The following is a 144,179-nucleotide window of genomic DNA, read 5'->3' as shown; positions in this document are numbered from 1 at the left end:
TGGTAAATAAAATAAATAATTGTCACTATGGTTTTTGTCTCACCTGCATAGCAGAGTGAGACTATAGGCGCCGCTTTTCCGACGGCGGCGGCGGCGGCGGCGGCGACGGCGGCGGCGGCGGCGGCGTCAACACCAAATCTTAACCTGAGGTTAAGTTTTTGAAATGACAGCATAACTTAGAAAGTATATGGACCTAGTTCATGAAACTTGGCCATAAGGTTAATCAAGTATTACTGAACATCCTGCCTGAGTTTCATGTCACATGACCATGGTCAATGGTCATTTAGGGTCAATGAACTTAGACCATGTTGGGGGAATAAACATCAAAATCTTAACCTAAGGTTAAGTTTTTGAAATGTCATCATAACTTAGAAAATATATGGACCTAGTTCATGAAACTTATACATAAGGTTAATCAAGTATCACTGAACATCCTGCATGAGTTTCACGTCACATGACCAAGGTCAATGGTCATTTAGGGTCAATGAACTTTGGCCGAATTGGGGGTATCTGTAGATTTACCATCATAACTTTAAAAGTTTATGGATCTGATTCATGAAACTTGGACATAATAGTAATCAAGTATTACTGAACATCCTGTGCAAGTTTCAGGTCACATGATCAAGGTCAAAGGTCATTTAGGGTCAATGAACTTTGGTCAAATTGGGGTATTTGTTGAATTACCGCCATAACTTTGAAAGTGTGTTGGTCTAGTTCATAAAACTTGGTCATAAGAGTAATGAAGTATCACTGAACATCCTTTGCGCATTTTAGGTCACATGACCAAGGTCAAAGGTCAATGAACTTTGGCCATAATGGGGGTATCTGTTGAATTACCATCATAACTTGGAAAGTTGATGGATCTTTCTCTTGAAACTTGGACATAAGAGTAATCAAGTATCACTGAACATCCTGTGCGAGTTTCAGGTCACATGATCAAGGTCAAAGGTCATGTAAGGTCAATGAACTTTGGCCACGTTGGGGGTATTTGTTGAATTACCATCATATCTCTATAAGTGTATGGGTCTAGTTCATAAAACGTGGAAATAAGAGTAACCAAGTATCACTGAACATCTTGTGCGAGTTATAGTAGTTTTCAAAATCAGCACTGCTGCTATATTGAATCGCGTGATGCAGGTGAGACGGCCAGAGGCATTCCACTTGTTTGTGATTAGTTTGGCCTTCTCTAAGTCTAACAATGTAGGTGTACTTAAAATACAGCATACCATGTTGTGTAAACTAAAAGTTTTATAGTACAGGCGTACACATGTACATGTAGGCCTACAAGTATCATTGGCCAACGGCCAGGAAATTGATGACAATTTTGAAGTAGTGGTACATCATACCTGGAGACCAATCACATTTCTTGTCTCTGTCCAGTCCTTTCATGTTTGGTACATGTACATGCGTTTGGTCAAACGGTAACTTTATGTAAGAAAATGGAAATGAAAATGCAATCATTTCTTTCTATTATATTGTGGTAATCAAAAAAATATTGAAATTCCGGGAGGGCAGTGGAACTTTGGGAGAGAGAAATACCAGTAATAAAAATGAAAGATGATTGAATTTATACCCTGGATTGGATGAGTAATCAGTGATCAATCTAGCAGATGACAAATAAAAAATAAGCTATCACCCTGAAACTGTATTACTCATTGCTTGCACGGAATGAAGAAAATAGTAAATTACTTTGTGACAGAAAATAGTGGCCTGTACTTTCTGACACTTGCAGTTGTATTGATAATGCCTGCGGCATTTGAGAATCATTGCAATGGCATGTCAGGTATTTGAAATGCAATGTAAATTGTGCTGCTTTGTGCGTTACACAGTGAGCACTTTCAGTTTTGGGACAATGGAATTTCACGCCTGGTTTGTTTTTAATGTCCAGGTACACTCTTTCCCTTGATGCCACGTTCCCTCAGCTCAGCATCAAGAACCCATGCATAAAGCTCTTTTATCCTTCAGCTACTTGACATTGTCATGTACTTACACTGTCTGAAGTACTTTGACTATTACACATCCTTGTCACATGATGTAGGCCTATTCAAGGAAATGTAACAGGGATTCCCTGATGTTGAATACCGGTAGGTTAAATATGTGTATTTTATCGTTTAATGTATTGTTACATTTTTTAATGCCTAAAAATGTCATCCAGTGTAATTTGTAGGATAGATACATGTACATGTACATTGTACTTTCCATTGCCTACAGGGACTACATGTACTACGTATGTATCTAGAAAATTATGCATGTACTCCTGGACATCTTTTAATTAATCTAACATGTTAAAAGAATTCCTTTTCTTCATGAAACACTGAAACAGTACATTGTTTTAAACCTTTACTTTGCTACATTGTACAAGTGTACATGATTATTGTGCATTAGCCATTAGAGAAACTGATTTTTAAACAGATGTGGAAGCAGTAGTTGAAATCTTGAGATGAAAATACATAAACAGTGAAACTAATTGTACATTCTGGCTACGCTTAATATTTACATGTAATAAGAGCCCCTTCCTGATATTCCATTTTCATGAACATAAACACCCTTTAAGGACAAGTCCACCCCAACAAAAAAATTATTTGAATAAAAAGAGAAAAATCCAACAAGCGTAACATTGAAAATTTCATCAAAATCGGATGTAACATGAGAAAGTTATGGCACGTTAAAGTTTCGCTTAATTTCACAAAACAATTATATGAACATCCTGGTCGTTATACAAATGAGGAGACTGATGACGTCATCCACTCACTATTTCTTTTGTATTTTATTATATGAAATATTTTAATTTTCTCATTGTCAATTGAAACAACGATCAATTCATCTCTGAACATGTGGAGTTAGCATTGTTTAATACTATATTGTTCAGTCAAGTTGGTCCTTATTGTCAAATCTGTAAAAAAAATAATTTATAATTCAAACAATAAAAAACAAAAATAGTGAGTGATGGACATCATCGACTGTCTCATTTGCATATCACTGTTTTGTGAAAAATAAGCAAAACTTTATAAATGTCATAACTTTCTTGTTTTACAACCAATTTTGATGAAATTTTCAGTGTTATGCTTGTATTATTTTTCTCTATTTATTCAAATCAACAATTTTCTGGGGTGGACTTGACGTTTAAATATGACACATCAATGATATTTGTTTGACAAGCATGTCCTTCAGAATTTCATATTGGTACTCGTTCTTGGATTACTCACACAATTGTAGTCTGTGACTCGGTGTACCATCAATGAATATGAATGATATCATATTTCTATTTCTATTCTTACATTGTACACCTTACATGATCCAGTGCAGTGCTTCTAGCAATGAAAAAAATATTAAATGTCAATGATGACAATGAAACCATTCAAGTGATGCAACATTTCAAATTACAACAGGTTTTGTAAGTGAAGGAATGGGGGGGGGGGGCTATGTTGATGCGATGTAAACGTTAGCTAACGAGCAAAATACGGTGAGTCATAGTGAATTGGCTCCGTGTGTGTACAATTACATTACCTCCATAGTGAATGCAATCAGCTTCAATGGAAAACACAATGACAGCATCACACTGCCCTATATTCCGGTAGCGGCGTCGTCATCTTTAGTTTTTTTTTACGATGATGAAGTTTTACTCTGGTATAGACCATGGATTTTGTTAGAAATTGGCCCCTGGGCTTGAGAAAGAAAATGATCTTGATGACACCAATGTATTTGCTGGATATCCAGGCATTGCCTGTGACTAAGACAATGTCATTGCTAAATATATCAGTCCCATATGTAGACATTGGTGATTCACCATAGAATGAAGGCTAAGATGTATAACTATTCACATATAAAGTCTGTATGTTCTTGGTTATTGTATGTCTAAGCCTTACCAAATTTTCTAGGGATCTCTAAATATACCACGATCAGAAAGGCTGGGATGAGTGGGATCTTTGAATAAAGTTTGTACATGTACATGTAGGCTTTAGCAGGAGTTTGTCATTTCTGTAGTATTGTACGGAGTATTACAGACACAGTAATAAAAACTTTTCTATTTAATATATTCCTATTATTAAACTAAAATAAATGGCTTTGAATTGATTAATTAATATTAAAGATAAAGTTTAGTTCTGGTTCTGAAGTTGAATAGTGAAGGAAATTCCCTCTTAGACAGTGATTGTGACAGGCTTTTAATATTAAATGCATACAAAAACTGGTGCGTTCATTGTAGAATCCCTGGAATCACCACAAATACAACAAATTCTTCTGTACATGTACACTACCAGTCAGCTATCTTTGAATCATGAGATGGTTTCAGACCGCCTTGAAGTTCGTCAGTTCCAGGTATTTTGGCATTATGAAAGCAAATTATGCTTAATCTCCCTGAAAGAAAATCCGCTAATGGCAGGTACTGGGCAATTCCATAAAATATTTACGTCCGACCCCATATACATGAAGGTGAGACCTTCATGAAATTGTCTCTGATTTCTGGTTCTTTTGACAGTCAGTAATGCTCTCAAATCATCAGTACTTGGTCAGTTTATGAAGTGAAGTAAAACTTGAGAAAATGGGGGTCGGATGTATAAAAAGGTTGAATATTTTACGGCATTACCCTACTTGTCAAAATTACAAGAACTTTCGCACATAGATAAGATTACATGTAGTCTGAAATGATTTCTCTTTTTTGCCCCCTCCCCCCAAAACAAACCTGTCAATATACGTTTGTGTTTTTTAAAATTGAAATGGAATATACCAAACAATTTCGTTATTAATTTGTTATTTTGACATTAAAAAAACTCATTGAAATAACAACATAGCAAAGTAAGAGTACAGTATGAGCTGATCTTCATTCTAAGGCCAGCTGATTGTACATTTGTACATGTATGTATGTGTGAATATCTATATTGTAGTTTGTACTGTTCATTTAATCATACAGGTATAAACTTCATTATTATGTATACAGAGAAGTGTGATAGTTCTATGTAATTATTTGATGCAGAATTCTTAAAAGCGAATAGAGTGTAATTTGTTTTTTTATGTTTTCTTTAAGAAGTTCTTGCAAAAACTGAGTGTACGGACAATACACATGCTGGCCCCTATCTTCTGTACACATATTTATAGCCGCCCTTTGCATAGTGACCTCAGTACTCTTGTTGTTGAGTTGAATCTGTGTCCATCTAATTCTTCTTCCCCTTGAACTATAGGATGCCCCCAAGCAGTGTCATCTCATATCCAGGCATGTTAGCAATAGTCTTTGTAATCCAGACTTTTATATTCTATTATATAGGCTTTATACATACACACAGTTTGCTATAAATTTACTTTTTCAATAATTGAATAGCAGCAATTAATTGACTGTTACTTTGGGAAATATTTGTCAAATACCCTGGAATTAAGTGCCAATTATTTTAATGTATTAACATACAATACCAAGTACATGTAGGCCTATATTCTGAATTCTAGTTGTCCAAGTGTTATCAAAATCATTTGCAAATTTGTGCAAAGTAATGTTAAACACATTCTACAGCACATTTTATCAGTCTTTTACTGCACATAACTTTTTATTATAGTTAATTAAAATGGTCAATTTGAATACTGGTACATGTAGCTACATGTACTTCTATATTTTGGGCATACATGTAACGTAATAGCTAATCAAATTATGTTCCTACAATATTTCAATAGATACAATACAATTAAAAATAACAAACAGAAGAAAACGACATAACAGTTTAAAAAGCGACATTAGGAGTAGATGTTTCAATTTACAAGGAGTTGGGAGTCTCATGAGCATGAACATTCTACATGAGCCTTTGTTTACATTTCTGTTTCACAAATGATAACATCATCCATTGTACACATTGATTGACCTTTACACAGAGTGAGCAAGCAAGCAAGCACCCATTAAAGCTACAATGTATGTACAATGGTGTAGGTCTGTAAAATCATACTAAGCAGTGAGCTGGATATAAACATTCCCACAATAGGACACACAGTGAAGAAGGTTGTATTCAGTATACATACAGTAGGCAATACACTATCTTGTGTGATTCGCAGGCAGAGAGTAGTGAGTGGTTTACATGTAGGGTGTGTATCACTTTCTTTTTACTCAATGCTTAGAGAACATGAAGGTGTATTAGGTAAAAGAAAGAAGTTGCAGCAAACAATTATTTCATGAGAAAGTCTTTAAAATCAAGTTTAAATGCCTCCATAACCATAGATCTACATGTAGTTCTTGTACATTGAATTAAACTTATCTTTATAATATCATGAAATCTTAGCTGAAAACCGATAAATCTGATGATCACTAACACAAAAAGGTTAAAAGGCATACATGTGGGACAATGTAATAATATTGTTTGGAAAAATACCCAACATTTAATGTAATTCTGAGTTTATTTTGCTCATTTCTCAGCAATCACACGTTTTTTTTTCCAGAGGCATTTAGCATATATTTTTTATTTATGCATTACAAACACTTAGGTGGTCATTTTTATTGGATTCTGTTCGAACTAATTTTGAGATCATTACCACAACTGGTATTTATCTTTAAGAGATATTTTAATGTCTTTACTTGGAGCTAATTTTACATTTCATTTTAAAGTGGAGAGAAAAAATGATAATAAAAAAAAGAAATTTACTGAAATGCAATACTATAGGCAAGCCCAGACTGTAGAGCTACATGTACATATACTTGTAGCTGTACACATGCATGCATGTACATTGCAGGCCCTAGGCTATAGAGAAATGTATGCATGAAGATGAGGCCTCCACCAAATGGTGTATTGTGTGAGGCATATATGAAACTTATGCACTTTATTAATTGTTATGAATTTCTAAATTAGGTCTGTAAATAGTTCCTGTAAACTGAAGCAGAAAATTCATAAAATGAGGCTTGACCTTGACAGTACACATTTCTCTTATCCATACACAGCCAATATCCCGAGTGGTCTCTTTTCCAATGTCAAATAAAAAGACACCCAAGAGGGACATACCTGACATTCCTGAGATAACAATGACATCATGGGAGTGTAAGATTACAATAGGCTTGGACCAGATTAACCCCCTATGCACCAACACTTTATGAAATAAATAGAGTTTACAATGAATATGACAATGTGCTCCAATGCAGACAAAAGACAAACATGTGAGGAATGTGAGCGTGGGAACAGACATATATATTGCATTGGAATATACACTTCGGTTGCTTAGCAACTGATGATAATGATTTTTTCTAATATAAACTGGCCCTACCTTGAAATTTATCCATTCTGTTGGGCCTAATTATTGTTTTGAAGTTTGGATCTCCACATGACACAGTTTTTGATTTTTTGTTAATTTACATTATTCTGTTGAACAGGGGGAGTGTTTGTTTGCCTGATGAAATGATTGCTACAGCGAGGCTAGGTATTTCTTATTCCCGCCCATGGTATAGGCCTTGTTGATGTACAAACAAGTAGCTAGATAGTAGTGGCACATTTACAGAGCTTACTTATTTCATTATCTTGTAAACTGACTGGATAAAAATCATTGCAGTATACACATGTAATATTTATTAAAGTCAAGTCCATAATTGTGAAGGAAAGTCATAAGAATGTTGACGTGCATGCATGCTGTCTTGACTGATATGATCTTTGGGATGAATTTTTGCTCTTGACATTAATTCCTTCCCAGGGGCTTGTGAAAGCAGAGCCCCACCCTGCCTGTGAATAACTGTGGCAGCAACCCTGGCATGGGGGATTAAAAAAGATTAGGCTAATCCTATTCAAAGTCTGTGGTCAAAGGGATTAGAAGAATAAAGAGGACCATGTTTTAATCAGTGAACTTGGATGAGTTTCACCATGTTTAGTGAAGATATATTTCTTTCGTGATAACAGTATAAAGACAACTTCAAACGAGATATGAATTTGAATTTTTCCATATTTGGCTACCGGTATTTGTTAAGTTCAAATTAAAATTAATGCTGTGTTTTATTTTTTTTGGGGGGTTGTATATTTCAATTTATGTGGACAATTTTTTTTAAACACTTTGAAGGATTATCACCCTTTGTCTCTATTTTTATTTTTTTATTTTTTATTTTATTTTTATTATTATTATTTTTTTTGGGGGGGTGGCTCCTTCAATTGTCAAAGGAGGAGAGATTACAGTGAGTAATTAGGCCTATATATCAATGTTTATAACTGGTCAATGTCTGCGACATCACTGTATGAACACAACTAGCTTGCTGGAGCCCGTTTCTCAACAACCGGACAAGTTAGTCTTTGTCCACCAACTACGGAGTTAACTCCAATCTTACTAAACTCATTTCATGAAAGGCTTCCTAACTAGAAGAGTAGAATCCCTCATATCGTTACTATCGGCAGAAAGAGCAGACGAAACATAGCCTAAGTAACAAAATACCATAATTTTCAAAAAGCAAAATTATGATAAAACTGCAAATATTGTGATGAATTGGGAAATACATGTACATCTAATGGAAATAATAGCACAAGTAAAATATGCGTCATATATGTATGAACGTACAGAAACTATGAAGACTGGAGCATTTAATCGCTGAGAAAAGGAAATTATGAATATATATAAATTTAATGACTAAAAAATTGCATGCAGGCATTGAGATGGGTACTCCGTGATATCAAATTTTATCTAAAATTATCAAACTTATGACGGTGTTGAGAAACTGGGGCCCCTGCACATTATCTTTCACCACCAGGCATCTGAGAAAAAAATTGTCATTTATGAGTTTGTTTGCTCAGTATTTATTGCTTGCTGACATTTTACGACAACAGGCTAGACATATTTCACCATGTAGATATTGCCATTCACCAGCCAAAAATCTGAGTCCCCTTCATGAAATTTGGCTTAGTAAAATAGTAACAAAATAAGGATAGATAACAAAGAACATACATGCATATTTAGAGCGCATTCATTCACATACAGTCCTGCATGTACATGTAGACCTCTATAAGATTCTATATTTGAAACATGTTAGTAATTACAAATGTATCAATTAGAAAATCAAGTTCTTGTCATTTTCCAATTATTATTTGATAGTATATAACTCTTCAGGGAAATATAGATTATATTACAAACATGCCAAGTATAGGAGTGAGATGAATTGAACATCAAACTGGTGGGTGAACTTTCCAAATGTAAGAGGTTGCATATTGGATAGATAAATTGAATTCTCAAACTGCCATGTTTCCTATGATGTATTAATTTCAAAATTTTGAAGGAAATATGCAATGCCTTCTCCACTTGTATCCAGAAATAAGGAGAGCTAGATGGAGGGCTGAAGAGAGACAGAGAGATGTGAGAGACGGGGGTGGGGGGAGCTCTTTTAGTTAGGGGTGGGGTGTTATAAAGCTCTGCAATGAGACTTTCACAATGATGTAATTATTTTTTTGTCCGGCAGCATTAAAAAAAAATATACCCATTGATGTCTTATTTTTATACACCTTAAAATACCCACTCATAATCACACCACATTAAACACCAAAAATAACCAAGTTCATCTTAGGCAGGCAGCCTACTGGAAAGTTAATGTGGTTGGGCTAATAGTAAGACCATCATCAACTTGAAGGGGATTAGTGGTTAAATTTAGCCCTCTGTGGACTATAAATAGTGGCAGGCGATACCTGGGAGTTGGATATGTTAGTCTTCTACGTCACATGCTTCGTGATGACTTGCGTATCATCGGCTAACTCTTGTGGCTGTGCTGGTACGAGGAGTGTAGCCCCCCCCCCTCATTCAGACCAGCACTGACTTGGTTCAGTGCGCTGAATATCAATGCGCCCAGGTTCTTGAGGATAGATCATTGAGTGATGTACACTATTAAAAAGTGAACATTTGAAAATAATTTTTACCTTCATAGCCAAGTCTTCTTCAGTTATTACAATTTGTACAGTGTATTACATGTAGGTCTACATCTAGGAACTCCTTGAACTTGATTCATTATCCATTATCCTGACTGTGTTGATCTGAAGTAACTGTGTGGTTTGAAATATGAATTGTTTATTATTCCATTCTACCATAGTTTGAAGTGATCTTTATTTGATTTGTGCTCATTTCGATGATTGAATCAATGAGACTTCATTAAATTATTTTAGTCACTTACATTGTCTATGTTCAGGCCGACATGTACTGCTACTTACAACTTGTTCATAAATATTCATGAACATATTGTTATGCATGTTGCCTTTTTTTTTTAGAAACACATGATTTTGCTTTCAGTATCATCTATTAATGGCCATCACATTTCTGAAATTGATCCACCCTAGTGTAGACATATCATTAATCTTCTACGTCACAAGCTATAAGCAGTGCCTCATCTATCATGTCTAGTACTGTACTACTAAAGACCTTTCAACAAGGCATCAGGGAAAATTTCTGGAATGTTTACTTGACCCAAGATGAGATTATATCAGTTGGATAAGTAACCAGTTTAAAAAGAATCAAAATATTACACATGCTTCTTGGTCAATGGTTGACATCTTGAACAGTATGGTTCCCTAGTATCAAAGTGATGTTCCAGTTGTGGGAAATCATGGTGAGCGTTCAGATTCTTTTCACGCTATAGAGGGATAAAATCTTAGAAAAAATATTTATTCAAATGTCCTCACATTCATATCATAATAAAAAAGGCTGTAAAATGGCCTTGTTGCTAATTTTGTTCCAGAGTCTTTCTGCATGTATGTATGTGTAGTTTGTGTATGCAGTATAGGCTATAGACTTTCTGTACAATTGTGTCAAGTTCATGTTTTTCAGTGATTTTATTGTCTTGCAGCAAACATCAAATTTCATGATAGTATATACATGTACTTTCCTAATTATGAAACAAATTCTTTCACAACTCAAACTATTAATTATAACACAAATTTGTATTTTGCTTGACTCTTTATAAAAGAGAAGATGTCTTCTTCAGTCTCAAGACATCCATGCGTTTTTTTATTTTGTTACATGTATTATGAATTTATTTGTGACTATTGCATTAGAATATCATTTTCCCTTGAATTACAGAGCCTGTATTCATATGAAAAGGGGCTTGTTAAATTTCCCCATTCCTTAGATTCAACCTCTAGTGTTGCACATTAGATGCATTATGTTCTGTGAAATGATGTTTGATATGCATAAGGCAAAGGTCAACAAACTTTATATATATATCCATTTGCACTGTGCATGAGTCTCCAATTCATATGTGAAGGACATAATGAGGGGATTTTGGAACAATTTACATTGTGAGCTGGCAGTCTTCCCAGGCATGTTGTATTTGTGTAATTCTATTGTCTTGGTTCCTGGACCTATTCATGTGATAAACATTAAAAATACATGCCTAGCTGCTTAATCAGTAAGCCTGCATGTTCGTGGATAGTGTATTGTAGGTTTGTCTGAATTAGACACCGTTCTCACGATACTTTCTAAAACTAGTTTACTGGAAACCGTTTCAGGAAACCAGTTGAAAGATCGCTTTGCTAGTGTTCCCATTTGTTCAGTCGAAAGTGGTCTTGTTGCTATGGGAACACTCTCGACCGTTCTCATTACACGTTAAAGTAATTTCCACTAAACTTGTTTCCAGTTAACTAGTTTTAGGGCGGTAATGAGAACAGGGTCTTCGTCAGCAGTTAGGGTATTTAGATCCGTGCACTTTCTTGTTAGCATTACTCCTGGTTTAAATGCATGTAATTAGTCTCTAGGCCTTTGGTCTTTACATGTTCATATAGAAATCATATAGTCTATATACTGACCATACATGTGTGCTGCCCCATCAACAAGTTCTCCTCGCAAGAAACCAGGCCAATTTCCTTGCAACCCATGAATCACGAGTTCACGGGGGGGGGGGGGGGGAATATACATGAATCAGTCAGACTGCAGGTCCCAAGAAAGTGGCTTCTTTCATCCAAGTGATATTCATGACTTGAGATGTTTTGCATATTTAATGAGCTTGATGCGGACCAAAACACCTCTTTTCATTCGGTCATTGCTGCTCTAATTGTGCATCAAATTTCATGAATTTGGTACCATTGTAAAGAAGAAGAATCATTCTTTCAGGTCATGTGTTTAAATTTATTCAAAGATGTTGTAATATAGGTTAAAATTTTGATCTAAAATATGCTACAAAATAAATATTTTCACCTGACAAAAGCTGCTATTTTCACACTTTTTTTTTGTTTGAGCCCAAATGATTTTTATATCATGATAAAGCTGAATATGTATGCTTTGAAATGATATAGGTTTCAAAATAAGAATTGGTTTAATCGGGTCAAGATCACACTTTTCATTTGCCAAGTACATAAAACAGTTTGAAAACAAGAATACTGCACTCTGATTGGTCAAAGAGACCACACAATGGCAAATTCCAACGGTCCCAGTGCCTGGGCTCGTGGGAAGGTCACACTTCCCATGTGGTAATCTCCTCAAATACCCCGCGCCTGTTGTTCTGTGAACCTTATCCAGCCAATCAGAACTCTGGAATTCTTGCAAGTACAAAATTTCAGAAATCTCGTCTTGTACCTTGGTGGGTAAAGTGTGATCTTGACCCGATTAAAAGGTGCCGCATATCAAGAGTGGCATTGTGAGAAAGTACAGAAGTTCAGCTTTATGGTGATATAGATATCATTGAGGCTCAAAATAAAAAGTTTTGCACAATTTACAAAAGAAAACAGAGGAAGAAAATTCAGTTTTGAGGCACATTTTCAGGCCAGAAATTTACTTATTTAACAAAATATTGTATACAAAATAAATGACCAATATGAAAGAGTAACTTTTACTCTACCTGATGGTGCAATAATATTTCATTTAACTTGAGGTTAAAACAGGTAAATTCTTAGAGAAAGAAAATCTCACGAATCACGAGATTTTGCAAGGAGGAGGATTCAGCCACGAGATGATTTGGATGAATCTGGCCTTTTTGCTCATTAGCATAGGGACCTGCGGTCTGACTGGAATGCTGTATAGAAGCCTTATAAGTTATGCCATATCCCCAAACCTTATACATCAGTAACATGTACTTGTTATGATTTTGAGTAATGGGGGGGGGGGGGGGGCACAGATTATGTATTCCCATTTTATTTACTTATATATCAGTTGCTCACTAGGCCTAGTTTATCTACACAAGAAATGCACAATGTATGCACACGAATCCAGAATGATACAGAGCTCTACAGTACACTGTCATTGCACATGCATGCCTATTACAACTAGCTTGCAATCGTGTTGAAATACAAACATCTTTTTCACACGAAGCCAGGTTTGTTTCTAGGAAGAATAATAGGATGTCCTCTTGGCTGTATTTCAGCATGTAGCCAGCTCCCTGGACAGTTCAAGGTTGCTGCTGTGTATAGTAAGCTGGAAATAGATCAACGTGATTCATATTTGAATATCCCTTTTGAGGAGAAATTTATTATTTTGCTCAAAAACATGGCACGATTATCAGAGCTGTACTTGAAGAAGGCAGGGGGAAGGGGGTTGCTTGAAGAGATACATGTATGTTCTTAGAGCCATTGGCTTGGTTTTGTGATATTTTCTTTACTGTTCATTGCTCGTAATATACCTGTGAATGTCGTAATAGTGTATTTTGAAACCATGATGCTGGCATTTTTACTTTGTACTCAGACCTTCCATTAAAGATCTTCTATTGATTTTTTTTAAGGACTCCTTGGAGTCAGACGTGCAGTTATAATTTGACCTACATATCATATACGTTGAATATCAAGGAACAATTTATTTGTATACCATACTGTAGGTGATGCCTGGATCAGGGTTTTGTTTCATTAAACTTTTATTAATATCAAATTAGAGAATTCTTAGACAGACTTGCTCTCTAATATTTCGTATAGCTCTTTTTAGCTTGGTAAAGCATCCCTTCAAAATAATGCAATGAAATAAAAACAAATTTCAATAGTACCATACATTAAGCCCTCTTGTTCATAAAATATCATTTTTTACCTGAATTGTGTAAATATTATTAATGTACATGTGCAATTATAAGACTGAAAGGACTAAGTTGTATAATGACATATTAGGTTTCCCCCGAAAAGTACATTTTTTTTTTGGTTGCATCTGCTCTTGACTCCTCAAACTGCAACTATCTCAAAGTGCTTGCATTCCACATATCAGTCTGGTAGATTCGGTTTCAGGTGCCTGGGTAGATGTTAATGTAAACTGGCAATCGATTGGAGATCTGGATGTGTATATATGATTTTTGTAGACCTACTGTACACAATCTGGCAACATTACAAATGATTTTTTTAGACATTTCCTCTTCATATACCTGCATTATTACTGAAAGTAATAAATTGATGAGTATTGAAAGAAAGAAAAAAAAAAAACAACTGTACAAATATTGAAGAGTTGTTATGGATAGCAAATATGTCCTTAGACTATGAATCAAAAGGTCCAGGGTTTGAATCCCATGAAAGTTATGAAGTCCACAGACAAGACATTGATTGAACAATATTTGTCACTCTCCACCCAGGTTGAAATAGGTACCTAGATATATTCCTTGATTGCTGTGCGCACTGTACAATAATCGGATGTCGAGCTAAGACTGTAACATTTGGGCACTCGTGTTACAAGCCAATATTTCTTTATGAGGGTATGAAAAATTTGTTCGTATTTTTATAGCATCTGAAAAAGGATGTTAACTTTATCCTTGTCCCAGGACACCAAGAGAAAAAAAGATATATTTTATTTGAAAGAAGAAATCTGCAATGTATATAAATTCAATATTGGTTGTTTATTGGCTTTTTGGCTTTCAAACTCTGAACCTTTAGTCTCAACTCTCAAACATATTTCTTTGTACTATTTTTTTAATAAGTACATTCTATAAATGTTACTATAATGGACTTCAGAGATTTAATTACCACATGGTTATTGTTTCATGTACACAAAATTTTAGTCGGTTTTGGTTTCAAACATGATATCCGGCTTCCCTAGATGATTGGCGGTTTTGGCACATTGCCATGGCAACATATACAATACAAGCTATGAACCAGGGTTACACCCAAATGAAGCATTTACTTCTGTGGTTTGTTAATATGTATATTTAATAGGAGCTGTTAATTAAATGGTTGTTTAAATATGTTGAAATTATTTTTTCAATCTGATTAATTTCCTGAGTGAATTTACAGAAAATAAAAACCAAGTGATAAACCTGGAGATTCCAATATTTAGAGGGTTTTTGAATTTGATGAATTTAGAAGTCAATCGCTCAAAGGCTTTCATTTGGGTTTAGATATGGGACTTTTTGTAAATCTGTCAAAATACATTTTTTTTAAAGAACATTTTTTTAGAGATTTTTTAATGTTTCCAAAGTTGAGCTTTTGGGGGGATTGGGACAGATATCTCACCAAGAACATGAAACTCATAAGGTATTCATCGAACCATCGTATCACATATACGATGGTGCAAACCCATTTCAGAGGAAATCAACTTCAAAGTTAACTGTAATTTTCACACTTTGTTCCCCTGCCTTACAACATATTCATTGCTAGAAAAATACATGGTTGGAAAGACTGAGACAATTGCTTGACATTGGTATCTTTATTTTTACACAAAACAAAGGAACAGAGAAAACATGCTTGTAATTTCAGTTTGAGCGGTTTAGATTTCCCCTGTACAAAAACGCCATAGGGATGCAACAATCCTGACTGCCATTTCAATGCGCGCAGTCAGTCAAAACGTGGTATCGCTTTTTCACGTGCAAAGTCAATGCAATGCCAATACAATGGTTTGGCTGACTGCTCATTAAGTGCACGCAGCTGTTGTTTGCTCTGCTACAGGACACGTTTCCAATGGGATTTGCGCATTTCAACAGCAATTTGTATAGCATCACCATGGAAATCCTCTCATATCTCAGAAACTAAAATAAATTGCTGTCTTGAAATTTAGTTATGATCAGAATAGGACTTTCATTTTCTGCGAAATTCTCAAAATCTATTTTTTGACCAAAATTGACTGATACGGCGGTTCGGATGAACGCCGACGATATAAAGCAGATCATACTATTTTGTTGAAAGGAAGAAAACAAGAGGCCAATCAAGTGGGCTGTCCAGCAATAAAACACTGGCAAGAAATGCAAATCTCTAGCCAGAAATCCTACTTCCACCCACGCATGCATGTGATTAATACAGTGAACGCCCTCTGATAAAGGAACAGCTGTACACATCCACAGTGCAGACAGAAAGCCGTCTTTTTCCCTCTTTCCAAGTATTTTGTTATTGAGATATTTTTCTGGCTTGGACGGAAAAAAAAATTATTCCAATTGTACTGAAATTGATTCTATTTATGGGCATTACAACATTGACACTGAGAGTTACATACATGTACATGTATGTGGCCATGGCTAGTGTGGTAAATCTATGCAATCCATCCCAGAAAAAATGAAGCACCTTTTCAGAGACATGATAATAGTGAAATCCCTTTGTTATGTAGCTTCAGTCATTGAGAACTAATACCTTGGTCACATTTGCTCTACGGCGGCCGTACGGCGAGTCGAAAACAGTCGTTTTAACATTTTTTGTACCAACTACATATAGGTGGTTTGAATTAAAATTAATAAAACGGCTGTTTTCGACTCGCCGTACAGCCGTCGTAGAGCAAATGTGACCAAGGTATAACTGCTGACAATATCCTGTAGATGCATGCAAAATTACGCAAGCCAGAATCTTTGGAGTTTCTTTATTTAGAGTTGTGGTTGAAATCATTCTTCCCCCATACCACACATCTATAATCTATCCATGTGGTTAACAGATGAAGTCTAAATTAGCTGTTCTTGACCAATTAAAACCTGAATTGTTCAAAAATAAATGGTGAAGGATAACATTAAATAACATTGTTTCATCTATAAGTTCACCCATAAAGGGGAAGTTCACCTTGACAAAGTTTATTTAGATATAAGCAGAACAATAACAACCTTCAATGAGAAAAAAGTCTTATTGAAGGTTTTATGAAAATCTATCAGCTTTCCTATATGTCATGTCATAAGTATTCTGTAATTTCCCATTTTTAGATGGTTTATTAGGGGAGAAAACCATGTATTTTTTATGTCATGATATATTGAAAGCAAAGGTATTTTGTAAAACAAATTTTCTGAAAAAGAGACTTTTTTATGGAATTGCTCATATATGATATCACAAAATTAAAACTTGAAACATCTATAGGCCTACACTGCAACTTTGTTACTTGATTTGTTTCTCTAAACCCTTCTGAATAATATTATGTTTCTATCATTTATCTGCTTTCATTAAAATCAACTTGAAGTCATAATTAACATCCTCTTTAAAATGCTTGTAAAAGTCATTGTAAAAGCCATGGTGAAAATTTATAGGGTCTATTATATTGACATTCATTACATTTTTTGTGTGATTTTAGTTTCATCTAGTTATTTTCTAAAGGAAAGCAGAGGTGTTCTTGAAAGCCAACCTTTATTTTGTTTGAATCATGATTTATTGTTAGGTTGGTGCCTTTCAAATGACATTCTGCTAATTCTTGGTGTTCATACCCCCTTGCTTTCCTTTCATGTAAAGTTCACATCTTGGGCAGTGAAAAAAAAGTACTGAGAAACTGTAGGATTAAAATGTGATTCATGTTTTTGTCAGTCTAACACTCCTTTAATAGAGTCCTTACTGACAGATTAAAACAAAATAACCTCATCCTTCCCAAAATATTTTTGGAAAGAAGTATTAAAGGTAAAACCGGATAGTGACTCCAAATGTATTCTTGCTGACCTTTCACAGTATCATTTTGAAGTAAAAGAAAAAAATTAAGAGTTGCAATTACTATTTTCCTTAACTGGTTTACACAGTAGTTGGTGTATGTCCTGTTAAATTCTAAACTGATCCCTAAATACATCAGGTTTGTCAATGGTTTAGAGAAATCAATGTAAATTTAATCTAAAATACTTTAAAATGATTAGATATTTACATGTTCATACATGTACATGGGATTGTTATTTCAATTATATTATGTAAGCCTGTCTATCGAACATATATTGGCTTGTTTGAATTTTTTGAAAAAAAAAAAATCAATGAGAGATATATCAGTTTTGTTATATTAATTCAATTAACCATTCAAGCTCTGAAACAGTTATGATGTGGTGGATATACATGTACATGTAATATGTGTTTTACTTGATGAGTTTTGCAATTTTACATGGTGCCCGATAGCGATCAAAATGAGATCTCTGCACATTTTATAATAAAGCATTTCTCAAGTATGAACTGCATTGACAATTTGAGGACAAATCGCTGTAGCTTTGTGATATCCAATGATCACCACCTTATTTGTAAGATATTTAATCAATTTTTTTTTTATAGAAGTTAAAGAAGCCAAGCTACAGCTGGGGTAATAATATCCAAGTCCTTTGAAGCGCATAGAGACATTATTCATAATTGTGATATGCGCTATACAAAAACTGTTTATTATTATTAAAAGAACAATCGAAACATTTCTGAAAAAGAGCTCAATATATTTTAAAAAATTAAGTTTTTACTAAGAATCAATGACTGAAGAAGAAATTGACAGCCACAACATAGGTTTGATACATTCTTGACCCTTCACCAAAGCGTAAGGCAGGCTTTAAAGAAATATAAATTGCTAAATCTTCATCTCACTTAGTGATGTTTTCCATTCTTATTTCTTTTATTGCAGGATCGTCTTTTTCACCTGTTTGGCCGTCAGTTAGCTAGCAAGCATGGGATGGACACTGGCTCAGGGTGCAGTGAGCTCAACAGGTACCCTGACTTTAGGCAGTGGCTTCATGTGGTTGATGTACAACCTCCTGCTGTAGAGGTAAGTCTTACAACAACTTTGGTCAAAAAAAGATACAAGACTGAGTAACTTTCCTGAAAACATGGTAACAAAATCATTCTAAAAAGATGTGTGACTTTTGGATGCGTCTACAACACGACAGGTGTTAGAGAATGGATAGAGTCTCGTTGTCTTATTGCATGCAACATTGCCATCAATATTTGGCTCAACAGCCAATGAGAAACAAGGTTTCAATAACAGTGACTATTAACTATTTGTTGTAAATTTTTATGCAACATATACATGTAGCCTAGGGGTACAGAACAAGAGTGAGACCTCAGCTAAGATAGATTGTAAGATCTCATGTTGCTATAAAGGGGCCTTTTGCAAGGCTACGCAGCAAGATGATAGAATTATTTGAGAGGATTGTGGAGTAGATGCCAGCTACAGCTATTTTATCAGTAGAGCATAGCATAAAGCTTATTTTATCTTTTGACAACTTCTGCTTGATTTTGATTGGCTGAGCAATACATTTATCTGACTGTTTCTATGGTACATGTAGTTATCAGACAATACACTTTGTCGAATAAGACGTCTTAGTCTTAATACGTGTCCTTTCATAAACCGCTTTCCAGCTGTAGTGCTGTTCATCACATCTTGAGAGTTATAAGGACATTAATAACACCCAGCACAGCAGTAAAGTGAAAATGTAAATACATGGTTTCCTTTCATATGAATTTTTACTTTCATATCATAAAATATTCTCCCAAGGAGTGAAAATGTGTTATCATTTATGGGGATATTGACTATAATTCCTGTTTGAATGCATGCCTCTCATGCGAGCTCTGTAAATTAGAAATTGATTTATAACAAATTCTGCAATTTAAAGCAGTTGGAATAATTGTTAGACATCTGCTCTGCTCTCTCTCTCTCTCTCGTAGCCTATGTCTTAGTGCACACACACACGCAAATGGATAATGGACATTTTTATGTGGATTTTTAATAGAATCTGTATCACAGGCATCTGTGTTGAGAGGTAAAGGGCAAGGACGTTCATGTAAAAGCTTTATGGATGCCTCCAAGAGAAACCATTGATTTTAAAGACATATCACCTTTCTATCTGCTGCATGCATGTGAACCCTGGCCAGTTCTTCGATCAATGCATAGATTTGATTAATTCCCACGGGTGACAATTATCGTAGCCTGGCATGAAAAAATAATAATTGGGAGGTCTTTTACAAAAACAAGATGACACTAAGCAGAAACATCTACTTTGGAAATGGTGGCTGTTTCTCCCGCACTCATAATTTTTCTTGGTCTCAAATCCCCGCCCACATCAGAGTGAGAGTAGGTAACCATGGGTTACCCAGCATGAATTGCAAGATTTATGAATTTGAGATCGTGGGATGGGGTGAGTGACTTTGTGGCATATGGGTGAAAAGCTCAATTAAAATATGTGGGAAATGATAAAGGTAAAAGGGCTCTATGCATTGCATTTGTTGTCTATCTCATCCATCACAACTAAGGCTTTCATTGCATGATGCAATGAAAATAGAATATTACAGCAAGAGTATTAAAAGCAAAAACATTAATAGAATTAATTATCTCGATAAAAATGATGATATAAAAAAGTAGTATTGTTAATATAAACTGGATTTATACTGTTGATTATAAAACATGTAGTTCAATTCAATTTATTCAACCATTTATCTACATGTATACAAATCATACAGTGTACATGTACATAATTATGCAATAAATAATACAAAATATGGCTAGGACCATAAAAAACAAACTGTTTAAGATGAAGAGGAAGAAAATGATTGAGATCTGGTGAGGTACATTATAATTGGAATACATGTATATAATTGCAAATACTAATTTGCTCTGACATGGTCTTAATTCAATAAATATATTTAATTTTTATATAAATGTACAAATGTTTGTCTTCTATGATAAAAGAGAGAATATGGATGTCTTAAAAATCAAGCTAAAGGGGGGAGGCTGAGAATCATAAGACATGAGTGGTGAGTTGGTTTGTCATTTGGGTTGGATGACTGGTTGACTGGGTATTCTGTAACAGTAATACCTCAGTCACATTTGCTCTACGGCGGCCATATGGCGAGCCGAAATAAACCGTTTTAACATTTTTTGCAATAGCTAATATCTATAGGTGGTTTGAATAAAAATAAATAAAATGGCTGTATTCGAATTGCCGTACGGCTGCCGTAGAACAAATGTGACTAAGGTATTAAACAACAAATTAAAATGTTTACATGAATTTTTTTTTAGCTTAGTTCAAGACATTGAAAACAGAAACAAGTGATATAAATTCATTTGGTATTCGCCCTTCGATTGGTTATTTAAAAGTGTAATAGCAACCCCAATACTGCATTTAGAAATCCAGGCCATCCTCCAAGAACATGTCAACCTGTTTGCAACCCTCAACAGCTGTTACACCAGATAAATTGTTTTGAACCTGACGCCCAAAATCAATGTAAGCATGGCTTACTAATTATCGAGTTGTAGCGCTCGGCTCAAACCTGCCTCGTTAATATAAGGCTTGCTGTTGCCACATGACCTCTTGTTGGACCTCGATGGCGATCTAATGATAGCGGCAGGTATTGTAAAGTGGGATATTAGAACCAGGGCAGGGTGAACGGCTATCTGGGCCAGATATGGAGGCTATTCATCTGGCAGGAGAACTAGAACGAATGTTGGTACGTAAAAAAAAATGTATGTACATAAAGGAGTATTGGATCTCTTATTGTGTGACCTGCACTGTACTTCATGTTATGTGCTGGTCTATTGCCTTCCCCCATCGTCAGTCTTATTGCTTGGGCTAAGCTGGTAAAAATAACTTTGACTTTAGACAAATATGGCACCATAAAAGCTTTTAAGGTCAAGTCCTCCACCCGAGAAAATGGTGATTTGAATAGAAAGAGAAATATTAAAACTAACATAATGCTGAAAGTTTCATCAAAATTGAATGTTAAATAAAAAAAGTTATGACATTTCAAAGTTTTGCTTATCTTTCACAAAACAGTTATATGCACAACTCAGTGTCATACAAATGAGACAGTCGATGATGTGCCTCACTCACGATTTCTTTTGTTTTTATTTGAAATATACAATATTTCATTTTTACAGATTTAACAACACGGGCCAACTTGGCTGATTCATATAGTATTAGAGTAATGCTAATTCCACATGTTCTTTGAGATATTTATCCTCATTTCACCTGACGATGAGGACAAAATTAGAATATTTCATATTTCATATAACAAAATACAAAAGGACTATTGAGTGGATGATGTCATCAGTCTCCTCATTTTCATACCAACCAGGATGTGCATAAACTGTTTTGTGAAATCAAGCAAAACTTTAAAATGTCATAACTTTTTTATTTTACAACCGATTTCGATGAAATTTTCAGTGCTATGCTCGTTGGATTTTTCTCTTTTTATTCAAACAACTTTTCCTTGGGATGGACTTGTCCTTTAAGACGTAGCCTTCGACACCTATAACTACAGTGGTTATCTTGGCAAAAGGTTTAGCTTGTCTAAGATTTTCTGGAGACTTGCCAAACTTATTGATTATGATTTCTATTTTCTGCTTTAGTAGCGAGAGATGATGTTTCATAATTCACTTCTAGTTTGTAGTCCAAAAGTAGTATATTTGTTACTTAGGACACCATATGCATGTTAATGCTGGGAGTCAGGCCGGGCTGGAACTCGGAACCCGGCGAGTTTGGGAGATTTCCCCTAGGTCAAGCCAGTCCAGGTTGAGAGCTAAAACAGCAAAGAGTGGATAAATACCAAATTAAAAGCGAGATATTGTAACCATTTACCTCGATGTGTGAACTGAGCTCATACTTCTTTCTAAATAATCTTACTTTTTAAAATAATCAATCCTTAACATTAATTTTAAGCCCCATGAGCATCGGAAATGACCTTATTTTTACTTCGATCGCGACGTCTTCGTTCAAATTCTTAGAAAAATTTTGCTAAATGAACACAGAGGGTGCAACACTGTTTGTTGACATCGTGTTTGCTGTTTGCAATCGCTAATTTAAACACATATCAAAAAAAAATATACGGCGGACTGAGACCATAAATCTGAGAGTTCAAACGAACTCAAGATCGAAACCGAAATAAAGCTGTTTCTGATGCTCAATGAGGTTGAAACTCAGGTTAAGATCGATACTCGGGAAATGATTCGGACAAAAATTAAGGTTAAATTAGCTCGCTGACATCGTAGGATGCTTAAGTGCACTAGGGCCTACATGTAGATCTAGGGTTAAGATATTTAGGCCTACTGGCAAAACCAGATATTTAGAAAGAGGATCAATGACTTTACAGTGATGAAATGTTCTAAAATATACCTAGCTAAAGTGATATTTCAATTGTAAATGCATAATTCCTATAATTTTCATTCGATTCATTTTATGATATATTTTGAGAATTCTCTTTTAAATGGAGAAGTGGATTAAGTGATTGAACGACAGTCAGCCATTTCAGTGATATTTCATTTATAGGAAATGGAGCGGGGAAAGGTTGTTTGAATCTAGTCAGTGTTCCAAATGCCATGGTATTTCTCCTCATAGATTTGAGAAAATGTCAGAGTTCCAAACTCAGATTCAGAAGAAACTGAAATTTATTGTGATTATATCGATGGCATTTGGAGACAGAAAATTGCCATTTTTGTATGTAGCCTGCCCAAAGTAATCAACAATGTATTGAGCTATGTACTTCAGACATCACAATTTTAGAGAAAGCCACTTTTTAGGGCTTACTGGTTGGGGCACATTGGGAATTTTTAGGCTTGTATTATTGCAAATTTTGAGCTTTTTAATAGAAGATAAACATAATTATGATTCATACTTTTGTTTCATAATGCTCTTCTATGAAATAGCTTTTGTGCAATTTTTCATCATTGATGATCCTCACCAAATACGGGCTGGTTGTGCTAGAGTTTTTGCACAGTAAACTGCAGTGTAATCTGATGAAATTCATGTATGAATATTATTATTATTCTTCTTTATTGCATCTCAACCCTGAAATGTAAATAATAATGTTCCATCATTATAATTTATAAAAAATTTCGAATGGGTTGGGTCGAACGAATATCTTTAGCCCTCCTGATGTAACTATGGTCTTTTTTTTTGTTTTAGAAAGAATGCTATGAAGCAAATGCTCTTCATAAAATTAATATGCTAGAGCTGAATGCTTGGCGCATTGTGACTTGAACTTAGCCCTGTCCTTCTCATACTCATTTAGATGATAAGAGTAATAAAAATTTATCAACTCAGAATCATCCAGAAAACTGCATTGTCTGTAATGCATGATGACGTCCGGAGATGTTTACATGGTGTTCTGCACGTAGGATGGGATATTATGGATGCAGGCCTGTCTAAAAGTGTATCAGTCTTAGCAAAACACCTTCTGAGGGACTATAATAGCCTTGAAGAACACTTGACATTATACAATCTCCATCTCCCCGTTCCTCTCTCTCTCTTTCTCACTCGGCTTTTCTTTCCCCATCTGTACTTCTCAATAAGCCATTAATCTTGTTTTTCTCTTTTTAAAATATGAATATGAATGAATATTTGTCATCATGAATTGACTCATCTTTGTATTAATCAAACAACTGCTGCTGACATGCTTTTGGTTTGCATTGTCTTTCTTTTGTTTTTTGTAAACTTTATTTTTAAGTCTCTTTATTTCATTTTACACCCTTTTCATAATCTTTCACTATAGTAGTTGCCATGATTAGAGATTGACTTTCATTTTCTTTTTGACTCTGTCTTCTTTCAGTATATCTGCAATTAATGTGTTTTATTTTTTATAACATTTATGATTTATTTCCTTGATTTGATTAAACTGATTATTTAACATATTTTCATTGCTTGTTATACTATTTTGCTGTATTAGTTATTTAGTTTGCCACCACAAATCATCCTGACATTTGTCTGCTCATTTCTTTACTTAAAACCCTTCTTCAGTGGCTTTCAGCTGTCATGGCAATTATGAAAATAAAATTGAAGTATTGTAATGATTGGATTTGCCCTTTTACATGTATAGTAGATAAACTGCAAAACAAATTGCTTAATATTGTATTTGAGGAAACCATAGTTAATTTTAAAGGACATTGGAAAAGATCAGTTGTCAATATTATCTATTTAAGTTTAATATGACAAGCAATGAATAATTTAATATTCTCTCTCTTTTACTTTAATTTCTATTCCTCCTACTGTCTCCTGCCTCTCCATTTTCTCATCTTGTCAGTGCCTATTTCTAGATGAGAACTGAAAAATTACCATGATAAAATAGTCTTGATATTTGCCTTCTCATCTATTCTTAGAATAGAAAATTTTCCTATTTCTACTCACCGTCCACTGTATTCCTCCTAAGTAGTTTTTGTTATTTATTTACGCATCTTCTCTGACATCATCATCTACTCTCCGCCGTGTGACGTAATTCTCCGGCCGACGCTCGTCCCAAACAATACAGCGACTCTGCTAAGGTCAGGAGCGTGCAAGTGACACCCTAACGACACGCTCCTGGGAGAATCTGAAGACACAATATCGTCATCGCCGGCATTTGTGAAGAAATTAAGAGTGGTCTATTTCGGGCTGTCTCGGAACATGAAGAGGCATTTTTCCTGGGATTGTGTATTTGCATGTTGAAATCTTAAGTTTACTTGATCAGTCTATTCTGCCTTTGGCTCTCTCACAGTAGCCAAGCCTTCTTTTTTTTTATCCCATTTACTAGTATTTCTTGTTTATCTGACCAATTTCAGGCCTTTGAGTAACTCACCATTGGAAATTGTAATGGCTGTATGGGATAATGCATTCTTTGCTGTGTATTTTATCATAATCAACATTGGCAAACTCAAGCTGATGCTGATTAGAATATGAATTATTTTCAAGAATAGAATTCCTCTTAATACGACAGAAGCACCCTTCTCAACATCGAATTACACATATTCACCTTCAGAAGCTTCCCTTTTGTTTCCAATGTTCTTTCTGTTGGTCTCCATCCCACTCATCTTTTACTTTCTAATTATTTTCTTTTTTCTTCTTGAATGGTCCTATTTTTTTTGGTATTGTTAGTGTCTTGGATCTATCATTTAGCTACTTCACATCTGTTCCCCCTCTCCATCTTCACATCCTGGCTCCTACATGGTCTCAATTTACCCCAATCTCCAGTATTTCATCTTCATCCTTCGCAGTCAGATGAGTGAATATTCATCCCTTCTATGTCTCCCTTGATGTGCATATGTGTGAGACAGAAATTCATTATACCACGAAGCTTCCCATCTAAACCCGGTGCAATATTTACACATCCAGGGACCTAGGCTTCGAAATAGCTTCATATAGTGTTTCACGTAGCCAATATTGATTTTAAAGGGAGTGTTATTCTAATTTTGAAGTTTGAATTTATGCATTTGATAATTCTGACATTCTGTCTCCATTATCCACATCTGTATACATGTTTTAAGTTTACTAAGCCCTTATGAGGCATACAAATCCAGTGTGATTAATACATCCAGGGACCTATATCTTTATAAATAGCTCCATATGCTTGGATAAAACTTGAACCAGTTGATAATTTTAATTTTCATAAATGATAATGATATTGAAAGTAGAAGTCTCTATTGCATAAAACTAGATATAATGGTTATCAAGTATTGTCGAAGAGGTGAATGAAATCTCAGGTTAATAGACAAAGGGCAAATGAAATTTGGGGTCAATAACTCGATGTACAGTATGTAGACTTATAAAAACTTAACCAAAAGCTCAGATTTTAATTCTTAAATTATCTGTAAATTTTAAGTCTGTATTGTGTTGAACTTGGCTTTAATGATTAACAGTTATCATAAATTAAATGAGTATACCTTCAGGTTAATTGGTTACAAGGTCAAAAATAATTTCAGATTAATTAACTTGGATAATATTTTGTTCATTATTAAAAACATTACTTCAAGTCAAACAAAACAAATGTTTATTCGGGGTCCCCTTTTATGAAAGGTCACTCGATAAATGAATGGTCAGACCGTGAACCAAGACTTATTATTAAGATTACACAAATTTGAAAAATGATTCATCTTTAATTTGCGAGCATTCAGCACTGCTGCTATTGAATTGCATAATGCAGGCAAGACCACCAGAGGCTTTCCACTTGCCGTCTCTATAAAGCTTTCTGGAAAACTTCATGTCATTTCAAGTGGGAATGCTTTTCCAACAGTCCATGTATGTATAAAGTATACCTTCTTCAAGGGAAAATATGACATTCTGTACAGAGTTTTTTTTCCTGCTTTTTTTCATAAAAACATCCATATGGTACTAAACCAAGAGGAATTCACAGGGACTTTAGTGCAAATTGTGAGGGCATTTTTTATTTCTTTATTTTGAAAAAAATATTTGTTTTTTCTTTTCATTTTTTCTTTTCAATTTATTTAATCTATTTGTTTATTATTAGTATTGCTATTATTATTATTAATATCATTTATTATTATTTTTATTATCATCATTATTATTATTTGTCTCACCTGCGTAGCAGAGCAAGACTATAGGCCAGGTTGCTGCTTTTCTGATGGTGGCGGTGACATGGTTAACATTGAAATCTTAACCAAGGTTTAGTATTTGAAATGTCATAACTTAGGAAGTGTATGGACCTAGTTTTAATGGAAACGGGTGCTAAGATTGCACTATGAATGGTCAAATTGTGAATCAAGACAATAAGGACTTACTTGTACATATTACACATTTTCCATTCTGCACCTTGTCCTGAAGCTGTCCTGGCGCTAAATGCCGGGTTCATGAATATGAATTACTAAAAATGGCATAAATCCCCCCTGCAATTGAATTAAAACAAAAACATTTTTCTTTTCTCCTATAATTTAGTCTAATATCTCATTCCTATGTAATTAAACTGGCATTGGTTTTCTATTGATTCCTCTCTTCATCTCTTCCCAATCTCCACTTGTTTCCTCATTTCTCTTTGACACTCTCTTTATTCTCTTTCTCACTCTGCGTCTGAGCACATTATCATACAGAGTAGCCTGTATACATGTATTCCTGTGCATTACGTAGGCAACGAGAATGGCCTGGCTAGTGTACGCTCCCTATATCCAATACTGTTCTCTGACCTTTCCATGAACCTGGGAGATTTCACCAGGCACCCATTTGATTCTCTTCAGCATATTTTTCTTCCCATCTCTTACTTTCTCTCTCACTCTCTCTTCCCCCTCCTCCCTTTTCATCTCCTTCACCTCTCCCCCTCTCTTCCCTTGTTCCCTCTTCCCCATCCTTGTTCCCTCATTCTCATTCCCCTCTCGTTGTCTCCCTTTCTCTCTCCTCGTCTCTCCTCTCCCTCCGAAAGCATACACATGACATCATAAAAGCCTTCTATTTGTAGTATCCCAGTGCTCATACCCAAGCGTACATTCGTGTGTATGGTTAAAATATGAGCCCCAGATGCAAACGGTCGCATCATCGTATCTGATGTGCATACATTTAAACTCCCAGTCACCTTCAGAGTATTTCAATGGGAGCTAAGATGTAATTGTGATTGATCTAGGTCTGTTAGTGTGTGAAGATTGCCCTGATTTCTACGTTGATTAATGCTATCTATTTGATTCTTTGTTCCAGATGAGGTCACAGAATGATTGATGCTCTAGTGGTTGTAACATGTAGCTGATATCAAAAGTCCAAGAAATCAACAATAATATGTTATGTTCTTAGTTCATATCAGAATTTTACCCCTAATTAATTTCAAATTTCATTCAAATACATGTATTACTTTGAAGATCTCCTTTATTTTTCATTATACCTATTCATTCTTCTCTCTTGTGGACTGAATATGTTTTATTAGCTTTAGTTTCATTCATTAAATTCATGAAAATTGAAATGCTACATCATTACAAACCATATGGTATGTAGCAATAACAGAAGGTGAAAGAATGGGACTATGCTACTTGATCTTTTCATGTAATATCTGGTACTTATTGTAGTGGCAACTGTTAATTTCAATTTCTTTTCCCTAGGTAATTCGTCAGGCTATAGACTGAAAGTTAAAAGGCAAAAATACAAATTAAATGTGCTTGATTGACTTTGCGTATTCTGCTTTTAAAAAGGCCCATTATAATGTAGCAAAAGGGGAGTGTTTCATGAACCAACTAGTTAGTGATTTTCACTGACAACTGTTACAAGCTACTGAAATATTTGCATCTGATTGGCTCAGAACAAATTAGGAGTGAAAATCACTGACAAGATGCTTTATGAAACACCCCACCCTAAATTTGTGTTCCATGAGAATGACCCCTTGAGAGCTGCCCAAAGTTTCACAGGATCATCGGTTCAGGAAGAACGGATCGGAACAGGGCTTCTCTCAATAGGGACTGAACCGCTATGATAAGGAAGTCCAGACAGGCCTCAGGAGGTTAGAATGCACTATTACAGTGTTCATAGACCTCCAACGGTGCAATTTTAGGAAAGGGGTGAGAATGAAGAGGGCCATTTTGTGAAAAATGCATAATTTTCAGTTTAATTTAGCAGGGTGCTCAGATTCAGTAGTAGGTCTGAAATGCCTTTTAGTCTCTGAATAGATAAGAAATAGCCTGTTTTTAGAAAAGCAAAAGGACAGTAAGGATAACCTTTAGCCATTACCCAAGTTATCCAAATCCTCATGTCCAAAGACTTTTTATTGTTGTTTTAACAATAGCAAAAGACATTGCTTTTTTTTTTTAATCAAGGACCCAAGTTGTACGAACAAGGTTTTGTAAAGACACTTCAAAATGTTACATTGTACAGAGTTCATTTTGCAAACATTGACCATTGCTATGTCTTGCAAGTCTCTGGCAAGTTTGCTTGTTATCCACAACAAAGCGCATGGGGGCAATAGAATTATATGTTGATGATTTCACAACAACTTAGATATTGTTTGCTGAAATTTTGATTGCATTAGGAAACTGGTTTGTTAACGATATAACAAAATGTGGGCCTATCTGTATCAATACACTGTAGATGATACAATGAATTGCCTGCAGTATGAATGTGACCTGTGGACTGAAAAACTTTTCAAGATCGTCACGGTCAAGGCCTCAGAGCTTGTGACCTTTTTCTCTCTCGTCATTGTTTTCTTGATTAGTGATCTGGGGCAGAATAGCAAATGAAAAACAATGTCAATATCCTGAGAAGAACTGATTGGATCATATATTCACACAATTGATGTGCAGTAGCATTAAACAAACTACCAGTGTTGTAAGATGCTTGGTGAAGGAACTTTTGGCAATTCCATAAAATATCCAACTGTTTTGTACATCTGACCCTAAATTTTCATCCGTTTCTACTTCATGATCTCATTACCTGCTCAATCCATGGTGATTTTAGAGCATATTACATCATCTCGTATTTTTATGAACAAATTATTTTTGGTGATGTTGGAAATGTGCAAAATTAGCAAGAATAACACTTTCATGATTATGCGAACAGTAGAGCATAATTTTCTGCTTGACTTGAATTAGATGTAAAATGTTGATTTGGTGAAGTGGAATGCATTTTCAGTTTATTCCCTTGTCAGTTTTAGATATTTGTTAAATTGCTGCATGTCATGTTGAGAATCATAGTGAGAAAAAAGCAACAAACAAAAGCAATAATTCTCTGAATGAAATTTAAGTCCAGTTGAGTAAAACAGGCTGCCTGCAAATGACAGCACATATTCTGAACCATGAAATTATTATGATTCTGAATTTTGGAATAGACTGGCCTGAAAATGGATGATATCAAATGGTAACTAGTTTTCCCAGGTCAGTCCGCCCTGACAAGTTGACCTGGAGACCATACATTATACTTCAGCATATGTTTTATGCACTTGACATGGGACACTCTCATTTAGCAGTGCCACTGTCCATAAAATGAAAAGAAGACAATATATCAAAGTCATTGATTAGTCTTCAGGTTCAGACCTTGTTTTTAGTTTCTATTGAGAAAGTGATGCTGCATTTTGATAAAGCTCTTTGGAAAGATAATACTATGTGATGATGTAATATTATAAGTCCAAGTATGAATATAAAAACTATCATCTTATTTTTTGCTTGAAAATGATTGAGTTTTTGTCAGTCTCCATCTGAAAGGATGTGACGAGTGGATAATTCATGACCACATGAACTGGGTCTGTAATCACACACTAGATATGAAGAAGAGGGTGAGGAAGGGTATGCAAGTACCTTATGACTCATCCTGAATGGTGAAAGGGGAATGTCCTCCAACCCCCTTTGACCTGGATACCATGCCCCTTATGAGCTTTGTTTCTAGAGCACCCATCACTTGGCACCCCTAATACTATTGGACTTTAGGTTAGATCTCATCTGTCAATTGACACCTCCATTCTAAAGCCGACTTGTATATCTTCTTCTTCAATCGATTGTTGTCCTAATACCATAGCCTAGTTTTCATATCACCTTCTCAAAGCTGGAATTGTTACTTGAAAACCTAAGGGTATATATGATTCTGAGATTTTCTTTTCTTTCTTCCCTTTTTTACAGGGGGAGGGGGCATGGATGAGAGGGCATGTAGGGTCATCTTGGAAAGAATTTGGCAAATTATATGGTTTCAGAGAAAGGGGATGTCATTCTGGGGTCACAGAGTTGGAGAAAAGTGGAATGCTTATTTGACTAGGTCCTATTTGATTTAGGTGTGTATGATGAGTGGGGACGTGAGGAATGAGGGAAGATGATGAAAGAATAATTAAAGGTCAAGTCCACCCCAACAAGAAGTTGATTTGAATAAAAAGAGAAAAATCCAACAAGCATAACACTGAAAATTTCATCAAAATCGGATGTAAAATAAGAAAGTTATGACATTTTAAAGTTTTGCTTAATTTCACAAAACAGTTATACGCACATCCTGGTGGGTATGCAAATGAGGAGACTGATGACGTCATCCACTCACTATTTCTTTTGCATTTTATTATATAAAATAGGGAATATCCTATTTTTCTTCTCATTGTCAAGTGAACAACGATTAAATCCTCCCTGAACATGTGGAATGAGCATTGTTTAATACTATATGATTTAGTCAAGTTGGTCCTTATTGTCAAATCTATAAAAAATGAAATATTGTATAATTCAAACAATAAAAAACAAAAGAAATAGTGAGTGAGGGACATCATCGACTGTCTCATTTGAGTTGTGCATATCACTGTAATGTGAAAAATAAGCAAAAACTTTAAAATGTCCTAACTTTCTTATTTTACATCCGATTTTGATGAAATTTTCAGCGTTTTGCTAGTTTAATTTTTCTCTATTTATTCAAATCAACAATTTTGTGGGGTGGACTTGACCTTTAAAATTAAGAACTTGGGTTTGAGATAAATAAAGGCTTGAACAAGACAAAATATGAAAAACGCCAACAGGGATAGAAAGTAGGGGAAGACAGAACAAACAAAAAAAAAGGAAATAGTGATAGAAAAGAAGTATAGAACTAAGGCAAAATTCACCCCAGGTATTACAAAACACAGTGACAGTCAGACAGTAAGGAGTAGGACAAAGGCACCATAGTCTCTTACTATATAATGCACTGTTTTGGTTCTTGCTTAATTTAGTTGCAGTTTTTGTAAATGTAATAATTTTTTTTCATGCATTTGAAAGTATGACTGACTGCAATATGTGATAGAAAATAGAAAGGGAAAGTTAGGCCAAAAAAAAATATGTTGACCTCATCCAACCAACCTTTAAGTGCAAAAAACAGGGTCACTGTTTTTTTTTTAATATTTTTGTAGTAGACCCAAAATATACAAATTCAATGTTTTTGTGAGGAATTTCAGATTTGGGCAAAGAATTTGCACAAATTTAAGTGACGTAAAAAAAAGCACATAGATATGCATTTTAACACATTTGACTGCATAAATAAATCATCCCATGCATGATTCTATTCAGTAGCGCAGCAGAAGAGATATTGAAAATAAAAAAGAAAATACAACTTTCTGATATTTGGGCTTATAAGGGCAACAAAACTGTTTTTTTTTTTTGCCTTATAGTAACAAACTTGACCTAATTAAAGGACAAGTCCACCCCAACAAAGTTGATTCGAATAAAAAGAGAAAAATCCAACAAGCATAACACTGAAAATTTCATCAAAATCAGATGTAAAATAAGAAAGTTATGACATTTTAAAGTTTTGCTTAATTTCACAAAACAGTTATATTCACATCCTTGTCGGTATGCAAATGAGGAGACTGATGACATCACTCACTCACTATTTCTATTGTATTTTATTATATGAAATATTACAATTTTCTCCCTGTTGTCGTGTGAAACGACGATTAATTCTTCCCTGAACATGTGCAATTAGCATTGTTTAATACTATATGTTTCAATCAAGCTGGTCCTTATTGTAAAATCTGTAAAAAATGAAATAGTGTATAATTAAAACATTAAAAAACAAGAAATAGTGAGTGAGGGACATCATCGACTGTCTCATTTGCATGTCACTGAGTTGTGCATATCACTGTTTTGTGAAAAATAAGTGAAACTTTAAAATGTCATAACTTTCTTATTTTACATCAGATTTTGATGAAATTTTCAGCATAATGCTTGTTTGATTTTTCTCTATTTATTCAAATCAACATTTTTCTGGGGTGGACTTGACCTTTAAAATATAAGGAGAGAGAGAGAGAGAGTGTAGAGGAGTAGAGGGAGGGGATGAAAGAAGGATGGGGGTTGGGGATGTATAAGGATAGGAAGAAAATAAAGGATTTCTGCTGATGTCCAGTATCTGAAACCGCAAAGTATCGGTGCCACTCCTACATAAACCAAAAAATCAATCGTAAAGGGAAATTGTGCAAGTTTACAAGCCAAAAAAAAGTCAGTAACTGTGGTAATCAGTGTTTTAGCATTTGAATATGGTTTTTGTGGGGAAAATGACCAGATGGTTAGGGTTTTCATATCGATTGTACTTTGTGCATGCTGTTGGGGGGAAACCCCATTTACGTTCAATCTAATCAAGCAACTTCTCACATACACAAAGTAAGTGGAGTGTCAGATAGCTGATATTTGGTTTTCATGGCAGTATTACAAAAAAAAGCCAGACATCTCAATCTAATCACCTAGTGAGTTGCTAAGCATTATATAAAAAGCATTGACTTTTACAGGCTTCATTTACACCCGGTGTAAAAAAAAAGTTGAAGGTTATAAAAGAATTATGCTCAGCCAAGTCTTGACATAATCAAACCACCAAATGAACATTGCCTTAAAAATATATTGAGCTTCAACAGCTAAAGATTTATTTACACTTGGTGCCATAATTCTACCAGTGAAAAAAGGCTTTACAAGGCAATATTGAATAACCGCTTCAAATTTTGTTTCAGGCAGTGAAATCTATCCTTCTGCTTTGCAGATCATTGCCTGAAAGGCAGTAGAGTTTCCCACTTCTTTCGAGATAATAATCTAATCTGCTTTATACCTCTATACTTTGAATGACAGATGCATTCAAATGTTCCAAATCAATTCTTCTTTTGCATTACATGTAAAATGTACTTTGCTGCATTCAAGAACATTTCACGCACATAAAGCATGTTTTACGTAAAAAGTACCCTGAAGTGGGCTGTATTTACTTTGTATTTGCTACCATCATCCCTCCCTGATATTCATTCCCATGAGAAATGTTTCTATCTTGTTGCAACCTTTAGGTAATAATCTAGTGTAACCATGCATTTCGTCTGTGAACAGTGCTAGATAATCTTTTGAGTTGCCATGGTGTCTTGCATTATGTAAATGAGAAGCGAATGGGTGACCGATGCGACATACTTTCAGCGCTGTTCCCTCACTCAGTGTACATCAAGTTGACTAGACAGATCGGGGCCCATAAAACAAATATCAATAACAAATGCTGATGTTACTATTAGGCCTAGATTCTATGATGAATTGTTTTTAATGTACATAAAATACAACAATCTCAGTAGGTGATGCTGCCACTGTGTTTTGTCATACATTTTTTTCTCAAAATTTTGTTATCATTGAATTAAGGAAGAGGCAATTTCGGCTTGCGTTTCATCATGACAGTTCAAAAGAAAATCAAAACAAACAAGGCCTGCCCTTTATAGTTGCTTATTTCACTGTGGTTTTACTTTACTTGGGTATGCATGCATTTGGTCAGCTTGTACCAGTTAAATTCTGTACATGTGTATGAAATATTGACTCCAATCCCCTTTCCCCTTATTCATTGCAGATGCTGATAGAGCGAGTCCATAACCTTAGCCAGCTGATCAAGCTAAGTGAGTCTGAGATCAGAACCATCATGAAGATTTGTGCCTGTGAGGAGAAAGAGATCACCAGGTTCCTCGATGCAGTCAAGAGCTTGAAGAAGGCTTACATAGGTAAGTAGACCTAGCCTACAATCTAGGCGGAGGCTACAACTATATCTTTGCTGTTATGCGATAGGCAAGTGATGTGTCTGATGTGGCATGACTACAGTGTATGCAAAGCAACTACCGCCTGTACCCTCTCGTCTTTCTTCAGTCGTTCTTTTCTTTTTTTGGACTTCACTTCTGTGCGGATTGTTTGTTAAAAAAAAAAAACGACCTCTGGTCATTAGTCGATAATAAGAAAACAACAACTAAATTATGATAAGAGGTTATAGCTGTTTGTAGTCTCACTGTATCAGATGTATTGCTTATGTTTTGTTCAGACATGTAAAAGTATACAAATAGCGAATAGGCATGAGTGCGATGGTGCGAGATTTTGCATGAGGTGGAAGAAAGATGCTCTATTCAACGAGGCGTTAGCCGAGTTGAATAGAGCGTCTCTTTCTTTCACCGAATGCAAAATCTCGCACCATTGCACGAATAAGAATATTCGCTATTTGTGTTGTACAACGCCTCGGAAGTTAGCGAAAATATAAAAAAACAAGAGTTTTTCCCTGCAGTAATCTATGAAAAGGGAGCAAAAAAATTGAAAGCGAAAAGCAAAATCCCACAAGCGCACATGACCTTGGGCAGCAATGCGCATTGAGCCAGCAGGCTTATACGCGTATCGCACCTTCATTTTACTGAGCGCAATGAATTAAATCGTATTGTGACGTCACCTCCTAAAGCCGTGCAACGGTACATTTTGGACGGTACATTTTGGATGGTACGTCTTGTGTGCAACGGTACGAATGTTTGACATTCAGCCTCTCATTTGCTCGCGTACAACAAGCTAAGCAGGCGTTGTACAACAAATACTATAGATGTAGCCTCTGCCTAGATTTAATAGGCTAATTTAATTTAACCAGAAGAGGGAAAATTCATGAGGGGGGGGGGGGCTAAATGGCAATTGTACCAAAAATGTCAACAACAGCCCCAAAATTAGCAAACTGATCAAGCCAGATGTGTGTGAGATCGTGACTCATCAGGGGGACAACAAAAAATCCTGTGAGTTGCCAAAGCGCCACAGTAGCTTGGTAATGATGTGAATCCCTTCAACTTCTTTTTGGAGACTGTCCAGTAAATCCTTGTTGACATCACATCTGAACATGTTTTGCAATTTTGTTGTAAATAGAAGAATAAAATATGTAAGAACTGTGAAGAGCAACCATACACCCTATCTGACAATAACATTTCTAGGTATAGGATAGTAAGATGAATCTGTTTTCACACATTGTGTTAAAACAAGCGATCACTAACAACCCTTAAAATTTGGATTTTTAAGGGTGACTCAAACATTTCATGAAAGCCAAGCAATGATACACCGTATAGATTCTTTGTATTGGAGGATCATGCACAATGAATCCTTGATTTCTGCAACTCTATTGAATCTGGTGATCAGACTTTGTTCTGATTTTCTTTTATATGTAGGGCATAAGATGATACAGTTTTATAGTAATGTTATTTATCAATGGTCTCTCCAGACTTGGTTGTTGATCATGCACTCTTCTTTCATATGGTCTTGTTAAAGATTCAGTGAAAAAAAAATCATAATTTGATCCATTTTCCCTGCTGCTTTGTCTAGGTGTTCTGTGTAATATTTATCTGAAGACGTGCCTGATGAAAGATATTGACAGTAATTGGCTGAGTTGTGAAAATGAGAGCCTTTCACACCACTAAAAATAATTGTTAATGTTTATCAGATTTTTGTCTAGGAGTTGGCAATTACCAGTGGACAAAAAATAATCATGGAACTACTCCCTCAAAGTCATGTTTTATAAAAACTTCCCCCTACAAAAGTAATAATAAGTAAATAAATGATTAAATAATTAAATAAATTTTAGTTAAATAAATAGAGAAATGAATGAATAAAATAAGTAGATAGAAATAGAAGATTTAAAAAGATAGAAAGTTTTTTTTTAAAGAATGATTAGAATTATAGCAGGCCTCTACAAAAAAAAAATTCATCACTTGCCCAACAGGGCAAGTGATTAAAAAATTTGCTTGCCGATAGAAAAAACTGCTTGCCCGATTTTTTTTCAAAAATTCTTTTGCTCTTAATTATTCTTTTCTGTCCTGGCTGAACTTGATTTACTGGCGCTGCCCTTGGCATTTCTTTTTCTTGTTCAAGTTGTTCTGGCCTTCATTCTTGGAAAGAAACAAGAAAACAGAAAGGAAGGAAGAAAGGGAAAGAAAGTATAAGGGAAAAGAATAAGGACAAAATGAAATAAATAATGAAAGAAAGAAAGGAGGAAAGAGAGGAAGGAAAGAATGAAGGGAGGCCAGAATGAAAAAAAAAGAAAATAATGGAAGGAGAGATAGAACGAAAATAAAAACGAGTGGAAGGGAGAAGGAATGAAGGAAATAAAAAAAAAGGAAATGTAATAAAGAAGGCAAGTAAGAGAAAGAAGGAAAGAAAGAAAATGAACAGAGAGAGAGAGAGAGAAAGGATCAGGAAATAAAAATAGATATGTAACAAAAAAGGGCAAGAAGGAAAGATAGAAGGATAGAAAAGAAAGAAAGAAGAAAAAGTTCAAACTTTAAGCAAATAAAAACAATCCAATCATATAACAAAAATCCTAATGATATTTGGTGTTTCTTTTATATATATAAAAAAAAAAAAAAAACTAAAATGTTTTAGAAATGAATAAAATACGGGACGTCTGGTCCTGGCCGAGTCAGTCCGAAGCTTGCATGCATTCAGCGCGATCTAGCTAGAGACTCGGCTGGCTCGATCGTGATCGCTCGTGTACGTCCGTACATGCGCTCAGAGGGAGAGAGAGGGGTTTCCCCAGCTAGCTCCTTCGTCGATTAGTAGCGCATGCGCACATTGTAGTTTAGAAAGTAAGATGGCATCGAACGGGACCGCTGGCGATAAATTGTCGCCTTTTGTCGGTAAATTGGCGCTGATTTGACATGTTTCCACTGTTTTTTACTGGTATGACATTGTATGAGAGATAATTGGCCGATAATTGCAATTTATCAAAAAATTATTAAACCTTACTGTCAATTTATCTTGTTCATTTTCAAAACAACCACTTGCCCGATCGGGCAATTGACTTTGAGAAATGCTTGCCCGCACGTCATTTTCACTTGCCCCGGGCAAGCGGGTTTGTCGCGCCCTGTTATAGTAATAATAGATAAATGAATAAGAAATTAATGATAATTGTTATCATTTCCAGTAGTGTGAATGGTCTGCTAAAATATAATGTTTTTTTTTGTAGATTTAAAAATAATGAATCTGTGGGCTATTTTCTATACACTTATGGAAATGGCTTTCCTTCATCAATTATGAAAGAGAGAAAACGACAGTAAAGCAGAAAATGAGTTGATTTTGTAATACCTTTTCCAGCAAAACAAGGATATAATTTGCAGAATGCATGTGACTTATATAAGGTTAGTTTGTTAGTCTGTCAAATTCTAAAATTTTTTGTTGAACTCAACCTTGTTTCTATGAAGGTGTTGCATTTTTACGTGGTTAAAAAAATGCATCACCTTGTAAAGTGCATAGAAAGACTTTTGCATATTATGTGCTACCTGTAAATCAGTCCTTTTGTTATCATTAGTGCAAAATGACGTGGCCAATCAAAATCTTTGTTCTTGTATTTTCTTACAAAAGTATGAATTCCTCATTTTGAGATATTTTCTGTTATAATAGAAAATACCAGTATTCTCAAGGAATTGTTCTAGATGAATTTCTTAATTTAAGATAAATTTTAACTTGCATCCCTAAAAAGCGTTCTACATGTAAGTATGGTGCATTTTGCTGCTCCTCCCGCTCCCAGGGATGCACCTATCCTACAGGTTTAGGTGTTCAAGTAGCAATAAAAATGAATAAGAATGGGCAGTCCTTATTCAGGAAAACTTATTTTTTTCATAAATAGCACCTCACCAAGGTGGTTTGATTTGCATTGTTTTGCTTTGATATATAAACAATTATTGCTGATGGGTGAGGGAGGTATTAGTTGGCAGGGGGCGTGAACTACAGATTCGTAAAATTCATGAAATTGCAGCCTACTGATCAGAATGTGACTTGTTAGACTTTTTCTATAAAGACGTTTTCTTTTCAATTAGACTGTCAACCAGGGTCTCTGTCTGCAGGATAGAGACATGTAGATATAGGGATGGACTTAGAGAAAGGATATTGTAAATGAAGGAGTGAAAAGTATATTTTAATCAAGAGAAGGGAAATTACAAGAGAAGAAGATGCAAACAAGAGTGGTAGATGGGTAGGTAACTGGTAGGAGGATGGGGAGATAAAAGGAATGGGAGGAAGATCACAAAAGTTATGATAAAAGGGGGGGACATGTGGGAGGTGAGATGAATATACAGTTTGAGGGGTGGATCTGCCTTTCTTTGAGATACAGAGGAAATGTTGCATATAATGTAGACTTTTAAACAGTATTTAAAAATGCCCTCCAAATGCAAGCATGGGAGATTCTTCAGTTTGCACTCATCAAAGTACAAGATTCTTATCAGGGTAAACCATCTGATTGTTTAAATCTCATTAATTGCTATCATGTGAATGCTGCTAATAATCGGTCTATCTCCCTTCTTGGCTGACTGCCAGGATAGACAATTTGATGTATCTTTAAAGATCATCTTGTTTGCATTGACTGGGAAAAGGATGTCCATTGCAATAATCGTTCTAGGGCGTGATAGTTTCTCATATATCTTTTTTTCAATCATAAATCATTCAGCTAACTTCATTTTCATTTCGCTCACCCTATTCTTTCACCATAACCTAACATAGTTTATGTTTACAAATATCTACAAGAATTAGATTTCAAAGGAGAAATGTCAAAAGTTGTAATTTCTGTATTGCTTTCTGACTGAAAACAAAATTATAAATGGAATCTACTAGAATTTGCTGTATGTTTATTTTGAGACCAGTGCCTTTTTTTTTTTTTTTTTTTTTTTTTTTAGTAATAAGCTATTATTTAAAGTAATATATTGTATATATCAAGATACAGATAAGGATTGTCACCACATCTAATAAAAATGTATCTAGGCTTTTAGGGAGGTGTGTTTCTATAGAATTATACCTTTTTAATCTTGCATCTATGGTTTTATAAATGCAATGGGGGCATTAAACAAAGGCTGGAATCCTTTTTTTTAATAGAGCACTATGCAGTGCTTCTTATCTTTTCATTAGGAACCAGTAACTAATTCTCATTTCTCTCATTCTATCTCAACTAGCCAACTACCCTTCAAAGGATCGTAGAACGGAGGATGGTGCCAAGAGCCCTGATACAGTCAGCACGGGCAACTCCATAGAGACGGTTGGTGACCACGCCCGGTCTCGCTCTAACTCGCCCTCTGTCAGCAGCAGCCCGGAGCAGAAACGCCCCTCCATCGACTCCCTCAACTCAGATCTCTCAGAAGTGCCCTCAGTGCCCATCACGCCGCCTCCGTTCAACGATCACATCTTCAAACTGCCTGTGCCTACCCCGCCCCATACGCCCACCTTCAACAAGAGGGGTAAAAGCAGGGGGACGCCGCCCCCGACCAAGAAAATCAACCCCTACCATCTACCCCTACCATCACCTTCAAATTGGAGCTCTGTTGATCATCTGTATACTCCGAGGTCTGGCTTGGGCTTTGATTCAGCAACGTAGGTGGCTTTTCATTAATGGTTAACCCTTGATCAGATCTTTGAATAAAGGGGTGGGGGTAAGGATAGGCTCAAGATCTTCTGACATACATTAGTGTTATCTCTATTGGATCTCACAGATTGCTTTGATTGTGTATTACCATCACTACAGCTCACTATCTCTACTACATGAATGCATGAAGTCCTCAACCAATACACAACACATAGTGTCAAGCTTATTTTTGCAGCAAATCCAAGTCCAGTCTGTGATAGAATTTGTCTGATATGTTTTTCAGTTGACTTTTGAGGATTAGGCTGTTGGGGGAGTTCTCAAAGTCATGATGGTTAAAATAGAATTTCAATGTTTCCACTTTTTGCAAACTAATTATTAATGGATATCATCTTTGATTTTGAAGTACATTCTCTTGAACTCTTTCTCAAAACTTGATGCTTGAATTCATATACATTATGAAAACCTGTTTGTTAAAAAATTGTAAACCCTTTCTTGGGTATTTGTCAAAGAAAAAATGTACTGGTGTATTTTCTAAAATTTGCTTTTAGAGAGAATAAGAATTGTCACATTTTCTTGATAGCAGTACTTCATTTCCCTACTTATTGCGGAAATTCTATCTTCTACTTCCTTGTTTTTCTCCATTCCTCACCTTATTTGCCTTGTTTCTTGGAAATGTAAACATATAGGACACCCACGTGCTTGTTTTAAACATTATGTGTAACTGTTTCTTGCATGTAAGCAATGCGTTGTTTTTGCAGGATGTTCAATTTTTTTCTTGCCCTCTTTATTACATGTTAAACATGACCACATATTACCATACTTTAGTGTAAAACCTTTGGATCAGAACTTGTATAGGGCTTAATAAATATCACATGTTATCAAAATTGGCAAAAATGAGGTTCCTATAGATGTTCCAATGTTCTTTTGAAAAAGTTGATTTTGAATCAGTTTATATGTTTTTAATTTAAGGATTTTCAAGCACCTTTTCATTTCTAAATTTCTTTTATCAGATGCAGGATAGCTATAGAATGGAATAAGTGTTCGTATAGGCCCATACATGTAGATTGAGCTTCCCCCTTTTTTCCCCCTTTTATATTTCTCTTCTCTCTCCTACTCCCTCTCTCTTTCTTTCTCTTATGATTGCAATATCATTCAGTCTGTCATTTGTTCCCATTGCAATATGCTATCCACATGAAATAGCATACCATTTCATAATGCATTATCTCGAGACGCAAAAACATTTTCAGTTTTATTTCATTTTCTACAGGTTGGGTAGGACGCAAGGCAGGAGTCGAGACCCGCGTGACAGACGGTACTCTGACGACAATCCGATGCGGTTATCATCACCCAGTAGATCAGAAGAGAGGCTAACGGACATAGGCTTGCCACCCAAACAACGTAAAGAATAAAATGAGATTCATTAGGATGTGTTTGATTTATACTTGAATGATATTAGACAAGGGGGGGGGGGGTTTACACTGATGACAATAAGAAGGATCACATCAGGGCCATGCAACATTAGAAGATACAATCAGTTTTACAATTAAAGATAACTGTACATCTATGATAAATCATGTACAAAACATTACCATCGATTGTAGATATGAATTGTATCTGTTTATGTTTCAGAGACCTCATGATTTTAATGAATCAAAAACCTTGAAATTGATACCAGCAATGAATGTAATTGATGGTATCAATATTGTTTATTTGAGAAATAACAGGATCATTTTCGCTACTGCTGATTAAATGGTAGAGCAAAATATAATTTATAGAAACATGAAAGACATTAGATGTGCGGCAAATACTGGTATTTCCTGCCATTTTATGCGATATCTTAAAAATTACCAGCAGTTTGATAAAAATAACACATCTGTTATATGTCTACCAAACCCAATTGAAAAATACAATGCTTATATTAGAATGACAGTTTTCATCTTTGAGGAAGGTAATTACCATCCTCAGATGCACTGGCCTGTAAGTGAAACAGACAGCATTAATTGTTTGGTTGAAATTTACAGTGTATCTTGCATAATACAAAGGTGTTTGACCATGCCTTTCAAAATGTCAAGGAAAATTAATTGATCTGACCAGAGAAATAAATCACCTGTTTCTTTCATGGGATTCACACCTTATAGGACAACACAAATAAAGGTAGAAAACGACTTTGACAATCAATCAATAAATGAAATTGAGATGTCACTTTTGCCAATTTGATGAATTTCATTTATTATATAGGTGGTTTACAGATCTCTGTGTTTTTTTTAATAAAAGAATAAAATTGACCTTTCTTCAGCATGTAGCATGAATAATTTCAAGGTTAAGATAATTTCTTAGATTTGTGTCCAGGGGCCCATATCAGAAAGCATTACAATCAACAAAACTCAAACAAAAATCAAATGAAACTTGGATTTTAAGTCAGTCAAACACATACATTTGGGACTTGCTAATATTTTTTCAGTTGTGTGTTAATGTAAATTTCTAACAGGCCCCAGAGCTATTAACCAGAGGCCTGTTTCATAAAAATGACATTCATTGTAACTCCAACGTTTATGGTGACTTTTACACACTCACAGGATAATGAGGGAATACTGTGGGACTCTTACTCTTGGCAAGCAGAGAAATAAACCCTTACTCTCAAAACCTCAGTCAAGGAATTATGTTAGATAGTTTCCTACTGCAAAAAATTTAAAATGGATTAGCATTTTATCATCTCTTGGAACTACCATGAAGACCTGAATTTGATTGGCTGTTGAGCAGTGTTACTATGGTAGATACAGTTAGTGACAGTGGGTTTTACCTGTATTGTTTCATGTAACTGGCCCAGATATGAAACAATGAATAGGCTTTGCTCAATACACTCTCTCTTATTTTCTGTTCTTTTTATAGCCGCAAAACTTATTCCACCCAAGTCCCCAAGAACACAACATCGAAGCAACATGATCCACGCAATAAAACACAGGTTTGTACTTGGATATAACTGTAGAATAAGATCTTGGTTGAAGATTCTTAGGACTGTTATCTTCAAATGACTTTGCAGTTTTATGGTTTCTAACAGTATTAAGAATGGTTTTATGGTTATCAATTGTGGATGATAACTTGGGAAGTGCAGGTTTGTTAAATTTGTGTGTATTAAAGCTGTGTGATACAGCGGGGAAATTATGGAAGTAGTTCTGCTTGGTGCATCAAATGATAAAGAGATTAATAGCTCTATATGAATTAATGATGGATTATTATAATATCAAGAAAAAGCAAAGCTTAAAAAGGGGATTGGTTTGCTTTAGGTATGGATCAAATGATGTGAAAAAGGGCTTATTTCATTTAACAATATCATCTGTTCATGTTTTATGTCATTGATTTGCTCATTCCTGCCAACCATTCCCAGTTTAAGAATCATTTACTTTTGGGGGAAAATCTTTTTTTTTTTTCGAGATATAGCAATTATTGATTTAATTCCTCTGAATGAAGCCTCACAATTTGCGTACAGTTTGCATTTTTTTTTTAATATCCGAGTGCTTGGAAGTACATAAAGATGCAGTTTTACACAATGTGATCCATGCTTTTTTGTTATTTTCATTATTACTATTATCATTATAGTTATTCTTATTTCCCTATGACAGATTAATAACTTTGTTTTGAATGGTTGGCAGGTATGAAGAACCACACCCCTTCCTTGTAATCCCTTCCCTGCCCCCCCCCCCTTTCCTCACCCTTACCCCATTCAAAGTTCTCCACTTTGAATGATAACCATAGATAACAACAGAATGGAAAGATTGCTTTCTTTCAAGGAGTCAACATCCATGCATTATTGAACATGGTATAAATTTCCTCAGGCAAGGCTGAAAGAGATATTAGATACCATCTTTGTATGCTTTTACGAATAAATAAAAAAAATTCTACACAAATCAGATTAAGAAAAGGAACAACATATTGTGGAGTTTCAAGCTGCATCCCTCTCATCCCTTTTCATCCCTCATCCCTTCCTAATTCAGATCCTAATCCTGACATTTCATGAAATTAAGAATTAACAAACAGAATGTTAACTCATCAAAGACTATTTCATATGATCTTAACAGACATTTCCATAGTTCAGAACACAATATTATTATTTCACAATGAACCATCTCATCTCCATTGGCCCTGTGTGACAAAACTTGTCATCATTAACCAATACTAACTTTCTTTGACTAATATGCTTGTATCCATTTAAATTAGACTAATTAATTGGATGACGACAGTAGATGTGATTTTTGAATGATAACGAGTGTTGTGAACACAGGAGTATTAGCATGTCCATATTTTGATAAGGTACATGAGACACTGCTCAGAGTCTTGAAACTGGCATGAGTTTGATTTCTTTAGAAAGAATTTAGAATCAATTTCTTTGATATTTTAAAGAAGAAGAGGTTTTTTGAAACAGACAGCTGCTGTCTGTAACAAACCTTTAACCAGACCCACCCTTGCTCTTTCTCATCCATTCATCCCTAGTTCTAATTAGAATCATAGTAAATCATAATGGAAACAGAAGACAGAATGAAATTGCACTTGCTTATTAAAAGGAAATCATCAATCTTGCAGAAAAAGAAAAATACATGTACTAAAACGCTCGAGGCAAAAAAAAAATATATACCTTAACTTCTTGCAGTTCTACCTATTATATTTCAAATTATGCAAACTCAGACAAATTCTGCCCATAATATATCGTTGCTGCAAATGCTGCTTATGATATTGCTATATTTTTTATCTTGTATTATACTATGCTTGTGAAAGCATTGAACTGTAAATGAAAATGGAAAGATACTGAAATGGACACGTTGTTTAGGTTAACCACATAGGTATGGTCATTAATCAGATAATTTCATTTCAATGTATCTAGTTTTGAAAGGAAGTGGTACAGGATGACATTGAATGATATGAAACATTAATGAAACATTTAATAAGATTAATATACCTCGTTCTTAAACCACCTTCCATCTTGTCTGAAATGTGACTAAATCAGTAATATCCTTCTCTTTATTATGATAATTAAATCAACAATTAAGCACTGTATAGAGTTTCAAAGTCTCCCTGATTTCCAAATAAATCCCATGAAAAGGTTTATCTAGTAAAAGAAACATAGTGACATACAACATTTCCTCGAGTCATCATCTTCTGTTTATTCATTACTTCCATTGAATTATATGTTGTTGATAAAGATCTCACAGATTAAGAAAATTGTCCTTTAAAGTAAACTCTTTAAAATTTCCCTTGTTGAAAAACCATGTAATATTTTTCAATAAGTTCTCATAAATCATATACAATTAACAACCAATTATTATCTTTACTAAGTTTTTTACTACTTTACCCGGAAACATAATTTTCTCAATTTATGTGTGTTGAAAAAGTGGCAAGGCCTTATTTTATCATTTGTTCTCAAGTTGAAAAGAACTCATAAAATGTCATATCTAAAACAAATGCCAAGTATGAATCATTTTATTGTTAACTGTACCTTCTATAAACTTATAATAACTTTATACTCGAAATATTTTGTTTGTGAGTCTTTTAGTTTGGGTCGGATTGATCACTATTGTATATGTGTGGGAGGGGGGGGGGGGCCCAACTTAATTGTTGTCCACGATCTATGTTCTAATCTAACTTGTGTTCTGCACTTTGCATTTATTAATGAATAAGGAATTCATGTGGTGCTAGCTGTGGTAAATCCTAACTCTTATGTTGTCATTTTTGGTGATTCTTTTATTTGGGACTTTGTTTTATGAATGGAAAGGAGCGATTAACTGTGCACAATGGTGTGGCTGAACTTGTATTTCTCTTTTTCTCTGGAATGTCCTCTTTATACAGCTTATTATATTGGGAAATGTGTGTGATAGTATATATACACATATCATGGACATATTTTTGTGGGTTTTTTTAAATTCAGATTTGATTTGATAGCATTTATTCCATTCATCATAAAAATCCAGAACAAAACAAGGTACATAGAAATTAACATACATTACATGGGAAAATTGTAAAATAATGCAATGATAAAATCTGGAAAACATTTGAAAAAAAGAGTATACATTATTTATAAGTGAATGAGGAGGCAACTAGAAAGCCAAAGCCTTATTAGTGCTGCCACCTTTACAAAAGCTGGAAACTGAATATGATATTGTGAAATATATGATGTAATAAATACTAAAAAACAGATATTAACATTGGGCATAAAAGGGGGAAATACAAATTTTAACACAATGACAAAAATACATGTATATATCACCGTTGATTACTATAAAACAAAAGGGGAAAACCGTCTCAAGAAAATTTTGAAATCAAACTTGGCATGACCAGTTAATGTGGACTTAGTATAAAAAATGGCATCTTGTATTGATGATAGTGTCAGCCATTTATAGATGTTTACAAGAAAGTTATTTTCATGTATGGAATTAAAAAAAAAATTATGATTATATATCATAAGTTCATATTCTGTACGGAAAATGAAAAGATCAAGTTTCATAAAGCCATCAGCAAAGTATGGTTTATGAACAAAATGTTTGTGAGCTTCGAGTCTACTCAAGTTCTGTTTATGAATGACATGGAGTGACTCTAGAAACTTAACTAAGACTTTCAGTATGTTTGTGAATTGATTTTGAGTAAATAAAGCTTAAAAAGCTAAGAAAAATGTGGAAGAATTGGTAGAAATATTTTATAGTAAAAATACTGTATAAAGTGTTATAAAAAATAATTCATATATTATTAAAAAAATATGTAAGAAAGAAGAGATACAAGAAAGCACAGGTACTAAATTCCAAATATTAGTAATTATTATTTTTGAGAATAGATATATGGTTCTCTGTAAATGGCTGATGTTACATGTATTACTTTGTTTGATTCACTTTGATCTGATTTCACATTTTTTGTTTTTATGTTCTGTGCTTTTGCAATAATATTCTTGATTTTAGTAATACTACTACTGACTAAATTCCTAATCACACTGTTAGTCATTCAAGAGTGTTCTGTTTTGAATATGAAAACTTTTCATGTTTGTTTTGTTCTGTTTTATTTTGTTGATGCATTATGAATTATGAGATGTGTTATACAATTTATTACAGTCCTCGTGATTTTACTCAAATGAGTAAACAAATGCAAAAGCTCTACTCATGCTAGCAGCAGTATCTTCAAATGTGATCCAATTGCTCTAATACTAAATTATTGCTTAACATGCAAAATATGTTATAAAGTCAAGTTTCAAAAGTTTTCTTATTTTTGTATCATATTGGATGTAATAAACATGCATTGTCATGAAATAAGAACAATAGTCTGCAACAAACAAATACGTTATTTAATTATCTTCTATTTTATTTTAATATATAAATTCATTCTTTTAATAATATATTTTTAGCTTAGGATCGATTAGAAAGTTGATATGTTTGTTTAACAGTTTTGAATAGTAAATTCAGCATTAACTTATATTAATGCTGCACACAGATCATATTTTGAAACATTGAGTTTTTTTTTTTGGTGTAGTGGTTTAGATTCAAAACAGATGATAGAATAAATGAGCAAAGCATCTGGGCATTCATTTATTTTAGTTATCATTTCTTGATGCATCTAGTGCATTATGTCAATAATCATTTACACTTCTTTATATTTTGGAATAGTTTTTATTAATCATGATTAGACATTTATTGCCTGCATCTCATCTGCTAACAAATGCATCCTCTCTTTTCCCCCATCTTATCTCCCACTCTGTCTTTCATTCTCTCCCTTTCTCTCTTTTCCTCTCATGTTTCCTCTTCCATTCTCTTCCTTTTGACCCCCATGTCTCTTTCTATGGACACCCCTATTTCCTTTTTTTATATCTCCCAACTCTCTCTACTTCTCGCCCTCTTTCTTTGGTTCTGTTTATACTTCCCAACCAATTGTATTATTTCCTTGGCCCACCTTCTTTTGTGTCACATGACACTATCTCCATGAATGCTCTTTGGTTTGAATTCATCATCTCCATCTATACTAATATTAACCTTCATTGGATGTGTCATGACCTTGCAATTGACTTCCACCAATGTCTCATGACCTTGTTTTTGCCTTACAAAAATGCCTTGTGGCCTATCTCTGACCTTCACCAATATCTCTTTGACTTACACCAATGTTCCATGACATTGCCTATGATTTGAATCCATCTAATGTTTCATGAACTTGCCTATAACTTATACCAATGTCTTGTGACCTTGTGTATGACTTTCACCAATATCTCATGACCTTGTATCTGACTTTCATTCATCTAAAAATGCTGGGCATGGCATTATATATTTGTAATGCATGCACTATGCTCTGATTTTGTGGTTCTTTTCTCCCGTCACTCCCAACCGAAATGCTGATTGTTATTGAATTTTTAAAAATATGAAAAATCTTCAATCTTTTCATACTTGGTTGTGAATTCCTTGACCTGATATGAATTTTTATATGCAAGCAAATTTCTTCAATTTTGGCAATTGTCTTATCGATTCATATGTTTATCATCATTTCTGCCTCCTTCTGCTATTAAACATTTTTGTAATTCTTTTCTGTATAATTCCACTGTAATTGTAACTGCCATTATCATTATATTCCTTGTAATCATAATACTCATTGTCATCTTGATCACCATTATCATCATCTCCACCTTCTTTGTCATCATTTTCATCATCATGTTCTTTTTACTCAATCATATTCATCATCACTGTCACTTCATTCACCATTAAAAAAAACGTAATCTCATCATACTTCTAAATCTTTTAAAATCCACATATTTCTTTTTTTTCTAATTTGAAAATTCAAATTATACCATAATTACCTCTGTATAAATCACTGTTTTTTATATGTGCTATTTTTGTTGTATGCAAATACACTATGTGCACTGTGTCCCCGTTTCACATGCCTATGTACCCCCTTTCCACTTCGTACCAACCTATATCATCTTGCCCCGTCCCATTCCTACTCCTCCTTCCCCCTCTCTACCCCCCTATTCATGATCAAATTGATGCAAGCAGATGGTCATTACGCCCTCATAGGTTCAGTAAGAAGACATCAATGAGGCCTCAGACCTGTGACTACTGCCATGAGAAGATCGTTTTCTTGCAACATTACAAGTGCAAAGACTGCAAGTGAGTATGCAGTAGATAACACATCAGGCTCAGGACCCAGTTTCTTCCAATTTGTTATCATTAGCAAGTTACAAGCTACTGGTAATCTGCGATGCGATTGGCCAATTGAGAGCAAGTTTGTAATTTTCTTATAGATAACAAGTTTGGTCAAACAAGGCTCTGGCCTGGTTGATAATTGTTCTCTTGCTTAAATCCTTTTTGTCCTACCATGCTTTGAAAGTAAGAGTTTGTTATTATTTTTGATAATTTCTTTTAGATTTGATCAGATTCTGAAATGCACATGCTCTGACATGAACCTTCATTCAATATTTTCATTTGCTCTTTTCAAATGAGTAAATCAATATTCAAAATGAGTAATTCACATATATGTTTTTAGTCAAGCATTCCATAATTGGAATTGAAATGAATTTGAATCAGTTTACTACACAATTCCATGGTCAAAGACAGTGACATAAAATCTATCATCTTCTAAAACTATAAATCGTCACCTTCCCGCACAAAGGCCAGTAGTGCATACTACGCGTCGCCTTCTCGCACAAAAGCCGTTAGCGCGTACTGTTCACTGCACGATAACGGCCCTTCCAGGGGAAGGCGCCGTGCAGAGCGCGCTAACGGCCTTTGTGCAGGAAGGCGACAAACGGCCTTTGTGTGGAAAGGCGACGAATTGTCCAAGTGTTTATAATATAACCAAGGTGATTTTCTCATATTTAAACATTCTGGTTTAGTTAGTTAAGCATCATGAAATAAGTCTAAAAAGTTACAGAATGCTGCTTGAGGAAATGTACCAATGTTCATATCTTTCAAGTTTCTGATCATCTTTTTTTTTAAAATCAAATTTGACAGTTGTCATTCCCCCTTTGTTTCCATTCACATTCCAATATTACACCAGTTTATTTAAATATCTTATTCCTTGCAATCATATATTCTTCTTTTCATCAGGTACGTCTGCCATAGCAATTGTAAATTCCATGCAGAGAAGGTCCCTTCGTGCGGGTTGCCGAGAAAGTATGAAGAAATCTTCAAAAGCACGATAGAACATGGTAAATATGGCAACTGGAAAATACCCAGCTCAATGGTTGCATGCTATTGTAGATAAAGTGGTCGAGATTAAGTTGATGCAGTGTAGAAGTGTTTTTGGCTTCCAGCTATTTGTAGTAGTAACATTTATTTTTGTTTTTGTGTGTTTTGATATGAGTGCTGTGCAGATCCCCAATACATAATTTAGTTTTATTTTCCCCTCTCCCTCCCTGTCACTACTCAGTATATGCAAAATATAACTTTGCTAAATAGACAAGAGATTTAAAGCCCTTCAACCTGTGATAATGTATTATTAACCTTTATAATTCTATCGTGAGAATCTTTTTTAACAAATGTTATTCAAAGTGAAGCAAATTTCCCAATCTTGAAATGTTAAATGAAGGTTAGATAGAATTCAATGTTCACATAACTTATTATTTTATTTCATTTGATAACTTGCTATCCAGATAAAATACAAATCAAAACAATGGAAGTTTAAGGAGATATATTATGAGGGGACTGGTTGGGACATGAACATTTCAACATAGCAAATAGTATTATAAGAAAAATAAAGTTAAAATGGAAGGGTGGTACGTAAAGGCTGTAGTTTGAATGCTGGATTATATTAGAAGCTCAAATAACTAGTTCTTGCCAAATTTAGTTGAAGTGACGTTAATACATTATTTGATAAATTACTAGAGTATTCTCTAACAATAGGACCATGTTACTTGAGATGACGATTTGGTTGCAAAAGTGCTACATTAAACATCCAAGGATTTTATTTCAGTAGGCCTTTTGTCGCTTCCCGGCATGTTCAGATAACAGTCAAAAGTTTCCATTAATCCCACTCATTGTAGCTTAGCATGGTTTCTCAGTCAAAAATAGTATAACACTTTTAGTGAAAAGTTGTAACTGCAGACTTTGATTGTAAATTGAAATCAAATATAAATCAATCTGATGAAGAAAATGCTTAAACTACAAAGTTTGTTTAGAAAGAACTTTATGCTCTCTGATTATTATTTTTTAATCATGTTCCCAGCTTTTTGCAACCCCACATAAGATTTATATAGCACATTGCAAACTGCCAAAACTTAATCTGGATGCTCATAGCATTTGTCATTATCAGGTCACAAAAATATTCTGTTTGCATGGCATACACATGATTACCAGAAAATGAGAAATAATTATTCGGATTACAATGAAAATGAGGGAAGTTCACATTTACCAAGGGAGGGTGTCCTTTACAACTGCATGAAATGAATGTTCACAGAATTTTAGTTGGTATTGAAGTTTAAACTTGACAGCAAAGGAAAGTCTTACATGAATGTAATCATCACAGCATTATAATTTTGGCACCAAGTTAGTAAATTTATTCTTTAGTCAATTTATTTTGGGACCTAATTGTCTACTCTTGTCATATGTTTGTTAAACATTCTGCAAATTATTTATCATGTATTTATTTTAAGCTTTAGTGCTCTTTAAAAGATATTTCTCACATTATTTTTATTGGGGAGTTTAATAAGTATAGAAAATGTTCACAAGTTTTCAGTGTAAAAATATGTCCAATTATTTTACCCTTTTATTGACATTTTCATTTCACTGTATATATGCTAGATGCATGATTAGAAAAAGAAATAAAAATATGCAAAATAAAGAGAAGAGAAATCAAATCAGTATTTCATTTCAGGATCATCATGCCTTTTATGTCTGGGATATTTGAAATGGAAAGAAAACTATGCATCTCTTAATCTCACCTCCTCCATTCTACAAAAAAGGCTATAAACTCTTTATGACAAAGCTCTACTAGCATTGAAGGAGAAAATTATTAAAAATTTGATCAGAATAGACAGAAAAATACAAGTATGTAAGATGTGCCCTGTGTCATGAACCTTCTATCTACACTTGCTTCTCTAACTACTGAAATACTCTTATTTGATTGGTGAAGAACTCATTTGCCCTAGGATTTTCCTATTCAATATTGATGATAAGGTTTATGAAACCTGGCCCCTAAAGGATTGATTCATATACTATACAATGCTTATAGCCAGGCTGTGTGTGTGTATTTGTCATGTGTTCTTAATGTGCTTGCCTTCTATTACATAGCCTCTTTGTGTTATCTCACAGATCGCACCTCATCTCCCATTATGAGTCACAAACAAGGTAGAAAAAACACTGCAACCTTACATGCACACTTTAAATTATAAATCTCTCTATCACCTCCCTCACGCACATTCCACCAATCCCAGGATCTTCTTTCACAATCTTAATACCAATAAATAATTGCATTTGCATGCTATTTTATTTGCTGAAAGCACATATGATTTCTAAATGTGACTGATATTATTGGTGGTAGGTTTTGTGAAATGGGGCCCCTGACCAACTATAGACCAAACAAGACGTGATGCTACCATAGTAGCCACAAATTTGTTGGTCTGGTAATGGTGTAGTGGTATGATGTAGATGTGATGATCAAAACACAAAGGAAAAAAAAATGGTTCTTAACTAATATTACACCCCACCCCCTACTTATTATTTGCATTTTTTTTTTAAGTGGTGGGAGACTAGACATTGCTTAAGTTGCAAAAAAACTTTGGATAATATGTTATTTAGACAAGATTATGTTTGTAGTGTACATGTGCTTCTACAAACATTAATTCAATGAAATTAGTTATAACTGAATAATAAAGTGGGGTATGAGGTGAGTAGAGTTACGAACCAATGCTTCTGCTCGATCCCCCCATATGTGTTCTCACTCTAGTAGATAGTATGAACAGGTCCTTGTTACTTTTATACATTGTGAAAGGGCGATCTGTTGAGCTTTGAATTTGCACCAGTTCTCAGTTTGATTGTATGAAGACTGGATGAAAATCCAAAGGAACACAACATTTTTTTTTAATGAGCCACTTATAAAATTGGCATCCAAATACAAATAAATAAACCTAAAAAGGATGTGTTTTTTCAGATAGATGCTCACATCACATAGAAATGTGTTACTGTAGAGTGAGAACACAGCATTGCATGACTCCTATGATTACCATCTTTAAAATCATTAATCTATTCATTGGGTTAATTGCAGTACATATATAATTTAAACGTGGCTGTGTTTGAGATGAGTTTTCTTTTTGCTTGCAAGAAGGGCCTTCTCAGTTGCAGTATGATTTATCAATGTATGTTCAGAAAGGCACAAACACAAGTTATTTTATACATAGGTGAAGGTGGGAGATAGGGGTTGTTGGGACTTAGGTAATTAAGTAATGAAATGGGGCATTGAATTTTTGGCCTGAATTCATGAAGGAAGTTTAAGCCATTGATAAGGTTTAATCTCCATAACCATATTCTGCATAGATTAGCACAGGCACTTATGCAGGGGGGTGTTTACAGGGGTTAAAACCCTCCCCTTCAGATTTTTGTGAAAACAATTTTTTTTGCTTGTCAAATTTTCATCTGGTGAAAACCCTTTATTTTTTTTTTTGCTTTTCAAATTTCATTTGGTGACGACCCTTTTTTTTTTTGCTTTTCAAATTTCATTTGGTGACAACCCTTTTTTGTCTCACCTGCATAGCAGAGTGAGACTATAGGCGCCGCTTTTCCGACGGCGGCGGCGACGGCGACGGCGACGGTGACGGCGACGGCGGCGGCGGTGGCGACGGCGGCGGCGGCGGCGGCGTCAACACCAAATCTTAACCTGAGGTTAAGTTTTTGAAATGACAGCATAACTTAGAAAGTATATGGACCTAGTTCATGAAACTTGGCCATAAGGTTAATCAAGTATTACTGAACATCCTGCCTGAGTTTCATGTCACATGACCAAGGTCAAAGGTCATTTAGGGTCAATGAACTTAGACCATGTTGGGGGAATCAACATCAAAATCTTAACCTAAGGTTAAGTTTTTGAAATGTCATCATAACTTAGAAAATATATGGACCTAGTTCATGAAACTTATACATAAGGTTAATCAAGTATCACTGAACATCCTGCATGAGTTTCACGTCACATGACCAAGGTCAAAGGTCATTTAGGGTCAATGAACTTTGGCCGAATTGGGGGTATCTGTTGAATTACCATCATAACTTTGAAAGTTTATGGATCTGATTCATGAAACTTGGACATAATAGTAATCAAGTATTACTGAACATCCTGTGCAAGTTTCAGGTCACATGATCAAGGTCAAAGGTCATTTAGGGTCAATGAACTTTGGCCAAATTGGGGTATTTGTTGAATTACAGCCATAAATTTGAAAGTGTGTTGGTCTAGTTCATAAAACTTGGACATAATAGTAATCAAGTATCACTGAACATCCTGTGCGAGTTTCAGGTCACATGATCAAGGTCAAAGGTCATGTAAGGTCAAAGAACTTTGGCCACGTTGGGGGTATTTGTTGAATTGCCATCATATCTCTATAAGTGTATTGGTCTAGTTCATAAAACGTGGAAATAAGAGTAACCAAGTATCACTGAACATCTTGTGCGAGTTATAGTAGTTTTCAAAATCAGCACTGCTGCTATATTGAATCGCGTGATGCAGGTGAGACGGCCAGAGGCATTCCACTTGTTTTTTTTTGCTTGTCAAATTTTCATTCAACTCGAACCCCCCCCCCCCCTTCAAAAATCCTGCATACGCTACTAGCACTCATTTATATTAAGATTACAATGAAATACATGTTGGGAGTGAGTAATGTGAGGGGTTTAAGACAAACAATGGTATAAACTTGTTATCTGAATTCAGGTCATAATGTATTTGGCACATACCACTGTTTTGCTTCAGTGCTGTCAGCCATAACTGCATCAGGGAAAAAACCAAGATGTAGCAAACATTCCTGACTTTAACCCAATGTAATATTCCTATGCATGCCACCATGCTCCATGTTCTTGTTTTTCATGACATGATCCAGATAAAATAGCATTGGCTCTATGAACAGAGAGCATGGATGCTGCAGCCCAAGTGAAAGGAATATTTCCCTGTAGTGTGCACATTGTACACTCCTGTGCTTTGAACCCATATTAAAATGAGCTAAGTAGTTGATAGCATATATCTCAGAGCAAAAATATTTGCACATGCTATCATGCAAATGAAAAAAAACAACTCAATTTGCAGCTGTAAATTTAATTTGAAAATTTTTATTTTTTAAATTTTATTTTATTATTATTTTTTTTTTTGGGGGGAGGGTCTGTGCCAATAAAGTAATTTGCCTGCATCGCTGCATGAAAGTTGCAAATTATATAGCTTGGGAAATAAGAAAAAAAATAAAAAGCATGAAGCATTTTACCCATACTAACTATTATGAAAAGGTATTAAACCACATCACCTTATTAATTCTGCAGTAGGAAATGGCCACAAAATACATGTTGAGCTCCAAAGCCTATTTGTCAATTGCCCTGTTTGAAAAGTGATAGGTAATTAATAATTACCCTTAATGAAGCTTTCATCTTCTTGGTTATGAATATGAAAGAGATACTAGTTTACATTTGACCGTGCAGTTGTGACATTGGGAGCGCCATGTGCGACTGCTATGGCCCTCATTTCTATGATTTAGTATTTAAAAATCCCTGAAATATGGCAGTAGGGGCTTGCTGCTCACGTCCCTACTCTCTGAGATGGTCCATGCTTGGTTCTTTTAAAATACTTATCCACTCCTGGTTTTATGCTCGAAACCTTATCTTTTCTATTTTGTTATTATTTTTGCAAATATTGTTTACATTATGATATGTTTTCTCTGTAATTTACATTTGTTGCCCTGCATATTTCTTTTTTATTATGTAATTAACTTTGTTCCTTTGTTTGATTTTGAATATTGAATTAAGTGGTTATTAAGAAAATATTGGTATGTTGATAGTCATTATTAACGTCTTGCTTTCTCTCTTTATTATTAAAAATTTTAAATGAGAGATAAGTTAAATTTAATTTCATATTACATGAAGCATGTGTTTTTATTTCTGATTAAAATTGTAAGAAATATATATATTTCAAATATATTGCATTGCATGAATATTTTGAATGCATGAATTGATTTTTTTAGGAAAAGTGTATCTTTCTGTTAAAATTCTATTATAATTATTTGAAACCAATGCAATACACACTTGTGCATATAATGTGCAGTGGTGTTGTATTTATTTTTATATCATTTATATTCTTATTTGAATGGGTATTGCAATCAATGTTTCATAACACCTATTATCAATGTCAAGTTACAAGATACTCAAATCAGCCTATTTGATTAGCTGGAGGCAACTTTGTCCTAGAATTTTGGTTATTTGTTATTGATATTAGTGTTTGAGAAACATGGTCCAGGTGTTTTGTCTGGCAAAAATTATCAATGGTGAGGACTTCATTGTAATTTCAATAATTTGATTTTACAATTTTAACAGTTATTAATGATATTGCTAGAATGTATCAGGACTGGCTAATAACACAAAGTTTTTTATTAATCCTAAGCATGAATTCACAATTCTGATTGTTTCTGGTTATTCTTCAGGAAAGAATACCCATACCAAAATTATCCTGATTGGCCATTACAAATCTTGGTAATACAGGGTATAGATTAAAAAAGAAAGACATATCCACAGAATGAAACTTTCTTTGGATGATGGCAATTTTGTACAAAGATGCGTAAATTTAGCAGAAATAAGTGACAGGAGGTTGTATGGGAAACTAGTCCCAGACTTAATTGAAATTTGTGTTGGTCCAAAATCAGTTAAATCGTTATTTCATGCATTGTTGACGTTGAAGCGTTCTACCAACTTTCTCGTTCTGCCTTTCTTTTCTTCCAGCTCGCTCAGAAACACAGACTGCTGTCAATGTTGCATCATCGACGGGTGACTCCAGTTCAAATCCCTCATCCACCACCTCATCAACACCATCAAGTCCTGCCCCATTCACCTCAACATCAGGCATTCCTCCTCCCAGTCCTGCCCAACCCTCGCCATCACCGCTCATGACGGTACCTCAATTCAAATTCCCACCAGATGTCAGTGATGACTTCTTAGACAATAAGTGAGTGTAACCTTTTTTTTTTAAGTTACAATTTACATGTACCGTAGTTATTTTTTCATCTTGCCTGCATAGCAGAGCAAGACTATAGGCACTGCTTTTCCGACGGTGGCAGTGGCGTCAGCATTGAAATCTTAATCCAAAGTTAAGTTTTTGAATTGTAACAAAAGTAGATTAATTTAAAAATTCACCTTGTACTTTTCTGTTTTAAAGTGATAATAATTGATTATAGCACTTTGCATATAGTACATGTATACTTGTGATATATTGGTGATGACTTAATCCCACAAATAACAAAGACATTTCTTTTCACTGTTTATTTGTCCTCATTCACATATATTTCCTTACTTATTTCTTGTTTATCCTTGTTTGTTTACAGTGAGAATGTAACGTCGACCAGTAGTGATCGGACGATAACTATAGATTCACATGATACCCATGATGTAAGTATATGTTTCTTGCTTATATTAAATTCCTTTCCATTTGAATGTCAGTTATCACAAATATAATAGAGATAATGACCCCCTAATTGCTTTAGCTAATTCATTCCTACAAATACATGTATATATAGGAAAAGCATCGGTGTGTTGGCTCAGTTGGTAGAGCGTCCGTCTCACAACCGGGAGGTTGGGGGTTCAAACCCTGGCCGCGTCAGACCAAAAGACGTTAAAAGATGGGAGTTGCTGCTACCCTGTTTGGCGTTCAACGATTAAAGGGATAGAGCCTCGTCGATCTGGCGCTGCACAGCGGCTGCCGGGCCAACGATCAATTGGGCAAAGCAAATTTTCGGAGTATTTCATTTCGTGTCTATTTCGAACAATAAATTATGGATTTATCATTTTATCAATATTTTTACTGTATAATGCAAATTTGAATCTGCTAGTAGTAGCATGAAATCCACAAAATTTTATGATTATAATAATTGAGTACCAAAGTGTGACATCATAAATTTTCACTTTTTGTATTTCAACGTTTTTGATACCATATTTTGGTAGCGCATGATGAAAAAAACGCAAAACCCAAATTGGGTGAGAATCTGTCCATGGGGCCCCAAGATATGACCTCATGAATACATAATTAGCCCCATTAAAGTCAATGTATTATTGACCTGGTTCTAAAAGTTAGGAACCAGGCCAATAATACATTGACTTCAATGGGGCTAATTATGTATTCATGAGGTCATATCTCAGGCCTCCAAGGACAGATTCTCACCAAATTTTGGTATTGGTTTTTTTTCATCATGTGCTACCAAAATATGGTATAAAAAATGCTGAAATGCAAAAACAATTTTTGTCTCACCTGCATAGCAGAGTGAGACTATAGGCGCCGCTTTTCCGACGGCGGCGGCGACGGCGGCGGTGGCGTCAACACCAAATCTTAACCTTAGGTTAAGTTTTTGAAATGACAGCATAACTTAGAAAGTATATGGACCTAGTTCATGAAACTTGGCCATAAGGTTAATCAAGTATTACTGAACATCCTGCCTGAGTTTCATGTCACATGACCAAGGTCAAAGGTCATTTAGGGTCAATGAACTTAGACCATGTTGGGGGAATCAACATCAAAATCTTAACCTAAGGTTAAGTTTTTGAAATGTCATCATAACTTAGAAAATATATGGACCTAGTTCATGAAACTTATACATAAGGTTAATCAAGTATCACTGAACATCCTGCATGAGTTTCACGTCACATGACCAAGGTCAAAGGTCATTTAGGGTCAATGAACTTTGGCCGAATTGGGGGTATCTGTTGAATTACCATCATAACTTTGAAAGTTTATGGATCTGATTCATGAAACTTGGACATAATAGTAATCAAGTATTACTGAACATCCTGTGCAAGTTTCAGGTCACATGATCAAGGTCAAAGGTCATTTAGGGTCAATGAACTTTGGCCAAATTGGGGTATTTGTTGAATTACAGCCATAAATTTGAAAGTGTGTTGGTCTAGTTCATAAAACTTGGACATAATAGTAATCAAGTATCACTGAACATCCTGTGCGAGTTTCAGGTCACATGATCAAGGTCAAAGGTCATGTAAGGTCAAAGAACTTTGGCCACGTTGGGGGTATTTGTTGAATTGCCATCATATCTCTATAAGTGTATTGGTCTAGTTCATAAAACGTGGAAATAAGAGTAACCAAGTATCACTGAACATCTTGTGCGAGTTATAGTAGTTTTCAAAATCAGCACTGCTGCTATATTGAATCGCGTGATGCAGGTGAGACGGCCAGAGGCATTCCACTTGTTTGTGACGTCATCACTTCGAAACTCTTTAATAGATGTAGTGTTAGTAGTGGTAATCATAATGAAGGGTGTAGACTGTCAATGTGGTCATGAGCTGCAGCGTCCTGAAACAAAAGAATGATTATAAATATTTGTGCATCTGATATTGAATGTAATTTCCCCATTTTGTATGTAGCCTTTCACAGATTCAGAGAAAACACTCCCTGAGCAGACTGATCCTTCAGACGAGGTCTCTGATCCCGACACATACCTAGTAGCAACTCGAAAAAATAGTGTAAGTTATTCCAATATTTTACTCCATCCCTAAACAAAGAGCAGTTCGATAAAATTTCCTTTTTTGTATATCCGACCGCCATTTCTTTCCCCTTTTATAATTTTACCTCACAAACTACTTAAGCCGTAATAAATTTAGAACATTACAACTTTTTATATGAACTAGAAACATCATTTCTTGGTGTCCCACAAATAGGGGTTATATATACCATACTGATGGAGCTGCCCAATATTACACAAAGAAGTGCTTGATTTCAATAATTAATGAAGGAAAAAAAACTGCTTTTAACGTACGTACGTTTTGAATCATCTTTGCCAACTTCATCTTCATCATCAATGACTGAATGATTCGTTGGGTGTTTCATAAAGCTGTTTGTAAGTTACAAGCAACTTAACGAACAACTGGTGATCCTTTCTTGTGGTAAGTTATACACAGCAGATTTCCATTGGCATTAATTAAGTCCCCAAGGAGGGTCACCAGTTACTTGCAAAGTCGCTCGTAACTTACGAACAGCTGTATGAAACACCCACCTGGGTCCCGTAACACAAAGATTAGCGATTAATCGTACGCTTGATTTTCACTCTGATTTTTCCAATCATATAAAATTGTACAATCATTGCTAAGTTTTGTGTTTCGGGAACCTGGACTAAATAAGTAATGAGTAGAAATCAAAATTTCCTTGGCAATGTCAAGCAATTGCTGACATTCAAATCTAACAATAAAATCTTTATTAAGAAAAGATTAATGGTAAGTTTTTCTCTCTCTATTTCTCACAGCAAAAACTTTTATCAGAATGGGACATTCCTTTTGAGCAGCTTGAGATACAAGACTTAATAGGAACAGGCAGATTTGGGGAAGTACATAAGTAAGTCACATAATTTACTATTTTTTGTTTCATTTTCATCAACATGTATGTTGCTTGCTGTGTGTTAAAAGCCTCTCTTTTTTCACTGACAGAGCCATGAGTCATCACTTGTTATGCTCTGGTTAATTCTGTTTTTATCCGTAACTGTACTTTTCCCTCTCTTTTTTGCACTGATATGCTAAATAATTTTTCAAATAATGAAAAACAATCATTGACCTTACAAAGATGATACATAAACAATAAACAAAAAAAGAAACAGAAATAAGAAGAACATCAAATATAAAAGGAATTACAATCTAATTCCATATTTACATAATATGCAGTTATTTTTTATTTTTATATAATGGAGCACATCAGACCTTTCCACAATAAAGCCTCATCATTAATTCAAATGTTTTCCTCGACTTCCCATTCGGTGTAAATTTACAAAGAATCAGAAACCCAGAGAAAATGTGATCATCAAAGCAAACTTTTTAAAATCAAACGATAATGAATGCATTGTTTTGTTTGTTTTTTCAGGGGTAAATGGCATGGGGACGTTGCAATCAAAATGATGGACATCGATACTGATGATGAGATGCAATTACAAGCTTTCAAGAGAGAGGTGAGAATTTTCATGCATATTTGATTGCTGTTGGTTAGAATAATAGAGGTAGCTACCAGCCTTCTGATTCAGATCCTTTGACAAACAATATATGTATCAATACTGTATGGCTTGTTTTTTTAATGGATGGGAGGGGGCAACCATTTCAGATATTGATTGTCAAATTTACAATAGTATTGTAATAACTATTTTTATTTTTTTAATGAAATTTTCATTCAATAACTAATGAAACCAAATTCAACTTGAATGGTGATATGATTAGGATCTGGCAAGGGTGGAGGTTATTGATTTGACTGTTTGTGGTCAAGAATCCATTTCCAGTTTTCTTCTGGTTTTGATAAATATCTTTCCCAAATTGATGAGTTTGTTTGATATTATGATTTTATAGTTGCATTTTTTCCCTTCTTTTTATTCTAGGTGTCCTTCTTCAGGAAAACTAGGCATGAATTTGTTGTTCTATTTATGGGAGCCTGTATGAGGCCACCTCATCTAGCTATTGTTACAAGGTAAACATATTTATGGTTTGTCTCAATTTGAATAACCACTTTTTTTGTAAATACGAAGATTAAGTTCCCTAATTCAATATACCATGACTTGTTTATTGAAAAGGTTTTAAGAAAATGATTTAGTTTGGGTTATCCCAGATATATTGACAAACCTTTGCCTAAAAATCTAATGGCTTTGTAGAGTCTCGCATGAGTGCGCATGCTTTAAAGGTAACTTTTTAAAAGTCATAAGGGTAATAGTGTGGTTATGTTGTAGGGTTCTTTTTAGGAGGTTTGTTTATGTTTAAGGGTTGTGATGGATTAACATAAAATTGTCCTTTTCATAGTTAAAGAAAATATAATTTGAATCACTTAAAAAATATCAACATCATATAATGCTACTAAGACGTGGTGTCAGTTGTGTTAGCAAAAGAGATGGTTGTTGTCCATGGTTTGTATTTGTAAAAAGCAATATTTTCAAAGATTGACATTTATTATGTTCTGCAAAGATATATTCTATGACATTTGAAGGAAGTGACAGTTGTGCTTATTCATTAATTACTCGATATGTCAATGTTAATTTTACACAGAAATTATTTGATGATTGTAGGAACAAGCTAAGTTGACTTTCTTAAAGCCCTTTTGTGAAAAGTGCTTATTTAATTTAAGAAAATCTATTTGGCTCTGCATAGTCAAGTAACAAAGTTTAGCATGTAAAATAATTTAAATGTTGCTAACACTTTGGGACATTTTTTGTATTGTAATCTAAATGACTTCATCAATGTCAAGATAATGAAAACAAATTATTATTCAACACCCCATCATTCCAAAGCATGGATAAAACAAGTCAAATAATTTCTAATTATTTCAATGAACCTTTGCATGCACCTGAATTTAGTTAACTGGTTATGCTATGTATTGATTACCTGCCTTTCTTTTTGTCTGTTTTATTTCATTCAGTCTTTGCAAAGGACAGACGTTATACACTCATATACACCTCAGGAAAGACCGCTTCAACATCAATAGGACAATACAAATAGCTAAACAAATAACAGAGGTAAGATTATCTCCTGTATTTTATTTATTATTCATATTCAGTCATTCATCAGGAGTATGTGAATCCTCAAAGTTGTACTGAGAAAACATGGTTGACATCTGTAGTCTAACCATGAGAAATAAATTGTGACACATAGTTATAACACCAATATTCAGTTTATTAGCATACATGTACTTTATACTTGTTTCTTTCCTTCATCTGTTCTCTCATTTTTCTGCTTTTATCAAATTAACCCTATGTCACTGTGGACTTCTCCTTTATAAAAGAGATAGAGAAGGAGTTTGTAATAGAGGGAGAGAGATAGAAAGTGTAAAATTTACCCTTTTTTTTACTTTAGATACCATTCATTCCACAAAACTGAAAGAACCAATACTTCTTTAACTGCAATAACTTCTTCACTAACATTCAATTCCTGAACTTTTTATATTGACTTGCATCTCTCTTGCTCTCACAGGGTATGGGCTACTTACATCACAAGAAGATAGTGCATAAAGACCTCAAGTCCAAGAATATCTTTATCGAGAAAGACAAGGTTGTGATCACAGACTTTGCTCTCTTCAGTATAGGCAGGCTGTCCAAGCAGAAAACGTAAGTTCAAAAAACAGCAGTTACTCAATTGTAAGTCTCAAGTAGACCACATGATGATAACCCAGCTCGGAGTTTGATTCTGTCTGAGCTCCTGAATATGCTTAGTTTGTAGAATGTTGGACAGTGTTGTCCCTCCAGTGGTCAGCATTGGTCAGATCTGTTGCCACTCAAAATTTCTTATCTGCACCCTATGAAATATTGCACCTGCCCAAACAGCACTGATTTCCTCATTGTCAAATGAAATGATAAGCAAATTATAAAACAAACTAAGTTTTATCCATCTGAACTCCTGTGACAAAGTGTTGGTTGATTTCCTAATAACACTAAACATTCCTTGTTCCAACCCAGTTGCTGGATATAGTTCTTTGAGGTTGATTTCCTGTATGCAGTATTCTTGTGATTTTTTTTTAGGTGGTTGGTCACCAGATACACCTTTTAAATCGTTAATTTCTCTCTGTAGACCATATCTCACATTCATAATCTTTTCTATTTGTTTTTATTCCAGGAGGACAGATACTTTAGTAATTCCAGATGGATGGTTATGTTACTTGGCTCCTGAACTCATTACATCACTCAGTATCAACACTGATAGAAACCAAGATATGGAACTACCTTTCTCAGAGAAATCTGATGTCTATGCCTTTGGGTAAGAACTTGTTACTAGAGATGCTAACTGTTACCCAAAAAAAAGAAAGAATAGTATTTATTACAAGAATGTGACAGGTGTATGAAAGGGCATCAAGAAAAAAGGATACAAAGTTGGGATTGAAAAGAAGAAAAGAAAAAAATGGGTGCAAACAAGCTACTTAGAATGTGAAAGTCATTGTAGCTTTTCCAGCATTGTGACTGGCTGAAATACCTTCCACAAGTGGAGAGTATGCATACATCATGTGCGGGAATGACTGATGGAATCAAATGGCAAGGGTAATAATAAATCTGTAAGTGTTTAGACACTTACAATGTATGACTTAAGTGTCTTGTAAATAACCAGATTATTGTTATCATTATTTTTTATCAGGACAATATGGTATGAACTGTTAGGAGGAGAATGGCCTTTCCACAAACAGCCAGTAGAGACGGTCATATGGCAAGTTGGCAAAGGCTTAAAACAACCACTCAATCACCTACAAGCTTCCAGGGATGTTAAGGTATGTTATCCTTTTTTTATTAGTAGCCCAAACAAGATGATATATACTAGAAGGTAAATTTTGACTGCTTTTGAGGGTATGGTGAAAATTATTCCCCAGGTTGAAATTGGTTATCACTGTTTAGATTGAAAAACCATGGCCTGGTCTGGCCGCTTCCTGGCTTGATCTGCATCAGTGTTGGTTAGAAACACGCACAGCCTCGATGTTGTTGAGATCATCAAGCCCAGGTTAATGCTCTATCCTGTGTCTTTCTAACATGTTCCCTAGCAGCCACCCCCGACTTGGGACGGGTGGCGATGGGTTGAGCGCTTTGGTCCCGGGAACCCTCCCTCTCTAGCTGCTGGAACTCTCAGGACATCTTGTTGTTTCAGTATGATTGGTCATGTCTGGTAAGGCTAGGTATCACTAGTGATATTAAATACCACCAGCGTGCCAAGTCAATGCCCCTACTTTACCAGGCAGTCACCTAGACTGGTAACTGCAAGGTAGGATCTGCATTATGGAATATGGCGAAATGAATGCAGCCTCCATTCAAGGCATGACTGGTCACAGGGAGTATATACCTAGCCTTCATGTCAATTTTAGTTGGGTTGGGCCTCCTGGATTTCTCCTATCGGAGGGATATATGGTCTTGTGATTAGCTCCCAACTTCCGAAGGTCTTGTTGTTTCTTGACAGCCACAAAGAATATGTAGACCGTAGTGCCACTCTTGACACAGCATCCAGTGCAACCTTGATTTCCTTTTTTGTCAGGCCAAGGAACTTGAGGCAGGTTCTCAGTGATTGGCTGGTAAAACCTCTAGATCCCACTTCAACTGGGAAGTAAACAAGTTCCCATCCTGCTTCTTTTCATTCTCTGATGAGATCCTCATATTTGCACTTCTTTCTGAGGTTTGCTTGAGCCATGTTCTCCTCTGCTGGGACTGTCAGTTCTACAACTATTCCTACCTTCATTGAAGGTGAATAAATTATAATATCTGGGGGCCGTTTCATAAAGCTGTTCGCAAGTTAAGAGCGACTTTAAGAACGACTGGTGATCCTTTCTTACGCGCTAAACCTTTGCTAATGAATATACCATTTACCACAAGAAAGGATCACCAGTCATTCTTAAAGTCGCTCTTAACTTAACCCTAACTCTCCCAGGGTATTTTGATTCTTGTCCTTCCCGGGGGGGGGCCATTATGGCCCCCCCTTAAGATCTCGGCCGCCGATCGCGCGAGCGACGCAAAAATTTGCACGCTGGTAGTGTGCGATGTAATCTACAAGGCTGTATGGTAAAATTTTCCAAAATAATGAGATTTTATTTTATATGAATTAATTATGCAAATTTATGCATAAATCATACTTTTTGCTCTAATTCACTAAATAAAGCTTCTAGAATGCTAATTTTTGGTAAAAATATTCTTTGTAGCATTCTTAACAATCGCAATTAAAAAAACTTCAGTTTGGAAATTAATTTCTTATGTATTTTATTGTTTTATGAATTTCTTATGTATTTCCTTGTTTTTTTACTTTTTGTTTTTTATTGTTTTTTCAATGGAAATTGTTCCAGACTTAATTCTGATCATAAACAAGGCAAAATTAATTAAGTTTAATCAGTAAAAGTAGAAATAATGATACATTTATGAATTTTGGCTAAATACACAATTTGCATTTGATTTGTAAATGAAATCACGTTTATGAGCAATTTTGGCTCTGACATGCACTTACATAATGTTGCGTAATGTCGTAACCGTGTACTCGGGCGTCACAAATTTGGGCTCAAAATTTGCGCGAGACTTGAAAGTAAAAAGTCAGTGAGCGGCGAGGTCAAAAAATTTTGCGCAGCAGATATATCGCAAAAATTGTCGAGGGGGGGGCCATAATGGCCCCCCCCCGGGAGAATTAGGGTTAAGAACAGCTTTATGAAACACCCACCTGGTCTACTTGACGTGGTGACTATTTCTGGAGGGAAGGGTATTTTGTCTTCATCCCATACCACCTTCCAGTTCTGGATTTGTTTTTGTTTCTTTGTCCCCATCCAGGTTACATTATTGTATTGTGTGCCTTTAGTTGATTTGAAGGCAATGCCTCTGCATGTGCCATCTTTTGCCTGTGTTCTTGCTCGAAGGATGGCTGGAGTCACTTGGTGCAGTATCTCCCGTAGGACTGTATCATGTCTCCAGTTGTACCTTCCTGTTCGCAGTGAGTACTGACAGCAGTTGAATATGTGTATCATGGTGCAGTTGTTGTATCCACACAATGCACATACTCCAAGTGCCTGTTTGTTCCAGATTTTGAAGTTGGCTGGCGAGGGAAGAGTGTCTTGTATTGAATTCAAGTAAAACTTGAGCATTTCTGGTGACCATGAGTAAAGGAGTTTCTTCCACTTGATGTCTAATTGCATGGCTATTTCCCATCCTAGTCATCTTCCTTGCTGGGCCATGCTATACAAGGAAACCAACATCTGCTCCTCTGCTACTTCTTTTACCAGCCCAGAGATGGCATTTCTGTGTTCTCGCCTTATGTTTTAACAACTCGTCCTACATATTATCCATTCATTTTCATACGAGTTCTTTTATTAAGAGTTATTTTCATTTTCACAAGTTTTAATTAAGAACTAGACAGAGTCCTGAGGAAGAATAGATTGTTTAATGTCACTGTTTATATCATGCCATCAATATCCCATAGAATTTGTTTTTTCATAATGCTTTGCAATTTCATTATGTCCTTGTATGCTATGTTTTCATGTTTTAATTTTTTATGCTGATCAGGCAACTCTATAAATATTTGAGAATAAATGAAGAAATTAGAAGTACCTTTCGGCATTGAGCTAAACCTGAACTGAGTTGATGTGTAAACGAGAGAATTTTAACCTGATTTGAATTTGTTGTTTTCATTTGTAGGAGATCCTAATGTTGTGTTGGTCATATGCGCCAGATAGCCGCCCCATCTTCCCACAAATAAGGAAAACCATTCTGAGACTACCAAAGAAGAAAGGTCTACACCGAAGCCCCTCCCACCCGCTCCATCTATCCCGCTCAGCTGAATCAGTCTTATGATGAACAGGAAATCGCCACAATTACTGGCGGAATACTGACATTGCGGCAATGGCAAAGAGAGAGACTTGTCTTATTGTTCAGTCTGTTGTACAATTAAAGCCACCTGCATGACTAGAAGGTTTAGGGTAGGTGGCATCTGTGGCTTCATGGGATATCTATGAAGTCTCTAAAGACCTTTGTTCATCTTGTAGGAGCTGATCAAAGTGTTTCAGTGAAGACAGTGACATTGGCAATCTTGGAAGACAACCCAGGGAATCTGATGAAATGAATCCAGAGAAATGCCACATCCTATGGATCAAGGACAGTCCTCAAAGAAATAGCCTTCTCAATCTAGTTTCTTCATTGGAAACTCAAGTGCTGATTCTTGATGATTCTGTTCTATCCTTCCACTCCAGACTATTGTTTTGGGATGTATTCTGAACAGACACCCAACATGAGCAAGCTACTCCAATCTATTGACCTATTCTTTATCGGTTAAATGCCAATGTGTTTAGTTTGAAGACTAGTAAGTCTTGAAAGCACAATCCTTGCCATTCGTCTTGCTCGGCTGCTTCAGTTTCGGTAGCCATCATTGTTGGTGGCTCAAGAAGAACGTCTGCAGCCAGTGAAGTTTGGTAAAGATAAACGATGCTGGCTCTTTATGTTAAACAAGTTTACTTTAAACACCTGAGAGGGTTCTTCAAAATAGTTTGGTGCAACTCATTTTAAAATTTAATAATCACATGATAAAATCTCAAATTGAAAGAAAAATAAGGTAACTGACCTTTCTCATTTAACAAGTCAGTCTTGTTTGCATGTCTATTTATTAAAAATTTGCATAGATGTCATGCTTGATCACAGGTTATCCACATAGCATAAAATTTTCTTAATACTGTGAAATTCCGAAATCAAGAAATTGGCGTGTACTTTGCGAAACTCTGAACCTTTATCTTTCAACTGCCGAGGAAATACTAAAATACCAGTCAACACATTCCAGGAGTACACTCTCCTAATCCCTCAGGATTTTGAGAAGTTTGAATTTGATTTTGATTTTTTTTACAAGTTAACACAGCCCCACAGACTGGCTTTTAGAATGGTGTCATTATTGTAGGTTTATCTGTATCAAAACGAGTTGCATCTTGCTTATTGTGTTCAGTCATTGACATTATTTTCTGAGATTTTAGGTGAGATTCCCACTAAAATTTGTATGATTGCCGACAAAAGTGTAAACTTTTTTCTTTGTAAGGGAAGTCAGGCAATATAATTGAAGTCAATATCTTCTTTGTGTCTTTGTCAGCGCTCATAAATTGCTAGTTGATATACACTGTACAAAAAAAGATTATTATGATAAATATGAAATACTTTGCTTCTTAAAGAAATACAACTTTCACAAATATCAATTTCACTTCTGTGCTGGTGGATAATTTGGTATTGTACCCATAAGGCTATTTTATTACCCATCTTTGTAAAGGTTTTGTTTTTCGCACTATTTACAAGTGTGAATCAGGCAATCATCAATGTATATCTGTTCAAAAAGTGGACTTAACAAAAAACATCTTTTAACAAGAAAAGTGTCTTTTATGTACATGGAATATTGATAAGGTTATCTGTTGATCTTATTTTGAATATTTTGCATATTTTTATTGTTAGTCAGTTTACCATGTTGTTCCATGTATTTTGCTTCTTTTTTTTTTTTTCTCTTATTTTTTTTTTAAATACTGACTCATTCCTTTCTGTCTATTTCTTGAGAGTTATACCAGCTGGCCTGGCATTGAGATATTTTATCATCAATATGAAATTTTATTACATATTTAATTGTATTATGTTGCTATTATTTGACTGACGTTTATGTCATTTTATGTGGGTAAACTATTTTCATAGTCTTTTAATATTGCATCAATATTTTTCTATTTTCATTTTCTCCCTTCTCTTCTCTCTGCTCTCTCTAATCTATCATTCAAAGTAGATTTTGATTACTGAAGTATATTTGTTTGGTATTTTTTGTGGAGCTGTGTGACCACCCCCCCCCCCATACCCTGTTGGTAGACCAGAAAATGAAAATCTAGTTTACTTTAAGTTTTTCAATCAAACGATTTGTAGAGATCCTAGTATCCAGATTTATAAACATTCAAAGATATGATACATGTATTATTCTTTGAATTGAATGAATAGATAAAGTATCTTTTTTCTTTTTTGTTTAAAAATACAAGCTGTATTTAACTCATTGTTCCTGTTGTATGTCTGTCTGTTATACAATACAGGGCAGAATTTCATTCCAGTTGAGATTTAATACTTCTTTATTTTCTTAAACAATATAAAAATACTTAAAGATATCTATTTTCAAAGCATGTTGGTAGTCTCTGTATCTTTTTTCATCAACCAAAACTAAAACATTCTTCAAAAATTACTAACTGAATATTTTAATTTCCCCCCAAATAAAGTCGTCATTGGGCCTAGTTTGTAATTTGCAGGTTTTTCAGGAAATCATGTCATTTCCCTCATATGAAAGTTTCCTAAGCAAGGCTTACGGAAACACTTCTTTCAATATCTTTGTCAATCATAATACATGTTTATTAAAGTACAAGAAAAATGTCAACATTTAATGTTCATTTGTACTATACTGTAACAAGATGATATTCTCTATCAATACTATGTCATGGTATATCATGGTATATGATGATCTTAACTATTTAGTTCTGTGGGAGAAGTCCTTTGATGTATTGGATATTTTATCAAACATGAAAAAATACAAGTAAAGATAATGCATGCTTGACATTGGTAGATGTCTCAAGATGGATGTTTTGTTTGACAACATCATTGCTTTAATTGCCATTCCAAAGATAAAGTGTTATGACTGGAATAACAGTTTTAAGTTTTTCTGAAAATTTTTACCTACTTTTGTATATTTTAAGAATATTTTGTCTCGTAATTGCCCTAATATGTGAGACTACACATAATTTTCAATAATTCCATACAATCTGTCCCAAAAGTTGTACCTTTATAAACTTTGAAATGTTTTTTTTAACGCCACCTGCAATAGGAGGGGAGATGACAATTATCATCAAAACAACTCTTCTTGTGTCATAACTTTTTAGATGAGGAAAAAAATCTTTTTAGGATTGTACATGATTTCAAAGATTTTAATTGTACATCTTTAGTAGCAATGCCCTTTTATAATTGTATGCTCTTTTTAATACCTATCTGTATTTTATCTGTATTTATAATTTTATATAATTCTTCTTTCGGGTTCCACTTGTTCACCAACTGTGTGTTTGTGTGCTTTATGTGATCTACGTCTATCTGGTTTCATTTCTTATGTTATATGTTTACTAAATATATTCTTCATAATGACTTGAAATATTATTGAATTAGCGAACTGCCTGGAATCATGCCAAGTAAAAATGCTACTGGCAATAATAATATTTGTAAAGGGGGTTGGTAATGAACCTCGTAATCTAACCCTTTTTAAAAAGGGGTCATCATTTGTCTCGAATTTTCAATTTTAAAAATTATTATTCAAACTCGAGTGTGATAAGAAACCCAATGTGATGTATTATGTTGAAATATTTGTGTATTTGTGCATTAATTGAAAGAAATTGAGAGTTTTATTTTTCTGTTTATGTATGGATATTATATTTCTGATATATCACCCTAGTATTTAAATTCTGTGAAATGTACATGATGTATGTATTTTGATTTATTTACAACAAATATATTGCATTATAGACAATATGCATAGTTCTGTACTTCAATCATAATACACATACACACAAACATAAGATATTTGTAATTTTGTGTTTTGACATGGAAATAGTTGAATAAACAAATATTATCACATCTCCTGTGATATGAACTTTAATTCTATATATGGATTTCATTCTTATTTTCATTAATGCCTAGTAAGGGTAAAATTGAATTATGGCATGGTTCTATTTGCTTCAATTTTAACCCCCCAAACATTCAAATTATCAACACTGAAATTTGATGTGATAAGTTGATATAATTCTTCATACTTATCATGAACTTTACTAGAAAATGCCAAAATTCCTTGATCCAAATGCATGGTTGAGTATCAAAATACCAAATATTTGAGAAGGGGAATATATATGTTTGGGTACATTTTTAGGTAAACAGCAAATTTTATTGAAAATTTTTTACACATTGTTTAAAATCTGTGCATATTTCCCATCAAGTCAATGTTGGGTAAGCTTTGTTTTAAGTTTGAGCAATGGTTGAATCAAACCATGGTTGTAGATTTGAAATATATTTGATACCATATGCCAATTTCAAAGGTCATTTTGGGGGATTCATTGCAAACGTTTGTTCATAAAAAATATAGGTGAAATAAAAGCTTTAACTAAGTTTTTACTCTCTTGATTACTTATAATCAAATGATTTCACCCCTGGGTAAGTTAAATGTCGGTTTATTTTTATTTTCGTTAGTTTCTATCTCATTAACACAGATGTACTACTGAAGATACATCAGATGGACATGACAGTTTAGGGAAAATCATGGTTTCCATTAAGGGTCTAACTTTAAGAAATATTGGACAATCCTTCAAATCATGCATTTCAAACAGAATTTAGAGTTGCATGTATATACTTTCATTTTCATACTGAATATTAATCTTTGATTTTGGGGTTATCAGATATCACTGACTGATATCATATCTTATGTCACATCTGAAATATATAATCTTTGTGTGAACCGTGATTTGGTACGTAATTCAGAAAGTGTATATACCAAACATTTAAGGACTGTCTGGCATATCTAGCAGTATTTATGTTAGATTACATTCAAACACAATACATCATTCATAAAGAGATTTCACTCCCCCCTTTCTATATGTATGTGTCCTGTCACTTTGGTTATTTATAGTATGTGCAAGCCATGTATCTCCTCCACTCAATGTAATTGTCTATATAGTGTAACCTCAACACAATGTTTTACTTTGATCTAAAAATGAGGCATGTTTATAAATTGAATATGACATGACAACACCTAAAAGGATGCAAGATGATAATGATCATGTATAAAGACATTATGTGATGAAATAAATAATTGTAGATTTTAAATAAAATCTTGTTCCTGATGATAACGACATCGCAGGTGCTGAGATGACAACAAGCAATGACAACTTCATAATTAAAATAAGAAAAAATGAAAATCTGTTTTTGGATTTCTATTCCTAAGAATGATGTATAGTAAGGAAATGGTTTGTAAATATTTGTAATAATTATGGTGGTGATGATTACAGTATCATGATAGTGATGATGATGATGGTGGTGGTGGTGGTGGTGATTACAATGTTGGTAATGATGCTGATGATGATAGTAGCAATGGTGGTAATGATCTTGGTAATTTTGATGATGATGATAATGCTGATGGTGGTAATGATGATGGTGACAATGATTAATATGAAGAATAATATGGAAAAAAAAGAAAGATAAGGAGACGAAGAACTAAAAGAGGAAGAAGGAGGCGGAGAAGGGAAATGGGAAGAAGAAGAAAAGATAAAGTAGTTGCAGTAAACACTTATGTCATGAGAAAGTCTACAAAACGAAGGATGCATGTCACTCTCATAGATTTAGATCTGATACAGTTATATCAACTGAATGAACAGAACACTGAAAAATTGATCCAAATCAGACAAGGAATTATGACAATTCAAAGATTTGAACCAGTTCTATATATGCATGTCTTCATGAATATGCCCTCTGGAGGACAACTACCCCCGGGGCAACTAATACCCTCCAGGACAATCACTCCCAGGACAACTACCCTCCCGAAAAACTACACCCATAAACATTAACCCATGATCCCTCAAAGTACCTTCGATTAATGCTCAGGGAAAATCCAAATAATTCAACCACTTTCCTGATAGTAGTTGAGACCAAGGAGAGTGAAAGAGAGAGAGAGAGAAAGAAAAAAGGGGGAAAAGAGAGGAGAAAAAAGAAGAGGAGGAAGACGAGTGAATAAAATAAGATGAGGGGAACACTTCGAAAATAAAAAGAATCTTTCATGTCACTATAAAATTTTTGCTCGCGCTTCACCCTCGCACTGTGCCTGTTAGGTGATTTTCATATCTTGTTCAATATGGAGTTTGAATATCAAGTTTGGAAGTCAATTTTTTATATACAAAACATATTTCACCTCAGAAATCAAACTTTAATTATTTTGTGTGATTTACAAATTGATTTTTTTTAAAGTGCTCTATAAAAATGTCAGTTTTATGTCTGAATATTAACATATTCTGCTCGCGCTGTGCGCTCGCAAATTTTGATTTATCAGGTATATACCTTTTATTTTCGTGTATTCCATAAAGTTTTCAAAATATTCCTTTCTAGGTCTGATTGTCAAAACGTATCAGCTAGCGCTGCACGCTCGGATTTGATTGGCGAGTTACATGTATGTATGTCTCAATATTGATTATATAACAAACTACTGAAAATGCCCTTTTCTTGACAGTTTATCAAAAATTTTGGCTCGCGATTTGCACCCGCATTGATGGTTAAAATATACTGAAAATACTGATGCATCCTATTTATAATTACAAAAGTGCTTGGAATGTCCAGTTTTCAGGCCATAATTTAATTAGATTTCGCGCCCTCATTAAGCATTAATGAATAAGATATTTATTTAATAATTGAATTGTCCCTTTTGTTTCATCTCGCGCTGAGCAAGAGGAATAGGAAGATAGTCACTTTCATATGCATGTCCTAAGGATATCCCGGTCCTCAAAGTAATAAATATGAAAAATATCAGCTCTTTATTAAGTGCGATCCATATCCACCTCACAATTTTCCTACAAAGTGCTTGAAATATAGAACTGAAATTGATTCGGTTTAGATTGGAATATCAAATAGTTTAAGCTCGCGCTTCGTGCTCGCTTTTATTTTCACGATAAAAGATGTATTTAGAATGCCTATCTATAGGTCTAAATATGAAACACGCGCGCGTATGTTTATTCAGATACTCAACTTGATCTCTATTTAAATCATTGTCCAGTTTCAGATCACAATATCAAAAATTTTCTGCTCGCGGTTTGTGCTCGCATTATTAATGTAAGAAGATTCCCTATTACTCATTCTTTTCATGATTTACAAACATGAATAGAGCGTCCCGTTTTTAGGTCTAAATCTCGATTTTTTTTCCGCTCGCGCTTCACGCTCGCATCAATTGTTTAGCTATATACCCATCCTGTTCACGATTACAAAAATTGATTGAAATTTTACATTCTTTATGTAGAAATGTCAATTTCAGCTCGCGCTTTGCGCTGGCATTATTTGATTGTTGAAATATGTAACGTCTTCATGGCTAAGTGCAAGCAGTCCTTAACAGGTACCTTTTCGATCAGTTCATAACGTATATAAAAAATTTCTGCTCGCGCTCTGCGCTCGCATTATTAATGTAAGGAAGATCCCCACTTACTCATCCTTTTCATGATTTACAAAACTTGAACAGAGTGTCTCGTTCAGTAGGTCTAAAATCTCGAAATTTTCCGCTCGCGCTTCGCATCAATTGTTTAGTTATATACCTATTCTGTTTCATTTACACAGAGTGCTTATAATTTCCATTCCTTAGGTAAAAATGTCAAAAAATTTCAGCGCTCGCATTATTTGATTTTTAAAATATTTAACGTCTTCATGGCTAACTGCAAGCAGTCTTTAACAGTTTTCCATCAGTTCATTTCTGCTCGCGCTTCACGTTCGTAGTAATTATTCATTTGCATACACATCTTTCAGGATAACAAACATTGCCCAGAATGTTCAAAATTTAAGGAAAAAATACACAAGGTTTCCAAAAAAAATTTGCTCCCGCTCGCATTATATGAATAAGGATTAGGGCCTATGATATTATATATTCATGTTTATTCATAAGAATAAAGTTAAAAAGTGACTATTTAATTAGGACTACCCCTTCAAAGAAACCAAAAATCATCTCCGAGCGGCCGATCGGGGAAAATATGGCTGAAAAAGAATTCCGCCCCCCCCCCATTGGCGAAGGCTGGATCCGCCCCTGTAATAGATATAACAATGTTGAATTTGAAATAATAAGGATGAAAATAAGAACAATGATTTTCATGAATATCATGGTCAATAATAGTTTCATATACAAAAAATAATAGCAATATAACTTATGAAAATTATGTTAACGATAAAAACAATTACTGTAATAAATAATAAAAATCGTCCTCATAACCTCATAAGAATGAAAGAGAAATGAGAAGATGAAGAATGATGCTGAAGATGAGGCCAATAAGAAGAAAAAGATAAAGATAATAACGATCACAAATGGAATAATGATCATGATTAATAATAATAATAATAATAATAATAATAATAATAATAATAATAGTAATAAAAATGATAATAATAATAATGATAAATGATAATAATCATGAATAAATAAAAATGGGATTTGTCTTAGAGAAGGGGAGTGATTTGGCCTAGCTACATGTAGTTATACAGGGGCGGATCTAGTCTTCGCCAATAGGGGGAGGGGAGGGAATTTTTTTCAGCCATATTTTCCCTGATCGGCCGCTCGAAGTTGATTTTTTTGAAAGGTAGTCCTAATAGTCACTTCTTAGCTTTATTCCTATAAATCAACATAAATATATTATAATCTCTTGAGCCTTATTTATAAGTGCGAGCTCGAAGCTTGCGCTAAACTTTTTGAAATTTCATTTATTTTGTCCTTAAATTCTGGGCAATAGTTGTGATCCTGAATAGATGTGCAATTAAATAATTACTGCGAGCGCGAAGCGCGACCAGAAATTTTTATATACGTTTTGATCTGATCGAAAAGTGACCTGTTAAGAACTGCTTGCAGTTAGCCATGAAGACGTTACATATTTCAACTGATTGATTGATTTTATTTGGCAAGTCACCATAACACATATACAGTAGCATTAAAAACAACAGGCTTGCACAGGATGACCCTCGAAAGCTTATTTCTAGTGGGGTCCTCGATATATAGAATTACGATAATAAAATGGTAAAATTATACTATTTAGTATTTACATATTTAAAAAAATAATAAATAAATAAGAATTTACTATTACCAATAAATAAGATATAAAGATGATATATACAAAAATAGAACGAAGAAGTAGAAGAGCAAGAAAAGACATAGGAGAAGAAGGAGGAGGAGGAATAGAAGAAGAGGAGGAGGAGGAGGAGAAGAAGGAGAATTACGGAAGAAAAAGAATAAGGAGAAGAACAACAGCAAAACCAGCGACAGCAATAACAACACGAAGAAGAGAATAGAAGGAAGAGAAGAAAAAAATAGAAAGAATAGAAGGACATATCGTTAGAAAAACTTCAATCAAACTATGTAAAATAAATAATAATACCTGGTAGAGAAGAGAAAAGAACGTGGTCAGTATTCAGGCTAAATCAATCGTATAACATATCATTTGCATCTTCTCTTTGACTCTCAAGTGAAAGATATTCTTTCAATTTCCTTTAAAATGCAAAAAGTTTCCCATTTCCTTTATATCACTGGGAAGGGAATTTCAATGTTTTATAGCATTGTAATAAAAGGAGTTACCAATACTACCTACCCTTTCTGGTAAGCAAAAGTTGAAATGACTGTTTCTTGTATTATAGTTATGTAAATCGGTAACTAGATTAAAATTTGATCCAATATAGTGATTCGATCTATTGTAATAGATTTTATGCACGTGGTGCAAAATAAGCTGTATTGATCTTTTGTTGACTTCAAGAAAGCCTGCTCCAGAGAGTTCGGTGTAGGGTGTAGCCCACATGGGTTCTGGGACCAGAACAATCAAATAATGCCAGCGCAAAGCGCGAGCTGAAAATTTTTGACATTTCTACGAAAAGAATAGAAATTCCAAGCACATTTTGTAATCGTGAACAGGATAGGTATATATCTAAACAATTTATGCGTGCGCGAAGCGCGAGCGGAACATTTCGAGATTTAGACCTACAAACGGGACACTCTATTCATGTTTTGTAAATCATGAAAAGGATGAGTAAAGTTTGTGATCTTTCTACATAAATAATCCGAGCGCAAAGCGCGAGCCGAAATTTTTTGATATTCTGATCTGAAAAAGGGTCAATTTAAGCTCTATATTTTAAGGACTTTGTAAGAAAATTATGATGTGGATGTGGATTGCAATTTATTTTTTTATTAATAAAGAGCTTACATTTTTTTATCATCATTGCTTTAAGTTTTGACATAGGACCGGGACCTTCTAAGAACATTTTGTCATCATATGAAAATGATGACTATTTTCCTATATCTCTTCCTACGTGCGAGATGAAACTTGTCGATATTCCATTCTGAAAAAAGGACAATTTGATTATTGAATTAATATCTTATTAATAAATTCAATAAGCCTATGAGAGCGCGAAATCTGTTAATATTATGGCCTGAAAACTAAACATTTCAAGCACTTTTGTAATTATGAATAGGATGCATGAGTTAATATATTTTGAACAATTAATGTGAGCGAAAATTTCTAGCCGAAATTTTTGATAAACCGTCATGAAATAGGGACTCTAAATTTGTTAAATAAAGAATTAATATTGAGATATACATAACTCACCAGCTGACACTTTTTGACAAATAGACCTGAATAGGGATATTTTGAGAACTTATGGAATACACGAAAATAATAGGTACCTGACAAATCAAATTTTGCGAGCGTGCGAAAATATTAATATTCGGAAATAAAACTGACATTTTTACAAAGCACTTTAAAAAAATCAATTTGTGAATTAAAAAAAATAATGAATGTTCGATTTCTGAGCCAAAATATATTTTGTATATTGACTTCAAAACATGATATTATATGAGCTCCATATTGAACAAGATATTGAACAAGCGCAAGCGAAAATTTACGGTGACATGATTTTTTTCTCCAAATTTTCCCCTCTTGTTTTTTTCAATCGTCTTCCTCTTATTTTTCCTATTCTCTTATCTCCTCTCTTTTCCCTTCTTTTTCTTTTTTTCTCCCCCCCCCCCCCCCCGGCCTTCGCCAATGGGGGGGGGGGGGCCTCTTGGATCAACCTATGGTTATAGGGCGCCCTGGCCCTGGAGGGTAGTTGTACTAGAATCTACATATGGCCCTATAATTATATTGAGAACATAATTATTAGAGGTGGATTTCATTCATCTCTGTGATTGACCATGGATATGTATAGGTCCATGGCCATGCCCATGGATTGACCACTAAACATCGCCTGTAAAGTCAACGCACCCGTACGCGTACGTTTTGCAATTTATGCGCGCGCTATTGTGAAAATACGGCTTCAAGGAGCGACACCTTAGCTTGTGCAATGACATAGCAACTCAATAGCCTTTTCAATTTTTCAACCTAAATTCACCTAGCATTCCGTTGGTAAAGGAGCCCCAAGTCTTAGCCTACATCTGAAGGTGATCAAAAGAGGAATATTGGACTATTTTGAAGCTCTCATCGCTCAGATTTTACATTACAAGATGAGCAACTCACCAGCGAAACCACCAGCGAGCGGCGGTGGCACTGCCTCGGGTAAGAAGAAAGGAGGTGGCTTCTTGCAGAGGAAAGCCAAGGAAAAGAAAGCTCATTCACATTCTGAAGAAACAGTTACTGAAGAGGAGCTTCTACAAAAGGAATTCGTCACACCAGAGGATGTTCTAAAGTTGAAAGACTGCACAGAGAGTAAGTACAGCTACACGTAACGTGAGTGGATGTCATTAGTTTAATTAAAGACTAAAGTCTACTAAAAAAAAAGACTCATGCCATGGACGTGGTATTGGTAAATATACCTGGACCTGGTACTGGTAGTGCCGTATGGTGAGACTACCACATATCGACCACCTCTTTTGAAACCGACGACCTTGCGCGCGTTAAAATTATTGCGTATTACAAACGATACGCGCGGGAGAGTAGGCGCAGTGTCCATAGAAACGGTATGAATCGATTTTACAAGAAAAAAAAGAAGCAACAAAAAGAAAAAATTTAGTAGAATTAAATCAAAATTGTATTGACCAAACCCAAACCCCGCTGAAAAACCAAGAAATCCGATAGGAAACGGCTTTAGAACAAATACCCGTCGTCAATCGTCGAATCATGTGCCGGAGCATGCAGTGGAAGTAGTGAGACGATCATTTAGCATGTTGACATCATTGAACTGATTTTGAAGAGTAAAAATATTTCGCCACCGTGACAGGAATCGGCCGTAAAATTAGTGTATCGCGGGTGGTCGGTTTCAAAAGACGGGTGCAAATGAGCAAGTGTAAAATCGTCGTATTCGTTGTTCGTCGATATATACGCGGATTGAATCAGAGTCGCCGAGCGAAACATGGGAATCTGATCTGCTCAATTTTCTGCACAAATGAGACGAAAACTGGGTAAAATTGAAGAATATTTTCGCAGATACGATACTTAGAAGATTAGGTGGTCGATAAGGGGTACTTCCAACCATACCGGTATAATCTGCATCAGAGTGCATGGGCATGCTGGGTATTCGGATCGGCTCAAAATAATAAGATTGTAAATTTAATTAGCTCCACCATAGGAAACTCTGGAAGGGAAAGTCCAATCTTATTAAATCCACTGACCAGGCTGAGGTAACTAAGTAAGGGATGTTAAAAAATTATTTTTAGATAAAAAGATTTTTCAGGGAATAATTTTCCTGGTATTGCCTCCAGGGGTGTGAGAGTTCAGATTTTTATCTGATTTCAGATTTATTTGTTTAGATTTTCAGCTTATATTTGGCTTTCCTCTGTTCAAAAAGTATGGGAGCTCTAAGCTCTTTCTATTTCAGACTTTTTCACTACTCTTCAGCTTTTTTCAGATCTTTTTATTTGTGACCACTCACACCCCTGATTGCCTCGCACTCGCAGTTTGCTCCACATTTTTGAAAGACTGCTATGCATTAGTCTTTTGTATATTAAAATGTTAGCATATTTTACATAGGACTGTACATTACTTAGTTGAGAGCTTTTCTCTTATGACCAAAAATGCTACATGTATTCAAATTTGTAAAGCAAAATTATTCCCTGGAAAAAAATATTGAAAAGAGGGGGGAAAGATTAAAAGGTGGCAAAATAGGATGTGAAAAGGATGGAGGGAAAGTGAAAGTAAAGAGGCAAATAAGAAACAGGAAACAAAGGCAGAATAGAATGAGCTGAAAATGCTAAGGAAAAGGCTGAATTGGAAAATGAAGAAAAGGAACAGAAAAAAAAGATCAAGTCCATCCCAAACAGTGGATTTGAATAAAAGGCCTTGAGGGCTCCGTGATGATATTTTTAAATATTTTGACATATTCTTTTTCATCACGAAGCCTGAAACCCTCCCAATACATGCCTAAGCGACGGTTGTAAACACGGATGGATTTCCCTAGGATATCCATCTTGAAACCTACAAATCACATAAATTTGTTGCATTTTATTTATCTAAACTCACACCTTCAAACGCCTAATGCGTATGAAGGTGTGAAAAAAATGTTCGTATAAATATGAAAATTTAGAGGTTTCTTACTGGACCGATCTCGTGTAGATCCCTCGATCCATTCGTAAACACCGGCAAATACAATAGGCTTGACCTTTGAACCCCTTCGTTATGACGTAGCTTCAATAAGCGATGTTACAAAATGCTGTTTTGAGGAACAATTTATAGATAAAAATTATTATTAATACTTTTTATCTATAAATTGTTCCTCAAAACGGCATTTTGTAGCATCGCTTTCGAAGCTGGCTGCCTGGGATAAAAAAATAAAGAATGGGAGGAAATTTTTGAATTATTATTTTAGTTGGAATGATGTAGATCTATGTGTATAAAGTCTATATAGTAGGCTTTCTAAATATCATGCAAAACAATTGCAATAACAACTGTTATGATGTGAGAATTGCTCTTCCGGGGCCCGTTTCTCAACACCGTTATACATTGTAAGTCTAACTTCTTGACTAAATTTGAGATTGTGAGCTACTTGTCCGCTAACGGGTTCACGAAGCCCTCTTTGCCAAGATCGGGGACGCAACCTGACTAAATATTTAGGACACCTGCGAACCTGTCATAACTTCTTTCTTAATGACGTAGTGGCATCACGTGGGTAGACTCAATAGCCAGGAGGCTCCTAGAGAGTAAAAATTATTGTCTAATGTGTGCTTACACTCCACAGAGCCAGGGATTGCATCCCATTCATGTGTGCGTACCGTGAAAATAACTGAAATTTTCGCCCCCGAGATTTCTACTTTCCTTTTAAAAGATCTAGCCCTAAATCATGTTATGGGAAACAACTTCATTTACGACATTTATACAACATCGATTTCATTTTTAAAAAAAGAAAAATATTATGAAAATACGGGGAAAACCTGCCGTGATGTTTACGTCTTCCGATATGCATCATGTAGCATGGCGAAGAACAAAAGGAAACAAGATGGCGACGTAAACATCGCAGCAGGTTTTCCTAATAATATATACAACAAGTTAGACACTGCAGGCCCAGGCAGCTGGCAGCCATAGGCCCTGGCGCCCCGGCGTGGCCTGGACATACACACACACACAGCTCTGGAGGCTAATGGTACGGGGACCTCCCGCTTTGATGACCCCCTTTTTCAGACCTAATTTTTAGTTCTCTAGATACTCTGAATAACAAAATTTTAGTTCAGAAGCCGCCCAGCCCCGCTCGCAAGACCCCTGTTACGAGACATCTCAGTTCCTCAGCCCTGCCAAAATTGTCAAGCGCGAGCACCGCATGTACGTACGCCTTCGCAACTCCTTACATATAACTAGTATCCGCTCCATGCATGGCGAGCGCATGCACAGCGCTCTACCTACAGTGCCGCGATCCCGTTCCGTAGACCCTGTTTTTCACACACCGCGGTATCTATTTAGTTCCCAAGACCCCGTTCTTTACCCTTTCAGTCAGTTCCTTAGACCCCCATTTCGGAGTTTCGTGAGGCACACCCCCATCAAAAGATAATATGAGAGCCCCCACGGGGGGATACATATTTTTGTTGTCCAGGCTCATCAAGGGTCTGCAGTACTCTGCATTACTATCTAGAATTTTCATTTAAACTTTTTCATGCGTCTGGTAAATTCAATTTACCGAACGCATGAGATTATCATGCATCTAGTAAATCATTAATTTTTGTGGTTTATCCAATAGAATTTCTCCATTCTATAAAACAGATGATGCATGGGTTTCTTTATGGTTATACATGTAGTCTAAACCATGCCAAAATTACCTTGTGCACACAGTTCCTAACGACCCACTCTAACCGATAGATCATTTGTATATCAGTATATGAAAGTTTTGTAGAGTAATTACCATCTGTTAGTTTGAAGACTTACAAAAGTATAATCTTACAATAGCCCTCTCCATATCCTGCTATTATCTCAACTATATATATAATTATAAACGAAAACCTTACATGTAAACCACCAAGGCTTGAACACACGTAGAACGCTTGAAAGAAAGAACCAAAAATGTAACTACAGACATCATGTTTGTATTATCAGCAGGGTGCGACATAAGCGCTTGCCTGATTGCCCGGGGCAAGTAAAAGTTAGAGTCGGGCAAGTGTTTTGAAGCAAAGACAAAAACTGATTGCCCGAATTGGGCAAGCAAAATTCTCCTATGGAAATTATATTTTAGAAAGATTCCCCATATTTCACCATCAAAATATAAAAAAGAGTTCAAAGAAAAGCAATATCATTAATTTCTTCTTTCAAAAAAGTTTATAATTCGAATTGCAAAATTTGCGCCATTTTCTGTAATAAACACACAGCTCAGAGACGTACACACACACACAGAATAAATGGCAGTCTAGCATACCTAGCGCCTAGTCCATGCAGCCAATGCATGTAGTTAAGTTGCTGCACGAACGAAGTTTGCTCTGGAAGAAATCTCCCACAGAACTGTCAAAATTCACATTTCTTATCATTGAAAATTCTTGTAATGTCCATATTTCCTAAAAATTGGGGTAGCTCTGTCATTGTAAGCAGTAAAAGGAGAAATTTTCACTTCTGTTATGCTTAAAAAAGATCGGGTTTCGAATGATCGTCTGTATCGCACACACTGAAATACATTGTTTGACAGTCCCACATATGCATTTGTGTGTATGTTGATAAACGTGGTTTCTTTCGTAACTATTTTTTTTAGCCAAGGAAATTGATAAATTTTCTTCTTTATCTATGACTGGATAGTTTGAGCTTTCTTCCTCTCTATTTTCTTTCTTTCTGCCTATCTTTCCTTCTTTTGAATCTCTCTTAATATCTTTAAATTTCCTTCCTTCTTTTGTTCATTTTTTCTGTTACTATAGCTGTCTTTCTTTTTGTCATTCTTTTCTTTCTATCTTTTTTCTTTCTTCCTTCCATCCAATCTTTGTTTACCTCTTTAGGAAAATTTGACAAGCAAAAAAAAAGGAAGATTTTCTCCCAAAATTTAAGGTGAAAAATTTGGAAAAAAAGAAGAGGGTCCTCGCTTTCAAAGGGGGGGGGGTCACACTTGTGTTAGAACAGCAAATTTACATTACAAATTTTGACTATGCCTCTCAAATGGGGGGCATGGGCTGGATCTGCCCCCCCCCCCAGATCCGCCGTGCATTCATGCTACCAGTTGTATTCAAATGACAAAAGTAGGGGCTTAAACCATGTAAGGTGCTTTAATGACTATTCCCTTCAGCACAGTATTGTTTCCATGGTGATGCATTGGCTGTAAATACTTGCTAGTTGACTGTATAGAGATGTGTACATATGTATAATATGTGACTGTGCTTTGTGTGTGCTATATAGCATGTACATGTAGGTCCATAGTTATAGTGACGACAGGCTACCATACACCTGATCTGCAAATAAGTAAACAATCAGCTGCACAATACAGCCCACATGACTGGCTGCAATCATGATTTTAGTTTATAATTCATGATATTGAACAGCCGAAAGATGTAGGCCTTTACAGTTATCAATCTACATGTATTTAAACTGTTAATTTAAGTTGTTTGTAATTAAAGGTCATGAGGATTTTTTTTCTTCCTGACTATGATTTATACATTCATACATGTACATCATTGTACAATGTAGACCCACATGTACCGGTACATGTATGTGTCTTTAAATCTACATTATGCACACTCCAGTAGCCTTTAAATAGGTTGTCCATAATGGACACCTTGTCAAATTGCTGTTTCTTTTTAATAGCATTATCTTGCTAAAAGGGGATAAATGTTTTTTTTTCAGAGCAGCTTCCAAACATTCCTCAATGTGTAGTCTTTTTATAATGAAATGTGAAGATAAGCGATAAAATATAAGAATCCTACTGGAAAGATTTGGCTCTGATGTTTATACTGACCACGTTTGTACAGCATGACTCTTTTTTTTTACAGGAGAATTCTACGCAATTAGAAATTTGTTTTAAAAGAAGAAAGAAAATAATAGAAACAAAATAGGTGAAAGTTTAACAAATTTGACAGACTAAAAGTATAATTAATTTCCAAATGTAAAAAAAAAGATATTCACCTCACCTCTGTGGATTTCAAATCTAAAGCAAAGATAATAATTTGTTCCAGTACACAAAATGACTGAAATAATTTTTCCAAACGGTATGTCAGAATGACTTAGGCCTACATGTACATATAAAATGACATACATGAACATATACATGATCTTGGGGGTATATGGTTTTATCTTGTTTCTCAGGTTACAGCCATGACTCTTTTAATAGGCAAACTACTAGTAGACAGTTTTGTATTGTTTGTTGCCTTGCTCAATTGCTTTCCATTTTCCGATCATTTAATTTGTTGATCAGTGGGTCTAATTTTTAGTTAGGAATTCTTGTGTAATTTCTATCATCATTTCATTCTGGTTTTCTTCTTTCTCACAAAACATTTTATTATCAATATTTATTTCTCTTTCCTAATGGTACAGTTCATGTTAGTTTCTAGTTCTCATGATAAGCATCGCAAATAACAATGCACTTGTACACGTACAGTGTACTTTTTAAACTAAACAATCACTGTATGGTAACAAGGCAATTGTACTGGCCTACAGTGTGTAGACGCAATTGAATTAAAAAGAAATACCATTTTTAAATTGAAAGAATACCCAACTTAGCAAGTATTTGATCACGAGTCAAAATCTACTTGTAAAAATGAATTATAAATGTTTTGAATGAATAACAAGCTTAGTACATGTATATATAAAGAACTAAAACATATTGGAAAGGGGAATCATGATAGAGAATGTTTTCAAAGTTTTGTACTCCAATTAGGCTAACTCCAATGTCCTCTTTATAAAAAGTAATGAAAAAATTAAATGACCCCCTATTGTATAATATAATGTACTGTTTTCTTTTTGTCTGTATTGAATTATTTGTTAAGGATTGGATCATGTTTTTATAATTTTCCAGGTATTAAAATTTGATACACCTGAATAGAAGTGATTAATCATGGCTTTATATGTTTTGTAGCACAGTTGATTGAATTTTCTCTTTAACTTTTAGAAAGTATAAAGTCTGAACTAAATTGGAAAGATGTAGAAGGTGATCATAGTTGGGATGGGGTACTGGGATTGAAATGAAGTAGAGAGTTGATGGGGAGTAGTTACGGGGAAAGGCAGACTTGTCAATTAAAGTGGTAGATTGAGATGAATATTGAGAGCGAGTGCAAGAAAAGAGGACTTGATAAGCTTGGATTCCGAGTGTCACAATCTCTCCAGGATGAGAACTTGTCGGCAAGCTGAGTAAGCCATCCCGCTGCAGATCAGTCCCGTATGATTGCATTATATTGGTGCTAACAAGCACCCAAGACCAGGGGAGCTAATTGACAAGAGAGAAGAATGGTAGAACAACCCCATTATCCAAGACGCCTAATGCACTTTGTTATGTCTCTGTTGTAACTCCCTGCTTGCTCTAAGTGAAATTTGCACAAAATTTAGTTCCCAATTATTGGTTCATGACAGATATATGCATTTAAAATGAGTGATATACACTGTATGACAGTTAGCATATTTTTTCTTCAGAAATTTCAGTAAATATGTAGACAATTTCCATTTTCAGTGGGGAAATGAAATGAGGAAATTTGCAAAGCCTGTAAAAAGCAATAATTGGTGTACCTCTTTCTTAACACATTAATAATCAAAAAGATGAAAAGAAATATCAAGCAGTTGAAAGGGAGCATCTTGTATCATATTTAAGGTTTTCTTTGTATAGAATAGTTAAGGAACAATTAATAATATTACATACATGTACACTTAACTTAAATATTGAATAAGTGGATAAAATTTATCACTGCATGCAGAATTGATAACACAACATAAACAACAACAATAGAATATATAAAACCCCTAAACACTGCCACCCAACCAACAAAATTTGTAAGCAATATAAAATAAAAGTGATAAAGAAACAAGAATACTGCTTTGCCAACGAAAACATATATACTGCTTTTATGTCATGAAATATAAAAATGTTAGTACGGTAAATAACATGTTTAATTGATGAAATGTTTTTGTGTCGTCTGGAATAATGTTAACAATTAAAGATGTTTCTGCACTTGCTTTTAGAATATTCAACGTCTCTTAATATCGAGTACCGTATGCCCTGTAATGTTTTAAGTAAATGTCAAACCCATTTCTCTGCCCTGGCTAAAAAGACACTTTGCTACAAACATGTGATGACTGGTCATATGAACTTAAATGAAAACTCTATCCCAATGATCAAGATGGTTGATAAAAGCAGGAAAATGCAAAGAAACATATCAAGCCTGCACATTATTTTAAGGGGAATTACTTTTATAAGAAATGTTTCCCATGAACAAAAAAAGGTAAATAATGGAGGGAGAAGAATCAATAAACATTTTCCTTAAAAATTCTGACCACATTCAGTACTTCAATTCAATTCAATCTTTATGACAACCACATTGCATATTTTGCAGGTTGGATTATGTACAGATAAAATGGTCGACAGTTATACACTTCACATTTCAAAGATGGCTATATCTAAAAAGACAAAACCTGATGTAAAAAGTGTACACTCTTTAAAAGGTAAGATTACAATTATTATGTACATGTGCATTCAAAAAAGGAAAATCGTATACATACACAAAATCAAGAGATACTACATGTATACGGTACCGGTATACACAGTTGAGGCCAGAAGTTTACATACACCATGGAGTCCATGCATACACCCAGGAAATTCAAAGAAAAGTTGACACTTGCCAAACATCATAATATCTACTGTATCTTACAAAATATTTGTGCTATCATGACAAATTTGATATCAAACAAATTAGTACATGTATGTCATGCCCCTTCATCACATTGCTTTGTCATCAGGAGCTGAAAAATATTTAGGTGTCATTTTCCCCAAAAAATCTTCATATTTTAGACAAATTAGAAATAAAAACTTGACAAAAACATTTCATATTTGTGCTAGTTACTTACTCAACACAAACATTTCAGATTGCACTTTTTTTGTACAGTGGTGACATATGATAGATAATGTAATATAAATTATAGATTTGACATTTATATATTTCTATGAAACAATGTTTGAAAATATAACACCAAACAATAGAATACATTTGGCATGCATATTACTTTTTTTCCTCAAAGAAAATTCCACCTGAAGTATACTTTAATCCTATCGGCATCCCAATCATGTGAAAGAGCTTAATACGCTCTTTCATTTGATACCAAATTCATAATGGTAGTATTTATATTTCTGCTATGCACAAACTTTATAATCAAGCAAATTTAGCAAAACCTCTGGGTACAAATTTGGTCTGCAATGATGTGCGTGACTCAAAAGAAAAAAAATGTGGTAAGAGCTTCTAGAGAACTTGACAAATCATGAAAAATATGGGGGAGGGGCTAATTTGGCCCCCGGTCTTTTAGGGTTAAAAGCAACCTGAAGAGACACTCTTGCTAGTCCGAATACTGCAGTATTTGGGATAGATGAACAGTATTGCATCTATGTACATGTATGTACACATACTTTATCCTTTTGAGGTATTTTCATTTTGTTGTAACATTGACCTGTCTGTGGTACCCTTGGTATGGATAAATATAATGAATTACCTGGAGGAAAGACAGTAAGAGAGCCCAGAGTGACATTTAGCAAAATTGAATCATGTTGTTTGCAAAAAGTGCGGGCTGGCTTGGATTTGTGACTTGGCCCATTCAGACAAGTGAAAAGAGAAATGGGTTTCAAAAATGAAACAGGGGCATCCCGAAATTCAGATTGGTAAAGGCTTGCTTAGAGTGGATAGGTTAATAATAATAATAATAATAATAATAATAATGCAGTTCTTGTATAGCGCATATCATATGTCATAACGTCCCTATGCGCTTCTAAATGACTTGGATATTATTACCCTGGCTTTAGTCTTTTTTTTACAGTGCGGTGGCATTTCAAGGAATAAATTCCTACCAGCTACCCATTCGTCTCACCTGGGTTGAGTGCAGCACAATGTGTATAAATTTCTTGCTGAAGGAAATAATGCCATGGCTGGTATTCGAACCCACGGCCCTCTGTTTCAAAGTCAGAAGACTATTCCACTGGGCCACAACGCTCCACATTTCGCTGAATTTGGGTTTTTTGCTGAACGAGATATATGATGACAGAGGCTAATCAAGGAATTTGAAAATTAATGTGGGGCCTCACGTAAAATTTTTCTAGATTTAATAGAGCTCTATAAATGTCCCATTCAATAAGTGATTCTCCAATATTCTTATGATATGGATAATGCTGATGATTTTGAGAAATTGGTATCATACCTGTTTAACTGTACCATGTACACATTTACATGTACTGTGTAGTATCTGGGGACTACTAAAGGACGGTAGACAGGATACATGTATGTAATGACGTAGTGCAACTTTTGTTCACGTGTCCAATCGTGGCTCACAACGTTTTACATGCAGGGGCGAATTACATGCAACACGTTCAACTATGGAATGCCAAACACAGCATCCTGTATAATACAAAAATAATATCATTACTTTAATTTCTTTGAACACACCTACAAACCTGCCATGAGGGTGGATGAGAAAGCTTGGCTACTGATAGAATATCATATTGTGTGGTATTTTGCTTGTCTGAAAGTGGAAAAACCTGTCTGCTGATGGACAAAAATACATGCACATGAATGTGTGGGAGATATATGGCATGGAAGAATTTGAGCTGAACTGTATAAGTCCCTACCATGGATCTTCATTTTGTTCTGGCATGTAAAGATTCAAACATGTTCTTTCTTCATGTAGACTAATAGTTCACTTGTTCTATGAAATACAGGTATGTTATTAAAATATGTATGTTTAAATTCCATGGCCCGTATTTTGAACTCTAACTTATCTTAAACCATGGGCTAAAGTGGGGGGGGGGGGGGGGGGTGAGAGGGGAGAAATATTGAAAATATGAAATCTACACTAAATGACTAATGTATTAAGTATGCATGTCTGTCATAATGTAGGAATGAAAACAATTCCACTTAAAATTACTATTAACAGTATAAATCAATACTAAACCTGAGTACCCTAAATAATTTGCTTTGAGGTTATTTCTAGTAATTTTGTATGGATTTGACAAGTATAAATGAGCCATCACTCAAATTCTTGATAGTAATAGACAATGCAGGTAATTTCATGCCCCCTTGAATCTGATGAGGTTTATAATGAATATCCTGCAGTTAAGGAGGAATTGCCTTTCAAAAATAGAGGCTTACATACGTGTTCGAGATAGTATTTCAGACAATCATGGCAGCATATGGACATTAAGAAAACATGCATGTATTGTTTTTGTTTGTATTGTCTGCATTTTGTTTAAGTACAATTTATTTCTCTTACAATATTATAATGCTTTTCATATCATTTCATTTAAAATTGCTTTCCAATGATTTGAAGAGAAAACCCCCCAGGATAATGTAATTTGGACATTCGGTCTTGAATATTTGAAATGGATGACAACATAAAAACAGTTTATTGTCATAATTTTCACAAAGTGTCTTAAGAGTATTAAAGAAACAAAAATTGCTGTAATTAAATAATATTTGAACTACATGTAGACTATCAAATGTAAAAAAAATCTCACAAAAATGTCAGTCTTTAATGGAACTTTGTCGTCTTGTCGATGAACCTTTAAAAGGAATAGAATTAGAACAAAAAATTAAATTCAATGTTTTTAGCCATCCCAATTTTTGTTTTAAAAATTACATGTACACTGTACATGGACAGGTTGTTTTTGTTGTTTTACAATCACCAATATCACAATACTAGTATATCATTGGTAATAATTAAAGAAAAAGTCAAGGTAAATTACCGGTTGCTTTTATCACAAAATTTGTTTCTGTTGGAATAGGAATAGATGGGAGAAGGAGTTTGAGATAGTGATTGGAGGGTGAAATAAGGGGGGGGGGGGGGTAGTTGATATGGCAAAGCAAAAATACAAACTTTTAAACTGATTGATGGAAGTTTATGAATATTTCATTGTTATTTTCTTATTAAGGAGGGGGTGGGGGGATGGCCTATCACATGCATCAACTAAATTCACTCCTTTTATTCACAAGGCATATACTTGATATGTTCAAACTGGTTTAAAAAGAGGTACAATGTAGGACAGGTCTGTTGAGAATCATATTATTCAAGGGAAGCCCCATAACCCTTTGCAGACTCCATGGACATTTATGTCTTCATTGCAAATTCATGAGCATTTTGGTTGGAGCAAGTGGAACAGCATTGCATTTTTCTTTTATTGTGATTACTTTTTGACATCTAGATTGAAGTGATAAGAAAATAGAACCCTTTCAAATTACGCGGTTATGGCAAGCTGAATCCTCTTGAAATGTTGGGGTGACCTTTTCATTTCAGTTCAAACGTCTGAGCTCTGTCTCGCTTGAAACAGAATTACCACTGCATGTAAAGCCTTGTATATGTTCCTCGTTGTTGGGGTTGGTTACATTATGTTCACATTTGATTCTTTAATATACTCTCCCAATAGGACTAATATAGATCATGCTATTGGATGCATTAATGTTATTTTTAAACCCTCTTTAAAAGAGAAATATAAATCACCTTGATTAAACTTCAAAATCCCATTACTTTTTAATGTGTAGCAACATAGTACTGCTACCAGACTTTCTTTGTGAATCATCTACTTGGATGGAAGTTTTTTTCATCTGAATATGTTCTTTTTGTTAACACCAGTGTACATACATGTATGGACATGGACACATGGTCTATTAATTCCAGTTCAAAATGTTTTATGTGAAGGGATGTCACTATGTAAAATTGAATTAGCAAATTCACTTGTCCCAAGAGTTTAATTCTTAAGGCTCATGTTGCACATACATGTACATGTATGAAACAAGCTTTAGATTATTGAATAAATTGAAAATGATACATGGCAACTTCAGGATTGTAGCTGCCAAGCCAAGGTGTCTTCTATCCTCTCTTAATACGTGCTACACATTACCATAGTACCAGTTGAATTTTGCTGCTGGTGATAATTAATTTCAATGATTATTTTGGCATAATCTATTTTATTGTAATCCTGTTATTAATGACTAACCCTTATTAGTCATCATCCATTCTCACCTGCCATTCTCCATATTGGACTCTTTCCAGTGAGGATACATGTATACACATAAAATGGTAATTGCTTTCATGATTGCATGCTACCGTGTTGCTGCATATACAGTCACCAGTTGTTAGAGGTGTTTGTAATCAAGGATATCTATTAGTATTATCTTTTTTTTTCAATAGATGACAGGAATCATGGATTCATATTAAATTCTCATGAAGAAAGGTGCAAGATGGTTTCATGAAATATCACTGCTGTCATGATGTATTAAATCATAAAGATCATACGTCCATGCACACTTGCATGTAGCCTACGGTTCATATGAAAATCTCACTAAACATGATTTCATCAATGTTATTTCATATGAGTAGTTTGGAGGCAATTGAAATTCAGGAATAATATCCACTTTGTAAGGTATTCTGCCAAGACCTTTATGTTTGTATACTGTAGTATACCGAGGTTTAATTTTAGTTGGCATTATAATATTGATACATTCTTCATTACAGGTGGTTCATTTGTCCCGACACCATACATGTAGTTTCACCTCAAATTCTTAATCTTATCTCAGTTTAATTCAACCAAATTGTGTTATTTTAATGACAAAATCTTAAAGGTTGATTTTTTAATCAGGTAATGTATTGATCTATCAATTGATACATTCAAGATCCTAGAATTCATTGAGTTGGCCATAATTCACATATATCTACAGTGTACTCTATTCATGAAGCTTGATTGTGTTGAACCATGATCTACATTGTACCTCAAATAAAAATGGAAACTTACATGTATGCATTTTATGAGATAATTGTAGAGATTAACTTTCGACCGTAAATTGATCTTATACTTTGTTGAATGAAAACCCTATACATGTAGCACTCGTTATAACTATCGATAGATACATTTGAGAGTTTGAAATTCATTGACTCAACCATAATTCACACATCTCCTCATTGTGAGGCAGATCATGTTGAACCACAATCACCTTAAATTTCTAAATTAGTAAACAGTGAAAGACATTTTATATTATAGTGGTTTTTGGGTTTGGTTTGGTTTTATGTGGTGTCAACATTTTACAGCTTTCTTGCAAATTACCAGTAACTTATCAAAATCCCTCATTGGTGTAATGGATCTGTACATTGATCAACCAATTTTATTCAGTTATCAAAGATCTATGTCAAATGTATTGAGTTTACTAGGATTTAACTATTCACTAGAATAGGCTCGTAATCTTAAACCGCAACTTCTTTTCATAATGTGTTAATTTTGGCAAATTAATAAAATAATATTAATGATATTAATTATAATATTAATTTTTCTAGTGACCTATACCACATTTACACTGATTTTTAAAATTTACTGCAAGGCTCAATAAGGAGCTGCCATTCTGTAGTAAACCAGTTTTGAATGCATTTGTAAACATTGGACAAATCACATTTTTTTTTACTTACTAGCATATTTATGTTGAAATGGGCCACTCTGGTTGAAAGCAACCCCTCAATCCTAACGTCTGAATGTGACTTGTGCAAAATTCCACACACAATAAAAAGGATGAATTGAGCCCCATATTTCAACACTGGAGCAGGTCCTGCAAGAAAGGTAGTTTTTTTGGGGTGTTTATACATTATGCAAGGTGATGTTACTTCATTGTAGTTTGAAAATTGAAAACACATTTTATCAAAAACCTTCCTGTATCAGCTACAGAGCTTTTTAGATAGTAGTGGACAATCTTTTTGAGAAGCTGTTTATTCCAGGTTTGTTTTCATGAATGCCTGGGGTCATTGAATACATCTCTAGGAATCTTCTCTGATTACATGTTTACGCCAAAAGACCTGTGTATTTGCCTTCTCATTGGTTGTGAAATTTCTCTTTTTTATGGACATCCTAGAATCACAGACTTTTGGACTTGAAATGCTTGCACTTGCTTGTTGAGGAACCCATTAGTCTGACTTGGTCCCAATTAGTGGGAAGTCCTGTCTAGGGTGTTAGTGAATGTACTTATCCAGGAAGGGGGGGGGGGGTGTTCCACAAAGAGTAAAGTCTGATTTGGAGTAAGTTTTGCTGCTTCAAGTCTCCAGTGCATAATCTTAACCATTAAGGTGCTGCGTATATACTACATACAGTGAATTTTAAGTATGGTAGGAATTGAAGTGTGATTTAAAGATGGAAAAAAAAACCCCACTCAAAACTGTATCTTGTGCCATAATGCCTCGTTTACATTTGCTACATGTATGATCATTGTACAATACAATCTTTTGATGGCTTTTTTAGGTGTTTAAGGGCTGCAATATGTGCATTTACATTTTTGAAGCAATATTGTATGATGTCATATATTTAGCACCATAGGGGGCCAAAGAAAAAGCAAGGCCATATATTGTACGACACCCCTGGGATAATTATACAATAACCCTGCGCAAATTGTACAATGCCCATGGATATTGTATGATGTCAGGGCTGTGCTGATTGTACAGTGACCCTATTAGAAAAAGAAGCTGATTGTACGATGCCCTACAATGTGTTTAAGGACTGCAATTTTTGATAAATTTTTACTGCACTGAATAAAAATCATAGACCCTATGATGATCATAAATCCATATCAAAATCATCCAATAGTTGTATGCAACCCTGGAGATTAGCGATTAGCAGGATACAATCACCCCTATGATGATTGTAAATCAACGGTAAATGGGAATCTTAAGGGGCACACACATTACTACTGGTCCAAATCAGATTTTTGAACAAAACGCATTTTGCTAATTTTCTGAAAATATGAATGAAAAGTATCTTTTTAGTTGAGGCTCAAATTAATTGTAAGAATACTAATATAACAATCTAGGCTAATTGCAAGCCTATATTTTGGAGTACAGGCCAAATTAGTTTTCAATCGTAGCCAATCATATTCGCTTTTATTATAATAAGGATGATGGCATAGTCACAGATTTGAAGTTTGAACATACGCATTCGTGCAGTCATTTAGAACATTACACAGACAGTAAGATATATATGTCTCAATATTAGCATCAAATTCTATTCGTTTTATTCCAAAATCTAGTCGCGGACGAATCGTAAGGTGTGTAGTGGCCTTTACAGGACATGTAAGAGATGTCATTTCCTTACTTTTATGTATCCACAATGTTCAATTTTGGCCCCATTTTGAGACATGTTTGGTTTAAAACATGGTTGTGTTTATCATACTAGTGAAGCATAGGCTGACCCAATTCTTGCCAGTGGTGTCCATGTATGTATTCATGATTGCCTGGGGGTCACTGAATATATCCAGGGTCTCCATACCAACTACATACACTCAACAAGTTTGAGGTAATCAAAGGTCTCATCTTGGTTACCCTGTTTTTTTTTTTTGGGGGGGGGGGGGGGTGTTCACATCTTTTTTTGAGCTACAAATCGCATTAATCTTTTTTTATAGTACAAAAGAGATGATATTTCTTTAAATTGTGTGTTGTGTTTTTTATTAGTTGCCTGTCATGAACTTGTGACAAACTTCAGAATTTAGAGAAAAACCTGAGGATTTGTCTTTTTATTGCAGTGTAAACAGCCCTTAGCTTTGATATGTCCTCTTTCCACTCCAACCGTATCCTTTGTATCTATTGGATGCACTGCTGATTAGATGTTATAATTCTTGTGTACATGGAAGATCTTCATTGTCAAGATGTCTGCCAGCCAGAATTCTAACATTCTTCCAACAACTGGCATGAAGTACACATGCATGTCACCGATGATAAAAGATCAGCGGATATAATGTGATGCTGGTGGCAGAGAACGACTTGGAGGTATTGATTCACGTCAGTGGTCGTCAATGAACTGGAGCCTAGCCTGTCTATGTATTCTGACAGGCTTCATCTGATTAGAACCAAAAGGGTATTATCATTTTATTTTAGTTCAATGCCTTTTGCTTCTCACTATAGATATGCCTTCCATGCCATGCAAATATTGCAAGAAATCATTAAAAGTGCTCATTCGTGGCTCTATTGTTAGCAAGTGTTTCAAGAAATCATTAATTGTGCCTGACTGTGTAATCCAAGTGGATGACCTTACAAGCTGGTCTGTCTACTCCAGCTCAATATGATGAGCAAGCTGGGGATAAGAGAGCACTACTGATATGAAGTTATAATGAAAAAATGCTTCATAATTATTCCATGCTTGAAGCATTGCTCTTAAGATTAAAAGTGATGTACCAGACATCACCTTTGTTAACAGCACTTCCGCGGATCAAACAAAAAATGTCAAAACTCTCAAAGGGATAGATTCAATTACTTTTATTTATATTGAATATTTTAACTTTCCATTGCATGTTGCAAATTCGAAGAATTATTTTTTAATAAAAAACTGTTTGCTAAGATATCAGCTTCTTTCAATTCTAGAAGATCGGTGGAATGGGTCAAATTTTCAATTGTAAAACATCAAACTTGTAGAATAGTTTTGAATAGGAAACTCTGAAGTACATGTATTTGTCTTGTGGTAGAAGATCACAGAATCTTTGACGGTTCAACAAATTCAAGGTTTTATGGGTCTATTTGCACCAGTACTTGCTTCTCTTTATTGAAGCTTCTGGGACCAGCCAAGTACATGTATTTCATTTCACAATCTGGCAATTTTTTGTTAAACAACTCTAGATGAATCCTTAGGGTTTGCAGATGGAGCTCGAACATCTGCTGCCTTAATCTTTGATGTTGTCTGTATCTGTCAGTTAAGGTTTAGGCAGCCATTCTGAATTTAAGTAACAAAATTAATATCGGTTAGAAAATTATTACATTTTTGGTATAGTTTCAAATTGTATCCCTTTTCTTAAAAATCTGAACATATGTTTTAAACTGGCTCATGTATGACTATCGCTTGTACATGTATGGTAAGATTGACCCCTGCATTCCCAAAAGTGGGCAATTCTATAGTGTTTTTTTTTTATAGTGTTTCAGTTTAATCATCTCTCTCATTGTAAATATCACATGAATGCACAAGTAAACTTTCTTTGGCCAGGTTAAATGGTGAGGAACATATTCATTGTTAGATCTGACAACTTTCATTGATTTTTATAAGAAGATACTATACAGTAGATAGTTGTCTGGTTACATAATTTTTTCATTACTCATTATACTATGATTGTATGTCTTGTAATGATTTGCAAATGACAGATTCCAAGATCTTGGATACTTTGCGAATGTGTGCAAAGCTTTTAACGTCTTGCATGTAATGAATAACAAATAAAGCATCTATCGTGATTACTTCTAATGCTCTACCAGGGAATTGTCTGTAGGCAATGTGCAAAAGCGATTAAGAGACGTGGAAGTGACAATTCCTTGCACATCATCCTTTGATGGTTTTCATTTCATACAGGATAAGAGAATATCAGGAGAATGAATGTCTGCTGATGATCATTGTACTGGAAATAGGTGCTGTCCAAAGAATCTGAATGAAATTCATAGGAAAGAGAAGCTTTCATTGCCATGGAAACTCTTATTTTCACATGATTGCTTCCATGCAAGTTTCTTTTTCTTTGACCATGACATCTTTGGGAACTAAAAAGTTATTCTATTTTTCTGAATAATTTATCCGTGTGTCTGGATCTGTGAGCACTGTATGAAAATTGATTATTTTTTGTAAATACTGTACAGTACACTGTACATGCATGCATGTAACACTTAAATATATAGCCAACTTAAAAGGCATTTTATTTTCATGAAAAATGGCATGGGGAAGAAGTGTATCAAAAGGTTTTCTTGGTTTTTAACAAAACACTGAAAACCACCCGTTATTTTTATTATTTCTCTTTGTTTTTTGCTTGTCAAATTATAGTATTTAAAAAAAGAATGAAATTACCCAATACGATTGATCTTTATCTGTTGCTGATTTGGTATAAAAATCGGATATTAGAATCAATTATACTATTATTTATCATTCCCTCTTCTCATCTTTATCTGTCCCTTTTACCCTTCGTAATAGTCAACTGGAAAATCTGTAATTGCAACCATCTGTTTAGGATGAACACCTGTCTATATAGGTTTCTATTGAATACACGTAGTTCACTTCACTGAAACATAAATGTATTAATTGCACCTGTCTGTGAAGACCATCTGCTTTAACAGCCATTTTCTTGTCTCTCTGTTTATAGGTGTCTTGATATACAGGTATTGCTTTATTATAGGAATAGATAAGAGGCAGTGATTATCTATAAATAAACAGCACCTTCCATTATATTCTTTTTGAAGACCACTGGGGCGTTGTGGTTACAACTCTCTTCTTTCAATCAGAGGGACGTGGGTTTGAATCCCAACCACGATGTGTTTTCCTTCAGCAAGAAATTTACCCACATTGTGCTGCACTCAATCCAGGTTAAGTGATTGGGTACTCAGTAGGATTTATTCCTTGAATGTTTTAGTGCCTATATGGCTGCTCAGCTACAGCTGGGGTAATAATATGATACCAAGTATCAAGCGCAGTAGAGTGTACAATTATAGCAGCTGCATTATAAACGGACCATATTGTTATTATTATTACCATACATGAATTTCATCTTTTACTTTTCCCTTTTTGTGTACTCCCTGAAAGTGTCACCCATGGCGTACATGTATGCCCCCTTTCCCACATTCCACCTCCTCTGAGAGGAGGTGGACTACTTGTATTCGTCTATCTTTTACCTCATATTGTTCCCTTTGATCTACATATTACAGGTAGATATTTTTCTCTCTCATGCAGGGCACGTAGAACCCAGGTCTTTCCACATTGTGACCAAAGATTGGAGTTTATAGTCTTGTGAAATAGGCTGAAGAAAATATAATTCTGGTAACATGATAATAGTCATCTTCTACCTTTTATGTTGACTTAAAACATTCAACCAGGCAAGAGAGTGGAAAGAATTATCATATCTGTACAGAATAATGAAAATAGAATATTCCTTGAAGTGTGCCATGTTTGAAAAATGTCGGTTATTTAAAATTGCATAATGAGTATTATCATAGTAATTACATGTAACAATGATATAGTTATTGCCTAAGCAGAAATGTTAACCAGTGACCAATTTTCAAGATTTTGTTACCAGTAATGAATATCATACAAGTCTCTTGGAAAAAAAAAAAATCTTCAAGAATCTTGTAATTTATTGCAAGTCATTTTTGTCTCGCCTGCATAGCCGATGGCGGCATCCGCATCGTCAACATCAAGGTTAAGTTTTTGAAATGTCATAATAACTTAGAAAGTATATGGGCCTTATTCATGAAACTTGGACATAATGGTTATCAAGTATTACTAAACATCCTGCCAGAGTTTGAGGCCACATGACCAAGGCCAAATGTCATGTAGAGTCAATGAACTTTGGCTATGTTTGAGGGTATTTGTTGATTTCCATCATAACTTTGAAAGTTCATGGATCTGGTTCATCTTTTAAAAATGTGGAGCAAATTGCGATAGGATTCCATGAAAATTGCTTCCTGCTCTTTCGTCTGCTCTGTAAGACCATTGTGTGGGTTATCTGTCTACAGAATCCCTTACCCCTGGACATTTTAATATACATGAGAAGGTCCAGCCATTTGATGGCTCTTAGCCTGTTGCACATTCATTGTGACATGCATACACAATGAATCTCTTGGAGCATTCTTTTTCTCTGCCATGGCATGAGTTTCAAAACACAGCTGGTCTTAGGAGATTGTACTTCCATATTTTAACACTCATTCATCGATTGCCAATGAAAGAAGTCATGTGTAATTCATCAATCATCATTTCTCCTGGTAAAGATTTTAATTTCTGTAGACATGAATATTTTAGTGTCAAAGAATTGAAGATGAGTGGCATCAAATCATGACTCAGTATAGATTTAAAAAGGGATAAAGTAGTAAGACTCTACATTGCAAATTTCTAATTCAGACATTAAGATCAAATCATTCTAAGAAATCTTGGTGTTACATGAATTGGTATTTTTTCTTGATTGACTACATGTTTCTTTATTTGGCTGAAATATCAAGAGATGTGCAAGAATTAAAAGTAAAAGTCAGCAAGCAGCGCGGTCAAAAATTGATTCAACCCACCCCCAGCTGTTTTATTTTTAGGGTTAAATTTCTTGTGAATTCATTGAAGGGAGTTCATATCTACTGCTGATAGTGTTTGGTCAAGTTTAGTTGTTAACACAATGATTTGGGTCCCATTGCATGTAGTTACTATTAAATGGTAACTACCATGGGAACAATGCTGAATAACCAATCAGTTCCAGGAGCGGTATTCTGAGCATTGTCTTTTTCAGTATTTTGCCTTTTCTCAGAGATATGACAATCAGTAATATGGTGGATTTAATATCTTTTGTTATAAAAATTGTCACAAATTTTGTCTCTTCTCCTTAGTGCACACAAAAAATATGTGGTTCATAAAATTTATGCGCATAATCCCAATATACATGTACAAGCAAAAGATATGATAAAATTTGACATGGTCTAGAAGTCAAATTTTTTCATTTCTTATAATACCATATTGTGATACCATGCCGACTATATGTGAAGCATACAGTGATATTATTCAGATTAGACTGTTGTATTAATTCCACTCATCCATATTAACTTTAAAAAAATATTTTTTCATGCTACAAGTACATACATTTAGTTAGCCCTACATACTAATTCCTACCTTTTCCTCTTTTTTTATTTTTATCTCTTCTAACAAATCCTCCTCAGCTCCCTGTCTCTCTTTGTAATTATTAAGCGCATCAATATACGCACAGTTGTGTGATGCCAGCTAGTGTATAGAGGGTACGCTCCACATGTCCCGGGCCTTCCTATCGATAAGAAGGGCTCCCACTCAGAACAAACAGTGATTTTGATTTGTTTGCTTCTGAAAAGATAAGCGGGGACTTAGAGAGGTATGACAGGGAAAAGACAATGTTCAGAATACTGATTTGTGACAATCATAGCGGTGTCACATCCTGGAGAGAAATGACAAAATTTATGACAAAAGTTATGACCGTGTTCCAGAATACCACCCCAGGATTTCATGGAAATTAATACCATTGGATGGCAAAGTTACCCTAAAGTTATCTTGCATGTAACGGGGCCCTGGTGATCATGGTCAGGTACTGAATTTAGGTGAAGACACACTTGGTCTATTGCATGTTCGTCTAATGCCACAGTAACATGGTTATGGCTTATTGTGATAAGTGTGTTATGAATTATTATAAAAAGTCGAATTGCCATTTGGTCCAATCATCACTTAGGCTAATTGTCTCATAATTAGATGATTTTATTAAGATTTCTTGATTGTAAGTTTGTCTTCATTGAAGTTCTCCCAGTTTTGAGAAATGACTATTTGCTTCTCAAATAGTCCAACTTGATACTTCATTTTGATAACATTCAAATATCAGAACAATAGAAAACTTTGCTTCTTGTTTGATAATAAAAATGACAGATGTTTTAAAGAATTATCCAAACAGTAGATTTTTAAATTTTTTCTTTGCTCATTATTGAGATGCTAAGCATCCTCATCTGACCCATTTACCCCCCCCCCCCCCAAATCCTTGATAACCCTCCTCTGGGATCTCTTTGCAATTGACAGAGGGGTGAATCTTCAACCCAACCTAGTCACCTCCTACCCCTGCATTCCCACAGGCACAGCTGATGTGCATAAACTGTCTGGCTATGGCTTGCGAGTAGTCGATTGGTAGGCGTGAAATTTACTTCACATAAATGCATGCATATTACATTCATGATATGTGCGAGTCTGTTGGTATGTGGGGCACCGTTTCCCCCTTCTCATCACCAACATTCAGCGGGGCGGAAAAGTGGGTATTTTGATCAATGAAGGCACTCTTTACCAGCTGCTTAACTCCTGATAAACACTGAATGAGGGGGAGGGACTTGACATTTGATTTGTGTTTGAAACATTGTGTCTTGTGCTTCATATTGGGGTGGGAGGAAGGTAGCTGTGGAAGTGTTTACTATTAAAGGCTTGGTCCCACTGCACTTTCGGATGCAGAGAGGATGTAAAATGGAAAAGAATCTTGCCATCCGTTGGAAAACGTTATGTATCCGTTGTGTACTCTTTGCATATGTGTTTCATACGCTCTATATCTATCGAGCATCCGTCCACTATGATTTCATTGTTCGCCCATTTTGTCCATTGTCTGGAGCGGATGAAAATGGATGGAGCCACTCCAAAATTTTGCTTGTCCGCTGTATCTGTTATGAATACGTTTTGTGTCCGTCGGTCAGTGGGACCAGGCCTTAAAGAAACTTGATCCTTCATCAATATTGAAATCATTAAAAACTTTCATAGTGTGCAGACCTATTCCACGAAAGTATCTTTTATCATTTCGATAAGTTTCTGGTCGCATGGTCAAGGTCATTTATGGTCAATGATTTTTTAACATAAAAAACTTAACTAGGTTTACGATTTTGAATTTTCAAAATAATATTGAAAGTATAAGTCCATATTGCATGAAACATATATAATGGTTATCAAGTGTCAACAAATTGATTGATAAAATTTAAAATTACCCGGCATAGGTCAAAGGTCAACTGAAGGTCAATAAACTGATATCAACATGCAACCAATAGTGAAATTATATGTCTTTATTGTGTTAAAATTGATATTTACTGATTAACAGGTATTTAGAAATTAGGTATCAGAAATAAGATGAGTGTAATTTTAGGGTACTGGTCAAGCAAGGTCAAGGGTCATTTGAGGTCAACAAAGATCGGTATTTTATTATCAATCAAATTTTTTCTCCCTTTGTGAAAAGTCTTTTTTTTTCTTCAAATTATGCTCTGCTTCAATATTTATTCATGTTTTGCAGTCCAGACTGCCACATGTGTTCCACTTATTTTAAGAAACTTTCTGTCTGTCAGAAAGTTGTTTAAGTGAAAGATAAGTAGGTGGCGGGTAATAAGACCCATGTTTAATTGCAGTATTTTAATCTTTTATCAAATCAGGTATTTATTTTGTCTCGTCCATAAGACATTTAAAAGGCTTGAATCAAGCCTTCTTGATAAATTGGTTTATACTGATATAATGTAAAAGCCATTAGAAGTACCCAATGCCTGAAGAGCCCATTTGATTCAATACAAACTCTTCCTTCATTCTCTTCTCTCATAATTGATATTGAATGAAGGTAACAAGGTCCCCCCCCCCCCCCGAAAGGAAGGAGAGAAGCTAAGAAGTGAAATTGTAGAAGCTTTGACATCATTACCTTTCAATCTATTATGCATAGAGATTGGATAGATAGGATTTTTTGTGCGTGTATTTGCTTTTTTTTGTCTCTCTGTAACACTGCTTTCTTATGAAGTTTGCAGACATCGCTCAATGCAAATATGGTGTGCTTGATGTGGAGACACGAATGTGGCACTTAAAGCACATAATGCAATGTGTTCATGCTAACGAAGCCTACTGTGGCTACTTGAGCCTGGCAGGGGTTTGTCCAGAGTTTAGGATTACCTGGAAGCAAAGTGTTTGAAGAAGAGAGAGTTGGGAGAGAGAAGAGAAAGATAGAGTTGAAGATGATGTTGAAAAGATGGTGGGAGGGGAGAAAAAGATGGGTAAAAAAAGAGTTATTGAAAGAGAGACAGAGAGAGAAAATAGAGGTGGAGAGGATGTTGGGATATTGGGAGCTAGAGATGACTGATACCCTTTTTACACAGGATTTTCTTAGCCCCGGACTATCGCTAACCCCGTACTATCCTTAACCCCGTACTATTTTTTTTCCTTTTCACACATGCCAAATTGTTATTGCTAACCCCGGATAAGGAATGCTTGCTTTTCACACACGAAACTCGCTAACCCCGGACTAGTGGTAGCTCATGAATATTCACGAGCGCACTGAGGGGTCATTCGGGTCATATCCAAAATCGCGCGTGCTTTAAATAATTTGTCGATCATTCGTAGTACAAGTACTTCACTCGGAATTGTTTACCGGCTATACGATAGACCTCTCATCGCTGTGTTCGCTATTCATGAATATTCATTATGCTTACCTCTGATTGGACAACAGGGCCGGCTCTGTTGCGGGGCATGAATGGGAGCGCTTAGCCCACTTTTGTTTTACACTAGCGATCTTAACCCCGTACTATCGCTCTTAGCACCGCAATTGCTTGGATAACCCTGCTTTTTTGCAGGGCCAAATAATCCCGTACTAAAGGTGGGGTTAGCCCACTTTGCAAAAATGCTGTGTAAAAAGAAAGTGGGCTAAGCTTAACCCCGTACTATAGGTGGGGCTAAATGGCAATTTAGCCCCACCTATAGTACAGGGTTAAGGAAATTTTAGCGTGTGTAAAAAGGGTATATGAGAGAGAGGAGGAGAGTGAGAAAAGGAAATAGAAAAGGAGCATGGAGAGAGATAAAAGGTGGGTGTGAATACAGTTTAATCAGTTCTTGTCAAACTTAAAATAAGCAGGGTATTGAGACTGTCTTACAAAGGTAATTGTATTTCTTTTCATTTACATAAATTGGCCTGAGACCTATCATCTTTCCTTATAACAGCTCTGCTCTGAAGGGTTTTTAAAGTGAAAGCAATTTAATCAATTTGAATGTTTCTTCTTTATTGTTTTTGAAAACTTGTCCTTGGAATAAAAAAGAAGTTGGGGATCAAAATTTTGAGTTAACACTTCAGACAATTGTGGAAATGTTGACTATTATTAAAGAAAGATCCTCTATAAAATGGAGCTCTGAATGTGTTCAAGTGTCTCTTCTAAAGGTCTTGTCACAAAGACCCCCAGACTACTCCTCTAGCACATGCTTGGACTAACCCAATAAAATGGCACTGATATCCTCACAATTCCCTTCCTCATCCTTTTTTTTGCTGGGCGCAATGAGGCCGACAGACAATCCTATTAGATTTGGCTTGTTTATTTTCAGAATTGACTCTTGATAGAGCAAGCTATGGGTGCCCTGAAAGACAAGGAGAGCAATTAAATTGAATGGACTGTTCTTGTGTCTGCTTCAAGTTTAGGTTCAAGGTGATTTATCTTAGATTGGGTGTAAATATGCATAACTCCATGTGTAAAGACCACTCACAGGAGACAATTGGATTGATCTTTATAGGCAGGTGGTCTCTAATGGCAGTTTTCTCTTAGTACATGTTTTAAAAATACTTGGATTAAGGGAAAGTGAATATTCCTACTAGACTAAATATTACAAAACCTTATAAAAAATAAGAAATAAATGTTTAGTTTATGTTTAGTTTCCGTGAGATATTTTCTCACACTAACCACAAATTGAAGACATCAAATAAGAATAAATCTAGGCTGCTATGAATTTACCATCAATTTTCAGTTCTCTGCAGCTGTGTGCAGTGGCTGACTTTGTACTGATCTAACCTAGTCTCCAATTTGCCCTCACTGCCCTCATCTTCAACTCATTATGCTTTTTATCAAGATCATCTTTTTGGAGCAGTTTTTGTCAATGCTCAGTCCAATCAATCTTTCCTTCAGGCTAAGATGAAACAGGTTTTATGGCTTTCCTCAGTGATATCAACCAGCAATGGTAGAACCCTGTACTTTTATCCAGCACCAAAGGTGAGGCATATCATCACTGGTAATATTAGAGAAATTGTGATGGAGATATTCATTGACAAAATTATGTGCATATCACTTACAGAAACCTAAGAAGGGTTCATCAAATCATCTATGTAGTTCCAAAAGTGCATAGTGTACTTGGTATATTATTGCTGTCCTATGTCTCTCTGTAGATGAAATCTAATTTCACCTATGACAGTACAAACTAGGAGTATTAATTCCCTGTTCTACAGCTAGATGCATTTTGATTGAACATATCAGGTAATTGACATTCAATTCTGTTTTGTACATGTTATCGCCACTTGTGATCAATAGCGCTATCATTAGCCAGTTAGGATCAGTACAATATGCAATATTGCCACTTTCTCTTAGTAGTAACCTATGATGCATCACAGTGCATATTGTCCATAGCAAATTATATAATCAACTGATCGCACGTTTATTCAGAGGTTGTATCACCACCTGTTAGCATAAACATTGTCTGCAGTTGTGATAGATTGTGAGTGGTTTAGAGGGTACCTGGAAGTATTTATGTTACATGCATAACATGATGCACAGGTGAATTAAGTTTAATTCTCATTTAACCAGTATCCACCTTGATTTTTTGAGCATGAGTTATACACAATGTTTTCTTCAGCAAGAATTTCTTCTATATTTCCAGCACATCATCAGTTTAATTTCTATTTCTTATATTACTCTAAATGACAGTGGTTAATGATATATTTAACTGCTGTGAAACTATTAGTGCATGACTGAATGAGTCTGTCACCTTGCTAATGATGTCTTGATTATTTTTCTCAAACAGAAATATTTGAGATGAAATTCATTCATTATGTGGCTATTCATTCTTCATGACGCTCAAAATATATATATTTTTTGCACTACTCAACCCCTGATGCCATTTGCCTAACAAATTAGGAAATTGAGAAAATGATACATAATATCAATAGGAAATGTTATTTTTACCATCACTTTTATCTCAGTTGTATCTTTTACTAGTATCGAATACAAACAAAAGCCTAAAGTTTGAATCTGAAGACTACTCTGTTTATAGTCTTTGAGAGGGTAATGTGCCCATTGCTGAATGTAATGACTACTCTCTCTGTGCGGTCTAAGAGCAGTTTATGCACCATGGGTGAATTTAATGTCACAGGTCTTAATTGGAAAGACCTAGACATCCAGGTAGTTTCCATGACTTGGGGAATGCCTTTCTTATAGATGTTCCTAATGCCTTTCTTACAGATGTTCCTAATGCCTTTCTTACAGATGTTCCTAATGCCCTTCTTACAGATGTTCCTAATGCCTTTCTTGCAGATGTTTCTAGTGCCCTTCTTACAGATGTTCCTAATGCCCTTCTTACAGTTGTTCCTAATGCCCTTCTTACAGATGTTCCTAATGCCCTTCTTACAGATGTTCTTAATGCCCTTCTTACAGATGTTCCTAATGCCTTTCTTACAGATGTTCGTAATGCCTTTCTTACAGATGTTCCTAATGCCCTTCTTACAGATGTTCCTAAGGCTTTTCTTACAGATGTTCCTAATGCCTTTCTTACAGATGTTCCTAATCCCTTCTTGTGATGCAAACCGTCTTTGCTTTTCATATGATCATTATTTTGTCACAATTTTCACCAAGACGCTCTTGTCAAAAGCACAACTACTGGTAGTAGTAGCATTTCGCATAATTATCTAGATGCATGCTATTTCACTATTGAATTGGTGCATTCATAAACTATCCCCTTCTTTATGTGCATTTTACAATTAAACTCAATGGAATCAGATTACGGCATTGGAGCTTGATATTTTTATCCTACAAAATGATGCAGTTTAACCCTGTGTTTAAAAAGTTGTTTATAAGAATGCTGAATGAAATATTGAGAACATGGAGGATGGTTAGAATGCAGTGTCAAGTGCACTCTCTTTCAAGAGAAAGAGAATAAATTACCTATTAATGCCTTCACCCGAACCTGGTCAATATTCCCACCTTTTTCTTCTGTTTAACACCACCCAGTGATTTACCCTTGAATCTTGTGTCTCAACATGCCCTCTTGTGATTCTGTCCCACATACGCTTCCACATTTCACATCTAGGTTTAGCATAATACAAAGATGGATAAGAGGGCTGGTGTAGGCAACACACTGTCGTGACCGTAGCTCGCGGCATGAATGTTGCTTCTCAGGAGGTGCAGGCAGGAGAGAGACATTTTATCAATAATTCATCGAAGCCTTTTCCCAAGTGCTTGTAATGGAATTCCATTTCCATAGAAATGGGCTCGAAGTGATTGATAATGAATTGTTTATAATTTAGCAGATTGGTTGTTTACATGTGCACTGAGTATGCTAACCAATGCTGAAATTCTATTGAGATATATGATTCTAATGCGTCCGCTGTCCATAAAAGGCTTATGGTAGCATTAATGGTTTGTTGCAGTTAGTCAGCAATTTATGTGCAGATACTATCTCTATTGTTGTGTTGGTAGGTAATGGAATACTTTGAACCAGCATGATTTTTAAGTGCATTTCATAATCTCATGAAGAGTCTGTTACGTTCGACTTTATTGTAGGCAAAGTGAATTTCATATGATTGTGGTTATCTGACCAATGAGAACTACATTTCTGAATGCAAGTGAATACATTTATATATAGGTTCACCATGAATTATGTAGAATACAAAAACTCTGGAAAAACATTTGACTTTAATGTTATTAATTAGCATGTGCAGTACACACTTACATGTATCTATCAATCTTATTTTTAACCTGTATAATATGACTTTATTTATAAACCAGTCAGAAGCTACATGAATGGATCTACGTCTATATTTGACATTTTTCTTTTGAATAGTGTCTCTGACTTTTATTTGACCTTTATTTCAAACATCTGCCTATCTTATTTGAAATCATCTGAAGATATGAACTCATTGGTTGTGTTCATAAAATCTGACCAGTTGCAACACAACACCTGACAGATTTTTGTTTATTACTGAATAATGAGCTCATTAACTAGCAGAGTCTTTAATTGTAATGCAACAGGATTTCTTTGGTAATATTACATAATCAGTAGCAAATCTTGAACGTATCCATTAATATAAAAGCTTGTAAAAGAACAACAAAGAAAAACTTATCCATATACCCTACACAGTGTCAGTGCATGAAATACTGGTACTGCAAAAGTAGAACTAGAAGATATTGTGTCAAGCAACACTATCTCATTTTTAAGACACTTAAAATGATTGTATCTACATGTATATATTTCACATGGTGTTTTTTTTTTTTTTTGGGGGGGGGAGGAATTTGTTGTTCTAAATGAAATGTGTGAAATTTTGATGCCACATATTATTCCACATTTACAAGTAAGCCTAACAAAGCCTAACATGATTTTTAGAAGTCTGAACTCTGAAGTTGTTAAGCATCTTTCCTTAGCTTGAAAGTTTAAAGAGATTAATGCATTTTGATACAGAGGATAAAAAGGCATATGTTATAGAAATGATTGGAGTAATGAAAAAAGTGATAGCCATTTTACGAAGCAAATAAAAATACAATTTTTAGCAAAGACAATATGCTATTAAAATCCCCATTGATAAAATGGGCTGCAGGAATTGCATATGAGGTAAAGGGAGAATATGTTTTTGAAGAAAATAATTATATTAAAAAATGAAAACACACAATACCCAGTGTTCATGCATCTGTCTGGCTGCCATATCAGCTAATGAGGAGACTGTGTATTCTGCTACCAGTGTTGCCCCCAGCACAAATTACATTGACCTAGAGCCAGTAAATCAAGCATCGTACAATTGCCATGATCATGGTCGCCGAGACACAATTAGATCAAGTCATTTCTCGCTTCATCTGACCTTGTATGTATCTCAATGACTATTGTAACCAGTCAATATATTGTGTAAATGAGTATGTATTGGAGAGATGAACTTGGTTGTAGTATGGTTGCAAATGAGTGAAAACATAAAGCATACATGAATGTAATGTGTGGATGATGAAGCTCGGTTGTAACGCATTGGTGTCTACACTAGTCAGTTTCAGGGTTTGAAGTCATCCTTTATAAAGGGAATGATAAACTTTAATACCCAGTCATGGAAGTTATCATTCATGTGGTTTAGTTCAAACTTCAAAGTATAGTGATGTATAATTCAAGAATCCAAACATACTGTGAAAAAAAATCATGCAGTGTTTAAATGGGATTAGTCTACCTGTGATAGGTGCATCTTTAGGAGGTTTCCTGAATAAATTAATAATTTCTTGAATGTCAATGATTTTGATGTTTAATGATATTAAGATAGATATGTGTAAGCTCTAAGTGATAAGTGCTTTATAAAAGCAAACCTGTGTTAAGTTGAACGATGGTATTTAGTTGAAATTAGATACATGTACATTCATCTTAATAAGAGTCAATTCTAAACTTTCATATTCTTGGTCATTTGTACATGTATGTCCATCTTAATATCATTACACAACACAGTCGTCAACATTCAAGAATTAATTGATTTACCATACCTTTACAGGATATTATTTTGGTTACCAACATTGATTAGCATTTTTGGTTTCTTATATTAAGAGAAAATCTCAAAATTATGTTCTGTACAGTCCTATGTAAAAAAAATTGCTTCACAAAATACTTAGCAGTCTTTAAAAAGTGAGGAGCACATTGTCAGGTGATACCAGGAAAATTGTTTCTGATGTTCCAATCCCTCTCCTTAGAAAAGCCTTTGAAACTGTCAATAATAGAATACATCTACATTATATCTTAATATATCTGAGATTTAAAAAAAGATTATAATTAATATTATAGCTAAGTGAAATTGAACTAGTGATGTAACTTGTTAATTTTCAAGTGATAGAATGAACAAAAAATATGCCACCTTATACAAGTAAGTCCCTTTATTCAAATTTGAATTGTAAAATATGATTTATACAACAAATGCATTTATTCCATACGTCAAGGAGTTGATAATTTTTCAATCTTGGTTACACACTGTACATGATGTGGATCTCTGGCCTTCTTTCATCCAGAAATCAATGTGCTATTCTGCAGTTGCATGTATACAACAAAATAAGAGTAGTATTTCTTCAATATATTCCAATCATGTATACTACATTACACACCTGGCTTAAGTGTGGATTACAAACTTAAAAATAGCATTCCTTCAAATTTTGATTGGAGAAGCCATTATGGATTAGTTCGTAGTCATGAATTGCAAATTCTATTTGATGTTGCACGGATGGTATTACATTTCTCTATCAAGTAGTGTAGAATCTGTAATATCAATGCATGGAGTGATTTTTCGTGGTATTGTGTTGGCTATAGATGATGACATGATATCTGGTGGAATTTTTTATTTTCCTTCACCCAAGATGTATGGTGGAATAAAGTGCAACAATACTATGTAAAAGTCAAAGTAGAAGGGTATGATAATATATCGTGCAATGAAAATTATGAAACACAGTATTGGGTAGCAAACTAGACAGTCTTATCGACTTGCCTATTTTTATGCTCAAAATGTTCTAATGTGATTTTTTACTTTTCTAAAAAAAGAATAATGCCTGCGTTAAAAGCATAAGAAGACTTGATGTGCAGCTGTCAAAGGTGTCCTGTTAATAGTAACATGATCACATCTTTAAAGGCAGATAGTAACGATTTCTCACAGTATGTAAAATCAATGATTCAGCTTACCTGCCAATTCAACCATAAATTGCAATCATTTAGCTCAAACAGGGATGACCAATGCTTTATTAGCCTAGTGGTCAGTTACATCTATCGAGATCTACAACTAGGTGATAAAGGTACCAATAAGGTTCTGCATTCTTCTAGCAGGGTAAAGTCAACCTTGTATCACATGGTTTTTTTCAGCTTCAAAAATTTAAGTCTTTTAATATAATCATTTATTCATGTTCCCTTTTAATTAAATCATTCTTTTATTCTCTCTCTGTTTTTATAAATCTCCCTTCCTCTTCTCTATTCCTCCTCTCTTTCTCTCTTTCTAACCCCTCTCTATCCATGCAGATTACCTGTGCGATCCAGATGCCAATATTTTCAGTATAGACTTCACTCGGTTCAAGATCAGAGATATGGAAACGGGGACTATTCTATTTGAGATTGCCAAGCCACCACCATCAGGTTTGTATACAATTTTTATAAGAATGTTGTTTTCAAATGTAAGGCCACAGATGATTGATTGAGGATGAGATGTAAGTCTCAAATAACCTAAATGGAACAAACAATTTATGTACTAGTAATTAACTGTGTTTCCACTGAAAATAGCCATCTGAGTCTCTTGAGGCCTTCCTGATTAAAACACTGAAATGGGATAACTAATTATGGATACCATAATAAGGGTCATCAATTAGAGGGAATTTAATTAATCTAACTTGTCTGGGTCTGAAGGGAAGTGGGTACATGTAGGTATAGGAGGAGGATGAAAAAGGGTGGGGGAGAAGAAGAGGTCTAGGAGAAGGAGAAGGAGGAGCTTGATGAAGAGTAAGAAGGAAGGAAAAAAAGAAGGAGGAAAAGAGGAAGAAATGATGGAGTGAGAGGGAAAAAGAAGATTAGGGAGTAGGAGGAAGAGGATGATGGGGATGAGAAAAGGAAGGAGAAAGTGGATGAGAAGTAGAAAAAAAATGGGTAACTCAAATGAGGTGAAAAAGGGGGAGGGGCATTAGAAAAGTGAGGAAGATTTCATGAAAGCAGAAGAAAGTCAGGGTGGGGGGGGGGGGTAGAAACAACAGGCATTTGATTGATAATTTGAGGGTTATTGGGGGTAAAGTGAACTGATTGATAAACAAGAAGAGAAAGATAAATAAACTAAGGAAATTGTCAAAAGGGGGAAAATTTCAAAAGAAACCGTCTTACATAGCACAGAAAAAAAAGGCCCACCATCTATGCATTCATGAGAAAGGGTTTTAAATGGTGAAGAACTGAAGATGTAACATGTTTATTGCAAATGGAGGCAGAGGAGGAAAGTGATATTGCCTGTTTAATGACATCTTTATTTATTTGAAATGGGTCGTGTGTGACGTTTATTGGAGGTAATGATGTAATCCAGGAAGTTTTATTGGGCTGACCTACGATTCCGCATGTAACATTGATTTCAACAAGAGAAACAGTTTGCATTTTATAAAGATTGCTGACATGATTATCTGTATAAATTTGATCAGTAAGTGTTCCATTAAACAAATTGCCTGATTTCTAGTAGGCCTATTATTTTAGGATCAGAGTAAGAGCAGGGGAAATAGGTTTTCAATTTCATGAAGATTTTAGACAAAATTGTTTTTGCGATAAGGTTTGTTATGCACTATTATTCTTTTTTTTGGGGGGGGGGTTTATATGGAGAAAAAAGTATTTGTAAATCATTAAATTATCCAAATGGATGGGGGAAAAATATGTGTAAATCATTAAATTAGCTGAACGGATGAATTTAACACCGATTTGTATAGCCCATCAAAAGAAGTTTGTTGGTTGAGTCAGCGCCCCTGACCTTACCAAGTGTAAAATACTGATAAAATTCAAATTACGATACATAAAATCAGCAAGTGCATCGCAGCTTGCACATTGATAGCCTTTAGACAAGGCCCTGCATCTGATTTGATGTGCACATCTATTAGAAATGGAGTGACTAGTGAAAAGAAACTTGATTGTACAAACCAGGGTTGGATTGCTTGTATTAAACATTGTTCCCGCATTGAATCTGCTACTTTAAGAGGTTGAAGCCAATCAACTATTGCATTGTTCGCATAAATTGAAAGAAGTGAACGTATACCAGTTGCCTGACGTCATCAGCATCAACAGTGAGGATTGGTGGATAGCCATGTTATGAAACAATTCTCACATTTATATATAAATGGAAATATGTTTTATTGTGTAATCCTGCCCCTCTCTACCAAAACTAGCGTCACAAATATCCAACCCCAAACAGATGTAATGTATGGTAATAATGATGGAAGTGGTGATAATTAACTAGAATCATGTTTAGAAAATATTCATTTTTAGTTGAAAATAAAATAATTAAAGACAACGCAAGAGGGAAATACACAACGAGACCATGATTGCATTCAATCCGATTATTAGATTTCACTTATTTTCATTCAGTTGAATTTAATATAAATCTAACTTTTTCTTCTGATCTGCAGAGAATGATGATGATGTAGAACCAGAACCAGAAGATGTTGATCCCAATGCTGGACGATTTGTACGCTATCAGTTCACACCACAGTTTCTCAAGCTGAAGACGATTGGTGCAACGTAAGTTGGTTTCACCACAATGCACAATAGCTATCATTGTCATTGCTTGTAGGTGATTCTTACGAGTGAGAGGGGATTCCAAGGGCAATAAATTTATTTTAATTTTGGGATCAGTTCTCTGATATTATAATGCTCAGAGGAGAATGAAACCCTGGAAACTAGTAAGCTTGTATGAAAACAGTAAAATCAAAGAAACAATGAAAGCTTGAGAAAAGCAAATAATAACAAATAATAAGAAGGTTGTGAGCATATGACATCACTAATGATGTGGACATCCTCCCGTTGGCAATGCGACCAACATGTGTTATGTCAAAGTTGTACAACTCCCAATTATTTTTATATATACTTAAATTGCGACTTTTATCCAGTCTATTCCTAAATCAGGCGGGGTTTTTTCATGGGAGGACATGTTATGGGAGTGCCATAAAATATATCATGCACAAACAGTTTGTACTATCATAAGAATGAGCAAAATAGATGTTTTGGGGTATATTTTCAGTGAACATAGGGGAGATATATACTTCTGTGACATCACAAATCCTGGTCACATTGCAGATGGGAGGATCAGTAGAGCAATAGTGATTTTGACATTCAAATGTTCATAACGTTCATATTGTTTGTCCATTTGTTCTTGAACTTTCATTGATCTTATTCTTTGATTTTCCCGTTTTTATACTAGCTAACTTAATCGAAGGGTTACATGCTCTAGACAAGTTAGTGATATCTATAACAACCAGCATCAATAACAATCAAATGAAAGAATTCGGAGAACATCTATTAAGAACAGGTGTCTCCATTTTCCTGCAAAATCAGATTCTGCAGGCAAAATATCATATGATACATGATAAGCTTTCTTAATAGATGTTGTTAATTAGACAAACCACTAATCAATCACTATTTGTTTGCATCTTTCATTCTTTGATATAGGGTAGAGTTTGTGGTAGGTGATAAACCAATCAGTAACTTCCGGATGATTGAGAGGCATTACTTCAGAGATAGATTGCTCAAGAGCTTTGACTTTAACTTTGGCTTCATTATCCCAGATAGCAAGAATACCTGTGAACATATATATGAGTTCCCTCAATTATCTACAGATGAAGGTGAGTATTGGAGGATATCTTTCTTTTTTCTTTCGATTTGGTAACTTGTCTGTACTTAAGATTCTGTGAATTCAGCTTAATATTTTAGTTTTGGCTTGAATTTTCAAGATCTTACAATTTTTTTTTCCTCCTTAAAGCTCCTTTTTTTAGTTTTGGTTAGTCCCTTCCAGTTCAGTAGTATATTATATGAAATGGGCTTAATATTTCAGGATAAATGATAGTTGTTTGTAGCTTTCTGATGACCCATCACAAAATTTGTGAGATAGTGTGAAAAAATGTCATTTTTTATAGAAAATAAAAACAATAGTGACAGAGGATACTAAGTATTAAAAAAATATATATATAAAGTCAAATTAGTATTGATCCTTTACCAAAGATTAAGATGAAATGTAATAAAACATCAAAAATGTTCCAATTTTGGTGATTGCTTTCACAAGGGATTGTAATAAATACAGTAAGTAATGTGAAAGAAAGGCAATTTATACTAATTTTCCACTTTTTTTTTCAAACCATACAATTGATATTATTGTTAAAATAGCAGAGTTGTATGGTTTGACTTGTGCAATAGTCCCAATGATAAGCTGCTGAATATTTGTAAAAGCTGGACTAGGGACAGTGATTTTCCGCGATCGCGGAAAACGGACGGAATTCACGGAAATTGCCTTTTGAAACGGAAAGTGCCATTTCAAACGGAAAATCACGGAAAACATATTTTTTCCTCAGAATACACAGAACAGCAACAGTAATTACTCCAAAATCTCAACAAAATACGAATATTAACTGGCCACAAAACCTCACAAAACACGATCTCACTTCACTACAAAGTATGACAATTCACACATCGTGACTGCTCTTGACTCCATCACTCTCGATCGTACCCCGCGGACCTCGCCCGCGTCTTGGCCGGCGGCGGGGTCGGCCGTATCGAAAACATTCACATGCAAACAACACGGTCGTGTGTTGCTGCCCTCTACGTTTGAAGATGTAACAGCACGATATTCCGGTCTTGAAATCCAAAATGGCGGATAGGCTACAGTCGTTGACTGGTCGAAACGATGTCCAAAAACCCCCAAAATTATCGATAAAATTCAATTTAACAAAAAAATGATGCTAATAATGTGAAAGGTAAGGATGTATTTATGTCAGATATGTTTGTGAAAATATTTTGTGTACCCGCATAGATCCGATTAGAGCGGATTCTACTGCGTTGTTGGTACAGTGGCAGATACAAATTTTGACCAGCGCAGCGCGAGTGATATATTGCTACTGAATGGTAAACGGAATTGCCAATTTTCCGTGTACACAAAGTCTATGGGGAAACGGAATTTCCGTTTTCTGGCATGCTGAAACGGAATTTACGATTTTCTGAAACGGAAAAGGCAATTTTTTGAAATGGAAAATCACTGTCCCTACTGGACAAACCATGGATTTTATGGTCTCTTTTCTGTACGGTACTAAACTAAAAAGTGCTTGGAGCGATGCATGCATGCATTGACAGTGACATACTTGACAGGCCAGACTGACTAGAAATAGAATATATTGGAACTAGGTCACAGAAACATCGCCAACATTGTATTGCCCAGTCTGCCACCCTATCTAATCTGCCCATGTTGTCTAGTTTGCCTACTGAAATCCGAGTATCTTCTGTAGATTAAGCTCTGCTTGTCATGTTTGAAAAATAATCTCAACATAACTATACTTATTAGAAGAGTAGGGAAAGGGGGACAGGGGATTTCAGAATCCAAAATGATGAGGCTTTGCAATGCCTGCATTTCATTTTCTTACATATATTTGTAAATATTCTCATAGCATGGATCAAGTTAAATCATGGTTTATTTGGACTTCACTTGTATGAAGCATCAATTCATTAAGGTTATTTTAATCTTTAATCCTGTTAATTTCTCAGTGATATCCAGTTACTAAATTCTACAAGAGAATGAGAATGAGAATATGATATGGGGATAAGATGAATTGTAATGAATATCTTTAAATAAATTATGACTGCCAGAATATTAAAGAAGGGAGATGGTATCCTAACATTTCATAGAAATATGGACTTAATCCATGTTCATAAATGAGAATACCTACCATTGATATCAATTAAACATAGTGATACAAATAGGCTACTTTCAATTTTGGAATAAATTTTTACCTTCTGATTGCCATTGCCCTTCAGCAGTGAAAAACCCATTTTGAAATAATAATGACCCCCCCCCCTCCTGCTTTCAGAATGATTCTGGGCTTAGTGAATGTAGCAATGACTCATGAATGTTGTGAGTCAGCTGCCTTAAAGGCATATGTATCTCTTGGGTATCATTATATGAACATTGAGGCTCTAGTATGATTTGGCCTTGCCCATTTGTATTAACCTTGAAAATATCCATTTGATGAAGGTTGGGTATTTTTATATTGCATTTGCTCTTTATGTCCCTGTTCTTATTATCATTGTAATGGATGTTCGATTTGACTGAAATTGATATTTATGATATTGGAGAAATGAAAATGACATTTGTAATAGGCTGTTTGTTGAGTCATGTAAAGCATGTATATCACACATTGTCAAATCATTACTTTATTTTCAGCTTAAATCGGAATAGGCATATTTCATTTGAGCAAAATTATGAAACACTTATAGTGATGTTAAGTGATGAAAAGATTAAAACAAACATGATTTTTTTTATTTGTCATTTCTCTCTATTCCAACAACTTTCTCCTTCACCATTCCTCCTATGCTTTATTCCCTCTCTTTCTTTTCATATTGTTCAATTCTTAAATCTATTTTCCTCTTACTTGCTTTCTTTTGATCATGCTTTTAATCATCATTTCCTCATCTTGTTTCTCCTTTCCCCACGATCTTATCTTTAATTTTTTGCCCTATTTTCTAATCAAACTTCTCTCCATCCTTAATACTCTTTCTTCTCTCTCTCTCTCTCTCTTTCTTTTTCCTGAGTGTGTATATTTTATTTGCCCTTGATTATTGCCTGTGCATATGTGTAATTTTTAAATTTGTTTTCTTTATTTTTCATCTTTCTTTATCTCTCTTCTCCCCCTCTCTCTCTCTCTCTCTGATGCAGTTCATGAAATGGTAGAGAATCCATTTGAGACCAAGTCCGACAGCTTCTACTTCGTTGACAACAGGCTGATTATGCACAACAAGGCCGACTATGCTTACAACGGAGGCATCGGGGCCATGTGATCTTACACCTTTTTACCTTGTGTCTTCATCCCTTCTCATGTGTCAATAGCTGTACAGACATTTAGGAGCCATGTGAAAATTGGGTCACCAGTCTATGTCACTGTCAATCACTTCACAGATGAAACGGTTACCACTCTCCTTGGCAGAATGTTCTCTTATCTCATGTATAATAGCTATATAGAAGGTTGTAAGAGTCGTGCATTATCGCGAGTCACCAGTCTATCACCAATCACATCACAATTCTGCATGGCAGATGTTAATATCATCTCATTGGTCACTAGCCAAATAGATTAATGAAAATGTCATTTTAAAGAAGGATCACCAGACAAATTATGATTGATCACAATCAAATTTGTTACCAGTTTATATCATCTTATTGATCAGTAACTGTATAGATGATTATAAGAGCCATGTGAAAATTGGATCTCCAGTCTACCCCTAATTATTTAACAATTGAAATACCTGTCAAAATGTTCTTATGAATGTTCTCTCTTCTCTTGTGATGCCTATACAGATGATCATAAGAGTTTTGTGAAGAAATGGTCACCAGTCATATCCTAGTTGCAAATCCTACTATCTTTCAAACAATACTCCTCTCATGTGTGAAAAGCTGTACAGTTTGAAATGAGAATGCCCACAAGATTTGGTCACCATTCAATGACATTTACAGCATTTTCTACCAGGTTTTGCATTGTACATAAAAATAAAAAAGGAAATCAATATATATATATATCTCAAACTTCACAATTTATTGTATTCATCGACTCCCACCAGAAAAAATTGTTTACCTCATCATGGGGGGAAAAGGAATTTTCTTTCCCTCATATAAAATTACCTTTTTTATTCTGAGTTTAAATAAATACCCACATTTTAGATTTGGTGGTAGATCATATTCTTTTTTTAAAATCAAAATATTTCATTGAAACTTATATGATATTGTAGATAAATATGAGCTGTTTTCGGATATTGGTATTCACTTCCATTAATCTTCACAAGCTTTTACATCTGAGAGGGGATATACAGAACTCTTTTCTTTGCACAATCTGTACAGCTATTGATGTACAGACTACACACATCTACATTTGTGTCCACAAGCTTTTAATCATCAAAAAAGTAGTGAGAGAATTCTTTTGGAAAAGGTTATGATTTGCCCCAATCTGGGCTCCGTATCACAAAGATAAGTGATCAATCAAGTGGACTGACTAATCGAGATCAGTGTTACACCAGCATTTGGTTTAAATACTGACCAGGAACCAATCAGAAGTATTCTTTACATATTTGCTATTCATCACTAAGCTGTGTGTTAAGGGCCCAGGCCCTGTAACACAAAGCTTAGTGATCGATTGTACAATTGATTTGTTTGATTGTTAAGAATGATCACTGCAGTTAATCATTAAAAATCAACTTGATGATCAATGCTGTGTTCTGGGGCCCTTGTATTAACTACTATGATTCCTTTTTATGCAATCATTATTATTTTGATAAAAAAATGATTTGAAGCAAAATGAAGACTGTGTCTAACAATATATTCCCTTTATTGACAATGACTGGAATGAACAGTTAAGTGTGTCCTGTATTTTCATCATGGCGTAGTCATCTGATAGGTAATAGAGAATATATTTTCATGATTGCAACGTACTATCAACAAGTTGATAGAAAGAAGGATTATTGGAAGATAGTTTTACAGTACTGTTTTGATAGACCAATTGTCCATATTTTTCCTCTCTTATTTCAACAAATACCTTTTTTTTCTAATTTGAACATAATTGATTTTCAAAGTGTGTATAAAATTTTGATTTTTTTTTTCTTGAAATCTTAAGAAATTTAGTGTATTCTTTTGTAAATAGATAAATCTGATATTATATTGGGAAGAGTGGGAGATTGTTTAATTAGAGTTTTGTTTTTCACATTTATATGTACTTAGAGATTTTTTCATAGAATATTCCAATGAAATTCAACCATAATCATTCCGGGATTTAAGAGTATATATATATATATAAACTGGACCAATTACATGTTATGCTGTCTTTAGAATTTGGTTTATGAAAACAGCAATGAAATGGATAAACTCACTTCAGGCTTAGTTAGATTCCGTTCAGACTCTGTCCGACAAAAAGACACAACAGACCGAAGCTTATTTTTTGTACAAGGTCAATACAGTAACGGAGAAAGAAAGAGAAATTGCTAGGGCAGGAGATTTAATATATACTCTGCAAAATGCGTGGATTAGTCAGTTGTATAGCAAGTTTCTGTGCACAACTAGAAAAAAAATCTTTAGAGAGTTGGTGTACATATTGAGTATTCATTAACATCGTTTGGAAGGTTTGTTGTGCTATATGTCTGAATAGACCTTGCATGTGAGTTCACATGCCCTGCTTTAGAAATTGAAAGGTAGTGAGTATGATTGTGAAGCTAGGACATCATCATCAAATTCATTGTGGAGAGTTTCTGATGTCTGCTCACAATTAAATTCATTTTAAAGATGTGAAAAAAAATTTTGGGGGAAAAATTAGAAGGAACCTTGAATTCGAGAGTACTTCAATACAGAGTAAACTCATTTTCAGTGATGAACAGATGGCCTACCTATTTCATGCTGATTTTTTTTCCATCAAATTTCACCTGTTAATCTTTTCCATCTGCCAAATGACTTAAGGGAAAAAAATATACTTAGATAATTGAATGGAGTGATCATCTGATATTTTCAATCAATATGTGTACATAGGAGATTATACAAATGATTCTTTTTTATCACCTATTTAAAGACACTATTACACTTTCCATTTTATGTGTTATGTGTAATCTTGTGTGCGAAGATGATTGCAACAAGAGTAGGGAGTAGGTGTGTTCTAGGAAAAATTTTCTGTGGTTATGGCGTATCTTTAATCTACCTTGTCTCTCCTTTTAGATTTGTTATGGTTGTGAATGCCTGACAAGCATTAGGTCAAAGTAACATTGATCTCAGCTTAAAATAGAACTCTTGACAAATTTTCTATTGCAGGGTTTCTAAAATGTTAATGTCCACCGCCCCTAGTTTATATTTATTCATTAACAGGAAAGGCACTAGAAATATATATACCATCATATTTAATTGTTAAGAGTCCAGCACATACAAGTGCATGTATTCCAATTCTTGTTAAAAAATCTAATGATATGAGATGGAATGCGGTTGTATGTCAAAACTTTTCAATGTGCAAGATGCATACATGTATTGGGCATGCTTATGACAATACTTAATTGGTGTAGCTAATTTGTTGATTTCGTAGAGTTGTAAATTCATTTTACTTTTTATAAAAACAAGAAGTAATTCTGTGAGGGGTATTCTATAAATCACCACAAATAATGTTCTCTTTGATTTTCAATGATATATTGTGGCACTCATAGTACTTATTCACTTTATCATCACAGAGTAGTTTTGATGTTAAAGATCTACCTTTTTTCTTTGTTTAGTAGTACATGTTTGTATCTTTACTATTTATATTCAAAATTTCAAATAACAAATTCATCTGTGTCTAAATCAAGTCTTGTGTTGTCTTGTGTAAGAAGCTTTTGCTAACTTGTCTTTCATATTGATGTACGAAAGAAAAGAGAGGGAATAACTGGTCAAGAAAATAAATGTATTATACCGTCCACTGTGGTTTGTCCTCTGTACTATGATTAACATTTATGTACCATTATTTACATTTGTTTGTTTTATATTAAAAGCTAGTACTTGTCTTATTTGTATGTTGATGTATTGTGAAGAGGATCTTTAGTTTTGTCCATGGATTGATCTAGTGCACTATTGTGGTAGGGAATATGAATTAGGGGAGATATGATTTTAGCACTGGGGAGGGAAGGGGAATGGAACAATTATGAAATATAATACAAGTGATGATACTCTGGATGAATGAACAAGATCTCTTCAAGTTATCCTCATCCTTGTCATCATTATTGTTCCCACCACAACCACGATCTTAATCATAATCATCCTTGTCCTCATTGTATATTGAAAGTGTTTTCTATTTTATCCTCCTCATCTCTCTTCCGTACTTTTAATGTATTAAAGAAATTAAAATAAGAATAAAGGTAAGGTGGCATAAGCCATGACAAAACAATATAAAGCACCAAAAGTAGATGATGAAAACAAATGGGTTGCTGTTTCATTAGAGGATTCATGTATATGACTGTTATTCTTCGCATGAAATTTAAAACGGCACTTCTATGGACAAAGCTATAGTATGCTCTGACAATGTTTGTATTCATGTACTAGTATTTTATTCTATTATTCTATGTGTACTAATTGATTGTATCTCATTGAAGTTGAAGCAAGGAATGGAAAAGTTGCTTTTTTATCACTGTAGGTGAGTGCAGATGGTTAGAGATTTCTGCCTCTGCTATTTCATTTTCAGATCAGAAAGTAGGATTAGTGTTTGGTGTGTACAGGATATTTCATTATCACTTATTTTTAGGATTATATATCTACTTAAACATGGGAGCATCATGCAGTGCAAGAGTATTGGATGTCTTAAGAGCTTGTTCATTCTAAAGTAGGATTATTGTGCAAATTGAAGGCCAACTTTTCATAACAAAATCAATTCTATCTTCACTTTTCTTATCTCTGTGTTTTAACAGAAATTTGATGCACGGTATATACTCTCATAAGGTCTGCAGTTTATGACCAGGGTCCCGTAACCCAAAGGTTGGCGATTAATCGTACACTTGATTTTCACGATCGATTGTACATTGTAGTCAATGGAATCAATCGTAGATAAATGTTCTACGATCATTGCTAAGCTTTGTGTTACGGGCCCCTGGTGTCTGAGCAAGTGTCACAAGTTTCACTCATTTTTAATGAGAACGTGCACATCGATACAGTGGTGGATCGAGCCGGTTAGACATGATACCAATGCAAGGGCCATATTGTCTATGCACAAAAGTGGGTCCATCCAAAGTATTTTGTCTAATTTGGCTTAATCCACCCCTGCGACATCAATTCAACTTTTGTCACATGTAAATGTATTGTATTCTAACAAGCCTTGTGTCACATCTTACAGTTTTACAATGTATTCTCATCCTGGTATGAACAATGAATATTTATTCCCCTGTGATGTAGATCATTAAAGGGTATCGATTTCATGTAAATACCAAATGAAGTCACACTTGTAAAAATGTTTTCCGAATCAGACTAGGGTATGTTATGTGTTGTTGAATTCTGGATATAATTCATAGTCATACGCAATAGCACTCATTAATCTGAATTGCTAATTTCATTATGTACATGGTAAGCAATCATTTTCACAATTACTTTAACAGTCTCAATGAAGGTCTTTATCTTTATAAAAGGCATTGATGTATGTGAGAGCTCCATAATCTTAACATTTATGTCAATACAACTAATTTTTGTAAGCTATTAATTCTGAGAAATCTTGTCTATATTTATGATAACCCGTATTCTCATGTCAATCACATATTTGCTTTGAATTTCTTATAGTGATGAAGCATGAAGATTTATAACAGCACAGAGACTTGTCTTTTAAAGGATAAATGATGCATTTTCATAGCACAAATGTCAAGTGATGTATTTTTCAGTTTGGAGTAGTAAAAGTATTGGTTTTTAAAATCAAATGACACCCAATATTTATTTTCACACTCATTGGTAGGCGTATTTGTTTTTTATTTGACGAACAAGCACCTTGTGTTTGGTATTGCCCCATACTTGATCAATCCTTGGAAAGTATATGCTTTGTAAACACTTTATAGACCCTTGCACACGAACACCTTATCACTGTTAGCACCCAATCATAATACTACCACATATGTGTGAATTTTCATAAGTATAGTGTAGATGTGGTGTTTGCTCTCACAATTTACATTTCCATTTTGGAAGCTTGAAATATTTAGAATGGCTGTCCTTAAATTTTGTTTTACAGCTGTGTATGCTCAAATGCTACAATGTATATATATATATATATGTATGTAACAGATGAACCTTGCTTTTTGTTTCAATGATTTGCCTATGTTGCAATGACTACTTTAATCTGTTGAAAAATAGCTAATTCAAGTGCCTAAAACATGCTTTATGTGACCAGTAACCTATTGGGATCTCCTTGCAGATCTATTATTTCTCCATTCATTTATTATGTCACAAGGGAAAACTTGTTTTTATTTAGGGAAATTCTACTGTTGGGCGGTATCAATCCTGCAAGAGAAAATATACTATCACAGTGAGATTGTTACCAAATGAACAGTTCAAGATGAACATCACAACAGCACATTTGAAGTACTTGTGACATTAGGCCTACCAGCAATTTAAAATTTTAAAAAGAAAAATGAAAGTCATTTTGCTCAACTTTTTTTTTAATATTCTACTCTCATTCCTGTAAAATCATAGCTATGTGATGAAATGATGTCAATGCTATATGCAGAGTTTATTAGGATAGTAAAGAGTTGTATTGTTATGTGTGATGCTTCACAATCACCATGTATTCTAGAGGGTTGAAGGTAGACAGATGCAGAGAAATTAATTTAGAATGTATAAAGATGATATGATTCTGCTTAGAAAATGATATACTTATTTGAGTTTTAAAATCACCTTGATGAGCATATGTGTGCATTAATATTTCCTGCATGTTAACCACTAGCCATTAATTTATGTTGATTGTAGTAAAATAATATCTTGGATCAGGAGATTATTTCATGAAACAAAAAGTGATTTTCACCAACTAATGCTACCAAAATCCTGTGCATTGAATTGGCTCAGAGCAAATTTGTCAGTGAAAATCTGACAAGATAGTTCATGAAACACTTCTGTGAATTCACAAAGATGGTTTAGATGTAAACCTTGGTTAAAGCAGTTTTCATGATGTAAGTGTTCTTGATTTAGAATATATAGATAGAAAGGTCCAGTAATTAATGAATATCTTTGGCAAGGGATGCTAAATTTCACAGTTTATTAACATCAATTTATACAAACTGTGGTTGAAATATAGAGCATCTAGTGTGATTTTAGCACCCTACATTGTAACATGCTTTCAAATAGACCTTTCAAGGTATATCCACTAAATCAAGTGGACTTTTACCACAAAAGCTGTATTTACCAAGGTCTAATTCTAGCCACCTATTGATGGACTCGTGGATGCAAAAGGAAGACACAGATTTAATAATACTGCTAAATAAAAAACAAAATGTTTCAAGATTTGCATAAACACCCCTAATCCTATCATTTTATACATGTATAAACAAAACTTTGAAGTTGCAATCCCAAGTAGTATACACTCACTTGTTACAATTTTAAGTGAACAGAAGTTGTAAAATCTAATAATGCGTAATACACACAACACTCCTGATTTAACCATCACAGTATCACACATGTGCACAGCAATTAAAATCTTGCAGTACACTTTGTATACATGCGTTATTCAGTATCTTGTATCTTGAAGCATTATTGTGCTATAAAGAGGTCATACAATGTCCAAGTTGCTGCCGTCAATTCATGTGCTTAACCTTATTTCTTTTTTAAAAGGAAGAATTCAGTGAAATTGGCAGAGATAAATCTACATGGTGTGTTTGTCATTAAAAAATTACAAAATATGTGCTGCTATTGAACAGTGTTATTGATGATGTTTTGTTATAGTCTATAGAGTCAGACCATGTAGGAGAGAAAAATAATTCTTCACACTTTGATTAGAGACTAACCAAATGAATTTTACCTGTTTTGTGTGGATTTTAAACAAAAATATGTAATATTGTAATTAAATCAAATTGTGACTATTTTTGCCTACATTTTCTTTTTAGTGTTGGATTACTAGTAATCTGTCGTTGATTTTCATAAATGTGATTTTTTAACAGACATAAGATATTCGATGTAACATATTTCATTGAAAGATAATAAAAGTTCTCCTTATGTCATGCAATGTTATTGTATTTGTTATGGCTTCTTAATTTGTAACTGTATTGATTTTTGACTTCACATAAGAAAGCCTTTCTCTTTTATCTTATTACCAAATGACAGAAAGAAGGAACAAAAAGAGGAAAGCAACAATTAGAGAGTTAGAGAAAGATGATAAAAAGAGGAGAGATTAGAGAGAGTGCGAGCAATTCAGAGAATATATGTAAATGTCTTCATGGTTGGTTCTTAGTTGCACGACATGATTGGATGGACTTTAAGAATGCACAATCTCGCACTTTCGTAACTATCATTCTAACAACATTTGAAATCATAGTCATAAAAAATAATTCAAAAGAAATGATTTTACAATCAAATGAAAATATGCCCTTTGAGCTAATCAAAACAATGATCAAAAGTTTGTTGGTTATCAGTGTTGTGATGGTTACGCTATGTCAGTATGAGAATTCCATCTTGTAATGCATTGTGATGTTAAGAACCATAAAGGCATTTATTATACGATATACCATACAAAATAAATTAATGAATCAACAAATCCTGTTTAAGTTGTGAACACATTTCATTATATTATTGCACAAATTAGTATTCCATAGTCCATACAACTTTCAAATATTACTTAACTTAATTAAAGGGGAATCCAACCTCATTGGAAAGTTGTTTAAAGAAGAAAAGCAAAAAAGTAGATCGATAAAAGTTCTAACAAAATTGGACAATATGATTTTGTTTTCTTAATTTATCAAAAACTGAAATGACTACACCTGTAATAATTTGGTGTCATTGTGATGAAGTAGGGTAAGAACTACACCCCATTTGCTCCAATACTAAATGACTGTCTTTTCAACAGTTTTACTCAGAATGCTATATTGACTCATAACATGAAAACATACAAGGTCTTATAACAATAACCTATATATTTTATGTGAATACTCAACTCTTATCGCAATGTTCTCACAATAAATTGCCAATTTGAGATTTACATAGTCCTGGTGATCTCAACCATAGCTTTCTTATTCCTTGTCCAATTTCTATCCAACTTTCAACTTTTTATTCTACTAATGTCTTATTACACACAAACTGTTTAGCCAAGGTTGGATTCCCCTTTACTCTTTTTTATCAATACTGAAAGAAAAAAAAATTGTATTAAGCAATGAGTAAATTGTAAATAGCATACAAGCAGTAGATACATATATCAGAGGCCGTTCCACAAAGAGTCAAGTATGATTTCCAAGGACCAGGGTGTAAATGATATCTCACATGTAATCTCATTGATGATACATGTTATAGTACATACATGCACAAGCATGATCTGACCAATGCAGTAATTATACAGCATGCAAAGTCATTAAGTCACACTTGGCTCTCTGTGAAACACTTCCCAGGAGCAATTCATTTCGATGTTGACCTTAGTTGTATTTTACAATAATTTTATAAACATTCAAAAACACTGAGCTGAAACAAGGTTTTTAAGTTGTGTTTAGACAATTCTCAGAGTATGATAAATTAAAAGAAGTGTTTACAGCCGAGTGTTGACAGTATACTTTCTGAGGGTGTTTCTGGCTCACATGGACAATGTGATTATACACTGCACTCTGCACATCTTGCCCTTGGTGCATACTCTAACTGCATAACATGTATTTATTAAAGTAATAAATGCAATGCTCAACTTTCATCATGCCCGTCTCACACCTTTGCATTTTTACCTTGCGTTAGCTGTGTATTGCCTGAACGCAGACAAATGCAGTTTAACACAACACAACACAATGAATGCTAATAAAATGCCAATACATAAACCAACACAAAAGCCTTGCATCCTCGCTCGCCAATTTGAAATGTTTTCAAACTTCTGTAACTAAACGCTATCAAAATCTATATGAGCATATATGAGTCACAACCACTGCCCGATTTACTTTGATTTATCTCGCTTTTGCCGCATTACTGCTCACAATTCTACACAAGCTTATACACAACAGTGTTAATCCTACATTTCTATGATTCCTGAATGGTTTGCTATGTAGTGTGCCGTGTTACGCTGCATATTACTGAATTCGGCTAATGCAGCAATACGCAGCTAAAAATGCGTAGGTGTGATCTGGGCTTTACACACTCTGTTTAATCGATCCAGAAGTACATTTTCTGGTATTGTAATTGAATGAACATGGAAAACTGAGATTTTCCAAACCACGTTTCTGAAGAAATTGTTACAAACAAATCTTCAAAATCTTGTTTCAAAACCATGTTTACATTCATTTCTATGGTTTAAAATGTTAATCAGAAACCATTATATATTATGCCAGAAAATGTTACCGTACACACAAATACACAAAAACTTTTTACTAAAATTTCAAAATTTACTTCTATGTGAATCTATTGGATGAGTTGGGCAAGAAATTGCCTTACATGAACCGATCAAACCAATAATTATATGCTGTACAACATTTGAAATCAATATGAATTGCAATTTTTTACTAGTTTCACGGAAGCACTTTTAGTAATCAATAAATAAATAAACAATGATTGGCTACATCATATACGTACATGTCAATATCAAAACTCATCCACAAAAGTTTATTTATTGTCCTTTTCCAATCAACTGTGGAAGGAATAAGAATATTTTGAGTACCTTTGTCAAAATAAAAAATTGAGAAGGGATATAATTTCATCCTCACTTCTAAAGGGGAGGGGGACAATGTACCAAAGATTTCTTTTGGTGTCCAAATTTGGTCCATATCTGAGTCCTGTTTCATAAAAACTTGTTTTAACTTTTCTATAACAAGTTTATTATCATCAGACAATCAAAATGAATGATTCCAGTAGCTTTCAACTATTATTGCAAATTTGTTATTATCATAAGTTTTAATGAAATGGGCCCCTGGACATCAAGTACCATGATCTTACAATATAAAAAGTTCTTCTATTCACTTTAGGTAGGGTTAAGTACATAATGCCTTGATAGTTATAGCCCAGGAAGGTTTGAGTAAAAAGCCATTAATTTCAGTCGAAATGAAACCCATTTTTATAATATATCATAGAAAATCAGAATTTGAAAACTCTGTAAAAAAATAACATGACCCTCAAGTCATAGTATTTGTTAAAAAAAATGTCTATAGATATTACAAATAACATAATATACAAATACATGTCAAAATCAGAGAGACATCTGACGAGTTGATGCAAAATATTTCAATTTTCACCACAACCCTACAGCAGAATGCCCACATGGACCATCAAAGGTACACACAGATTGTGGTTGCATTTCTAGCAGTTCTTTGCCCTCTTACAGTTATGATTGATTCATATCAATCTCAAATATGGAAAACCAGGGATGTCATAACTGATTGTTTAGAAGGCATGTGCATCGTCCCTTTATGAACAAAAGGGGCCTACTTTTTATAAAAACATTTCTAAGTGAATGTCAAGTCTCAAGAGTATTATTTTAACATGAGCATTTGTGTGGAAAAATCATGTCCTTGCTGGCTTTCCATAATTGACATTCAGAGAAACAATCTAGAGCTTCATAAGATCAATCTTTATAGGACCTGGCCCTGTAGTAAATAGCTATCAATACCAACAATTAATTTACCGAGATGTACAGGTTTTATTCAGTACTAGGGGCAGACAGATTTCCTTTACTTCATAGATTCTTGTCACACATCAGTGCTTTCTTTTGGGGAGGTTATAACAAAAGGAAATCCTTGTTTTGAGTCTCAAGAATGCCTACATGTACCTATGTCTAACCTGAATCATCTTAATGGATGGCCTATAGGATTTACTTTGAGTCCTTGTATATGTTGACTGAACTAATGTACATTCTATAGAACACACTGTTACTTGTATTGCAATGTATTAAAATGAATTCTTGAGGGCATGAAAGCGTATGAACCTCTCTACCCCGGGGGGCCACTTCCATTCACGAGTGGATACCATGCGCGACCATGGGGTCTCGAAAAGCACCCTAAACATGTAATTTCCATATTCTGAAAATGCACCCCTTAACAAGTATTGGCGTGTGAAACCCTACCCTTAACAAGTATTGGAAACAAAACGATACTCTTGGCAAATATTCCTTGATATGATCCCCTAAACAAGTACAGGAATGTTTTATTGTTACGGGTCCTTCGGTCGTTGGCTTTACCTTATTTGGTTTAGTACGACCCCATCTTCTACACCTCGCGCAAATCGGACTCTAAACACGAAGTGTTGGGGCAAAATGGACATCCTTTATAAAACATTTTAATTTTGTTTTATCATTCCCGCAAATTCGACCCTAAACACGTAATTTTACTAGCGAAATAGACACCCTTTTTTCATTATTTTTGTGTTTTTGACACCCTTATCACGTTACGTACGTAACGTGCCCTATCGTGAAAAGGACATCCTTTTTACGTGTTTTTTTGGTCGCGCATGGTATCCACTCGTCAATGTAAGTGGCCCCCCCGGGCTCTCTACACAAATACACATACATTCTTCACGATATCAATACATAGGCTACATGTAATGCATGATTTGGGGTTATTGTATCTCTCTATGGTATAGCTATATACTTGTTGAAGGGCATGCAATACTTACATTTCATACTCCAGCTCAGGGGCGGATCCAGGATTTTCCAAAGGGGGGGGGGGGGGCACATATTCCTGAGGAAAATATTTACAAAAATTAAGGACATTTCATCAACAAAAAAGTTTGACAAGGAAAAAAAAAGGTCTTCACTTTCAAAAGGGGGGGGGGGGGCACACTTCTGTTTTAACAGCATTTTTACATTACAAATTTTGATTGTGCCCCTGAAAGGGGGGGGGGGGCACAGGCCGGCTTTGCCCCCCCCCTCCTGGATCCGCCAATGTTCCAGCTAAACATCCTGTCATATCATACCAGCATATTTTTCCAAGACACAGAGTACCAACAGACAATTGTAGGGTACAAACATCTAATATTTAACTATGAGGATGTTACTTCCACAAAAATCATTATCTATAGGCTTTTAAATAGTCAGAATCAAGACATCTCCTCTTTCACAAAGAGAATTTTGGTCAAGGGGCAAAATCATTTGATTCTTTTTGGGCACACTTCACCAACATTATTAGTGTACAGTCAAGAGTTATTACACAGAGTACTTTACCGGTATTAAAATCATCTGATATTTTCTACACATCATCTAATGATCTATGCATTCTGCAGTGCTGAACAATCTACACACGAGTCATTTTAGAGATGGTTTTGTCTTTAATATCTTTCACACATTGCTGAATGATTTACAAAGCTCATTAAACATTTTGCCATTCTAGACATTGTACACATGTCTTTCTCATTGCTTCACTGTAACATCTAATCCTCATATGCTGCTCTTGCACATTGTCTAAAGATCTGCACATAAGTTTGGACTTTCTACACAAGTCCTTACACAGTTGGTGCAATGGGTATGAACAACCGTTAAAGATACAAGGAAATTAATCCTCAAAACTTACTATATGACACCTAGATAGATCCTTGTCATTTGATTGGTTGTTTGATATTGATTATTCAGCCCATTGTACAATGACGTCATCCACTGAACATCCAACCAGTTACTTTTTCTAAGCCTATGATTGAGGTGGTAACTTTATGCAGATCTCACTTTTACAATCACTATTATAAGTATGCACATTTATGGATTACCTACTGAAATGGGTTGTATCACCCACATATAGTTCAGGGGCGGTATTCTCAACATTGTCTTTTCTCCATATTTTATCTTTTCTCAGAGATATGACAAAATCTGTATTCTGGTGGATGTCATAACTTTTGTCACAAAAATTGTCATAAATTTTCTCTCCTCTTTAGCGCACACCAAAAATACGCGGCTTTAAATGCGCGTAATCCTTTTATACAAGCAACAGATATGACAAAAGTTATGACAGGGGAGTAGCAGTCATAAATTTTGTCATATCTTTTTGTACCAAATAACCCGATACCCTACCGACTGAATGTCAAGCATATAATGATATTATTTAGATTAGATTGTAGTATTAGTTTCACTCATCATCCATGACAATTTTCAAAATTATTTTTTCCTGCTACAATTAGTTAGGCCCTAAATATAAATTCCTCCTTTTTTCTCTGTTTTCCTTCCTTTTCCATTTCTCTTCTAAAATCCTTCACATCTCCCTGTCTCTCTTTGTAATTAAGCGCATCAATATACGCTTAGTTGCGCGATGCCAGCAACTGTATTGGGGATACGCCCTACCAGCCACGAGGCCTTCCTATTGGCTAGAAGGGCTCCCAATGGATCTAACAATGATTTTGATTGGTTTGCTTCCGAAAGGATGGGCGGGAACTCAGAGAGATATGACAGGGAAAAGACAATGTTCAGAATACCGATTTGTGACAATCATAGCGGTGTCACATCTCGGAAAGAAATGACAATATTTATGACAAAAGTTATGACAGTGTTCCAAAATACCACCCCAGGACACTTTGCAGTTTGCAGCATCCTTATACTTCGGCCACCATAAACTCAACTATTGCTTCAATATACAGAGACATTACATTACTTTCCACACACATTCCTTCCTAATATGTATCAAACTTCAGACTTTCTACAACACTCTTAAGTTATCGGTTTCATTGGTACAACTACTGGCTGCAGAGGTGAGGGCAATTCCTTGTTGTCCTCCTGGGTGATGTCATCATCAAGCCTCGGAACCTTAAACCTCTTGACCACAAGAGGTTTAGTGGTCAGTACCTCCTGGACTCTGTCTACAACACCATCCCTCCAGGCGGTCAGCTCTCTTTGAAGGTCAAGGGCATTCTCCATCAAGCAGTCCTGTCGGTTGCGCAAGTCCTCCAGGGCTGAGAGGTTAGCATACATCATACGTAGTCCCTCACATATAGGTTCGGTGTTCCTCTCGCTACCCGGTGGCACGGCACGACCGGACATGTAGTCATCGTACTCCTCTTGGGTCAGGGAGAGTGATTGGGCATCAAGGTTCTCAATGAATGAGATTGCACAGCACTGGAGGAGAAGTATGAAAATAAAGGTTTCACTTGTTGAATAGGCATTTTGAACAGAAATCATCTGAGCCTCGTCTTACAAAAAGTTACAATTGCTCCAATCAATCTCATCTGTATGGAAATCCATCCATACCATAATTTTTTTTTTTTTTTTCCTTCATAAACAAAGAGAATCACACTGAATCTTCAAGAGAACGATGAATGTATGAATATACATCATATCTGATATCATATGTGACTCTCTTATCCTATTGTTTGTATATGTTATTTATGTGTTTGATTATGCCGAATAAATAATAATAATAATAATAATAAACTACAAGCACATCCATGCTTCCAAAACCATTACAAATTTAAGCATCAAAACCATCATCATCACACCGTAACACAACCTCATCAGCATTACATCATCACTATCACAATTACTATCACCACCATCATCACATCACAACCACCTTTACCATCATCTCCACCATAATCATCACCATTCTCTTTCCATACCACATTAAAAATGTCGTCTAACCATAACACTATTACCATCCAATAATGCAGATAAATGATTGGATCTGCAAACTGTTGTTAATCCACAATAACTTTTCTCTCTAATCTAACATAGAGTGTGAACCAGTGCCACCATCATCACTCTTTAATACTCACCAGATTAGTGAAGTAGTACCCAGCTTCTCCTTGCATCAGCCTGCTTGGGTTAGCAAACCTTGAGACGTACTGGATGTTGGAGTGGAGCTGCGGAGGATTGGCCTTCAATACCATGTAAATCAGGACTGGTAGGTAGTCATCAGCACTGGCCGGTGCACCTTGGGACTGGTGTACCATTTGGAAGATAAGCTTGCTGGTTCTAACGATGCAACTCAGCTTGTCAATTGGTGCTCTCTTGCTGTTCATGTCAATCAGCTCTGCAATTACAACAATAAAGAAATCAATGAGTCTAAAAATTAAAGTGGGAAAATCATATACAATTTTCTAGCCATTAGAAAAATATAAGCATTTATTTTTAAAGATTTGGAAGTAACAAACAAACAAAATTATAGATTTTCACAGAGCAAAGCACTACAACTCCTTGCTCTACTAACAAGCCATGCATGACATCTTTTTATCAGATTTATCTGAAAGACAGACGATTGTATCTTCAAGTGTTTGGAAAGACTCGGTGGGGAATTGAATCCACAACCTCCTGTTTCTAGAGAGGCATTCTATCACTCATGGTTACTGAAGATCTACAGATGGGTTTTCAAGAGACATGCAAGCAATTTGAGAAGGAAGTAAAATTTCTTCAAATTACAATTTCCCCAAAACCTTCCAAAGTTTTTCAATTGATGTTTTCAATGTCACATGTATTGATACTATTATAAATCCAGTTTACAAGTCAAAGAACCTAAAGGACCTGAGTGAATGGACCAACTTCCTGCTTTTGTCAGACATACCGGTACCTGATATATTCTCAAAACATTCAGAATCCATTACTGGTTTTACAAAGATGTCACAAACATCAGAATGACTCAGAACGTTGTTGGCAAAAATATAAAGATATATTTCTAAGAACCCTAGAACAAAACAAGATCTGAAATGCAAGAAATGTTTGCAAGATAATGCAAACTTCTAGAAATTCCCTTCAAATTCAAAGTTACTATTGCAAGAAAGTGATGGTGCTACCAAACCACTTTGCATACTTGAAAAACTTTTTGAACCTCAGTATAAGTGCCGGGTTCTAAATTTGTAAGAAATTTGCATCCCATTTGTCTGCTCAGATGAAATACAGCCTCTAATGAGACCCACCCACATAGGCCGTATAGCCTACCTTCTTGAGCCTTCTCTATCAGCCTCTCAACATTGGTATTATCTTCATTGATAGCAGCATCTAGCATGGAGGGCATGACCCAACGAAGACGACGAATACGATTCTGGATGGCTAGATCCTTCTGTTCATCATCTGTCAAAGGAGGACAGAAGAGGTCGCGATAGAGACGTGTCATGATGACCTTCTCTAGGTGATCCATCATTGTTGAACACTGTTCTGGGCTCGTACCTGTGAAGAGATAAGAATGTAGAGGGTGTCAAGGCTGTGTATTACCGTGTTTACACAGTGACTTGGCTCGGGGGTTTGACACTTAAGCCGCGCTCAACACAGCAATTTTATGCTGTGTAAACACAATCGGTGTGATCCGCGAGCTGTGTCGAACACGGCTTTTTTGATATGCCAAAATTGTAGGTTTCAACCTGCGAGCCAAGTCAGACTTGCCTTTTTTTTCGTGTGTAAACAGAAAGCTGTGTCAAACCCGCATGGCCTAGGTCAAACACAGCATATCCGTATATGTCTATTCTACTTCCGTTCGTGATCCGCGGGCCATGTCACACTCGCTTTTTTGTTTCAGTATAAATGCGCTCACAGTTGCCTCTTCGCAGCCTTCGACCCTGCTTGAGGATTCAACACTTGAGCCAAGTTGTGTGTAAACACGGTATCAGTGTAGGACATGGGGGCTCAGTGGGTGCCTACCTCATGGCTGAGATGCTATGGACTTGAAATTAAACCTGGCTAGATCATGCAAAAGGCTTTCAAAACTAGATCTTCTGCATGGTGCCAGGTGCTTGGTTTTGAATGGAGATAATTAAAAATAACAACTACACTATGTCATACCATGGACCTATCACAAATGGACATTCAACGAATCCCCTCCTTTCGGCCAAAGACAGTCACCGCTAATCCTTTTATAAACAGAGCGCTGGCAGCTGACGCCCATCAAGCCGGTCGTAAAACACGCTATCACTGATGGACAGCGGAAATCAATTGTACGCTGCTCCTACCCATTGCGATGTTGTTCGTTCACTTTATCAAAAGCAACGCACAGCAGCGAACGTTAGCGCTATGAAAATGATTGCAGAAACAAGAAAACAGGCGTGCATAAAGATATTTTTTACGTACATCGCAAACAACCGCACATGAAATGCATTGACATCGCCGTGCAGATCAGTATATGTTTATCTACAGCAAAAAAGCAGTTGAAATTTGACGGAGAAATGTGCGGAAAAACATTAAAAATGCATCTTTTTCGGACAGTATTGATGTCGATAGTAGCGCTTACCTTCGGTCAGAAGTTGATTTTCATTTGGGCATAAAATTCCACAGGATTTATGAAATTTAACGGGATTTTTTTTTATGGTCAGACGACAATCGCACATTATTGACAGCCTAAAGTAATGTACTGAAAAATCAGATATAAATTGCGCATTGCATTCTAGGTAATGTAGGGACTTTCCCTATAGGCAATCGGGGCTAAAACATGACCGTCTTTGGTAGAAAGAGGGCCAGTGATCGATCGGTGACGATCAATGGCCGAAAGGAGCTTGTGTAAACAATCGCCCCGGGCGATGGTCGTAAAAACCGCGTAAAGAGAAAGTTAAGGGTTAGACAGCGATTTTGACAGCTGGAAACAGGTGGTGGTCATAAAATGCTCTCGTTGAATGTCCATTCGTAATAGGTCCATGGTCATACAGGGTTTGCTAGAACACCAGCTAGTAGCTTAAGTAGATATCCTGGGTAAAGAAAAATTACTAAAATGATGACTAGTAATTGAATCAAACAAGTTTGTATGGTTACCAAATGTCTTCAACACACAACACTGTAGTATTCTACTTGTTAAAACCATATTTTGAGGAGAAACAGTATCTAAAGAAATATTTTCGACAAAAATGATTTAGGTTTGTGGGAGAAAAACACATATTTTTTCTACGAATCCTTCAGTATTTAAGAAATTCACTACATAATTATTGATAACAAAAACAAAAATAGTAGTGACTAAAATTATTTCTAATTGATTTTGAGTAAATTGTATACAACGAATTCATTGAGAAAACACCGAGACTCGATTCTAATGACTTTATTTCACTCAGACTGTTTTAAATTAGACTAACAAAGCCTTGATCAGTCAAAGGCCTATGCTGCAAATAGGTGCATTGAAAAATATAATGAAATGGAGTAGAGCTGAAAGAATACACAAAAAAAAACCTTCATTGCCCACAGCTGTAATGGATTAATTCCTCATTACAAAGAAGATTTGGTTTACCAAAGCTACTGTATATAAAGGATTAAGACTTAAAAAGCCGTGCATAGATGCTACAATTAACTTAGCTACAATAGTCATTTCAAACTGAAAACATATGTAGTGTTATCACACAGAAGGTAATGTAGAAGATTTGGGTGAATAATATAGCCTAGCGTTATTGTATGTTTCCTCTGTGTACGAAACCAACTGCAGTTGCAATTCAGTATCAAACGAATTTGAATTACCATATTGAAGAGATTATTCTCAAAGATTTTATCACATCCAGTGATATCACCAATTAATGGTTTAGAGAAAGATTTTGGTTTACTATCATAAATACTTTGTATTCACCTGTGTTTAATATCATACCCTGGGGAAACTGAATTATCACTATGTATAGTATAAAACTAATTAATGTAATTCTACTTCATTCAGGTACATAGAACTCTCTTTGATAGAGCAATAGATGACCTCATTTACCAGGCTTATGTTCAAGGCAGCCAGAAATACAAGTTAGAACTAGATTTTAAACAATACCTTAAATAGTATATCAATGAACAAGAGAAAAAAAAACTATTTTTGAAAACATGTACCTGCATGTATAACATTATTTCTTAATTAGAAAGATTTTCAGGGTTTTAAAACTAATTCCATATTTAAACTGACAGTCATCAAACACAGTCTTGGGCAGCATTCTTAAAGGTCAAGTCCACCACAGAAAAAGTTGATTTGAATCAATAAAGAAAAATAGAACAAAAGAAATAGTGAATGGGAGACGTCATCATGCACCTCATTTGCATACCAACCGGGATGTGTGCATAACTGTTTTGTGAAATTAAGCAAAGCTCATAACACTCTCATTTTACATGTACCGTACATCTGATTTTGATGAAATTTTCAGTGTCATGCTTATTGGATTTTTCTCTTTTTAATCAAACCAACTTTTTGTTGGGGTGAACTTGTTCTTTAAAGTGCAAACATCTTCATTAGGGAATTATATTTGAGGCACACAAAACAAGGAAAGCATCATTTCAAGTAGAAATGATTAAGTAGCAATCAAAAGTACTTAAAAACAATGTCGATGTAAGGATATTGAAGGATGGATGGAAAAAACTATGAGGAAATGAAAATTAAATTTCCCCATGACTGCCAAGATGAGGATGATGACATAGTATTAAATATGGTCTGCATTTACATGTTATTAAGCTTCGGAATCTAATCAATTAATAAATCAATCAGTGTAATATCTAAACATCCTGCTGGATTTGAAAATCAAAGGCATGAATTATTATACTAATTCAAAGACCTGTTCAAGTGTGGGATTACAAGGTTCACTTTCATTATCGACCATGTTCGAAGTAAACATTGCTCCTAACCTGATTGAATAGAAAGTTTTGATATGTCTACTGATGTTAAGAACTATCATACAAATATACCAGGCTTTGAGGAAGTATAGTGGGAATTATTTTTCTCGAGGTTGGACTGGCAATTACTATTTTTCCTGAGGGGTGAAGCCCTGAGGGAAAATTGTAATGTGCCAGTACAACTGAGGATGAATAATTCCCTCTATACTTTTAAAATAAAGGTTTGGTATATTATATTATATACAAATTAAAATAAGTTAGAACAATAGATCTTGATAATCTAGTCCTTGTAGTTCATCCCTAATCTGAACCAAAATATAGATAACGTGCTGCGCTTGCAGAGCCAGGTTGGGTTACTTGTGCTGACAGACCTTCTTTTCCTGAAGCCACCGCACTAAGCGGAACCTGATTAGTGCCTGCGCCGTCCCCTGTAGAGACACCTACTGACTGGTGTGTCTAAAAGATTGTATGATCTGTGACGTCAATGATGGAATAGTGTAAAACTGACATCACAAAATAAAAAATTTTCTTCAGTGGGCGTTTTGTTTCAACAGCAAAGCTAGAATATGCTTGGTCACATGATGCTATTTGAACCCCGGGGGGGGGGGGGGGGCACTCAAATTGTATTTTGATGGGGGTGTGCCTCACGAAACCCTGAAATGGGGGTCTAAGGAACTGACCACAAGGGTAAAATACGGGGTCTTGGGAACTAAATATATACCGGGTGATGTGCAAAACAGGGTCTACGAAACGGGATCACGGTACAGTAAGTACGGTGCACGCAAGCGCTGTGCATGTACATGTATATGCAGGCGCTAGCGGTGCATAAAGCTGCTAGCGGAGGGAGTTGTGAAACCGTGCATGCAGCTCTCACATGCGGTGCACGCGCTTGACAATTTTGGCAGGGCTAGGCCTGCATGTAGGCTAGGGAACTGAGATGTTTCGTAACAGGGGTCTTGCGATCGGGGCGGGGCAGCTTCTGAATGGAACTTTTGTCATTCAGAGTATCTAGAGAACTGAAAATTAGGTCTGAAAAAGGGGGGTCATCAAAGCGGCACGTCCCCATACCACCAATATATGTGAGTGCCCCCCAGGATTTGAACCAATTACTGTACTATACAGGCTTTAATCAATATATGATATAATAATAACTACAAGTATACATTTAATAATCTCTATCAGTGTAGGGCAAACAAGTATTTTAGACAGAAATTATTTTTAAGCAAAAAAAAATGTTTCTATACATTCTAAATGTATATATGAACATGTAGATCACATTTTAAAATTACGATTTAAGCTGAAGTGATTTGCAATAATTGAGAATCATATTTTCAAATCAATGGTATTTATCAAAGTCATTTGTTGCATTATGAATAGCTTTAAAAAACAGCCAAAACGAATTATTTTCCAGTGGCAATTAACAGCCAATCTTTTGCTGACCATCAACTAACACAGATTACATGTATGCACGTAACAAGTTTAATTCACAATGTATCCCTTTTCCCTCTTAAACAAGCTTTGATCTCAATACATTTGCCTCAGAATGCAAATTACATGAATCCATTGCTACAAGATTGAGTAATCATAAGCAGAATATTACAGCAGTCTGGATAAAGAAATGATTGAATTTAATTAATAACTAGGCCTGTATTTTGAACTTGGGTTCATGTAAAAACCAATCTTAAAATGTAGATTAACTATGGAAAGCCAATTGTGACACAAATTTCTAACAGTACAAGTTCAAGTTCAGCTCATTTGACACTCAAACCATTTATAACTGTCTGGAAATAATAATTCTAATAGTTTTCTTCACTGTTTAAATCACGTGGAAAGAGCAAAATAAATGTAAAATGCAAAGAAAATTTGATATTCCTGGCTTCCCATAATTTTAGCACAGAATACAGGCCATGCATAGCCTCAATTTATATGAGTAATCTTTTTGTACTAGCAATTAAGTGAGAGGAATATTCAGACATTTCAGAGATTTCAGGCATTTAAGACACCAATTTGATGAAAATCACCTTTTGTACTTATCTTCATACATGTTAAATTATGTTTATTTTTTTTGTAAGTGCCTAAGTGGTTTCTCAGATGTATATGACCTCACAGACATGACACATTATCACACACTACCTTATGGACATGACACATCCTATCAAGTGGTGTGAGATAGAGAGACACTTAGTCATGTGATGGTTACCATCCCTGACCATAGTCTTAATGTAGTAGTGCATGTGGACTCAATGATAAGACTCAAAGATAAAAGTGCAAGGTAGTCAAATAACCATGAAGATATTTATGAAAATATATATGAAGATATGAGATGATGGAATGGCCGGGTCAATGCCTTGGTCAAGAAAAATTAAATGACAGAACAAAAAAATAATGTCAAAGGCAATTGGTAATGTTATCAGCGCAGTCGGTGTCACAAGCATCAGCTGCCAACTGAAAATGAATAAAATTTTGTGGTGTTTTTCATACAAAAGAGAAAAGGCTGTAACATTGTACCAACTGCAGATTGTATGGTTTGGGCCCGGGGGGGGGGGGGGGGGGGGCACTCAGTATATAATGCATAGTGGGTATGTGCTGCGGAGAGGACCCCCATTTTTACACTCAAATTTCCGTTCCAAGGCATAGCATTTTTGTCTTATTGAGAAAAAGAACAAAGAAATCCGCTCCAAAGCTTTGCATATTTTCCGTTACGCCGTTCCGGCCGTATTGATCTGCTACAATGAGCCGCAATTTTGGTGAAAAACGGCCGCAGAGCGCTGTCCGACCATCGCGTCTGCGCTAGCGCTCCCGGCACCCGTGCCGCCGGGCTAGCTGCTTGCACGTTCCATAGGGATGCATACGCACTCACACGCAGGCGACCCGTTCCAAGGACCCCGTTTTCACAAACATTTGTAGTTCCGAAGCCCGTTCCGAGGACCCTCCTTTTTACAATAAGCCCGCTCCAAGGCCCCCGTTTTTGTCTCGCCCGCGGCACATACCTACTACTTTTTTGGTCGAGTGCCCCCCCCCCCCCCCCCCCCGGGGGTTTGGGATGTTTTAAGCATAATTATGAAACATAAAGATAACTTTTTTTTTAAAGAGAACATGTTTAACAACATAAATGAAATCAAACTTCTGAGGCATTATGGTCTTTGATGCTCCTTTGTGAAACTTGATATGCATGACCAAATATGTATTTTAATACATGGTCACCTAACATTAAATATACAATTGTACAGATATATCATAAGCACAAGTTTAATTTGGCACACTGACATGCATGTACAAAAAATATTGTACGGTATTATATTCATCACAGAGCCTTTTATTGGCCAATAGTGTGCCAGGAAGTAAAATCTACAATGTAGGCCTATCCCTTTAACTCTTAAGGACGTTCCACAGTTAAAGTGAAATCCATGTCATTTTCACCAAACTTTGCACATAGATACTTTAGAACCTTAATATTCGAAATATGCAAAAATTAACATAGGTCCATGTGCTTGATTTTTTGCTATAGAGCTTCAAAGTTCACCCAAATTGACGTTTTTAAGAATTGCGCATTCAAAAGAATTTGGCATTTTTAGACCGCCCAAGATTACTACAATGAGTTTAAACCTCTATTACTCAGTCAAAATACATGAAAAAGTCATCAAATTTCGCAAGAGAGTTAATAATTGTATCGTTAGAATGGAGAATCTATTTATAGTGCTATTTGATTGCAAATTTAAGTTTAACAGCACTGTCAGTTCTTAAAAATGGCGTAAAAGATAACAAAATCCCAATCTAAAAAATGTAAAATTTCAGTAACAAACTACAAACGTACAATAAATGCTGCACTTTATTCAAAATCCATGTCATTTTCACCAAAATTTGCAGAGTTGTAGAGGAAGGTATACCAAAGAGGTACAAACATTAAAAAATAGGGGTTCATGTGCTTGTTTTTAAACTATCAGCATTTTTATCAGAGCAAATGTGCTTTTTAAAACACCAAAAATGCGCCGAATGCTTAGTATCTATGTGAAGAAAAAATCAAAACCACTCTACCATTTATTCAAACTCGGGGTAATATTCGTGATTCTTGGCAGCCCTGCAGAGTAAAGTATTTTGAAATTGTAGAGAATATTTTTTTGAATGGTCCATGGAATAATTCAATTTTTTATCTTCATGAAATAACGCATCGGATCTGCAGTTAAAGTGCAGAAGATGAGAAAAATCAGCTCATACCCGCAGCTAATTAATCACCTGTTCATCCATTGTGACGTCAGCGCGCAGAGTGTAAACTATGCGCAGATCATAATGCGCACAAACATAACTGTGGAACGTCCTTAAGATGACACTGGCTTCAATTGGCATGATATAATGCAACAGTGTTAAAATTAATATATATTTTTTGGTAGCCATTTTGAAAAAAAAATTGAGAGCCAGTTTTCATTTTACCAGAGTCATTTTCAGTTTTCTAGAGCATTTTTTTTTTCATGATTCAGAGATCCCATAGAGCTACTGGTCACCAGAGTGACCAGACACAATAACAGTTCATTAAAGATAAATAATGGAGGAATTAATGCCCTACATATTCCATGACCACTGTGGTTGAGGGGAGAGGCATTCTCTTATACATCTCATTTCATCCCATCATCAATAAATATAAAGTAACCTTGTGCTATTTTACAATGTTAGGGTTAATTAATTGTTCCATGCTCACATATGTCAGCATGATACAGCAGCTGTGCATGCCACAGGCAGACAAAACATGCATCAGCTCTTTCTGAATTATGAAAATGACCTGTTCTATAGTATATTCTTACAATAGACCAGTTCATAGTTACTTCTTGGACAATTTTGGTCAAATGACATTTCATTTCTTTCATTTTGATAGGCAGATTTCAAAGCAAGATATTATGTAAGCATGCCTTACATAGCAGAATGAAGAAATTGAATAGACCAGGTGACTAGAATAGCACACCAATGAACACTCTATGAAGGTATTTGGTGCATTTCTACTTTGAATGCACATTATAGCATGTTGTACAATGTACTTGGCAAACTGTGAAATACCAGCCATTCATGGACGCATTGTTGTTGTTTTTTGTAGATGTAAATGAAATACACAATTCAAAAGAAATCAAGACATCAATGTTTGTGCTTATCTTATTAAATTTTAAACCACCATGTCACTTTAGTA

At 35.0% G+C, this 144,179-nt stretch overlaps 3 protein-coding genes across 6 annotated transcripts; 2 read left to right on the top strand and 1 right to left on the bottom strand.

Annotated features, from left to right (window-relative positions):
* The first annotated feature begins 34,924 nt into the window (after nucleotides 1-34,924).
* Nucleotides 34,925-72,973, top strand: LOC129254810 (kinase suppressor of Ras 2-like). Of its 4 annotated transcripts, none has more exons than XM_064109661.1 (18): nucleotides 34,925-35,099; nucleotides 40,326-40,740; nucleotides 42,000-42,130; nucleotides 43,622-43,694; nucleotides 49,762-49,854; nucleotides 50,794-50,894; nucleotides 52,996-53,031; nucleotides 57,640-57,862; nucleotides 58,239-58,302; nucleotides 60,283-60,381; nucleotides 61,158-61,246; nucleotides 61,766-61,850; nucleotides 62,268-62,356; nucleotides 63,296-63,392; nucleotides 63,847-63,980; nucleotides 64,486-64,626; nucleotides 64,999-65,128; nucleotides 68,013-72,973. In XM_064109661.1, the coding sequence occupies exons 1-18, from the start codon at nucleotides 34,952-34,954 to the stop codon at nucleotides 68,166-68,168; spliced, it is 2,304 nt and encodes a 767-aa protein (XP_063965731.1). In that variant the 5' UTR covers nucleotides 34,925-34,951; the 3' UTR covers nucleotides 68,169-72,973. The 4 variants fall into 4 exon arrangements, with proteins under 4 accessions (XP_063965731.1, XP_054749315.2, XP_063965742.1 ...); XM_054893340.2 differs by having other exon boundaries at nucleotides 49,741-49,854; XM_064109672.1 differs by lacking the exon at nucleotides 52,996-53,031.
* A 6,406-nt stretch (nucleotides 72,974-79,379) lies between these two features.
* Nucleotides 79,380-126,607, top strand: LOC129254811 (protein unc-119 homolog B-like). The gene is made up of 5 exons (XM_064109650.1): nucleotides 79,380-79,816; nucleotides 112,185-112,298; nucleotides 114,308-114,419; nucleotides 115,347-115,519; nucleotides 118,594-126,607. Exons 1-5 carry the CDS (start codon nucleotides 79,615-79,617, stop codon nucleotides 118,713-118,715), a joined length of 723 nt encoding a protein of 240 aa, XP_063965720.1. The 5' UTR covers nucleotides 79,380-79,614; the 3' UTR covers nucleotides 118,716-126,607.
* A 4,618-nt stretch (nucleotides 126,608-131,225) lies between these two features.
* On the bottom strand, nucleotides 131,226-135,663 carry LOC129254812 (rab5 GDP/GTP exchange factor-like). The gene is made up of 3 exons (XM_054893342.2): nucleotides 135,401-135,663; nucleotides 134,242-134,498; nucleotides 131,226-133,585 (listed from the first exon to the last, which is right to left on the bottom strand). Exons 1-3 carry the CDS (start codon nucleotides 135,600-135,602, stop codon nucleotides 133,181-133,183), a joined length of 864 nt encoding a protein of 287 aa, XP_054749317.2. The 5' UTR covers nucleotides 135,603-135,663; the 3' UTR covers nucleotides 131,226-133,180.
* Nucleotides 135,664-144,179: the final 8,516 nt, after the last annotated feature.

This window comes from Lytechinus pictus, chromosome 2 (assembly GCF_037042905.1).
Source record: "Lytechinus pictus isolate F3 Inbred chromosome 2, Lp3.0, whole genome shotgun sequence".
Taxonomy (NCBI): domain Eukaryota; kingdom Metazoa; phylum Echinodermata; class Echinoidea; order Temnopleuroida; family Toxopneustidae; genus Lytechinus; species Lytechinus pictus.
The sequence above is the reverse complement of the archived record's forward strand: the minus strand, read 5'-3'. Positions and strand labels throughout refer to the sequence as shown.

Excerpts from the sequence above, each read along its gene's own strand:
- LOC129254811 (XM_064109650.1), top strand. The coding sequence starts at position 79,615 with ATGAGCAACTCACCAGCGAAACCACCAGCGAGCGGCGGTGGCACTGCC. Across the intron at positions 114,420-115,346 it reads CTGAAGACGATTGGTGCAAC|GGTAGAGTTTGTGGTAGGTG; the intron begins GTAAGTTGGTTT and ends TCTTTGATATAG. Across the intron at positions 115,520-118,593 it reads TCAATTATCTACAGATGAAG|TTCATGAAATGGTAGAGAAT; the intron begins GTGAGTATTGGA and ends TCTCTGATGCAG.
- LOC129254812 (XM_054893342.2), bottom strand. The coding sequence starts at position 135,602 with ATGATGGATCACCTAGAGAAGGTCATCATGACACGTCTCTATCGCGAC. Across the intron at positions 134,499-135,400 it reads GATAGAGAAGGCTCAAGAAG|AGCTGATTGACATGAACAGC; the intron begins GTAGGCTATACG and ends TTGTAATTGCAG. Across the intron at positions 133,586-134,241 it reads GGTACTACTTCACTAATCTG|TGCTGTGCAATCTCATTCAT; the intron begins GTGAGTATTAAA and ends CTTCTCCTCCAG.
- LOC129254810 (XM_054893340.2), top strand. The coding sequence starts at position 34,952 with ATGCTGATAGAGCGAGTCCATAACCTTAGCCAGCTGATCAAGCTAAGT. Across the intron at positions 53,032-57,639 it reads CATTATGAGTCACAAACAAG|CTCGCTCAGAAACACAGACT; the intron begins GTAGAAAAAACA and ends CTTTTCTTCCAG. Across the intron at positions 63,393-63,846 it reads TAGCTAAACAAATAACAGAG|GGTATGGGCTACTTACATCA; the intron begins GTAAGATTATCT and ends TTGCTCTCACAG.